Source organism: Xiphophorus couchianus, chromosome 16, assembly GCF_001444195.1.
Source record: "Xiphophorus couchianus chromosome 16, X_couchianus-1.0, whole genome shotgun sequence".
NCBI classification, from domain to species: Eukaryota; Metazoa; Chordata; class Actinopteri; order Cyprinodontiformes; family Poeciliidae; genus Xiphophorus; species Xiphophorus couchianus.
In genome coordinates this window covers 14246321-14367399 of record NC_040243.1, presented here as the reverse complement: position 1 = coordinate 14367399, position 121079 = coordinate 14246321, and the positions used below count along the sequence as shown (strand labels likewise).

At 38.2% G+C, this 121079-nt stretch overlaps 4 protein-coding genes and 5 long non-coding RNA genes across 14 annotated transcripts; 5 read left to right on the top strand and 4 right to left on the bottom strand.

Moving 5' to 3' along the window:
• Positions 1 to 7127: 7127 nt before the first annotated feature.
• LOC114159742 (septin-9-like) lies at positions 7128 to 100696 on the bottom strand. Of its 5 annotated transcripts, XM_028041847.1 has the most exons (12): positions 100451 to 100696; positions 89913 to 89966; positions 64396 to 65151; positions 16368 to 16577; positions 14369 to 14497; positions 14127 to 14208; positions 13893 to 14030; positions 12128 to 12245; positions 11758 to 11853; positions 10571 to 10667; positions 9849 to 9900; positions 7128 to 8474 (listed from the first exon to the last, which is right to left on the bottom strand). In XM_028041847.1, exons 1-12 carry the CDS (start codon positions 100470 to 100472, stop codon positions 8333 to 8335), a joined length of 1896 nt encoding a protein of 631 aa, XP_027897648.1. In that variant the 5' UTR covers positions 100473 to 100696; the 3' UTR covers positions 7128 to 8332. The 5 variants fall into 5 exon arrangements, with proteins under 5 accessions (XP_027897648.1, XP_027897652.1, XP_027897649.1 ...); XM_028041851.1 differs by lacking the exons at positions 89913 to 89966; positions 100451 to 100696 and adding an exon at positions 83929 to 84053; XM_028041848.1 differs by lacking the exons at positions 89913 to 89966; positions 100451 to 100696 and adding an exon at positions 74244 to 74555.
• Positions 8481 to 8968, top strand: LOC114159748 (uncharacterized). The gene is made up of 2 exons (XR_003598659.1): positions 8481 to 8847; positions 8884 to 8968. It is a non-coding gene; the product is annotated as an uncharacterized LOC114159748 (long non-coding RNA).
• On the top strand, positions 34325 to 38048 carry LOC114159743 (uncharacterized). The gene is made up of 2 exons (XM_028041853.1): positions 34325 to 34433; positions 36324 to 38048. The coding sequence occupies exon 2, from the start codon at positions 36325 to 36327 to the stop codon at positions 37828 to 37830; it is 1506 nt and encodes a 501-aa protein (XP_027897654.1). The 5' UTR covers positions 34325 to 34433; position 36324; the 3' UTR covers positions 37831 to 38048.
• On the bottom strand, positions 40299 to 51791 carry LOC114159747 (uncharacterized). Its single transcript, XR_003598658.1, has 3 exons — positions 51461 to 51791; positions 45261 to 45264; positions 40299 to 40309 (listed from the first exon to the last, which is right to left on the bottom strand). It is a non-coding gene; the product is annotated as an uncharacterized LOC114159747 (long non-coding RNA).
• LOC114159745 (uncharacterized) lies at positions 42635 to 44848 on the top strand. The gene is made up of 2 exons (XR_003598655.1): positions 42635 to 42786; positions 43735 to 44848. It is a non-coding gene; the product is annotated as an uncharacterized LOC114159745 (long non-coding RNA).
• On the top strand, positions 51809 to 55324 carry LOC114159746 (uncharacterized). 2 transcript variants are annotated; one of them, XR_003598657.1, is made up of 3 exons: positions 51809 to 51856; positions 54292 to 54402; positions 55248 to 55324. It is a non-coding gene; the product is annotated as an uncharacterized LOC114159746 (long non-coding RNA). The 2 variants fall into 2 exon arrangements; XR_003598656.1 differs by lacking the exon at positions 51809 to 51856 and having other exon boundaries at positions 52394 to 54402.
• Positions 56021 to 59187, top strand: LOC114159744 (uncharacterized). Its single transcript, XR_003598654.1, has 2 exons — positions 56021 to 57480; positions 58121 to 59187. It is a non-coding gene; the product is annotated as an uncharacterized LOC114159744 (long non-coding RNA).
• An 8962-nt stretch (positions 100697 to 109658) lies between the features above and the next one.
• Positions 109659 to 113162, bottom strand: LOC114160405 (uncharacterized). The gene is made up of 4 exons (XM_028042991.1): positions 112979 to 113162; positions 112549 to 112881; positions 112110 to 112249; positions 109659 to 110368 (listed from the first exon to the last, which is right to left on the bottom strand). The coding sequence occupies exons 1-4, from the start codon at positions 113046 to 113048 to the stop codon at positions 110279 to 110281; spliced, it is 633 nt and encodes a 210-aa protein (XP_027898792.1). The 5' UTR covers positions 113049 to 113162; the 3' UTR covers positions 109659 to 110278.
• A 1541-nt stretch (positions 113163 to 114703) lies between these two features.
• LOC114160404 (uncharacterized) lies at positions 114704 to 117119 on the bottom strand. The gene is made up of 4 exons (XM_028042990.1): positions 117011 to 117119; positions 116519 to 116890; positions 116043 to 116227; positions 114704 to 115356 (listed from the first exon to the last, which is right to left on the bottom strand). The coding sequence occupies exons 1-4, from the start codon at positions 117063 to 117065 to the stop codon at positions 115177 to 115179; spliced, it is 792 nt and encodes a 263-aa protein (XP_027898791.1). The 5' UTR covers positions 117066 to 117119; the 3' UTR covers positions 114704 to 115176.
• Positions 117120 to 121079: the final 3960 nt, after the last annotated feature.

The following is a 121079-nucleotide window of genomic DNA, read 5'->3' as shown; positions in this document are numbered from 1 at the left end:
AAAAAAAGTTCCTACTATAACGATTAGGTAGAGCATGAGCCCAGACGTTAGCACATCCATTAAACGAAGGAAGATATTTCAAGCAGCTGGCAACACTGAAACGAGGGGAGAAAACAAAGAAAACAAATCTACTAATAATGAATTTCTCAGATTAATACACATCCACACACTCCCATACACTCCCTCTCACACGCAGCCTCCAGCCTTAACAGATAAATCTAATCTAATGCGAGAGTATGCTCCATAACATCATTAGTGTGTGAATCTAGACTGTCTGGTGTTGCTGTGCAGACAGTGTGTTGGTTCTGCATGTGTTTGTGTTGAAGCGTAACAGCTGTCAAATATTGCAGCCAGCTGAGCTTCACTGGTTCCATCAGTGTGGAGATTAGCACTAAAGTACACGGATGCACTTCTTTTTGATAAAGAAAATGGTTTCAAAACCTTTTTTTTTTTTAAAAAAAAAAAAGCTCTTTCTTTAAAAATGTTTATCTAGCAAGAAGAAGTAAAACCTATTCATAGTTTTGATTACACTTAAAGGTTTAAACATCCTGAGCATGTAATACATTCAAATCAATTTAAAAATACTTTATTTATGCCAAAAGTAAATTAAATGTCGTAGCTCCTATCTTCCATTTGTTTTGTCCATTGCGTGTTTCCTTTTATGAATTTACACAATCACCTCTAGAGCCAAGTTTTATCACCTTTTCAGCTTTTTAAGTCCCTGGTTTTGATTTTGCTACTTAAACAAGAGACAGCAGAGGAGATTAAACTCTACAAAACAGTCTAAGTGATCTGCAGATATTTTACAGCAAACATTGAAGGATCTGATCTTCTACATGCCTGATCAATATTATTGTATATAACCTCACTGATGTGTCTCCAGTCCAGTCTGTTGCCCAGGTGAACAATGAAATGTTTATCACTGCAAGTCAAAGTAGGAGAAGATTATTCTATAAGTGACTGAGGCAAAATTGTGAAACAATTTTGAAACCCCTATGTTTCCCCTTCCGATCGCAGGATTTCTGCAAGATGTTTGCAATATTTTCATTTGAATTTTTTTTCTGCCTCATTATCTGAATGGATGCACATTATTACCTTCACTGCCTGCAGAGCGATTTAAATATGACTCTTCTGGTGTCTGGGTTCTATTTTAAAAAGGAAATTCTTCACTTCAGACAGAACAAAGACGCACAAAAAAAAATCAACAGAAAAAAAACCCAACTTGAAAATCAAATCCATGTCATCCTGTAGATAGGTCCTGAACATGTCAGTGCTGAGACAGATGATGAAGATTAGTTTAGCTGCACTGGGTGAATACACACGCGGAGACATTTCTCCTCTAATAATGAGCTGATTCTTCCTCTGCTTCACACAACGGGCTTGAAGGAGACAGCTTTATTGGCTCATTTCTGACTGACTGACAGCTTCAGGAGAGTTTGTGCACAAAGAGAAGACAGTTTTCACACTATATTAAACCGCGCACAATATCAAACCCTTCAGGAGAGACAAGTTAATAAAGACATGGAAAAAAAACCCCCAGAGGACAGACGTGCACTTGACAACAGAGACACGTACTTTCGCAGTTCATATCAAGTCACCTCTGATGTGATTCAGGTCAGAGAGGTGAAAGTGGCTTAGTTCAAGGACAACGCCAGCTTACAGATTCAGTCAGGTATGCTGGTATCTGAGGGGTTGTAGTATACGCCTATTGACTTGGTGGTTATGAGCGACAGTCAACTGGGGAGAAAAAAACGCCAATCCAAGTTACAGATCTCTGAGGGCAGATCTGTAACTTGAGTGACATATTGCCGAGCTGAAACTCGATATTAGATTTCCATGGCAGCTCAGACTGTAGGTTACCATGAGGATAAAGGTCAGGTATAGTGATACCAGGTGGAAGTTACCTTTTACAGTTTTACACTGATTTTTTTCCCCTCTATCCATTTTCCTCCTGTAGACACTGTTTTCAGACTATTTTTCTGGCAAGGGTTTTATCACTTGAAGTGTTCTTGTGTTATTTTTAGAATGTGATCTACTTTTTCCTCACCATTAGCAACTTGAGGGATGGTTTCAGGGTAATTAATGAATTTTCATCATTGTACTTTGCATCTGCACATCCATCGTTTCCATCGCCACTGAAACCAATGTGCATTCACCACAAAAAATAAGTGATGATTTCCTTAAGGCATTTATCTTTTTTTTTTTTTTTTTTTTGCTTACTGCTCTGAATGGCATCATGTTTAGCCTCATTCTTAATCACGTTGCTACCTTCAGATTGCCTTTTTCACTTCTGTTCGTCGTATCTTCAATTTGGATATTGAGAGCCTGAAATCAAACCCCAATCTGCAATTTAAGGATATTTTCTCCATCTTAATTTGATCTCTGTGTGTGGATATAGCTGTGCATTCAGATGATGTGCTTTTCTCAAACATTCATGAGCAGATCAGCTTATTAAACACAAGGTAGGTTTGCATTTTCAGCAGTGATTTTGTGTGTCCTGCATTTTGGGGAATATTAACCTTAATCACTGACTGATCAATTAGAAAACATATGAGCCACCAGGTTGTGATGGCAACATTCTTTAGTTTGGATGGTTTTACTGAGGTGAAAAGCCTCGGATGTTTAGTGACAGGGAGGTGTTTAAAAATGAAAGATCCCCAAGATGGATGCCACTTGCTGCTGTTTTTGTGTTTCTAGCTAAGCTAACTGCTAATATAAGAAGCTGAAACCAGTTCAAATGGTCAACCTTGTGACCACTTGCATGTAAAAACCCAGATATTTAGAAATATAAGACACACAACTATTTTTTCTCACTGACATTAAAACAGACTGTTTTTTTTTTTTTGCTAAGAGTAAGTTAGTATTACCACAATTATTGCTAGATGGTAAAAGTCGGAGTAATGAGAAAACATTGCTGATGCTTCCATATTATAGTATTTACAGAGATTTTGACCCATTCCTCCTGACAGAATTGGTGTAACTGTTTTAGATTTGTGAGCTGCCTTGCTTTCACACACCTTTTTAGCTCTACCCACAATCCATCTCTCTGTGATGATAACCTGTCCCATATCTTGAGCTGTTGCTTCAATATTTCATCACAACGTTCTTTGCTTATGATGCCATCTCCTTAGTGAAGAGCACCAGGCCCTCCTGTTGAGTCATGACAGAAAGATACGAGCATTTCCAATTTGGTTCCATCTCTGCTTAATAAATAACACTTAAGATCTGATTTAAATCATTTTAGAAACAGATAAGGACATGGAAATAATTTTATTTTCACTCGTACTGTATGTGAGGATTCATGATTGCATCTGTACTGGCTTGTATGACAGTTCTGAAGATAAATTAAAGTGTTACGATGAGATTTTCAATATAAAATTGGTGGATAACAAAAGCTGTATCCTTGATTGTAATAATGAAAGCGCTTCTACTGCCTTTAATCTAACACTTCAAATAAAATATATATTCTCCCGCTTAAGATACTCATCTGTACTGTCTTATATTCAACATGACATTCTTCATTTGCAGCTAGCTAGTCTGCATAAGGAAGCTTTTGCAAATATCATCCTGCTTTGTCATTCAGTCATAGCAGCAGCCTGGATGCTGTAATTTAATTGGTCATTTTATACGGCTCTTTTGCTACCAGGGATATGCTTGTGTATACACTCCAGATAGCAACAGAGCCAATCTAATTGAATGTAGATAAGAAAAAATATTGAAGTTTGGTTAAAGAACAAACTTAATAATTGAGCAGAATCTTTATGCGAAACAAGGTTTAAGTGTGAATTTAATCATTTCTGAAAGTTTCACACGTCTCTGTACGCAAAAAGAAATCCCACCAGTCCCCACTTCCCACAGCCGTTCTTCCTTCAGATCTCTTCCCCCGCCCGGCTCCTTTCATGCTCCTCACGTCTCAAACTCACCGCCGTTCATCACCTCTGCTCGCCGTCTTCTGACAGGAAGAGATGATTTTTCACCACTGATCCTCCATCAGCATCCCTCTATTAGGAGATGCTTCCGGCTCAACACGTCTCTCAGAGAGTGATTTGCAGTGCTGTTGTTCAATATCTGTGCATTACTGAATATTTGTCATTATGACAGAGTCAGCTTTGCAATTCTGAAACCAAAAAGTTAAAAGAGATTTGATGGAAACCAAGAATGTGTATTTGTTTCATTTCATGGTACACCGACAGCCGTGTTCGCTTTAAATGATCACCTAATGGCAATATTTTCCCCACAATGGATGGCATTTTCTGCTTTCCAGCAGTGAGCAACAGAATCCCTGTCATGAATCTGACTGAGCGTACTGCATGACACACCCGACAATTAGTGATTTCCCAGATTACAGATGTTTGAAAGTGTCCAGTCCCTTGAACCCTTCATCCAACAGGGAGAGCTTTGTCTTTCCCAACCGTGTTGGCGCTCTTTTATGGGAATTTTTCAATCCAATCTACTCGACATCTATCCAAAGAATCCCATTTCAACCCTCCCTTTTCAGACAGCTAATTGAATCTGCAACTGACTTTTAATTAACAGCAGGGCTGAACTCCATAAAGTCGAATGATTTGCATACGGGTCTTCAGCCTCTTCCCCAATGCATGTCTGAGAGGCTGGCGAAGAGCCAAGAGCAAGACAGGAAGCCGACTTCGGAGAGAGAGAGAGAGAGGAAGAGAAAGAGAGAGGAGGGGTGGCAGGGTGGGACGAGGGGCTTCGGCTGGAGAAGGAGAGAGTGTGCCAACAAAGGAGAGGAGAAGCAGCAGACTAGGGAGGGATGAGACAAATGAGGGCAACACCACCTTATGCCCGTGCAGCAGAGGAGAGCAGCAGATATGCAAATACATGCAAAACATCGACAGAGCTTCTCAGAGAAACAGATAACTCCAGTGATTTTCCAATCAGGCTGGCTAATTATAAAAAAAAAAAAAAAAGGAAAAACATGACGCGATGCTATATCGTTCTCATCATACAAACAGATGTTAATTGGTAGCACATCGTCTCTATGCAGATAAGATGGGCAGACGCATTAAGAAGATATGGCAATGGGGTGCAATGCATTATGATGCACTCAAGCTAATACTGATGAAAAGAAAGGCAATTAAACCTTTAATTTTCTTTTTAACATGAACAAAAATCATTCTGCTTCCTGCGTAAATACTTTGTTTAGAACCTCCCTTCACTGTGAAAACGGCTGCTGGTCTTTTGGGTTTTGCTTCTTGCATATCTAGGAGATGAAGGTTTTGCTTATTGCTGCTGGTCACTCAGACTGGATGAGGAGCATCAGATGTTGCACTTTATCACACATTCTCAACTGGTTTAAGGTTGAGACTTTGACTGGGCCATCTCAACACACAAATTGTTCTACCTCAGGCTGTATGCTAAAGGTTTGCTGTCCTCGTCTCATGTTTCCTGCAGGTTTTTCTACAGGATCGCCTTGGACCTTTAGTCCTTACAGGTGTAAAGTAGAGCTGAAGTCAACTTCAGTTTCTGTGCGCAAACTTGGCGAATAAAGCCGATTCTGAGGAACACCCTCCCCACAGGATGATGCTGCCATGTGTCACTGCAAGGATGTTTTATTCTGGGTAAGGTGCTGTGTGCCATAGAGGCAAAAAGTTCTGATCTGAGCTGAGCAGCTTCTTCCACATGTTTACTCTGACCCCTACAGGGCTAATGATGAACTACAAGCGGAACGTCTTCCACAAGGGCATGGCTAACAGTTGTGTTCAGAGATTCATCCAAATGAAACCTTAGTTCTGAGCTTTTGGCTGCTTGTCAGATTACTGTTCTCCGTCAGTTTAGGCCGCGTCTTAATAGACTGGCACCATGTGTTAGCTTACATCCCTGGCCAGCTTTCTCCCCGGCCTGTCTGCAGTGTTCCTTGGTCTTTGTGAAGATGTCTTCTAGTAGAAAACAGCACAGCAGCTGTCTTCTAATGTTCTCTAACAAACCTCTAAGGTTTTCACAAAACTGGTTGATTCCATTCAATAATTAAGGTGACTTCTATGTTTCATTTAACGGTAGCAGAATGAAGGCGATACATGCCAACATTTCCAGATTTTATTCAGAAAAAAACCCCAACATGTATCCTTTTTTTTTCTCTCTGTTTTATTTTGATATAAAATCAAAATAAAACACACAGTAGTTTGTGGTTATGTGGCAACATTTCAAGGCGTTGTATATCCAGCCTTAAACAACTCCACACGTGCACAGCCTGTATTAAACAAACTGTTTGTGTCTGTCTTGGAGATGCCAAATTCATTAGTACCCATAAAGCATGCACCTCATTAATGAATGTCATTAAAGCAGGCGGCGAAGCGCTGGGTGGCTGCCAACGAGACGACTGCTAGGTGGCACGCAGGAGAGGCGGCGAGCCCCAGTTGGTGCAGAGCTGAGCTGCAGCTGCTTCTCTTGCAGTTTTTTTTCCCCCCCAGGAGGACAGAAGCAGGCAGGAAAAGAAACATGAGGAATGAGATTTCAAATTATGAGATGGCGGAGGGTTAAAGCTTGCGAAAGAGTGGCGGTTAAGGGCGTCATGGCTGTGTGTGGCGCTGGATGGAAACCATGGAGGATGGGCGAGAGCGGGTGCCATTTCGAGGAGCAATGATCCAAGTCGCCATTTTGAAAATCGCACAAACATTTAAAGCAATTACTTTAGGTTGAATGGTGAAATGTCATAAGGTTTGTTTTGAAGCTAAAAAAGTATTTTTTTTTCCCCAAGGGAGAACTAGTAAAAACTTACTTTGCTGACTATTTAGATTCTTTGGACTGAACATCCTTAAGTGTGGCCGTCTACTTTGGAGCTTACAACTCCTTTACTACACACCTCACCAACAGAGGAACTCATGCCCCAAGTAATTAGTGCTAATCAGCTATGCACTGACCATGTAGAGAGACATATTGATCCCACAAGGTAATCGAGGAATGGCTTAATGACAACTTAAGAGCTCGAGTGAGTAAATTACACCTGCGAATAAATGCTGTGGGGATCCAGTGTAGCAGAAAATGATCTAAAGCCTGGTCTTTTAATCTGAATAAAGTCCCCTGCATCCCCTTGCTATGAGGTGAATTAAAGAGAAAAAACAACAGCTTAAACAGGACTCTTATTGTGAAATAGTGGAAGTGATAGGATAAATATTTAAAACTTCAATCTTTATTTCTTTAAAATAAGATAAAAGAAACTTTGTTATCAATAATACAAGTACAAAAATGTATCGGAACACAGAGGAATATACAAGACAGAGCAAAACAGCGACAGAAGGACATTAGATATGCATGGAAGAGAAATATTGTTGGTACATTGTGGTCAACAGAGCAAAAAGTGGTCTGGTCGATGGAAGATAAATGACACGCGAGGACTAAAAGATGTCTAAATGTAATTTCAGGTGGAACCAAAAACCTGCTTCTCTTTCCAGTTTCAGCCGACGAGCTCACAAATCATCCTCCAATAAATAAGGCACTGAGGAGGATCCCCCCAAAAAAGCAGGAAAAGCTCGAACGTCTGAGCCCGTTTGTGTTGATATTTTTGAATAACTGGAAGACGAGTCTTGAAAAATGTTCACATTTTATAACGTGCATAAATACTTTTTCCATCTTAAATCATACTTTACGATATTTCTACTAAATAACGATGTTTAAAAAAATGTTGACATTTATATTTAACAGGATATGAACAAAGAATTGAAGCAAAACACAGGTTGTGATGCGCAAAAAGAAAAACCTTCAGGCACATCGTGTTATTTGGTGACTTTTAGCTGAGTTTACCGTTTTGGCATGTCAAACATTTTGGGAAAGAACTAGCTCATCTTCTTCCAACATGCTCTGATCATGTATTGATATTAAAACATGATCTTCATCAGTTTTTTATGCATATTATTGTAGTGTGTTCATTGAGACAAAACACTGTGCTTCTATTGTGGCACAAATTCCTACCATGGAAACAAAAACGCCAAACTTGTTTAACTGATTAAAGCAAATCAGACAAATCTGATCAGTTTGGTAGACAAAAAAAAAAACAAAAAAACTTTTTGGCACCCAAAATATAGACTGTAAAATTTGTAAGACATGAGGGATATAAAACCAAAGCTGCAGCACAACTTGAAGGCAGAACCCTTTCTTCTCTGTTTTGTCATCGGTAAAGATAAGTTTGAAAAAATAAAAATAAGGCAATAAACTGATAAAGAGTCCTTTAAGCAGAAGATGATAAAGTCCCTCTGACAGGATTTAGAGTTTTTACTCCACCTGTGAGATCAAGGCTGGGTGGAGGGAGGCTTGGAGTGGAGGGAAGATCAGAGTCTTGCATCTCGTGTGTTAGTCTGCAGTGGAGGGCAGGTGGCGTCTACATCTCGTGGGCAGTCAGGTGATGTTCAGGGACGCCGTTGGCATGAGCCACTGCAGTGTTGTTCTCATTGAGGCGCCTCACGCGGTACATTTCATAGTGGATGCTGCTGGTGATGTCCTTAATATTCTGCATGTGGGTCCTGAACAAAAAGACACATGAGAGCACGATAAGAGAAGATACCAGCCATTTAATCAGATTTTATTTTTGCTGTTTCTACAGATACATGGTTGTCAGAACCTATGCTTTTATAAAATGACTAAATATATTTTCAAACATGAAAATTTTGTTATTTTGTTATGCAGGCATTGAACTAAATTAGCAACAACAACAACAAAAAAAGACTTGGCAAAAACTTCAACCTGGTTGCTGGAAAACATTTAGACAAAGTCATGTTTTATGTAATGGCTACATATTTTTAAATTGTATTTTCATCTTATTATAGTGTCCATTTTTGGGAGTCTAGCTAAGAATTATGGTAGGACTTGTTGCCTTAGAAAGTTGGTGGCAGATTTGTGGAGAAAAGTTGCACTTTGTGGAGCAAACTCAAGGCAACAAAAAGTTGATGAGAACTCTAAACCTCCGTCTGATGAAAGCCACACAAGATCTGAATAACATGAAAACAACATGCAAAAATAAAAACAAAATCAAACGATAAAACACCATAAACTCGATTAATGTACTTGGGGAAGTGGCATATGACAGTATTATATTTTAACAAATTAGGATATGTTGACAATCTGCTGGTCATGTGCTACAACATGTGTTGGCTTTTTTTGCCAGTATTTGCTACATTTTCTCCTTTGAGGAAATTATTATCGTAAACCTACTGTAAAAACAAGTTAATCATGAAATATTTGTTTCATTTTGGATTTGTTTCATCCTAGCCTGAGTAGATGGCTAGGATGGAAGAAGTGCTTTAGAGCTACCCAGTCTGTCACTGAAAACACTTCAATTTTTAAAATGTTCTCGACTTTAAAAGATTGAGAAGTTTTCTAAGGCTGGTTTCTAAAAGATGGCCACAAGTACACAACAGATTTAAGAGCTGATCCAACTGCACCACATTAGTGCCAGCTGCGACTAGCCTCAAACATCCCAGTCTGGTTAATGTGGTTATTGTCAAATTAACTCCCTTACCAAAATTCACTTAAAAGATATCATAATTTCTAACTTTTCATATTTATTATCAACTTAAAATGTTTCACTCATACCATAGTGACAAACCTCTCTCAAATGATAAAAAGTGGATTAACTTTAAAAATAGAAAATCTATCATTTATTTAAAGCAGCAGGAATGAACAGAAATAAAAACAGATCCACCATATTTACTAAAAACCCTGCTAATCAGAATGAGAGCCATCTTTGATTAGAAGAAAATGAACAACTGTTAGAGTTTTTGTCAAAGTATCACAGAACTCCCCTAAAATCCCACCTCAAAGCCAAGTTCTCCCTAGTTTTATGTGCATGTTAAAATTAATGTGACATAAAAAGGTTGAGGATGCCAAAATCCACTCACCTGATGAGAAGGTCTCGTAAGTAGGCAAACTCACAGTGGGCGATGTTCTCAACTGCATGGGAGAGAGGAAATATGTCTTCAGTATTTCAAATAAATGAAGAAATCTCACAAAAACAATGTTTCAATGCAGAAGGTGTTTAAGTTGGGTTATAAGAATAGCCCACTAGGGGGAGGTGCAGATCTTGGTGCATTTTTTTTTTCAAGACACAAGTAGTTAATGCATGAACATAGCTACAGTCTGCTCTGATCTGCTGCACAGATCTCTGCAGCTATGCAAATAAGAGGAGATAAGTATCGCTGCAGAGAAACTACAGCAGACAAGTGTCTGCGTGTCTGCAGAGTATGCTGCAGGAAATGAAGCTTCTTTAATGAGAAATTTGATAAAGAATCACAGCGTTCGATCTGTAGTGGCTAACATAATTTAAAACAGAGGGAATGATTCGAGACGAAACATTGTTAACACTATCTGCATGACTAAAGTTGTTTTTGAGATTTTAGTAAAAAAAAAAGTAACATCCTTTAAAGAAATGTGGCTTTTTAAAGTCAAAGTCTAATAAAAAGCTTGAAGTAGCACAACAGTAAACTGGAAATTCTTTTACAGCATCAATTGTAATAACTGCATCTCCATTTTTTCCTATTAATTAATCAAAATATTTCCATCTAAGCTATAAAAGTACTGCTTTGATGATGGATCATAGATTATATGAGTAGGAGAAATTTACCTTCAATAGTGCCCCACTTGGTCTTCCTCCCCAGCAACCTTCTGCCGTTCACTTGGTACTCCTGATCGCTGCCCACGACCGCAAATGGGATCATCTCCTGCCCCAACAATCAGAGAGCCAAAGTGAATTACAAAGACTCTCCTAAAGCCTTGAAAAAATATTCACACCTCTTGAACTTTATCAGATTGTGCTACACTGCAACCACAAATAAATTTTAAATAATAGTAATAGGTCAACACAAATCAGTGGAAGACTAAAATGCAGCTTTTTTAATTAGTACTATTTTAAGATGCTTTCTAATGTTTCTGCTGTTTCAGGATAATTCTTAATAATTATATAGTTATTCCTAATAATTATGTGATTGATAAAATTTTATTGTTTTCTGAGCAGAGTGACTGTCCAAACGCCATGGTAGAAAATGTTTTGAATTTTGCAAAAATCCACCTATCAATACTTACAATAAAGTGTGACCTAAAACCACTTTTACTAATGACAAATGCCTGCATCACGTGCTGGAAGGCTTTACTCAAGAGAGACACTAAAATAAGTAGTACAGTAGCCATACAATTTCTTACAGTCGGTCTCAAAATCCTGTTAATCAAAGCTCTTACAATCTTCATCATCATAATCATTACTGTGAAGCCCTCTTCAGAAACTGTAATCAGAACAGCAGCAGCTGTAATTAATTGTAGCAATAAAATTCTTATCTACCATGATTAAAGAACAGTGTAAAATATGCAACTGTCAGAGGTCACTACAGTACTCACTTTTAAATAGATACAACTCTGCAGCGTGCGAGTGTGTTGTCTGACATGCTTCAAAAACGTCCTGTCTCAGACACTCCCACAGCTCCCAGTTTGGCAGGCGTAGTTTAAAAGTCTTAGTGAAAACTGAATGCTGAGTTTGCAGCTAAATTAAAAGTGAACTTGTTAAAGCTTTCTTTCCATAATGGTTTTCTTCTTGCCACTCTTCCACAAACACCAGATTTTATCCCTGTTGTTTACTTTGGTCTGCATTTGTTCGCTAATTTTCTCTAACAAACTTCTGGACTGATACTGAGATTAAATTACATACACGGCAACTAATTATGTGACTTCTGAAGGCGTCTTGTTGTCCTGAAGAGGGTTCAAGGGTTGTACATGCTTTATTATATTATTAGCTTTAGGTGAAAAGCCATATGCTCTTACCCTGATCTTTTCATTAATCATTCTGTCCTCTGCGTCCTCGTCAAATTCCTTCTGAGGGTACACATCAATCCCATTGGCTCGCAGCTCTTCCCTGATCTGATGAGAGCAAAACATACACACAAAATAAACTTCAACCTGCTAGTTTTAATTTATTCCTATATAGATATGCAACACATGCACTTAAATCGGATCAGATTAGTAGTAAATTATATCATACTTATCAATTATCATCTGTAATTGACAAAAAATAACATTAGATGTTTATACGTAGAACATAATCATGCCTGATCATTCTAAAAAAATAAAATGGAATAAAAAAAAACTCAGACTAAACTTTAAATTTTCTCCTGAAGCTGAAAAAAAAGATTACCTTCTTTTTGAAGAAGTCTCTCTCTTCCAGCGTGAGAGTATCTGCCTTGGCAATGACCGGGACGATGTTGACCACCTTGCTGAGACGCCTCATGAACTCCACGTCGAGAGGTCGCAGACTGAGGGGGAGAAAATAACAGAGCAAAATTACAAGAGAGAACAATGAATCATCTGAAAATTGCAATACTAGATTTGAGCAGCAGAGGGCAGATTTTCCCAACTATCCTCCCAGATCAAGTCATTACACGTCCATCAGATCTACTGGAGGCTTCAGGTCATTAAATAGCCAGAATCTCACAGTTTGTGGAAGCTTCTACATATTTTTAGATTCTGTCCAGCTAGTGTGCACTGAAGCAAAAGCACACAAAAAAATGACAGAAATGTAAAAACTGATTTCTTGCACCCAGAAACACTCTGCTCTGCCTGTGTTAGTCTTTTTGAGACGAGCTTTGAGCAGCTGCTGCTCACACTAAGTGACGTCTGAATTGGATCAACATGAAACACTGGCGGCTCGACACGGGGGAACCATTTCACACCCGTCCCCTGACCCATTAAAGACAGGCCAAGACACAAAAATAACAGAGCTGAGGTGCGGCGCTTGAACAGAGTCTCCATGGAGGACTCAGCAGTTACAAAATGTTTCCCCAAGATACTCGGCTTCAGTTTCAGAGAATGAAAGGAAATGTGTGCTGAATGGCTAGATGGGCACATGAGAATATGCGAAACCTCCTGCTAATTCCTTCTGTGAGTAAAACCCAGTCCCCTGAGCTCCAGGAACTGCAGACTGAGCCAAGTGAGTAGATTAGCCTGTTCAATAAGAGCCAGATGTTTGCATTTGTAAGAAATCCAGGGAGAAACTTGGTAAATTGGCAAGAGCAGCCTGTGTTTGCAGTGCAGTGGAATGGTGTTCTGGGATATGTTGGTTCTGAAGTAAAATGACAGGACTGTGTGAGTGTTGAAGTTGCAGAGTAACAAAGCACAGCCTCACATTTTCCACCTGAGAATAAACAAAAGGTCTGGATGAACACATGCAGAACCAGCAACAGTTTGTCGCAAAGGCAGTCCAGATTAAAAACGGTTTATACTTTCTGTGGGGATGCATGCAGGAAAACATGCTTTTTCAAAAATATTTTTTTTATTCATGTCAATTTGCTTTCAGACATTTTTTTATGATTATTCTACTTTGATAATTAATGTATTTGTACAGAAGCAATGCTTTGTCATCCAAAAAACAATTTTACTTGCATTTATTCTTTAACATAATAGCATTTTTTGTATACCTCAAAAACATGTGTACATGTGTGTAATATGCTGCCTTTAGGGAAACAAAAACAACATGAACATACTGTACCTCTGTGTTTATATATTTACAGTTTTAAAAAACCCTGAGAATCAAATATGATGAAGTTAAGATGGAAGTAAACAAAAGCCGACCATACAGCTCAGCTGCGAGTTTATATAAACCTGGTTTGTGTTTTGTATAAATTGAGACTTTTTCAGTGCTTTTTACAGTCTAAATCTGATTCATTTAGATTACGACATAATTCATTGTTATTGCGTGATAAATGATAAAATTCATATGCCCCAAGCCAAACATTGACAAAATGGTTGTAATAATGTTACTAATAATACCACACCACAAAATATTACGTTTTAGGTCTGTAAAAGTCACTTCAAGTATGGGTTAAAAATATCAGTTAATGTTATTGATTTATTTGACAAATAGCAGCAGTATTAAATACATGTACTAATTTTATTTGAATTACCAGTGACCAGTCGGGGGGATGAAGTATATGCAGCAGTGGATTCTGGAGTCTGGAATCCTTTTCTTCCTATTGATGTTGATTTCCTCCTGCAGGTACGCTTCATACTGGTCGTTAATAAACTTCATGATGGGCTGCCAGCTACGTTGATGGCAAAAAGGGTGAATCCATTAAGGGAAAAAATTTTAAATAGAGTATAACAGTATTTTGTAAGACAAAATTGAAATTAAGCTGTACCAGTTCTCATTGTTAATCTGGTCTCCAAATCCTGGTGTGTCAATGACGGTGAGCTTCATTCTCACTCCTTTCTCCTCGATGTCTGCACAAAGAGAAGCAATGTCAATAAGTGCCAACAGCACAAGATGATTCTGATCATAGAGGCTTGCTTCCTTTTCAGGATTTAGCAGCTGTGGGGGATTATGTGTCATAAATCAGCAGGAAAAGATGTAGTAAACTGAAAACAAAGAAAGGCCATATACCATGACTGATGGACTTAATTTCAATAGTTTTTGGGATCTTCTCCTGGCCGGTGCCCAGTACAGACTTCCTGCTGACTTTAGATTTGAACAAGGTGTTCATCAGAGTCGACTTCCCAAGGCCACTCTGTCCTGTAAAATGAGAACAATGCTGTTATAAATCTGCACATAATTAAAATATAACTAATTTAAAACTCTTATTACATGTAAGTTTCAGATCTAATGGGTCTAAGTGTAAACAGTGTCTACCTGCATCTATGTTATCAAAACTAACACTGCAATTTACTTTCCCCATGTTGCTACATGAATCAAAAAGGTACTACATTTGAGCAGAATAATCAGGAAGAGGGGGAAGTGACCATTTGAGAAGTAATCCTTCACAGTTTGAATTTAGGTTAAGTCAACAAGAACCACCCTGATTTATGGAGATTACTTCTAAAACACACTCACCTAGGCAGGCAGACAGCAGGGCATAATTCAAGCAATAGTTTAAAAATCTCAACAGCTGGAACCTATAGAGGAAGGCGCATTCATGCCAAAAATGTTCACACTAAAACTATGAAGTGGAACTACATCGAACACAGGGAAAGACTGTTTCCACCTGCTGATGTTTCATCTGTTTTGAGAACTGAAGGCTTACAAAAATATTCATACCTCTTGCACTTCTTCATAACCACTAACATCAAATTGTTTTTGTAAGTTTGAGTGCATAACTGAAGTGGAAAAAAAATAATGCAATACCTTGAATTCAAAAGGTCTGAGTCAGTGTTTTCAAAAAGAACCACATTTAATTTCCATATTCTTTTGGGGAATGTCGCTACACTCCAGTTCATACATCTAGATACAGATTTGATCTCATTCTTTTTTGCAGAGCAGCTCAAACTCAGTCAGACAGAAAGCATCTTTGACCTGAAGTTTTCAAATCTCCACACACATTCTTAATTGGATTTAGGTCTTGACTTTGACTGGGCCATTCTGGCATATAAATCTCCATTGCATCTCTTAATGCATGTTTAGTGTCGCTGCCGGACTTCATAACAGGATTTCTTTCAGGAGTTACCTGTATTTAGAATTTAACCATCAACCCTGACCAGCTTCTCCATCTGTACTGAAGTATCCCCACAGCATCATCCTGCCACCACTGTGTTTTCAGAGTGATGTATTAGTTTTCCACCTTACTGTTCTCTATGAAGACAACCATGTTCAATGTGGCTCTTCTCTGACTAGACCACATTCTTCAAGAGGACTAAGCTTTTAAAAGCCCCAGAGGTACATTCAAAGGGTCAAAAATATACAAGTACTTAGTTGTATTTATTTTGATTATGTTATTTTCTTTAATGGATAAAGAAATGAGTAAGTAGACATAGTAAATAAAAAAGGAAATGCATCTGTTCTGATTGGGTTACTTTAAAAATTTCTTGGTTTTGTAATTCTGTAAGCACAACCTGAAATCCTCTGATGAGTAAAAGAAGGTATTTTATCTCCAATTTATAGTAGCAAAATAAAGCATGGAAACAAGGGTTCTTTCATTTTACTCGAGACTGCTTCTCTTTCTTTCTCTTTCACATGCCAGACAGAAAAGGTGTCACGGCATCATCCTCAGGAGACGCCCTTTGGAAGTGGAGAGAGTTTTATGATGGTCTGGTTACAGCTGAGGTGTGTGTAATTAAAGATGTGTGATCACAGGACTCAAAGGCAGTGTGTTGGGCCTCCAACAGAGAGGGATGCTTGTTAAAATCAGTTTGACGCCTCTGCTTTCAGTCAAGGCTGATTAAAGAGACAAAAGTCAAGTCAGCGCAGGAGGAAACAAAAACGCGAGGATTTTTATGAGAAATGTGTATTTGGATGTGAAGACAAGAGGCTGAAACAGAAGTATAAACAGAAAAAAAGACATTTAAATTTAATATTACACATGTTTTGGGTTTAACATTATGTAGGAGGTTGCAAGATGTAAGGTGAGTACAGACTAGATGTTTTTTAGTGTGGAAAAATCACAACCTACCTACAACCATGATGTTGAGCTCGAAGCCCTGCTTCATGGCTTTTCTCCTCATCTGCTCCAGAATGGCATCAATCCCCACATAGCTGAAGTCCACCATGGCTCCACCAGCCTTCTCCCCATATAGATTACCCACTGCTGGGGGTACCATAGCCTCAGGCACCACCGCCTCAGACATGGCACTGCTGCTGTTGCTGGGGAACACCTCTGATCCTGCGTCGACACAGAAAGAGGGAGAGGCAAGGTTATACAGTTACTGTTGATGTAAAATAACAGAGGAACTAAGCATTTGATGGGAAGGAAAGGGGGTCAAATAAATGTCATCAGCAATGCAGGGAATGTGCAAAAGCGGTACTGGAAGCAAGATAAGGAAGTGGAGAGGAGATCTGCACAGCTGAGTTTCTTTAACAAAACGTCCTCACAGCAAGAATGGAAAGAGCTTAAAGCATTTAAGGTGATAATGAACAACTTTACAATAAAATAAAGTCAAAGCCAAACAATTACGCTTGACTTTGAAAGTTTAAAGCTTTACTAACATCTGGATATGAAACACATATAATGTTTAGAGCACATTAGTCATTTAAGTTGTATCTTCAATCTAGAAAAGCACCAGCTGCTTGGCAAATGATCGGAAGTGGCTAATTAAGTTCAGAATTGCATCATAGAGAAACAGCCGGTCCATTCACATAAACAGCAGAATACAAAAATACAACCAGACACAGAAACTGCTATCAGTGCAGGTAGTGAAGGGGTATGGTTTTAACAAAAGAGAAGGCACACAAACTTGTTTGAGTGCTGAAACAACACTAGATATTTTATTAAATATTTTCCTGTTTTTGTAAAAAAAATAAATAAATAAATAACAGGATTCTATAACATGCGTTGGTGATGCTTCTGTGCTCCACCAGCATATGGTGACAATGTTATCACTGCCTACATCAAAATGTAGCTAACTGGTAAAGATTCTCCCCAAAACAACTTGACCTCTTATTTTCTGCGACTCGGTTATCAACAGTTTCAGCTCACATATGAAGTTTATTGGAAATGAAGCCAGAGCAAAGCAAAACATAAGTGGAAAACCAATAAAAATACTTCAGTGTTGTTGTGGTTGCTAGCACAAAAAGTTAGAAAGGGCATGTGCAAAGTGGGTCAATAAGTAACCATTTTTAACAATCTCCAGACATTGACTCCACATTTACACACCACAAACAGTTTTTAAAAGTCGACTGTGCTTGCTTCCCCTGTCTAAAACATGCATGTTAGCTTAACTGGTGTGTGAGCTCTTCAAATTGCCTCTAGAGGTGAGGATGAGGGCAATGTTGTTTGTCTAATGTGTTTCAGTCTTGCTCTGATGGATTGGTGACCTGTTCAGGGTGTGCCTTGTCTTGCTCATAGGCGCTGGAGACGGGCACCAATCTTTCCTTTCTAAGCCTTTAAGGGTGTGGATAGGTACTAGAGCAGGGTTAATAGTTGACTACTCTATGAAAATCATAAAAAAAACATTGAGTATCCCCAAGATGGTTTCCTGAACATGAGAAAAGACACTAATTCTTTGGGAAATTTATTTATTTTAGGGGTTCAATCTAAATTACATCAATAGGTGTGAAATAACTTACTGAAGTGAAGAACACTAACACTTTAGGTATCTTAAATGTCTGCAAAGTGATTCCACCTAAGACTCTTCATATTTAATGAGACTTTCAATAGAAGCAAAAGTGATGATCTGAGAGATTTTGCCATTCCCACACCAACCCTGTTAAAACATAGTGAATTTTAAACAGATGTAGCCTTTATCCCAGCAGGCTGACTTTACTCAAGGAGAACCTATTAGAAAATATTTAGTTTTAGAGTACTTCAGATTTGGCAGGAAGTCACTGCAACAGCCCGTTTTAATCATTAGATTTCCTCGTGTGGATTAATAAGTTATATATTCAACGTTAAGCCCGTTTTCCAAAGCCTGAGCATGCAGAACATGAATGCGCCTTTAACAATGTAACCTGTCAGTATGGATTTAAACTGCCGGGTTTATATCTATGCTTTTTAGGTGCTGCAACCCTTTATAAGGCCTCCAGTATCCTCAGTATCTGTCCTGTTAATGTGAGACTGAAAAAGAAGCTGAAATACGATCTACTCCCAGCTGGCCTCCCTCGCACAGACACATCTACAGAGTGCATGCTTGGCTTTGTGCATCGAAACCCCGTCCTTGCCTCAAACATTTCTTGTTTGATCATATGGGTGATGGGTAGGCATGTACGTGGACATTCACGAAACAGAGTCCAGCAAACAATTCTGCTGCTTTGACATGAAAAAATCCAGACATTTCACTCAAATCACTTAAACCGCCATGGACCACTCCTGGTGGAAACACGTCAAATTGGCCTTAAAGTGATTAATGAAAGAAAAAAAAAGAAAACGGCAAAGAATAACACAGAAGTGGAAACTCTAAACTTCAGTCTCACTTTTATTGTAACTCATTGTGTGTATCCATGTGTCATAAAGACCCACCTATGGAAGCAGCTCTCCTGACCTCCTTTACCACTTCCCCTTCCTGTTCCAGGCAGCCAGTCAGCAACTTGCTGCATCTCAATGCCCTCTATCTTCCCTGTGCACCACCCATCTACACAGACCTCCGTTTTTCTTCTGTCCTTTTCCTCCCTTCAGTCAATTTCTTTACTTCTTTAGCCATGCATACACCAGTATGGGATGTGCGTGAAAAAATTTTGAATAAAAAATTGTATATTTACTATCTGCCTGTTCAGCCGGAAATATTTTATTTATCAGTTGTTCAGCCAGCTGTTTGGAAGTGCACAGCAACATATAAGGGAGGGGTTGCTATATTCTATGTAGTGGGTCCTTACAGTCTGACATTTTCCTAGGGATGTCATTAAATGTTTAAAATGTACTTTTCAAAAACGTTGTTCTACCTTCTCACTGAAAAAAATCCATTATTAACACCCATACTTTGTTAGTTTTCTGTTTGACTTTTGTTTATTGGAACTCAAAACGTATGGATAAAACACACAAAACCTATTCAAATCGGAAATGTTCACAGAAGTCTTAGCTAAATTGTTGATTTAGTCTCAAAGTGAATGTTTTATAGGTGTTTGAAAAGCACAGAATGGATGTCTAATTTTAGCTAAAATAATTCAGAATTGATGAGCATCTTGCCAAAGAGGAGAGCAAACCTGGGACCTTTAGAGATATTTTTCCATCATATTGAGCTGATTAGGTAAAAAAATGGAATCTTTGCTAAACAATTTCATATCTTCATGATGCTTTCATGACAATTTCTGTTCCCTCAGTTCATATGTAGGCTGTCTTACTGACAGGCTTAGAAAAACTAAGCCTTTGTCCATTATTTTATTTGATAGCACAAACATACATCTGTAATTTAACTTGTTGCAGCCAGTGTTTTAATGCAGTATAAGCTTGTGTCATTCTTGTGACTGGTATGAACTAAATTTGGTTTGAAGTTAGACACGTTTAGGTCTAAATGAACAAAGAAGTCTTGAGAAATCTTCCTGTATTTAGCTAAACACACTTTTGTTGGGTGATGAAACATTAGACGTAATGAATTACTGATCTACAGCCCTATGAATAATACTGCTACAGTGACAAAATAAGCAAACAAATCTTTTTGGGTGAGTAGAAAACCCTCTTATGTCAAGAAAAGGGACAACGAATAAAGGCGGCAGAAGGAGTAGAGGGAGTCGACTAAACGGGTTTTGCAGATTGAAGCAGTAAAGCTTCCCAAAGCTTTGTTCCTTGTCCTCAATGACTCTGAACTCCTTAGTTTTCCAAGCACTGTAAACAACTCTGCAAGCATGCAACACTGAAGAGGACCACCAAATCCAGGATCGTGGGAAACTTAACAGAAATAAATCACTTTCCTTACAGGTAGTAAACTCCTGTCTGTTTTAGTAAACATTCAATCCCAGAAGGGAGAGATGTTGATACAAGAATGTCTAGCTGTCGGTTAAATACACTTTTTCAGAGCTGTTCGTTTAAAAGTTGTTCAAACTATGACAGGGAAGAACCTGTAACTGAAGTTACAACTGGATATAGTGTCTACACTATTTATCAAACGGATGTATTCAGGATCTATAGATGTACTGCAGATCATAGATGGTTCTTAGCCAATATAAAGAGTTGTCTGGAGACAAGAAGTCAGACCGGGGATCTATAAATGAGAAACATTTGACCTGCAGTTTTAAAATGTCTCAGACTGGTGGGTCAGCAGCTGTTGGGCATAAACAAAACCCAAACCTTAAAACACTGACGGAGTCAAACAATTTCAACATTAAAAAAAAAGAAAAGAAAAAGAGCAGGATTATGTTTTAACACAAAATGGGTTTGGAGTTGGCTAACAGTAGAGCAGCAGGAAAATATCTGGGGATATATTTTCAACAAATGTGTGTTGGAAACTCAAAAATCTATGAACACACCACATCAAACTCTTTAAGGAGCTAACAAGTTGTTTCTGAGGCTAGAAGACTCAAAACCTTCCAGTTTCAGTGACAGATGTTTTTAAAAAAAAAAAAGTCAGTGAAAGCATATAAATCTAACTACTTAAATAGAAACCTTTTTTAATTGGCTAGACATGTCTACTATTTATTCAAGCTGCAAAAGAGTAAGACATTTGGCAGATAACAGGAAGGCTGGAAGGAGTATAGCAAAGCTATTATGTTTCCCCATTTCAGCTGAATTGAACATTGTGCATTTGCAAATGTTAGCATTTCAGAAATAGAGTTGAGGTAAGAATCTAAAGTTTCTATATATACATATATAAAAAACGCTTTACAAAATAATTTGTTCAGTAATATATTTTTCTCATACGCAAAAACACTGACAATTAAAACAAGCAACATCTGGCAGAGTTTTACCAGCTGTACAGTTTTCTGAACAAGACAGGAAAAGTTGGATGTCCTTTATATCTGGTATCAATTACAGAAAACTGAAGAAGTGATCAAACTTGTGGATCAGGTTTGTGTATTTCAAGACTAAGAAAAATTTTGATCTGAACACAACCTGCACACCGATTTTTATTATTAGCAGGGTCTAATAACAAAAATCTTGATTCTTACCAAATTATTTGGAGATTTTCAATGTTTTAGATTATATACATCATACCAGTAGGTCTTAATCATCTTTGACTTCAAGATGATAATCAGATCCACTTCAACAAGTTTTCTCTTATTTCAGGTTCAATAATGTCATCTCAGATAAACTGTTTATTTGAAATGTGCATGAGAGGAAAATTAATCTCAGCAACTGGAAAGCCCAAAAGAACTCATTGGACTTTCTGCATTGCTGTTTTCTATTAGTCACAAAAGATCATTTTTTTCCTTCTTTCAGCAGTATCGGATTTCTTTGCTTTTTGCAAATACAGCCAGCGGTCTACAAAACCACAAAGCATTTTTTCTAAGAGAAGAGGGAAACAAAAGCAGGGAGGGGAAAACATGAAGAAAGTATGGGGAAAAGGGTGAGATAAAGTTAAGAAGCAAAAAGGAAGCAGACGTTAAGGTCTTGGGAAGGGGGGCGAGTTAGAAAAAAGATAAAGGTCAGAGAAAGGAGGACGACACAGGAAAGCATTTAGAATAGAGGAGGGGGAAGGAAAAAGGAAAGACTGTGTGGATGGTTATGTTGTTGATTTATTCCACTTTTGGGCCTGAGGCATTCCTCACTAACTAACTACAGACCTCCAAACCGGGATGCAACTACATTTTAAACAGGCCGAACAAACATTTCTGTTCGCTGCACAATCCTCTTAAAAGTTACAGAATCCCTGACTCTTCATTATAAGTATAGAGGCGCTGCGGCCAAGACCACTGAGCCGTGCTACAGCTGTTCAGTGTTGATCTTAACGGCATAGCAAACAGGTCAGAGGTCATGTCCCAGTTTAAGTTGGAAAAGAGCTCCTCTGAGGTTATCCCTCTACATGACTACCAGTGGTTCTGACCCGCGGTACAAACTGGCTTGAGTCACAAGAGAGGAATCCAGCGTAACAAACGGACTGGAAACTTGGAACGCAGAGCGTTTTTGTAAATCACTGGGTCATTGGATCCCTAAAACTCTCATCCCATAAAGTGTCCGCTTTGTTTGGAAACTTTAACAACAGCAGGATACAATTTGTGGGCCTCTCAGATTTTATTTAGTAAGACATAATGGATTTGAACGTTTTATTTAAAGAACAAAGCGGACATTTCTTAGAGAGGATGGGTCAGAAAAATGCCTGCCTTGAAAGTGTCTGCTATTCTTTGAATGTTTCCACATTTGACCCAGTAAAACCACAAACTCCAATGTGTTTTATTGGGATTTCATGAGAGACTAACACAAAGTGTATAATTTTGAAGTGAAAATGAGATGATAGTTTTAAAAGGTTTTACAACAAAATATGCAGGACTTGTGGGATATCGCTGACAACAAATAGTTGTCCTGTCACAGATTCTCTGAGCTTTGGAGATCTTCAACTCCTGCAGGGTCACTGTTGTCTGGTTAGGCACTTCCTTTTTATTTGATGAACTGACCGAAGTTCACCAAGACGTTCCAAACGGCGGATTTGCCTTTTAGTCTTGGCCTGCTTCTCAGCAACTTCATCCTTGATGAAGCCTCTGAGGCTTTCACAGATTATCATTGTTTATACTGAGATGAAATTATAAATAGGTGGACTTTTAATTAGGTCTGAATCAAATTTCTCATTTCAGATAAAAAAAAATATATATATATATATATAGGCAATTGGAATAAGTGCAAATGGATAAAAAACATTTCAGATTTCTTTTTAAGAAAACCATGAATTATTTTCATTGCATTTCACAATTTTGTGTGAAAACAGATATGCAAAGATATGTGACAAAATATGAGGAATCTTTTCCAAAGCACTATTAAGTTTTCAGCTATAAACTATTGCCAATAACGTGCATACCAAAGCAAACACGGCATCTTTAAACAAATGACATACAGAAGTATCATGTTCTACTTATTTTGTGCAAGCACCACCGTTATTTCAAATCTAGGTGAATAAATAATCTTTAAGTGCTTATATGGAGCTCAAACTCAACGCATAAGAAAAACACTAAAAGCTTTTTTATGTGACTCATTTAAAACCATCTGCTTATTTTGAGCTATATCTTACATTCTCTGACAGGACAAAGGAGGTCTGTGTCTGAATCTCATCTCAACATTGCTGGATTTGGTTTCATAAAGATCCAAATGCTAAGTTCTTGAGACGGTTGTGGGCTGCTGTAAATTATCCTCGGAGAGATACAATCTAAAATGTTCTCCAGTTCCAGACTTTTCCAGCACTTCTCATAAGAAGAGAAGATGCCCCAATCCCAGCGGATAAACTCCAGCACTGATTAGTTTTATACTCCAAACCACATGGGGTTATGGCTGACAAACATGCATGCTTAAACAAACACTTTCCGCCCCGGACAGTTTATACTCTAATAAAAGGAGGAAATTGGTGGAGTGGCAGTGCAAGCAGGGTCTGTTGTGTTATTAAAGTCAGAGCAAAGCTGAGTTCCCAGAGTCATCATTCAGCTCAATGAAGAAATGTACACTTTGCCCTCAAGGGTCTAAACTGGACATCATGTCATCAAATAATACAATATGATGGTATAGCAGATGAAAGGATCCAATATTTCATCGGAGCAGATGAATATAACCCATCTGCTCGGTTCTTGTGTGATAAATTTCATTTGTACGCTGTAAAAACATACAAACAATTATTCCTAGGCTTTTAAAGAAATGCAAATTGCTGCAGTGACAACCGGATCCCACAGGTTTGTCTGGACTGCCAGTGGAATGTGTTCACTCTCCCAACTGTGGTGGCACACAAGAGAGTCGTTGTGTTTCTAGTCTCCTCAGCTGCTTCTGACACCGAGATGCTCACAAGGAAAGGATTTCTCAGCCTTCTTTGAGGTTTCATGTGCATATTATTAAACTCTAGCATGCATCAATGTAAAAAGTGCATGAGTGCATGAAGGAATGTTATGTTCTGACAAGCCAATCCAAAACTCGTTTGTTTAATTTCTATCTCGACATCTATAATTATGGAAAGCAATTCCACTGCTGAACGACATTCCTCACATAAATGCAGTTGAGTGAATTTCTATGGTTTACAAAACTATACAGGCCCGAATAAACTAAGAAACAGTACCGTAAACATAAAAATGTCAGTTTTCAGAAGATGTTGTAGCAGATATGAGCCGCAATAAATATTTTTGTAAAACACAATTGGAATCAAATATCAAATCAATTTAATATCTTTTCAATGATATTAATTGCATCTAACCCGCTAATTTTATCTTTATATTTTTACAACTGTGCTACAAAAAAATAGGCTGTTTCTAATTTATTTATGAATAACACTAATATTTAATGACAGTAAAGCAGATTAACAAAGGGTTTTTAGAAGGGAAAATTTTCAAATCTAAAGGGTGGTTCTTTAAACACTTTCTGCAAAATAAGTTAAATTAAAGCTTAGCAAGCCATTGTTTGCTAGTTGCTCACAGCCAGGGGATTGTAATGTCATTAGTCTGCCTGGGGAAATGTTTATCTTAGTAATTGGGTCAAATTGTATTTGTGAAATGGTTGACTGTCAAAGAATAGATCCATGCGGCCAGGGAGATCAGAAATCTGACCTCTGTCCTCACACATGGCTGACCTCAACAAATGTCCAGACAAATGCCTCATCTCATGGTCACAGAGATTTTAACCTTCAAATGTAAATGAATGGTTATAAATATGTAAAAACTACATGGTGGGATGCAATAGGGTTGATAAACGTGCTTACAATTGTGACTGCTTTTTTAAAACATAATGTGAACAATAGATAATAATCAGGAAAGTATTTATCAGCCCAGAATAGATAGCTCAATAACAACACAAGCCTACTTCTTAATGAACTATGTAATCAGAAGAGTCTCCAGGCTCTGCAGCACACAGCAGTCTGTCTGTATGACGTGATGGTGTTATTCAGGTTCTGTGCGGCCATCAGGACGAGTATTTATGGACTGTGACTGATCCACATACTAAACTCAAGAGTGCACTCAGGAACGATATATCCAGGTCTAAAGTACTGAGCATTTATTTTCTTCAACCCATCCTTGATTTTATTTGACTTAGACACTGCGTATAAGTGATACTACTGTTTCATTAAACAAATTAAATACAATCTCTACTGCATCATTTGTTCTTTACATTATATGATCCTTTTTAAGAACAGACATCTGCATTTTGGTCACAATCTGCGCTGCTTATCTCATAACATGAGCAGCAGCAAGATAATTTCAATTTGTTTTAAAATAAGCTATTTTGATTAGTATGTGATTCTCAGACTGTATATCAATTTTTTTTCATACAATAAAGAAAAAAGGCACTAGGTGTTAATCATTCCTATTTATTATAAATTCTATCATATTATGTCATTACTATCTTAAGACAAGTTGTTTACAAGAACTTAATGTACAGAATACTAAACTTTTTGACATTCTGCTCTTTATTTAGAAGCATATAACCTGCTGATAATAGTTGAGTGGCATACCTGCAGTAGGCAGAAAAGCCACTCTGTGCTTGCGACTGGAGCTTCAAAATGAAAGTTTCATCAATAAGAGCAATGTGTGGTGATCCCTTTAGTTTCCATCTACACCATGACTGTTTTTTAAATGACTGGATATATTTTCAAGCAATCAAAATGGTATTTCTTTAAGCAAACTAAGTGTTGAAGCTTTCTTACAACAAGCTAAACAGCAGTGTACAGTAACTGGTGGGGAAGGGGCTCTCCTATTCTATACTTGAAGTGGGGAATGAAAACACGACTCAGTCACTTTGGCATCTTCTTAAAAAATGTTTTTGATTTATTAAAAACAGTTTTGAAACCACAATATTTGTATTCCTCACTACTTGACACTGTTTTCATTGTTACTTTAATATTAAAAGAGTTGGATTATTGATGTACTGTCTGTATCGGTATCATAGTCACCATTTGATCTTTTTTTTCTCCAAACACTCATAAGAGATACTTAAAACCACAATATCTGATACTATTATTCATACCTCTCTTTCTTATGTTCCACAAAACCAACATTTATGTTTTACATCTTATTCCCTCCAGCCAGATCATGTAAACTAACAGGCTATAGAATCGAAACCTTATCAGTTTACCCTCAAGGAGTGCAGGTTGCATTCATGAGATGTTTTGCATTACAAATTTATGACGCTGGATTCCAGTAAGACTGCATTATCCAACGTCACTCACCAACCGTCTTGTTCAAAAACACAGAAGGTAAAAATGACCTGTTCTGCATCACATTAAACACTGGTGAAAGGCAACGGTCTGTTCTTGGCTTTCAATGCTCAGAGGACACAACAGAGCTCCTTTCAACAGCCGTGTGTGTGTAAAAGTGTGTGTTCTGCATGCCTTTGAGGGAAAACAGAGGCTGACGTCTATCTGGAAAGGTGAGGGGCGGTTGGACTTTTCCAACGGTTTGATTTTATGACAGAGCAATGCTTGAGCAGTGAACAACAAAGACTGGGATGACAGAGAGATGAGGCCCAGAAACCACGACCACAACAATGGCAGAAAGATGAGACAGCAGAGCAGAAAAGAAACAATGAAGGTGAAGAGAAACATAATCTAAAGGGGGTAAACAAAAAAAATCCCAGAACAATAAAGAAAGAAACCCTTTGATTTTCCTTAATAGCAAGTTTTTCTTAATAGAAACTCAAAAAATGATGGCTAACCTTTCACTATTGGCTATAAGTAATCATTTACTATTCTTATTAAAACTAAACTGACCACATGTACTTTCATAGCACATGTAAGTACACTTACCGTGTACAAAAACTGTACGTTTTTACAGTACAAAAACTGCTTTCTAGAATTTAAAAATGGTCAAAATGACAAGAAAAAAACATTTAAAAAGGCTAAATCTGTAGAACCTAGTATTTCCATAAAGTAGATTTTATGGACTGCACCCATGAATTATGTCTTAAACTTAACATTCATGTCGCCACACATGCAAATATATGAACAGACACTGCACAAACAGAGGCTGAGACCGAAATGTTTGAAGCAACATTTTACAATCACTTATCACCTGGACTCCAAAACAGACATCCACTTTAAGGTAGGAAGGAAAACATACCAAAGAGAAAAAAAGCTCAGTTCCAACAGATTTCTTAGAAACCCCCCCACACACAATCACATGCATGTACACAAACACTCCCCTGCTGGTATGCAACGCACTTACCGTGTGTAAAATGTGTGTGCGCAAGTGTGAGAATGACTTGTCCCCTGCTGAAGTGAAGAGCACCAGTGAGAGGCCAGATTCTGCTGTGGCAGATCCCTGCTCAGCCCTCCCACTCAAGTCTGACATGTGACTCAGCATGCAAAGCATCAAGATCCGCCCATTTCCTCCAAACATCCCCTCCTCTCCAGAGAAAGAAAAAAAATAGATCACAGTGAACAGAGACAAAGAGTTATTATCTGTTTGTCGGGAGCAGATTCTAGTCAGGAGCACAGACTAGGTGTGTCTACACATCCCCTTTAAATAACTATTATGCTTCTTTACTCCCAGGATAACTTAATACCCTGCTTAGTCTGAGTATTTTATAAGGTCTGCTTCAGTACATCCCATTCATTCAGCAGACCTAACACTCAATGTAGAAACAAGTTCCTTTGCATGAGATACCTTCCTAAATTTCTGGAAGCAATGAGTAAAAATGATCATACTAAGCTTGAAAAGTTGGTTGAAGACTCAAATTAAATCTATTTCTGATCAGTGAAAGCCGCCTAACAAAATATTTGTAGGTCAGACTATGAACAACACTCTTCTGTGGAGATGTTACTGCGTGGAAATAAGAAGTCAACTATTATGGAATTAGTGACAAAATAAAGTCAGAGGAAACACAAAAGATGTAAAAAGATATTTCAAAAGAATTCTTTCTATTTCAAGTCAAGACATGTTTGCATTTTATTCAGGTTGCAAGACAGTGAGACTTTAGACTATAGTAAGAAGCCCTAATGTAAGAAAAGTTGATCTGTTAAGTCATTTTTAAAATATCTGCCTGGTATGGAAGATGCTACATTTCAAATGCAGCCGCTAGGAGATCTGAAAGTTAAGGTAAGGGCCTACATCAGAGGTGCCAAAGTGTGGTGCAGAGGTAATTGGACATCCTTGGAATAAATTTCTCCAGGCACACGACTAAAAGATCTGTAAAAGTTTGGTCCAACTAGAGATGGATGTATTCTTAAAATGGAAAAAGATTGGGTACACAGTGCTCAGCTTTAATAATCCCCTTTTTATTTTATTTTCACATTAAATAGTTCTACAAACGCCCATCCACGCTTAATCTAAAGCAGACTTGGTTGAACTAATTTATTAAACTTGGCTAAGTGCAAGTATGTTTTTTTTTTTTTTTACAAAAACTGGACTAAATCCTGTTCTTGCTGCTGGAAATAGCAATTTTTTTGGTTGTTGCAGATATTAGAGAGGCACGGCAGATTACATGCCTTTTATTTTAATCATTAAACGTAAAAGATTTTGTTTTATATTCTGAATTTAATATAAAAACTAGAAAAATATTACTTCACTGCACATGTTGAATAGAAAAAACATTTTGTCTTGCATTTATGGAAGGTACCTGCAGTATAAACTTTTTTAAAACAGCATGCTCAAGTTAGAGAAATTTGCAAATAGTTATTGACCATTCACAGCAGGAAGACTAGAAATAAATGTTTTGAATGTTGTAAATTATACTTAGATAAAATTAGGAAAATGGTTAAAAATCAGATTCAACCAATTAAAGTTTTACAAAAACTTAATAGCAGAACATTTCTCATTTGTAATAAGAAATCTTTGCAGAGAAGAAATACAGCAACTGTTTAACTTACAGTGATAAAAAATGAAGAAAACACAATTAGAGCAACTTCAACCACATTTAATATATGACATATGGTAATGACTTGGCTTTAAGCATACCAGGCTCTTCATTACTTTTCTTCAGGTGCATGTTTGTGTAATTATAAGGTAAGGGAGACAGCTGTTTCCCTTCAAAGTATATTTATGCTTCCACGTATGCATTAGTATGAATTTAACCCCAGTGTTACAGATGTATAAACACCATGCGTCTGAAAAACTAGGGAACACCAAATGAAAGGAATTACTTTGTGTAATCTTATTATATCTTCTCATCCATAGTAATAGCTTGATGTACCCAGTGTTGGCTGGGTTCTCCAACAAAAACACAGGTGATCATACGTGTCTGGTAAAAACACAGTCGGACCAAATATGGAGAGAAAACCAGCTTTTGCTATTTCACAAATTAGGAAAAAAAGAAGAAAAAACTCTCCATTTTTCCAAAAGTGAAGTCTCCTGGTCTCTTTCATTTAGGCTGTCTCTGTTTAGATACGAAAGTTCGTCCTATGACTTCACTAACCTCAATCATGTTATGTCTACTTCTTAAAGCTTATGGACAATTATGAACAAACTTATTGGAGTCGTCACACTGAAGCTCATCTCCCAGAGATGTTGCCTTGCACCTGCAAGGAAAGTCAGACCATCTCCATCTGTAAATCTTCTGTCCTTGAATAGGAAACCATATTTTTTGTCTGTGTCTTGCAAAGCGTTTCACTCTGACATGTACAAAAGTGTTTGAGACTTTATGCAAGATATTAAAACCAGAATTGGTCCTTTTCACCTTGACGTGCATGGATGTTATTTTTTAATAATTTTGTGCTGGACATCAGAGGATGCCAGCAAACAGCGTTTTGGTACAGACCAGGACATAAGGCTTCAATCTCCTACCTCATGTTAAGAGACATTAAGAGAAGGGAGGGCTGATCATTGGCTCAGCAGTCAACAGTGGATTTATGAACTTAAAGTGAATCCACTGTTATCTGGTGAGACACTGAGCGTAATAAATTATTCCGTCATAATCTAGAAAAGACTGGATATGTTTGAATTAAGGTAGGATACAGGAAAATCCCAAAAGTAGAGTCCTTATGAGTTTTATACAGCAGAGTTCTAGAGAACAATGGAAGACCTTTAAAGGCCCTTCTTTAAGGTATTTTTAAAGGTAGAGTCACTGCAAAGCTGATTTATCTGAGTCTGTGAAGGCGTTTGGAGAATAAAAGAGCATATCCCTTCAATTTCAGAGTAAAAAATGTAATCAAGTGGTACCAAAGTCCCATTTCCTCCCGAGAGAGAAACGGCTGACCTTATGAAAAGAAAATATGGGCCTAGATATGCTTTATGTCTGTTTGGATTAAGCAAAAGATTTGCAATTTTTGAAAGGTTAGAAGAAGAAGTTGAGTGAAATTTAAAAAACCCACTTAATCTATATTCTTTCTCAGCCTCATTGCAGGGCGTCTGAACTTTGACCTCAACTCCTGTTCTTCCATGTCTACAATGATATCCCACCACCAGCTGATAACAGCGATCCAGGAGATCATGATCAGTTCCAGACACTGAAGCCTCACAATGCAGGGGACATTTGGACGGATACTACATGCTTGTGTATGGGTGCTACTGAGCCCTACTGAGGGCTCAGTAGCATTCTGCGAGAATGCTCCAAACTCAGGGTGGAGGAGGAACAAATAATCAAGGAGATGTGACAGCAGAGAAGACTGAACATACCTGTCAGACATTTATTTCATCTGGGAAACCTGGACATCAACAGAGGGACTGTCTGAACAACCCAGAGAACCAACACCATGAAATTGAACCAGTTGGGCTGACAGGGAGTGGGAGGACAGCGGGAGGGAGGTCTATGCTGCAGTGACGCCAGTAACAAGAGACTGAGCAATGAGACATTGCAGATAAGTTATCCACACACTGGACAATGCAACGAAGAAATTCTTTCTTGCTCACTTTGTTCACATAAAGACATTTCTGGGCTAATATCAGAGCACTGTTCTCAGTTTTTTCCTAGTTAACTCTGCATCTTAAAAGAAAAGGAAATTTTATTTATGTTTTAAAGTGAAGTGCAAATAAAGAGGTACACCAAAAAGACACACACAAACACAAAATACGACATTTAACTGGATATAAAATTGTAGATAAAACTTCTTTTACAAGCTGCTCTCCACTTTCATGTTTGGACGACAAAAAAAATGGAAATCTTGTTTGGGGTTGAAGCTTTGTTCTTACAAATGTTTTTTCTGCAGATCATGCAGACATAATTAAATGATCATACTGCTTTTGTTAAAGTAGAAAATAAAGGAAGACACAACTTGCATTATTTAAGAAAGTATTTAGGGGAAAACATAATCCCATTTAAATCTTTCATTTGATTATTTAAGAAGTTTTCCTGCTAATGAGAAATTATTATTGTAGATGGGCTTCAGACAAACTTTTCCAAAATCTGAGCATGAACATCACTGTCTCTCTGGATCCAAACACTTTAGATTACCAATGCAACTTGTTTTATTTAAGAGTCTGCTATTGACTATAAAACCTATTTTATCCTGGACACCACAACTCAGTCCAGTCACTGCATTATTTACCCAAAAACTACCAGCATTGGCACATGCTACCATGTTTCAAGCAAGTTAAATTAATCCTCTTGTAAGATAGCCCTCCCCCCTCTCTTTTAAGCTTCACCTTAGAAATGCAGACTTCTGTGTGACCCTGCATGCATGCAGAGTGAGTCATTCATCACTTAGTCAATGGTGCACTCCTTTATTAAAGACCCTGCTGAGCAGGATATCATGTTTAAAGATTAAAAATCCCCATTTCGAGGAGAAGAGGACATTCTAACAGAAAGCCAGTGACATGGGGTTGATGTTTGTGGACATTTCTGAGCCAAGATGTTGTCATGTGTTGGCAAGTGAGAGGGTAGGACTGCCTGGCAAACCGCTAGCAGAGTTTATTGCAGCTGTTCAGGGCCTTTCACACATGTAGTTGTGTTTTTCCTGTGCAGAAAAATCCAGGCACGTCCTGGGTCTGAATGTTTTTGTTTATATTTTCTACAGTCCCTAGCAAAAGATCTCACTTTTCCTCATTTTATCCAATTATAACCACAACATAGTTTACATTTTATTCAGAGTTTATGTGATAGACCAACATAAAAAAGTGCATAAAATGGAATTGGAAATAAAATGTTATGTTTCCTTTTTGCTAAATTCTAAGAAAAAAAAAAAGTTATTTAGCCCAACTGAGTTAATCTTTCTTTGCAATTACAACAGTAATTATTTTAATGTTTATCTGTGCCATCTATTGCAACAAGAGACTGCAACTTCAGCTCATTCTCCATTGCAAAACTTCATACATTCACACCAACTAATTACGTTTTTAAACATAAATTTTATAGTCTAGACACATACTCTCATTTGGATTAAGATCCAAGGTTTACCTGGAATATTTGGTAAAATGAATAACCTTTGACCTAAGCCATCCATTGCAGCTCTGACTGTATGTGATCCTGGTGAAATGTGAACCTCTAACCCAACCACATAACCCTTTGCATTGCCCAGTATTTACTGCCATTAATTTTTCCATTAACTTACCATCTGCCATATCTTTGTAGAAGAAAGTTAGGGCATGATGCTGCCAACACCATAAAGACTGTGTTTTCAGGGTGATATGCAATGTTAGTTTTTCTACACCTAATTTGTCTGGCCAGATCACCTTCTCCTGTGTTTTCTGTGTCCTCACCAAGCTTCACTTCTCATGTCTTAACAGCCGTTTTCTTCTTCCATGACGGGCAGATGTGTGGTTTTGCTGGGGATCTTTGTATTTCTTCCACAGTGAATAATGATGTGCTTTAGTCAAAAAAACATGTATTATTTCTCTTGTACTTCACAATTTAACAGTGTTTTGTCTTGTCATAAAATAATTATGTAATGTGACAAAACGTGGAAAAAAGTTTGAGGTGTAAGAACACTTTTGAAGCAGATGTAAATATTGTAATTTAAGAAGTGTTGTGGTCTGCATTGTACTGTAAGATGTGAGACAAGTTTCTCCAAAAGGTTTAGTCACACCATGGTTATCACATGGATGTTTTTCAGGGACTCCCTATGTGAAACCTGTGGGTGGTGATGAAAGAGGAACTAAATATTTCCTTTGTGTGTGTTATTTTACACTCTTTTGCCCTGCCCAGAGGGAATAGCCAAACCTCCATTCAGGAAATTAGCTGAAATGTAAGTGTGTCTGTATTTTAGTGCAGTTGTGTGTTTATGGACACAACCCAAATCAACTGTGAAGTCAAATGTTTTTTTGTTGGGGGACAAAAACATTTTCCAGAATCAACCAAATAACTGTTTTGGAGGAGAGCTTGGTGTAAAGATATCCAAATCTAAACTGGGTATGTCTTGAGAAAATAAACTAGAATAATTTTCCCAAAAAGTAGTGAAAACATTGAGTGACTGTGTGTTGTTATGAGGGTGTCGCATGCATAGAGCTCTCTGGGAAAAGCGGAAGTTATTCCTCGGATGTGAGGATTTTTAGCAACAGTCAAAATGAGCCTCCATCAGTGTTTTGAAAACAGATTGGAGCCTCAAAAAAAAAAAGTGCTTTCTGGATAAATTAAGAGTCAGAAAGTAGATCCTCCGTATGTTTCTAAGTGTTAATGATTGCTACAGAGATTTTACGGGCTCAACGCCCTGCAAATTTTAGAAAGATGGACTGTGTAAGAGCATCTCCTGCTGGCAGCTAGAGGTATTGCAGCAGTTAAGTAAACTGAACAGAGAGCTGTGCAAAACAAAAGAAGAAATAAATAAATAAATAAAATGAAACCAAACACAATCAGTTAACGTGGCGGAATGGGTGAACTTCAACATGCTATTAATTTGTTGCTACAACAAGAGCAATATTTGAATTAGTGTTGAAAGATAGGCAACTCATATTCAGTTCATTATTTACAAGATACGACTGAAGACCTTTGGAAACCATTGGGCGTGGCATACCCAGCCAATCAAAACAAGTACTATGGCCACATTTCCCATTACAGCTTTCAACTAAAAGATCTGGTTTCATTAACCAGGAAACAGAAACTCTAAGGAAGTAAAATCAGCTGAACACAAAACACAGAGCTCAGACAAACATCGGTCTACAGCACTGTCAGGTGGGTAAGCTTTCTTATTCAAATAAGAAAATGTTGTTTTAGAAAAGGCAATAATTTAGTAAGTTTAAGCATATCTTTAATATTCAAAGGAGAAATGCATTGTATAATTCTAGATCTATATTTGAAAGATGTAATCTTTTGACCAGGAAATGTATTATTTTTGTGTAAACAGTGACATGTCAGTAGTTATTGCTGATTATAAGGAATACTGCAATAGTATAAAGAGCATTTTAAATCCCTAATATAAATTCAAATTTTACTGTAGTAGCATTATCTCACAATGAAAAGACTTAATTGTTTAATGAAGTCAGCAATATCGTAATTATTAGCACTCCCAAGGACCATTTTCTATGAGTGTATTTTGAGATTTTCTCTTTATGAGTAATTTACTAATTACTCATAAAGAGTAATTATGAGTAATTATAAGCTTCTAATGTGTTGACACACATTAGAAGCTGTGTCAACTAAACCAATCTCGTTAGTGATGACAAACCATCACTCCTACTGCCAATCTGCAAGCACAACAAGTGACAAAAGACATGAAGCATCACCTTTAATAAAATTAAATTACATTCAATGCGCTTTTCAGTGAGAAATCTTTTGTCCAGGTTGCACAAACAACTGATTTCTGCACTAATTACTCATAAAGAGTAATTAGTGCAGTTGGTAGCACTGTTGCCTTGCAGCAAGAAGGTCCCACAGTCCAAAAACATGACTGTCAGGTTAACTGGTCTCTCTAAATTCTCCTTAGGTGTGAGTGTGTGCGTGCATGGTTGTTTGTCCTGTCTGTCTCTGTGTTGCCCTGCAATGTACTGGTCTCCTGTCCAGGGTGTACCCCACCTCTCGCCCGAAAAGTCTTGCTGGAGATGGGCACCAGCACCCCTCCTGGCCCCAATAGGGATAAAGGTGTAAGAAAATGGATGGATGGATAGTAATTTACTTATTTAGGTTATTCCGAGTTTCCAGGAACTTCTAATTAGAAATCTATAACTATGTTTCTATGGCATGAATATGACAAAGATTAATTTCTTTTAACCTCTCCTGCTATCCTGGATAATGATCCATATTTATCTCGCCATCAGTCATAGTGAGAAGGCTTGTGAGGCATGAAATAATCGCACTGTTGGAGAACTGAATAGGTTAACAAGTTTTTATACTATAAACTATTTATACTATCTACATGCCACCTAGTTGTTTGGAAAGCCAGAAAAGTCTTTTTGAATCTGACCAAAAATGTTAACACATGGAGCTTGCTAAAGTCTACTGGGAGTTTAACTGGAACCATGTGCTTTAGTCAGATCAGCTTCAGCTTTTCAGCAACAAAAGCTCCAGGTGGGCTTGGTAATAAAACACAGCAGAATTATGTGAGAAAAGCTCTATGTATATTGTTGAATATGGTGAAGGACGTTTGATACTGTGAGCATGTAGTCTACTTTGGGAATGGCTAAAGAGCCGTTTATGTGTCCTCAAACCTCCTGAAACATACAAAAGGACTAAGTGGTCGCTAAAGCCAGTGTCAGGGGTGATTTTGTAAAAAAATAAAATTAAAGGTTTTATTTTTTGAAAGGTTTTCCTTCCATAGTTGTGCTGGCCAAAATAAAAAAAAATAAAAGCTTACCATTATTTTTTAAAAATGTAATATCTTAATGCATCAATTCAGAACCTTGAACATTAATTTTCTAATGCCATTCTCAGTGAAATTGATTCTTATTGCTCAATATGAGTTAAATAAAGTTATGTTAAAAACAAATATCTCTAAATCATTAGCGTGTAACTCAAGACAGGAAAAAAAGGTGTCTTTTCAGTTAAAATAATGAGACTAAATTTTCAAAAAGTGTATGCAATGATATTTTATGATATAGGTTTAGTAATTTCTAAATATTTCTACAGGATGGCGAAGTTCTCAGGATCAAGTCCAGGTCTTTGTGTGGCTCTGCTACTTCTCCTGACCTCAGCATCAGCAGTGCAAGTCCTCAACAACATCAATGACTTGAAGAAACTCAACTTTGGCTTGTCTGTGCCAAAACATAGTCTTTTGCTCCTGCACTGGTTTGCCAATGAAGTTGACATTGACAATAACAATATTATAAGGCTAACATTTGACCCTGATGAAGGCGATTACGGCTCACATCACTATGGAAACTATGAAAGGCTTTTGGAACCACTGCCTCATGGAAACGTCAGATATCGATACTTTACTGTTGGTAATCTCAATCAAGATTCGTCGTCTGATCTCCCATCTTACGTTGTCCATCCACGAATTGAATATGAGGGAAGAAACAGAGATCGGATCATATTCAGAGTAAGGGAGCAGAATGTCGGACGTCAGGCTGGCCATGTAATAGACAGAGTCTATATCACGCAGCATTTTGAGACATCAGATAATCAAGGGACAAGGTATGATCCAGACCATACATACCAGATCACTACCAGCCTACTGAGACAGATCAGTCAATTTTCTGTGAAAATGAATGACTTGAACACACTGACAAACCTCAGAGATAACGTCAGAAGCAACGCTGATTATTCCCAACTGAGGGAGATTAGAAACTTATGGGGTGACCTTGCTTGTCTGGGCTTATTCTTGTTTATTATAATCCAGGAAAAGTACTGCTCTAACCAGCAACCCAACAACAGACGTCAGCCTTCTGCGAGAAGAAACACACAACCTGATTATGTTGTCAGCATCCCAGAGAGCAGACCAAGCAGACCAAATAGAAGCTCTGAGGTGTCCATAAGAATCCCTCATCATTACAGTAGTGATATGATGCTTCAGGTGGTGACAGATTCAAAAGGAAAAGCCAGAATAATTTGGAGAAATGTTCCAGTGAATAACTACAAAAGCGGTTTAATGGTTGCACTTTATAGGAGCGATGAGGACGAGGAACCACTTACTTATAAGTCTGTTAGAAACGCAAAATCAGGCACCTATGACACATCGGTACCACTGAATGAAGGCCTACAGGTCCGGCTTCATGAAGTGATAACAGTATGCTTCTTTTGGTCCCGTGCTGGAGTGGAGATACACAGAGGTCCAGAGTTTAAGAATCCTACAGCAGCCGTTACTATAAAAGGCTACAATGCAAGCCTGCAACTTTTCGCAAAGGATGGCAAAGCTTGTGCACGCTTATATGTGAAAACCTCGTTCACTGATTGGACGTCTCAATTCAAAGACTCATGGATAGGCTTTTACACATCTGCAGATAAATCTACAAACAATTATGAATGGTGGCAGTGGCAATGGGCAAAGAAATTTGAACAGAAAACTGATTTGCATAGCTGTCTGGACACTGTTGTTTATGAGTATTGCTCTAATATGACGATTGCTCCAGGAGTCCAAGCAAGATTCATACTGAAAGATAATGAAGAGAAAGCACGCACCCCCGGCTGGAAATGAGAAAGACTGCATCAAATGCACTGAAGACAGTCTTGTTGCACTGAATGTATTGTATAAAGCTGAATGTTATTTTCCCTGCTTTTCAAATCATATTGGTCCTGGACAATCAAATACAGTGAACCCTCGTTTTTCGCGGGGGCTGCGTTCCAAAAGGAACCCATGATAGGCGAAATCCGTGAAGTAGTTACCTTTATTTTTTACAATTATTATACAGCATAATTAAACACTCTACATTGAAACCAAAGAACAAAACCTGCTTTCAGGCCTAAGCATTTTTTTAACAAATAGAACGCTTTCTTACAAATAACTACAGTAAAATAATCATTTTAATCATCAATACAAAGTACATAAGGACAAATTGTGACTCACGTATTTTACTGTTCCTCTGACTGTGACGCTGCAGCCTGCATTATAGCGCGGGTTCAGTGTAATCTCAAAGATGATCCATAAAATCATTGCAATGGTACAGAATATCAGGTGTTAATTAACATACAGAATGTCAGACTGTATTCCAGATAAATTGTACTGTGTTTTTAATAAAAGTGATGTAAACAACAAAAAATGCACCAAATAAGGATGAATTCATTTCTGACAATGTCCTAGAAACATTGTGACTGAGCTTTCAGGCCTCTCTGACTAGATGCAAAACCAACTTATTTCCATCATTGTATTTGCTTGTGTGCCAACAAGTGCAGAAGTGACGTGTGCAGAAGAGCCAGCCACCAGATGAGTTTCATTCGTGCAATTTTATGTACAAACATGGCTTAAACAGCTGTATCTGTGGAACTAGTGGCTTTCGTCCTCTTTGAACATGATGTGCTCTGAGTAAGCTCGTCAATAAGTTCTTAGCTTGGCCTACTGCTTAAAACAAAAATGCTCAGGATTAATTGTCAGTATCTGAAAGGGCAGTGGGATGTTTGAACATAATGCAATAGAAATACAGGTAAAAGCAGTTGAAACAAGAATTTTTTCTCACTGTCATAAGTTAAATCAAACCAAATTTTGCAATTTTTATGTCAGAATAACTGACGCTGGTAAGTGTCATTATCCACATATGCTGCAGCCCCACACTTTCCTGGGTGTGCTGCCATCACTTCTGTCTAAGCACTGCAGTCAGTCTCAGTCTGTCATGCAGTTTACATATACATTGCAAATAAATCATATATTTTCAAAGCTGAGAAATGCTATTAATCAATATCTGCTATGCTCACTATTCCAACTCATGCCACCAGGGTATGTGTGACATAGACATAAACCAACCTGTGCCACTGTTAACAATAGTTTAGTAGCCATTGTTTAACCTAAAGCCAGTATTGACTGTTTTATGCTAAATATTGCGGAACTAAACACATTTACAGAAAAATGTCAAAATTTGCATATTTAAGAACCAATTGACCGTTTATCAGCAAAAAAAGTAAGTTTGGAGATGAGTAGCACTAACTTAGAAAGTGAGAATAAAAAGTCTATGTCAACATCTGGTACCAAATGTCTTGTCTAATAGTATCAATTGTGATAACCTCACATTTTTTCTTGCCTTCAGGATGTTACACATACACAGGTCTGAAATTTGAATCTGAAAAGAGGTGGGACTCCAGTCAAAAGGTTGAATATCTTACAAATTTCACAATAACTGGAATATATTAACCAAAATACTAATATTGAAAACAGTGATTTTGTTGTGACAATAAGCTTTGCACTCATGTAAATATACATGCAAAGAAAATACACAGCATGGATGAAAACTGATGTTCTTAAATGTTTTTACAGGCACCAAGATGTTGAGAAAAATCACAAGCTTCTGTGTAGCTGTGTTGCTTACTCTAAGCTCAGTGGATGCAGCACAGAGTCCACTGAACACCTTTGATGAGCTGAAAAACTGCCACCTGTATAAACAGACAAGCATCTTAGAACTGCTTCGCTGGTTTGCTGATACAGTTAATTTTGAAAACAACATCATCCAGCTGACCTTTAATCCACGCTCTGATTATGGATCACATCATTATAGAAATGATGAGAGAATATTGGCTCAACTCCCTCCAGGGTACCAATACTATACAGTTGGTAACATTAATCGAGACACATCAAGACCCCTACCACCTTCTGTAGTTAACGCCCAGAGAAGAAATAACAAAGCTCGGATCATATTTCGAGTCAGAGAAAACGGTCAGACAATTGACCAGGTCTACATCACTCAGCACTTACCTAGAGGCCATGGATCAACTTACGATCAAGCTCACACATATAGGGTCACTACCAACCTTTTAAGAGCTCAAAGACGTCACACTGCCTATGACATGGAACTGTCGGATGACAGTGTTGTAACACTTAATTTTGGAAATGAATCGAATGCTAATACTCAGAGACATTCTTCCAACAGAGATGGTTACATGCTTCTTAATTCCTCAAATTACAGTAACCAAGATGATTGTCGCTGGGGTTTATGTTGTGGAGTTTTTGGTTGTCTTGCTTTCATTATCATCTGTATTGCTTCAGGGATTTACTTTGGCTTTGGAAGAAAATAGACAGGAGCAAAAAAACAAATTGAAAACATAGTGCTTCAAATGGTAAGGAAAACTAATTCAACATGATTGTGATAATTTCACAACATTTTGCTTTTTTTATTTTACTTTTCTATACATACATTTGTCAGCAAAAACATTATTAACAATAAGAAGTAATACAAAGAGTTTGATCATTTTGTATGTTTACCATTGTCCATCTTTAAATCTTATTTTTGTCACAGGCCTTTACAGGTATGAAATGTAGCTATCTAGCAGAGCACATTTAATAGAGACTATGTGTCATTTCATAGCTGCCACAGTGATATTTTGTGAAACATCTCATGTTTAATGTACTTAAAGCCAATTTTCTTTTTTTCAACTGTCTAAACTTTTTTGTTGTGTACAACTTGAAGTCTTGACTCAGTGCTAGTATTAAATCAAAATAACTGCTGTTGCTGTGTTGCAGGGGTATTGTAATTTGGTGATTGTTGTGTATGGCAAAAAAACAAAAGAATTTTATTGATGTATATTTGATTGATGTATATTTAAATACAAGAATATGCAAATAAGATGTTAAGCCGAGTCAATTTAAATTGAATCTGCATATCTAGATGATATATTTATGTTACTGTAACACCTGAATTCAATCTTTTGGATGGGAGAGTCAATATCTTTGGCTATATAGTGTACATCACGTTTAGTGAGCAGTCTGTGTGGAAACTGTTCATTAAGCCATGGTGAAACAGTTCAGTGGCCATGCCATCTTAAATTATGGAACATAAATTTAGTTAAGTAGACCAAGTACATAATGTGTGTTTCTATGTATGAATAAAAATGAGTTATGTTTCTGCAGTTCGCTTAAGAACTTGAATACTGTAACAGAAGCTAAATCTTTGACAGGGAGTTTGTATGCTCTGCTTTGGAATATGTTACTGTTTACATGTTTAACAACTAAACACATAATGTGTGTTAAGTTGTTTTTAGGACATGTTTCTATGTATGAATAAAAATATGAGTTATTGTGCTTTCTTCAGTTTGATAAGAACTTGCATATATATTAGTTTCTAATAAAAAAAGCTAAATCTCTATGCATTCCCACTGCAGGCTGAAGTAACCCAATTCCGTTTTGTTTGATGTAATGCGACCTGTATCTGATCTTTTTTTGACAGTCTGAACACCACAGGTCAGATTCTTTTCGAATGCGACTCAGGTCACTTGCATATCCGATACGCATCCGATTCAAATGCAACCTAACGTTCAGGTCACATTCATCCAAACTAAACGTCACTGATACTGGACAAATCTCACTGTTCTGCGCCCTGATACACGTAAGTGGGACGTATAACAACAACCACGACGGACTATAATGAGGATTAAGTTGTTAATATGCTGCTCCGGTCAGACAGCAACTTCAAATATGTAAGCTATGCTCCACTGTTAGCCTCCATGTTTACTTCCGCAAACACTGAGCACTTCTTTTTATGGAGGTTGGCAGAACGTTGAGAATGCTGATGCTATTGTGCCCTCGACTGCGCATGCAGGACACTTTCAGGTCCTTTGCCTGTTCAGACTGCAGAACATATACAGGTCGCATATGTGTGGCAGTGTGAACGGCTCCGGAAAAAAATCTGATTTGACAAAATATCGGAATTGGGTCATTTCAGTCTGCAGTGTGAACGCAGCCTATGACAGGGAGTTTGTACGCTCTGCTTTAGAATGTCAATGTGTTACTGTCTACAGGTTTTAAATAAACCACCATTTGATTGGTGTTAAAAATTCTAAAAAAAAAAAAAAACAATCAGTTGATCATAAGCAAAGCACTATATTCACTGAAATTATAAAAAAAATCTTTTGAAGAATCATTGTCTTCCCATTTCTTAAAAATCCCTTAAATACAGATATACAAGTGCCCTATTTGGAACAATAATGTCCTGAAAATAGAACGTGGTAACATTTTGTAAAGAAAACTTTAAATTAATTCTTATTCATAGCCACTCCACTGGATGGACGTTTGGTTTGTCAACACCTACAATAGGAATATAAGAGAAAAAAAAAGTCACCAACACCTTCATGTCTTTTTAGTTTCCTGAAAAGAAAAGTAAAATGTAAAAGTAAACGCCTACCAGAGGTCCTCCTATAAAAAGTTTTTTTATTGCATTTTCATGCTGCACTTTACTCCAAGATCACTGCACAACTCAGGAGAAAACAAGTAAAACTGGTTTGCTGGCACATCAACAGATCCCATTTAACAAAGGACTATTAAGGGTTTCTGAATACAGGAAGCATTTTTTGTAAGTAAAGCTACTACTAAGTAGTTGCTATGGTAACTCAATGTAGCTTGTTACCCAAGTTTCATGTTTCATGAAACGGAAATCTGAAAAAAGGAAAAGAAATCAACCACGTCTCTCATAGATTCAAATCAACGAGGGACCTAAAGAAGCAGACTACTGCAAAGGTAAGCTCGCCTAATTTCTGATTTTAGAAAGACAGCGAGTTACTCTCAACTGCAATAGAAATCTAGAAATACAAACATTCTAGAGATAAGAAAAAAGATTTGGACATAAGCTGTTGTCTTAGGTTTTATATCGCAACTAATGATGCACATTCTTTCTTTTTGAAACTTCCTCTTTTTATGTAGCCACATTTGTGTACAAAGATACTTTCAAGTAACAAAATCGATCAATTTGGTAATTCTTAACTTATGTTTAGAAATGTCGCTTACTTCTGCGGTTCAATTTAAAATTTTAATTTTGCTGGTGTTAAAAGAGCAAGTTTGTAAATTATTCCAATCAGATGTGCATTTCAATAATGAATAAATTGGGGATATTTGGAGAGACTTTTCTTTGCCATATTTAGTGTTTTTTTATGTTATCACCTTTTTATATATTTTTCTCTTGTGAACAAAGTTGTGGCATATTGTCCACCCAAAAATAATCATTAGACTAAATCTCTCTGCCATCGTCAGTACGGTGACCCAGAAATGCTTTATCACTGTGGCTTTTATTACTTACTAATCATTAAACTGAAAGTTAAACCTGTTTAGCCGTTTATGCAATCATAGTCAAAAGGCGGTACCACCCTCTTTCAGTTCTTGGAGTTTAATGATTAAATCTTCACATAAGTGTTCAAAACCAAATATCCTAACTAAACATTGTTCAGGTCAGAATAAAAAAAGTCTGTGAAATTTAAGCAAAACTCCATAACAAAAAGTCATAAAATGTGTAAGAGACATTTTACACATATGTGGTTTGACATAAACATGCATAAAGGTGTTAAGTTTTTTTTAAGTGAACTTGCAGGCAGGAAGTCTTGATATAAATATAAGATCAAATGTCATGCATGAGTCTATCAAGTATCAAGCATTCACAGACTGAACACTGAAAGCTCTAAAATGTCTTCACAGGAATTGAACATGTCAAGAAAATTCAGCTTCTGTGTAGCTGCGTGCCTTATTCTGACCTCGGTGTATGCTGCACGAAGAAGTCTGAACTCCATCACTGATCTGATTGACTGCCACCTTTCTGAGCACACAAACATTTTAGAGCTGCTACACTGGTTTGCCCATGAAGTCGACATTGATCACCACATCCGCCTTACCTTTGACCCTGCCTCTGATTATGGCTCACATCATTATGGAAATTTTGAAGACATGCTAGATCAACTGCCTTGGGGGTATCAATACTATACAATTGGTAATCTTTATGAAGACGATTCCGACTCGCTTCCATCTTACGTAAGAAATCCCCACAGGAGGAATATTGATGACAACAACAAAGCTCGGATCATAATCAGAGTAGAAGAAGGACACTCGGGACCTCGCCCTGGACAGATAATAGACCAGGTGTACATCACTCAGCACTTTGATACATCTGACGAAGGAACAAATTATGATCCAGATCATACATACAGAATCACACCCAGCCTTTTACACGCAATAAGACGGAGAAACATTACTGAAATTCAACAACTTGCCAGAAGGTCCTATAGAGAGAATGCTTCTGCCCGTCCACAAGGACATCCCACTTCATATAGCCAACAAGCTCGATATAATCCAAGTACAAAAAACAATGATGACTTCCTGATGAAATTCTGCTTTGCCATTCTTGTGATCATTATTTTTGCTTTGTTCGCATGTCTTCAGAACAACTTCAAATAAGACAATATTTCCAGACACTGAGCAGAACTGTAAATGGGATGGTTTGCAAAGGGAAAAAAGGCAGAAAATCCTAAATTGAAATAAAGAAAAGTGTGTGTAAATGTGTCATTTTTAGAATTTGGCTGCAGAACTATATTTGTGATAAAGGAATCAGTGCAAATTTTATATAAATGTGCTGTAAATGTAATTACTAGCTTTTAAAGAATTTGTGTGAAATGTTGCAATATGTTGCCATATTTTGTGCAATTTAAAATTTCCGCTTTCATATTTTGCACAATAGTTTCAGAGGCTCTTCTCTTAAGAATTTGTATGAGGATTTGCAAACCTGTATTAAAATTATTTTTTAAATCTGAAGAAATCACTACAACTTTCTGGATTTTACTACATTTTTCAAGGCAGTTAAGGTAATAAGATACAACCAGTAAGGCAAGACTAATCAAGCCACTGAATATGTTTACCTTCTGCAGTAAATTCCCAGAAGAGTAATACTGGTTGGAACACCACCTGGATCATAACGAGAGACTATTCAAAATATAACAACTTTGTTTGTTTCCAAAAAAATAACAAATCAGAATGGAGAAAATATTCCAGGAAAACAACTTTTACAACAAGAAGCTTGATATAAGTTGAATATTTTGTATAAGAGGTATTTTATGACAAGCTTAGCGTATCCATGATCCTGTTCTACATAACATGAAAAAATAGAGTTGGCGGTGATGTTAAGAATGCAACATACAAACTAATTACATCCAGTTTTACAAGATTTAAGAAACTCTCCTGCACAACTTTGCAAAGTAAATACTATTACTTAAGTACTTGCCTAAGTTTTATATGAAAGTTTTTACAATTTTCTATTCCTGACAAATTCAACAGTTGACTAAAGGTATCCAAGAAAAGTAAATGTTAATCTTTATAGGGCACCAGAGCTTACATGAGGACAGATTACATTAATAATATAGACAGCAATATGATTAAACACTTACTCAAATTCTGACACTTCTGTGCAATTTGTTATTTGGAAAGATTTGGTTAAATTGTTTTCCAAAGCAGAATCACATCTTATGCATTTAAACATATTTTTTACCTCGTTTTTTATTCAAAAACACAAATGAAGATCAGCTGTTTGTGCTGCAAGCAAATATGAAATGGTGTTTATATGGTGTTTGCAGCTGAGTAAGCTGTTCACAAGTAAGGTGTGCTCACTAACAATGCATGTGTGTAAAATCAGCATTTATAAATGAAGGCAGTGATATTACGACATTGTTTAGAAGGGATAATAATAAACTTATTTTTAGAAGTTAAAAATTCCTCTGCATGGCAATCGTCTACCGCAACTCAAAACAGAACAGAGGGAGGATCAGAGATTTACAATAAAAGCAATTTGTACTAGTGGTATAATAACATACGTAGGTAGTCCTCTGGCTATTTTTTAAAAGAACTGTATAAGAACTGCCTCAGGTATCAACCACTGGTTCACAATTGGATATAATTATATAAAAATATATTCTGTCTATTATGGACAATAAACAGCACCCTCTCCACCACATAGTGGACAGACAACGGAGCGCCTTCTCACATAGGCTGCTCCAGCTCTGCTGTCGTAGGGACAGATACAGGAAATCCTTCCTGCCACATGCCATCTCACTGTACAATAAAAGCTAAGTCATTGTTCTGCACTAATCAGTCCAATTTTGCACAACTGCACTGTGGCACACTTGCTGTACATATATTTACATATACATACTGTATCTGCATTTTTTGAATCTTTGCAAGGTCTGCTCTAAGCTGCTTTTATATTGACAGCATGTTATATTTCATTTTTATTTTGTCTACAATTGATACTCTGGTGGTTGTTGTGTGTCTTGTCTCTATGCTGCTGTAACTGCGAAATAATTTCCCTGCTGGGATGAATAAAGTAATTCTATTCTATTCTATTATTCTATAATGCAGTAGAAAACACTCACTGTCAGTTTTCTTTTGAATGACACAGTAACTTGGGGAGAGTAGCAAACGACTGCTCTCTGAAGTTTGGATCAGAAACAGACAATTTATACAGGTAAGATCTTCAATCACTCATTGAAATGCACAGATTAAATCTGAACACTGAGTGTGATGCAATTTACATATCAATTGATAGTTCTGCTAACAATTGATAGCAGAACTATCAATTGATTGATTATTCATGTTTTCAAAAATCAAATCTATTAATCTTTATTTCAGTAAAGAAAGAAAAAGAAACGCATACGAAAAGGTAGTTTTCTTTATTTTATGATCAGTCCGACATCATCCGGCTGTACTTTGATCCATACTTTGATTATGGATTACATCGTTATAAAAATGACAAGAGAATATTAGATCAACTGCCTACAGGGTACCAATACTACACAGGTGGTAACATTAATTGAGACACATCAAGACCCCTACCAACTTATGGAGTTGACGCCCAGAGAGGGAGTACTGAATGGAACAAAGCTCGGATCATATTTCAAGTCAGAGAAGACAAACAATTGACCAAGTCTAAATCCTTCAGCATTATGACTTATCTGAACGTCATGGGTCAACTTATGACCCAAGACACACATACAGAGTCGCTACCAACCTTTTACAAAAACTCAGGAAACACCCCTATAATGAAATCCAGAAACTTGCAAGAAGATTTCAAACAAGACAATCTGGAAACAAAGCAAATTCCGTTTGCCAGGGATTTTCCTCCTCCAAACAGAACTTCACATGGCACACGAAACACTCACACATGCAGTACATGTCGTTGGATAGCCTGTGCTACAGTCTTCAGCAACATACTGCAAAATAAAAACTTATTTTTCAAAATAGAATGTCTACAAGTTATTTTATCTTTTTAGCAGTGCTTATTTTTTTAAAACACTGCTAGATAAACATGAAGATACAGTTTAATCTGCAAAAAAGGAAAACAAAAAAGCAGATATTCTATTTTAAGAATAATTTTGTGGACTTTTAAGCTCATCTAGTTTTATTTGGTTTCGGTACAGTAGATGCTGACTTAGTGAATCAGCAGCTATTCTGTATTTATGCATTTATGACACTGAACATGGTGTCATAAATGCATTTCCATAGTGAACTCCAAGGTCACTTTACACATATGGTTACGTTCCACACATTCAATAAGAGTGAAACCTCAAGAAATTGTGTATTTATTTAAAAAAAAAAAAAAAAAGATTTTTTACAGTAAGTAAAATCTTTCTGTACTGTACAGTGGCAAGCTGACAGGGCATAAAACATAAAAATAAATGTGAAGTCCCTTGCTTCAAAATTGCTTCCCTTGGTCTCAAAATTCAGGGACAATTGATCAGGGATATTATGTGAAAAAAACTAACAAAAAAAACACCTTGCAAGGTGTTTCAGCCTTATCCACATTAGGCTGACACATAATTTAATATTATTTAATAATACTAAATCTGTCACAAACTTGAGTTCTTTAAGTTTCATTTACCAGTAAAATGAAACAGCCCTAAAGAAAGAGAAGTGAACACTCCCTCCCTCGCGCTGCAACCTTTTCAACGGAGATAAGGAAGATTTCTTTTGCTTTTTTGAGTAGTGGTCCCACCCATTAAAACAAACTGTGATTCATCCCTTCAGGATTGCCTTTGAAAGCATTGACCCAACCACAGCTCCCTCTCAAACACAGATCAGCGACCTGGCAGCACTTGACTTATGCAGGTAAGCTACTTTAATTAACATCTCAATGACGCATATTTGCATCATTGAGATGACTCATAAACATTTGTATTTATGAGTTTGTTTTCTTACTGCAACAAACTCATAAATACAATTATTCTAAACAAGAAAAGAGCAATGCTATTGTTTTCCCAGTGATTTATTACTAAACCATCAAATTTCATTACACTTCTTCCAAATTCTATAAAACCTCTATTAGCATGATGATAATGGAAAAAATTCGATGTAACTATGTGCTACTCTAGTATGGTGAGGATCACTGAGGATATAAAAAGACATACAGAACAGTCAGGCAGCAATGCTCTACAATTACCAACATTTGCCCAGAAGAGCCTGACTACTCTAAGCAAATAACCCAAAAAATGATTTAGTTCATCAAACTAGATGAACAGGTTTGCTCTCGCTGTTTGACCACCCCTATGTGCTACTGGAGTGTAATATTTCACAGATGTAGCGCCGTTCGCGCTCCACCAGACAGTGGACTTTAACATTGAAAGTCTCCTTAAAGCTGCAGCATGTAACTTTTATTTTAAAAAAAGAAATTACAGATTTATTAAAACTTTAACTATGCCCTAAAATGAGTACAATAATTTGCGAAAAAGTCATTTAGCTCCTCCCTGTTTTTGCCATGCAGATTTACACCTCTCGGTCAGAAACCAACGGGGGGGGGACATAGCGCTGTCTATCATGCTTTAACAATATGCAAAACAGCTTGCTCATGCACAAAAGCCATCCTCACAAGGAGTTTTTATTTAGTAACTTATGAAAGGTTATTTGAAAGCAACCTTCATTTTAGTTTGAATATTTTCTCTTTTACTAGATATTGTTTGATATAGGCAATGTTATGAGATTTATTTTACTTTCTGTATAATTTGTGCTACTGAGAACTTTACTGTTTTCAATCTGTTAAATATTATATGGCAGGTTTTTCAGTTGTTCTTTGGACTGAATATCTGCTGCATTGTGTCTGCAATTTTTTTGTATGTTTCTGTATAAATTGAGGAGATTTTAATGTTTCCTTTTCGCCAGATCACACAGCCAATGGCTTATATACCTAAATCAAAAAATTATCAGTGATTATGTGAACAATATTTGCGATCAGCACTCATGGGTGATCTGTATCACTATTGTCAGCATAAAACCTGATCAAAGCATCCCTAAACAAATATTACACTGCTTTGAGTTATTTACTTGGTGTGTCCTAAAAACAATGACTGCAGGAATAATTCACATCATGGATGAATAATAACAAATCTGAAATCTCTTCACAGAAACCGAAGATGTCGAAAAAAATACCAAGTCTTTGTGTAGCTCTGCTCCTGACCCTCACCTCGGAGCAAGCAGCACGACAAACTCTCAACACCATCAGTGACATAAGAAGTTGTGTTCCTCACCCCACCAACATTCTGGAGCTCCTTCACTGGTCTGCCAATATAGTCAGAATTGACCGTTATGGTACCATGAGCGTGATGTTCAATCCAAACTCTGACTATGGTTCACATCATTACGGCAATTACGAAGGCATGTTGGATCCACCTTCTTGGGGGTACAAATACTTTACAGTTGGTAACATTCATCAAGAATCATCAATACAGCTCCCTTCTTATGTACAAAATGCCGAAACAGGAACCAGTGGATGGAACAGAGCTCGCATCGTATTTAGCGCCACACAATCCAGTGGGGTTTGGAATATACAAGATATCTACATCACACAGCATAGTGGCACCAGTTATGATAGAAACCACACATACCAGATCACTACCAACCTTTTACAACAATTCAGAGGTCGGTCCAATTTGGAAATCCAACAGGGTGGCATTTATTCCCAGAGAAGCAATTTTGTTAACACATCTATTCATCAGCAACATTCCTACTCTAACCGGCACTACTACGTTCCTCAGTCTAATCCAACAACTGATGAAGATTACCTGCTGAAAGTGTGTATGGCTTTAGTACTATGCATTTTTTTCTGTATTATCATTGTTTTCACAAGTATTGCAGGTAAATAATACTTATTTACCCAGACACTGTTCAAACCAAACAGTAAATGTGATGCTTTTAAATATCAATGATAAAAATTGTCAAAATGTCTGGAAAACCAAATATCAGAAGTGACATGTCTGAGTATTGCTGAAATCCAACAACTTGCCAGAAGGTCCAGAGAGGGAATGCTTCTGCCCGTCCACAAGGATCTCCCATTCGATACGTCCAAGAAACTTGATATAACTCAAATACAAAACACAATGATGACGTCCTGATGAGATTCTGCTTTGCCATTCTTTTGATCTGTGTTATTTTTGTTTTGTCGTTCTTATAACTGTAAATAAGACAATATTTCTAGTCACTGAACAGAACTGTAAATGTTTTCCCAATGGGAAAAAAAAATAGAAATTCCTAAATCGAAATAAAGAAAAGTGTGTGTAATGTGAATTTGCCTGATAAAGAAATCAGTGGGAATTTTATATAAATGTGCTATAAATGTAATTACAAGCTTTTAAAGAATTTGTGTGACATGTTGCAATATGTTTCTAAAATGTTTAAATGTCCACTATCCATCTGATAGTGGACATTTTAAAAGTCCACTATCACATTTTGCACTGTACAGTTTTCAGAGGCTCTTCTCTTAAGAATTTGTGTGAGGATTTACAAAATTGTATTACATTTATATTTTAAATCTGAATAAATCACTACAACTTTCTGGATTTAACTACTTTTTTCCAAAACAATTAAGGTACTAAGATACAACCTGTAAGGCAAGACTAAACAAGCTACTGAACATGTTTACCTTCTGCAGTAAATTCCCAGGAGTAATGTTTTATGGTTGTGGAATAAAATACTTTCTAGGGACTTTTGTTTCAACACATTAATCAGTTGCTATAATCTTGTGAGACAACGTGTTTATGCTTACATTTTGTCACTTTTACTACATAGATGGCTTGTTTTAGCTAACAAAGGTATGTGGATTGATTTGTGTCTGTGAAAAGGACCTGCAGCAACATACTGCAATATGAAAATTTATCTTTCAAAATAAAATGTCTACAAGTTATTTTATTTTTTAGCAGTGTTTATTTTTAAAACGCTGCTAGATAAACATGAAGATACAGTTTAAACTGCAAAAAAGGAAAACAAAAAAGCAGCAGCTCTATTTTAGCAATACATTTCTTGAACTTTTAAGCTCATCGGGTTTTGTTTGGTTTCGGTACAGTAGATGTTGGCTTAGTGAATCAACAACTATTCTCTATATAAGCATTTATGACACTAGACCAGTGGTTCTTAACCTGGGTTTGATCGAACCCCAGGGGTTCGATGAGTCGGTCTCAGGGGTTCGGCGGAGCCTCTGCCACGGAGTTAAAGACACACTTGTGTAAAGTCGTGATGACGCGCCCCGCTTGGCCATCACTTGCTGCAGAGGATCATGTTACATTGCTCAGCCAATCAGTGCTGCGGGGGAATTTAGTGCGCGCAGTATCAGCAGCTGTCGTAGTTGTACGTCGCGTTGTTTCTTTCTTAATATTTTAATCCATACTAAATATGTCGAGCAAAAAAAGAAGAAAATGAACAGACTTTGCTCTGAAGATGCACTTGCCAAGGTGAAGCCTCAGCCTCTCTGAACTGGTCTCCCAAAAACAACAGCAGAAGTCACACTGATTTGCAGGTATGTCATTTGTGCAATACTTTTTTCTTGCCCCAAAAAAGTATTTTGTGGATTCAAAACAACAAAAAACAAATTAAATTTAAAATAAAAACAATCAAGTTATTAAAAAAAATGTTAATTTTTTGAAAAAAATCCAAATTTATTTTTAATTAGTAAAATAGTAAAAAAAATATTTTTGGGGGCTGAAATTCTTTTATGGGGCCGAAATATTTTTGGGGGGCCAGAATAAAGTAATACTGTAACTTGCTGTGAGTTCATGGTTTTGTTCTTTGAGCAAAGGTGACGTTCATGCACGACTCATTTTGTGCACCAGCAAAAAAACATATACCTATGTCTTGAATTTGGAAAAAAAAAAGTATTTTATTTATCACTGAAGAAGGGTTCAGTGACTGCGCATATGAAACTGATGGGTTTGGTACCTCAAAAAAGGTTAAGAACCACTGCACTAGACATACTGTATGTGTAAAGCGAGCTGGGAGCAAGCTGGGAGGTCATAGTGAACTCCCAGGTCGCTTTACCTGGGAGTTCAGTTTAATAGTGACCTGGAAGTTCAGGTCACTATTTAACTGAACTTAATTAAGGTACTGAGATACAACCTGTAAGGCAAGACTAATTAAGCCACTGAACAAGTTTACCTTCTGCGGTAATTTCCCAGAAGAGTAATACTGGTTGGAACACCACCTGGATTAGAGAGACTATTAAAAATATAACAACTTTGTTTCCAAATGGAAACAAACCACCTTAAAAACAGGAAACACTGATAAATTAATTAAAAAATTTAGATAATCGCATGATCAGCTTTTTGTTTAATGTCTTACTTGAATAAAATAAACGTGAAACAAAAACACAAAGGACAAAATGTTCCTAGAAAATAACTGACAGCAAGAAGGTCCATATAAACTGTACATCTGATATAAGAGGTATTTTATGACAAGCGTAGTGTATCCATGACCATGTTCTATTTAACACAACTGAAACCTGCATGGTGTGAGCCAAAAATGTGTTAAGAATGTAGAATACAAACTAATATATCCAGCTTTACAGCACATTCAAGTACTGTCTCGCACAACTTTGCAAAGTAAATGCAGAAGTAAAAGTACTTCTGCAGTTGCCTAAGTTTCACATGAAAGTTTCTACAATTTTCTTTTCCTGAAATTTAGCAGTTGGCAAAAGTTTCCCCGGAAATTTTTTCTGTGTTTTTATAGGGTACCAGAGATAAGTAAAACGAACCATAATAATAACAGACACAATATGATTAAACATTTTTGTACCATTCTAAAGTCATTTGGAAAATTTTGATTCTCCTACTTTTTTTACAAGATTCACATTTTATGCGATATATTTCTAATTCAAAAATACAAAATAATGGTACTCATCGGAAATTTTGGCATCAACTATTTAGCTGTAATATAGTTAATATATTAACTATAATAAACCCCAAAGATAAAACAAAAAAGTCAAAAGCTAAATCCAGCTATATTTCTTCGCTTTTTTTGATTGTTTCATGCCCAACTCCAGGTACAAAATAGGGTCTCTGTGTATTGACCACTGTCAACTCACACCGTCAGGGGAACATTTTGATGCATTTCCTCCTTCATATTTATATGCCACTTCTTTTCAAAACAAGAATTCACAAATCAGATTGTTTCAGCTGCGACAGACTGGCGGCCTGTCCAGGGTGAACCCCGCCTCTCGCCCGAAACGTAGCTGGAGATAGACACCAGCAGCCCTCCAGACCCCATTAGGGACAAGGGTGAACAAAAAATGGATGGATGGAGATTGTTTCAGACTTCGACCGGGGCAGAGAACATTACAAAAATAAGAAAGATATTTACATGTTTTTTGCAAGTACTCAAACTATGCCACGATTGATCTGATTAGTTACCGTAGTCTCATAACACAAGCAATAAATTTGCATTTAAACCCAACTACAGTGCATGTTTTTTTATAACATACATCACACTAATAAGAAAAGGTGCACATATAAAGGTTGTAGAGCTGTATTTTAAACTCAACTCTCACTGTATTTTAGAAAACATAGCAACAATATTTGATTTTCAAGACAGAGACGGAGGGAAGCGTTTTTTAGCCATCACCATCTTACTTTCATTTAGTTCTTGTGAAGGGTGAACTTGCACAATATCTGTAAAATTCTCATGTGCTGTCATCAAATGATTATAAATGTTTAAGATTCTTTAGCCACAAACTAAACACAGCATACCTGAACACCAAACAAACAAACACGTTAGATAGTTATTAAATATTCTTTGCATTCTGACACGCCAACTGAGAAACGTATGAAGAATACATTTGCTCAGCTTTTGAATTTCAACAGCCTTGAGCAACAGGTTCACAAATAAAAGCTGTAGGGCTGCATTTTCCAGGAAGTGGTAGCTTCCTCTGTAGATAACATTTTTCATTTTTTTTGGTTTGAGAATTGGTCCCACCCACCGTAACAGACTCTGTGGTTCATCCCTTCAGTCATATTTCGTAGAACACTGTTGCCTTTGAGAGCATCAAGCCAACCACAGCAGCACAGTCTGCAGGTAAGCTACTTTAATTACTCAGTAAAACAAATTTAGTCCTTACTGCAACAAACCCATAAATACAAATATTCTAAACATGAAAACTTATAAGATGCAATTATTTTCCTGGTAATGTATTATTAAATCTAGTAAATTTCATAATAACTGCACACATTAGACTTTATCTCAATTCTTAAAAATCTCTGTTATGATGATAATGGAATATTTTTAAACTTAGTGAGAAAAATTTTACATTGACCATAATAAGAGATAACTGTCACTCTTATTGTTTCTTAGAAGTATACAATAAGTATACGTTTGTGCACAAAAATGTCTTTTTTGCATAAAATAGAATTTAGCAGATATTTATAATTTGTTTTGTTATTTAAGGTAATACATTTCAGATTTACTTCAGAGGTTTCATTCAGTGGGCTTAGCACAAGTCTACATATTATTCAAAATATTGTATCAGTACCTAGCATGTAAATGCAAAAAGCACAAGGGAAAACATACTTAAATTAAATCCATTATATTCTGGGGTTGAGTGGATTCTACTCACTTTTTTCCCTGAAATAAATTTAGGTAAATTCTAAGGGAACTACGGTACTTACTGTAGAAATGTAAAAAAAAATTAACATATTTTCTAACAAAGGCAATTCAGTGACTCAAATACTCATTCTAGACTCTCCATTTAGAAAATAAGGACAACAGACCAAACCAGTTTTAGACAGTTTTTTTCTGTCTGGTGCCTATAGATGCAAAGGTGTGGTGCTTTAAGTTATTTACCGGGTGTATCCTAAGACACAGGAATGAAGAAATAATTCACTCCATGGCTAAACAATAACAAATCTGAAATCTCTTCACAGAAACCGAAGATGTCTAGAAAAATGCCAAGTCTCTGTCTAGCTCTGCTCCTAACCCTCACCTCGGCGCAAGCAGCACAGAAAACTCTCGACTCCATCAGTGAAATAAAACGTTGTGTTCCTCAGCCTACTAACATTTTAGAACTGCTTTGCTGGTTTGCCAACACAGTCAGTATTGACAATCGTGGTAACGTGAGGTTGACCTTTGAACCAGAATCTGATTATGGTTCACATCATTACGGGAATTTCGAAGGGATGTTGAATCCACCTCCTTTTGGGTACAAATACTACACAGTTGGAAATATACGTAAAGACTTGTTAACACAGCTCCCTCCTCATGTACAAAACGCCAGAACTGGAACCATTGGATGGAACAGAGGTCGGATCGTATTTAGCGCCACAGAAGTCAACAGGGGATGGAATATACAACAAGTCTACATCACACAGCATTGTGGCACTTCTGTATATAATGGCACCAGTTATGACCCAAACCACACATACCAGATCACTACCAACCTTTTACGAGAATTGAGAGGACGGTCCATTTCGGAAATCCTAATTGGTCACACTGGTTCCCAGAGAAGCAACTTTGAAAGCACATCTACTCGGCCACAAGAATTCTTCTTCTCTAATCAGAACCATGTCCCTCAAGCTAACCCAACAACAACTGATGAAGATGATGTCCTTAGAAAAGTTTGTACAGCCCTGGCAGTATTTTTTATTTTGCTATTGATTTTCCTAGGCAATGTAGGTAAATAAAGTAAGGTTGATACAATGTATCTGATTTTGATTATTCAAATAGTCAACTAATTTAGTAATTGAATAATCGCTAACTGGAATATGCAAACCCTTAAACATGGCGTCTGCTTAAAAAAACAACAGCCACACTGCAGTAATTAAGCCAAAATTTTTCAAAAATAGGTACATTTTAGCATTTAAAGTGAAAAATCTGTTTTTGCTTGACGATCTGGAGTATCCAGAACTGAAGTGGCAATTTTATTTTCACCAGCTTCAAATTCTGTAAAAAAAAAAAAGAAAAATCTTTTCAGCACATTTTGCTATCCAATTATTAATTGGTTAATCAAATAAATAAACAGGTTAGACCTACACTGTGTTCATGTTATGTCAAGCAGAAAGGGCCGAGCTTTCTGCATGTTGATGTTTGAATTTTTTTATATTTACCTTTTTTTTTTAGCTGATGTAAGTGAATAAGCACACACTAAAGAAATGCTTATTACATTTTTGTCTATTACATGTTTATTTTGTTACTTAAAAATGAATTGAATTTTTTGTTTATTTGCACATCCAATGTGCCAATTATTTTTAATGTGTGATAGTTGTTACAGTTGTTGAGATTGAAAAGTGTGGCAAAACGTAGAGCATGTGACCCATGTACGGAGGCCTCAGTCCTCGATGCGGCTGTCGCAGGTTCGAGTCCCAGTCTGTTACTCTTTTCTGTACGTCCTCCGCCTCTCTCATAATCCACTTTCCTGTCAACTGACTGTCAAATAAAGGCCATTAGGACAAAAAAAATCCTTAAAAAAAGATTAAAGATTGAAAATGGATGTGAAAAGCCTCTATTGTTGTGTGTTATTGTGTATTATTGGAACTGTGTTTGTTTAGTTAAGAGATATGTGCTTTCCCCTTCCCAATGTAAACTGGATACAAAGAAATAAAGCTAACCATGTATGTGATTTATTAAAATATGTACCGTATGTTTTGTTTTGACCAGGGAAACTGGTCAGATTTAAGGAAAAACAAATGGAGCGCATTTCTTTGGATACCAGTCAAAGTCCTCACCTAAACAGAGAAAATCTGTTTTGCAAATGTTTTCTTTGCAAAAATGTTGAAATAAATGTGTTTTTTTTTTTGGGACAACTAAAAGCAGAGCAGCTGATTCAATGGGCTGCGTAGGAAGACAAGTGCTGGAGTAGATTCATGAGGTAAGAGGAAGCAAGATCAGTTTGGCTTTTATAAGCAGTGTTTGTGCGTGCCAGTTAAAACGACAAGATGTGACATTCAGCTAGAACAAATACTTTTACAAATACCTGTAGGTCAACAACTGTCATAAATTTTATTTTAATTAATAGATCTGACACAAAAATGGTGAGTTTGCTTTTCAGTTTCATTTACCAGGAAACGAAAATGGAGAGAACACTCCCTCCTCTCCTGTCTCCCTCCCACACAAACACACACAGACGCAGCTTTAAAGACCAAAAAGCAATCTGTGCTGCCGGTAAGCTCTGTTTTATTTTGTTTAAAAGATTTAAATTTACTCTTAAACGTAATTTGGTTTATTTAGAGAAACATTTAACATGTACATAAGAGTATGTAATGCAATTATTTTAAAGGGCAAAACATTTTGGGTTACAATTCTGATTTATTTCCTGATTTTAAATGGACGAGGATGTGCTACTTTTTTTTCTTTAAGCATTATTTCAAATACCAAATAGAAAATGGATGGCTGAAATTCTCAGTTTTCTCATGAAATTCAAGTGAATTTAGTTATTCTTTAGTCCAGTGTTCCCCAACTCGGGTCCTCATGGCCCGCTGCCCTGCATGTTTTAGTTGTTCTCCACTCCAACAGAGATGAGTCAAATGACAGCATTACCTTTTATGAATGTTTGCAATTGCTACAGAAGCAGATTATCATCCATTTATCCAGGTGTGTTTGGATACTTTTCATCCAAGCAGCAGGGAAACATCTAGAACATGAGCCCCGAGGACCAGTGTTAGGGGCCTCTGCTTTAGTATGCTCTAAAATTATGAACACAAACAAATCTAAGAAAAAAAATCTAATTTATTTCTGTATTAAACGCTTAAAACAACAGTGTATGGCAAAGATGAACAATGAAAGCTCCAAAATTTCTTTACAGGAATTGAAGATGTCAAGAAAAATTGTGAGTTACTGTGCTGCTCTGCTCCTCACTGTGACGTCGGTGTACGCTGCACGGAGAAGTCTGAACTCAATCAACGATCTGAAAACCTGCCACCAGTTTGATGACACAAACATCTTAGAACTTCTTCACTGGTTTGCTTGCAAAGTTGACATCGACTACAACAATATCATCCAGCTGACCTTTGATCCAAACTCAGGTGCTTTTTGCTGCCATTATTACAGAAATCAGGAGGGACTCCTGGAATCTCCACCTTGGGGCTACCATTACTACACAATTGGCAATTTTCTTCAAGCCACTTCAGCATCACTTCCATCTTATGTAGTAAATTCCCAGAGGAATACTGTCGGCAACAGCGCTCGAATCCTAATTCGCGTAAATAACGGCAGACAGATAGACCAAGTCTTCATCACTCAGCATTATGATGAATATGAAAATCAGGGATCAAGCTATGATCCAGAACAGACATTCAGAATCACCACCAACTTTTTGAGGCAACTCAGGAAGCATTCTGTTAATGAAATCCAACAACTTGCTGATGGTTCCCAAACTGGACCGATTAGAAACACCTCAAATGCTTACTCCCATGAAATTCACCAACCTAAGCAAGACATGCAAATAGATATGCCGTATACCCCAGTTAGGCAAGATGACAACTGTATAGCAAATGTTTACTGTTTAATTTGTGCTCTTTTTATTATTTTGTTCATTTTTGGGTCTTACTTTGGTAATTGGCGCAAATAACAATGTGAAATAAGTGGGAAGGGAACATGTCATATTATCTTAAGAAACATGCAACTGTGGTGCTTATTGATAGTAATAATGACAACGCCTTTTTTCTAAAGAATTTTTGTGACACGTTTTGATCAAATATTTTGTGCATTTTGTAAAAATATGATTCAAGTGTGTAAAGACTGTTTTTACTGTATATATGAAAGCACACATCTGCCTTGTATCAAGCAATAATTTGCATTCAGACAGCATGCATTAAACCAGTAAATGTCTATTTAAAACAGCAGCTAAATAAAATTGCGTCTCCACTTTAATGACTTCTATATTTTATATTAACTTCACAATTATTTATAACATACATCATTCTTTAGTGCTATGACTGCATAAATATTCTACTTACTTAATTGAGTAGTCTATTTTTCCAAATATTGAGCAAGTAAGCCACTCCACGGCAAGAGACTTAACATCTATCATATTAACCAATTCAAGGTTCATTGAAGCGCGACAAGAATCTTAAAGTTATTGTTGTGATATTATATGCAGACACTGTGCAGATGATTCATGTCATCTAATAAACCACAGATGTTTACCTTGTCTTTTAAGTAATTGTAAGCAAATTAATGGTATCAGTGTCAAGGTTTTTAAAAAGTTATGCTTTAAAAACCTCAAAACATTTTTGTCCCAAAAGTGTGGGAAAAGCTACCACACTTTCCATGCATCCAAGTTCTTGTTTGTAGCCAGCGCTCAAAAACGCCTGACAAAAAGGTCTTTATGTTTAAGTGAAAAACAAAAATACAGTTTTTCCAACCCAGAGAAACAAGAGTGGCACTCAGCAGACTAGCATAAGACGGATCATAAGATATTGAGTCATAAAAAGCGGTCAGCCTGCAGAAAACAGAGATGAAAAGGCTTATTTTATTGGGGAGGAACACCACTCTAAGTGCTGATGCCAAGTTAATATTGATGTTTGTTTGGAAAAAATGTGAAAAAAGAAAAACTCAATTAAAACTGAGATCACTTACAAAGGAAACATACAGTATATTGAGTTATGTTTATAGAAACTATAACGATCATCCGAAGATAATTGCCTGCATTTATTATTATTGAAGTTAGTTTTAACACAATAAAATGCAGATAACCACTGCTGCATGTGAGAAAATCCCCCAAATGAGAGTTCAATCCACAATCCCCGTGTGGACTGACCTTTTTTTCACTAATTTAATTTGTAATATCTGAGGAAAATAGACAATATCAAAGTTGCAACATTAACAAGGTTCTAAGTTCTGGCCTGGTTAAAAAGTGGGTAGAGATTTCATCAAAAAATTGCGTGCGTCTACAGTGCATCCATTAAATTATTCTTAATATTGGCAACATCATTCTTATTTGTTTATCACTCCAGAAAAAAACACAAAGGGCTTAGTCACAAGTAGTGAAGTAACAGCATGCACTGGAGAGAAGAAAAAAAACAAAGACTCGGTACAAACAAACCAGTCTAGTCTTGCAGGTTCCAGGGGAAGCACACAGTTATGAAAAATTTGTGTCAATCTAAGAGTGAGGCAGCAGATGAAAAGGTAAAAACAAAAAACCTTCTTTCATGCATCCAAGTAAACATGCAAATGTATTAGTATAATTTCATAACCTAGTAATCCACAAAAAAGTTGTAGACTAGAACGTCAATTGCATCTCTTTCCATTGTGTTTAGCTGAGTGTAATGTAATAGTAATGATATATGGCAGTAATTAGCTTATCTAGTTCACCTTTGCAAACATTTCAAACCAATTAATAGACTTCCAAAGTATGCTTTCTGAATTGATTGCTTTGAATGCAACGCTCTGTGGTGTTGTGCCATCATGAGCTTTTCCCAAGAGAAATTATTTTGTGAAAGCCAATAAATAAGCACAAATACAGCCAACAAAAGATAAGAGTGCAGCCCTTATGCTGCAGTATGTCTGTGCTAGTTAGATATTAACACTAGTCTCTGAATACAGAGGAAAGGAGGAATAGTATGTCTAAGAATGGATGTCCATGTTTTATCAGACATAATACTTTTTACCTGGAAAGGTTTTCATGGCTATTCAGCCTTTAAATATTGTTATTTAGCCAGTAAAGATTTATTTTAATTTTGTTTGCTCTTATTTATGTTTCACATTAATTTCTACTTGTCCAGGACAATGAATTAGTAAGTAGTTGCTAAATATCAGTTATCAGCACTGGATCAATTCACTCCTTTGTAAATTCAGACCCTCACTTTGTACCTTCTTCTTCCATTTTGCAACGTAACACTACTTTATGCTCAAGTACATAAGCACTGTTGTAGTTAAATGCCCTGAATGTAAGATGGCAGTAGGACCACAGGGAGGAGGCAGAGGAGCAACTTATTTCCCACAGATTATCCGTCTCATATTATAGTGTCAGGATATAGTGACAGTTTTAACAAAAAAAAAAAACATAGTTATAAAACTTACCACTGCAGCTTTAAGTGAAGCCATATTTAAATAAATGTGTACTTATCAGTTACTCAACACATCAAAATACCCAAGTTGGTCAAAAAATTGGAGTTGTAATGTGCCAAATCTAATATAAATCATCATCTAAGTATAAATGAATGTAAAAGCCCCTTTATTTTTCCAGAAATCCAGATCTACACATGTACCAAATACATATGGACAGAAAAGGATCAAAACTACATAATTATAAACTTGGCTAAAGTACAAAATGACTAACATCCCCACCAATCATACTTTTGTCTTAACAGTATTTGCACATAAAATCACTTGTATAAGGTTACAAAGGTCGTTTCCATCAGGGCTGCTACTCTGCTGCGGTCTGCTTTGTGAGCCTTTTATTATGACATAACTATATTTTTAAATACAAAGATGAAACTACAAAGTTTACCACAGTGAGAAGATGCTCTAAGGAAATCAGCTATACAGCTTATTTTTGGTAAAGCAAATTGATGGGGACGGACTGTGTGACATGAAAGTAAATATAGACATACAAAAACAAGATCTCTCAGCAAACAGTATGCTTGGTCGAAAATATATAACAGCAGCCACAATTGAATAAATCAGAGTTCAAGTGAAAAGACAGGAAACTAAGAAGAGCTATATCCACAATGAATGTGTGTGTTTTTCTGTGTGTAAACATGAGATCATATCCTGCAGATGCACTCCGAGGCTCAATCCAGCTGCTTATGGTTACAGTCAACCAATCAACCGAAGCAAAGCGTGTCATTACAGCACCTTGTGCCTCTTCCACATTCACCACACAAAGAAAAGAGAGGCACATCACTTAGCCTTTTCATTAGTCACTATTCCCTTGGGCAAGGCATTCTTAGACCTCGACCCAGAGCTCATGTGTATGCACATGAGCAAAGACGCACAAGAGGTTTAAAAGCTGTTATAACCTGGCTGTAGATCACACACGCCCTTACACAAATATTCCCTGGACCACACAGAAACAAGCCACCAACATCCAGCCGGATGTTGAGGTGAAGAAGAAATAAATAAAAACATTTCCAATTTAAAGCCCTAAATGTCCCAAATAATAAAAGCAAAACAAATACTTGGGAGATTATTGGGCGTGCTGATGTAACAGTATGTTCTGTTCAGATTTATTCCCAAATGAGTTAAAGTTAATTAGTTTGTTTTGCTATCTCACAAAAAACAAGCGACAAGAAATCTCACTTTCTAGTTTCTTCTCAGAGGCTTTCAAGTACTCTAAATCTCTTTTCCTCTCATCCCTTCTGCCTAATAAACCTTGTGTTTTAATGTCTCTTCCTTCTTCCCTGGCCTCTTCCTCACAGGGCCTCTCTCCACAGGTTCAGCTGAGCAGGAAGGTGGTAATCCGAGCCAAAAGTGGCAGTAATGGGAGCTGTAATCCTCTCCCTTTTCCCTGCTGACTTCCGTTTTACTTACCCAAGGCCATGCTACATACATTCAGAATGCCCACGTGCTTGCTAATTCATCTGAAAAACTTACAAAACTCAAGAAAAGTAGGGGAACCGATAGAAATAATGAACATTTTATGTCTGTGTAGCACAGAAAGAAAAAGAACCAGCCAACACAGACATGTAGAAAGTGCAAGTTGGAGTCTATTTTAGAGTACAATTTTTTTATGACCTCCAGATTTGGAAAGTTACACCTCCCTGCCGCCCACAAGTGGATACTACTTAACGAGAGGAGGCAACATATGAGCACAGCTGTCTCCAGAGAGAACAGCAAAACAAACAGCAGAGAAAACATTAGCCGTTTTAAATCACAAAAAACGCCACAATGATAAAGAAATAAAAATGTGTTGCTCATATATTACTTGTAATTGCACAAGTAAACACATAAAATACATGTATACTTCAGTTAAAGCAATTGCAGATTAACAAAACATTTAAAATGGAAAACAAAAACAAAGTCTGCAGCATGAAGATAACTGACTTGAGGATGAGATATCTTAACTTTCTGTATACTCCTAAACACTCCTCCTAAATACTCCTTAATCTTTTCCAGAATTTGTAACATCATCAACAACATTTTTGTATCTTTCTGGGACTTTATTGGTTAGACTTAGAAATTAGTTTCAATTAATCTATGTGGGATATGAATATTGATAGAAAGTGTTGAGTTAAAACAGACCAAATATTGATAAACCAGCAAAAGATACTAGTAGGTGCTAAGACCTACTAGGTGTCTTACTAGTAATTCAGCCTTTTGATTCAAGTGTGTTGGAGCAGAGATCCGTCTACGAGTCTAAAAGTGGGAGGATAGTGGCGGTCGAAGACGAGAGTTGCTGACCACTGAATAACACTTGGGAGAAAAAAAACATCACTCAAAATAACTCATTTTGAAAATGTTCTACTTAAAGTATGTGTTTCTAGTTGTTTTTCAGAAGAAAAAAAACATTTCACATTTTATTTTATTATTTTTTAAAAAGTAGTGCAAGTAGTGAGCAAATAAATTTCCTAAAGCAACAGTACTTTCACAAATAAAACTAATCTTAGCAAAAAATATATAAATAACTTCTGAAATGAAGAGCGAGGACAATAAGCTAATAAAAAGTGGTTTTAAATTAAATGCGACTATTAACTGAAAATTTGCTTTGTACATTTTTTGTCTCTTAGAGTTGCAGTTCTTTTCTTTCCAGCCCTGTTTTTCTCATCACCAACCCCACTGACCTACATTTGCAGACGGCATAAGTGGACAAGCACATGGGTTCAGAGTTATGTCTGATTTTTTTTGACCCTGTCATTACTTCACAGATTCATCTTCCTTTTTCATATGCTAAGATGACACTACACAAAAAAACAGCAGTAATCTTAAGGCATTGTTACTTATTTCAAACATGCGATTGTGTAATAAAATCCCATAAACAGGAAAAGTCAGTGTCAAAGTTGAGATGATTCACTACTGTTGCAAGTTTTTGTTCCAGAATGGAGCAACTTGTTGAAAAGTGAATACAAACATGTTCAACAACAACAAAGAAAGCTTCTTTTTTTTTTTAAGCAAATGGAGTGGATTGAGTTTACTCACTGTCTGTTGGTCGTGTTGTGGGTTGCTCCGCGACAGGTGACTGCACCTTCTCCACCCGTGGCTCTGACAGGGTTGGCAGTAGGGTGACGGGTGCAGGTGGTGGGTGGTTGTTGTTCTCTACAGGGCTGCCTGTCGCAGAGTTCTCCAGTTGTCTGAAGACAGGAATCTCTGGTCTTCTGGAGATGCCGTCAACTAAGCTCAGGTTGGGAGAAGGGGGCTCTGCTCTTCTCTGGGTTAGCTCAGGGATCCTAGAGACTGGTGTGGACGACAGCTGGCTATCCGCCCTCCTGGGAGGTGCAGGGGGCTCCTGAGGCCGAGTCATGCTGAGCTCCGCTCGTCGGTTTGTAATGCTGGAGATGGAGTTTGAGGTGCTGTCTAGGGCATTGCTCCGACTGCTCAGGCTCACCTCTGGCCGCTTGAGGCCGAAGCGAGCGATGCCGGCACTGGGCGAGCTGTCGATCTGTTTGGAGGAGACCTCGATGGAAATCTCTGCCCGGCGGGAAGCAGCTGCATCAGGGTTTCGCCCTGATAGCTCAATGCGCCTCATCCCGGTCTTTGGGGATCGTAGGTTTGAGGACTCGGATGCAGTGGATCTGGAGGAGGAGGAATAGTCAGAGTTGCGTGAACTCAAGTCGTAGCTCCTTTGGCTGGATGTGGAGGATGTTGAAGAACGGAGGGGGTTGGTGGTTCGGCGAGACAGAGGTGAAGGGTGCGTGGTTGTATCTGTGTCCTCCACCTCAAACGACCGTTTCAGAGCTGCAAGACACAAATACTAGGGGTTAGACATTAATAAAAGAAGAGAACTGTGGTTTCCTGCATATTTTTCATATAAAAATCCCTCACTTCTCCAGACTTAAACTTAGGTTAATTAATGATTTCCCCTGAATAAGTTTAAAGAAAAATCTTATTCAGATAAGAATAAGTTTCACCACATTATCATAATGTGGTACCTGTCCTGTTACCACATTTGGTAACAGGTCAGGTAATAAAGTCTGTAAATACATTTATTTTTCCACACACTCTCTTTCCATACTTCCTTGGATATGGGACCTTGAAGCAGCCCATTTCTAGCCAAATTCTACAATTTCTACAACTATTAATCATTAGGCATTTAAATAGTAATATTTTACGCGAAAAAAACATTCACAAAGAAGTGATTTTTATTTTATGACACTGAGCAACCTGGTAATGATATAAAGCGGCGGCAGATTTTCAGAAACAATATCAATGGAATACATACGGCAAAAAATGTTTAAAAAATCTTAGAAAATAAAATAAATTCGCTTGGGGATTATGAACAAAATACGCAAGCTACCTGCCATAGGTAGTACAATAATTTACAAACAGGTTGCTTGAGGACAGCAATTGTTAAGCGTATGCTATGCTATCTGGCAATAAGTCATTATTTAAAGTCTCACCTGACTTGACACGCTTCACGAAACTCTTCAGCATGTCGCTAATACCCTAAATCCACACTCACTCGAGTAAAAAGATGTATTTACTACCGTCAAAGAGCTGCACCTGAATATATTATGTGCTAAAAGCTAACTTAAAAACGCCGACAAACATCAGTTCCTTCCCGTTACCAAGCTCCGGACTCTCACACACCTGTGGACATCTGGACTAACCGCTTCTCGCGAGACTCTCGGTGAATCACGTCAAAGTCAAAAACTTGGTTTCATGTTTTTCTCGCCTCAGACTGAAAATACAAGTTTACTTTTGAAACTGATTATAATATAAAAACTTGAAATTATGGGGTAACTTACGTTATTTAGAATTGTACTTAAAACTGTCCCACTTTTTAAACCACAATATAAACACATTTCACAAATTTAGATCCACTTAACTTTTAAAAGTTTTTTAGTTGTTTCCACTACATCCCTTACAGTGTAGTCGCCTGCATGACAGTGACAGAGAGAAATCTACTTTGATAGGTCTCTGAATTATTTTCTTGAGCATCTACTATTTATACATTTTGCTTGATTATTTATTTACTTATTTGTTTAGTGATATATCAATTGTAATTGCCAGTTGTACTGCAGTTTATGGAAACACATTCTTCCATAAACTTCCATAAACATTGTTTAATTTTTAGTGAATGTTATCCACTTCTAATAAACTAAAGAAAAAATAAAACTCTTTCTACTTCATTCACCACTTCTTTATAGTTGAAATATATTTTATGGTGTTTAAAAAAAGTTTTCAAAGTACGACTGTTTAAGATTAGATCAAATGCCCTCTAGCTTTTTTTCTCCTCAGTTTCTACCCTACAAAAAGCAGAGTGTTGTCAGGGTCATGTTACGAGTGTCTGTAAGTTGTCAACAACTCCACCAAAGACTCACTTTTCTTTCCAAAATCCTCACATGGTTTCATTTTCAATAAGTGTGCAAATAATCCAATGATCTCAGAAAAAAATGGAGGATTAAAGACTAAATGAAAGAAGTGAAAACAGATTTGTGTGTCAGACCTTTTTGTCGTTCCTCTCCCTTTCTTTTAACATAACCACACCAGAAGCTTTTATGACATATATTTGACTAAAACTGAGCAAAGATGTAGTGCCTGCATTTGCACCAATTTCACTCAATCATAACGGGAACACACACTGCAGTGCCTACTCACATTTACATATCAGGTGATTCTAGAGGTATTTTTATGGCGATACATTATTTTTAAGAGCAAATGCTTTTCTCACACCTTCAAATATTTATCTCACAGACCTGTATTAGTTCTGATTTTTAAAAAAATATAAATACAGAGAATAGTTTCTGTCTTGGGCAAAACTTGATGTTATTATTTGCTCTCTAGCAACAGTTCAGCTTCATGTCAGATGTGAGGGTGACTCCTGGCTCACCTTCGCTATAAGCTCAGGGACCAAAGCGGCAACAAAATCTAGAGCAGCAACATGGCTAGATTCCCAGAGTTCCGCACAAAGATCTGGCGTGCTTTAAAGATGACGAGCCAAGCACCAGCATGCAAGAAAACCTGCTTTTTCCAAACCAGTATATTGCATTATGTTATATGCTTCCTATGCTCCAGCAACTCTTTGTGTTCGACCTTACAGAATGGTGTATTGCAGAAATCAGAACACAGTTTTGCTTAAGTGCATCTTTCAAACCATTTCCACCTTTTCCCCAAACATTTCTAGAATGACCAATCTTTTTAATGAATAACAAGAATTTGTCAAACCTAGCTTCAATACTCTATGTGAAAACATTTAAGGCTATGGGAGTAGTATTGAGAATATTTATCTGGAGCAGGGCCAGCATTCACAATCTGTCTTCAGATTGCACAAATCACATAGAAAAAGTAGGTCACAAAGGTCATCTAAGACTCATTGAACACACTGATAAGAGAAGAAAGTACTTCTTTTTAGATAGGAGGGTAAATGAAGCATTAATGCAAACAGTTAATGTGCTGTAGCAAGCTTTGAATCTCTTTCATATGGAGGACTCACTCTAATAAAAGTTGCTTTTAAACAAATAGACACTCCTAAATGGCACACAGTCCCTTGTAAAAGTATTCATGCACCCTGAAGCCATACCACAAGCTTCTGTATTTTAGTCAGATTTTATGTGATTGAGCAAGTCAAAGTAGTGCTTGTTAGGTTGAGGAATAATGATACATAATTTTTCAAAGTTCACTGAAATGATCATCCGAAAAAGTGCAACTCGGGTATATATTCAGCCTCTCTTACTCTACTACACCTAAACACAATCAGTCACCAGTGGAACCAGCTGCTTCCAGAAGGTTGTAAAACAATATCTTGAGCTTTGAACACATTACTACAGAAAGATTAGTGCTTAATCCATCATCTTGTAATGGAAACTGTAAATCTACCAAGGCATGACCATTGGACTGTGATGTTCCGAGCCTGGAATATTTCTTTGTGACCTAAACATTTTTTTTTAAACTTCTCAACAACTCTACCCTTGACCTTTCTACTGTGTTACTTGGTCTTCATAAAGCTGTTTATTCACTAATTTGCTCTAGTAAACCTCTGAGGCCTTTGCTGAAAATGACCAATTAGGTGATTTCTAAAAATGTAATTTTATTTAGGGGTATTAGTTTAGATTGACTGAATACCAAGCCCTGCAACACCTTTCTGGTTTTCATTGATAAAACAAACAATACTAGTCTAATTTCCAATAAAATAAAAATAAAAATAAATATTTTATAACAGAAATCTCTCAACAGCCTTTTCTCCACTGAACAAATGTTTGATCATCTCGGCCGATACTTGATGGACATTACTTGTCATGTCCTCAGATGTGTGGGCTGTGAGGCTGAACCATGACAGACATGGGAGCCCATGTGCTGCACAATATTTAAAACTGTGTTTGACTTTTGGGTAATATATAATGACCTGTTTGCAATAAAACTGCGCTCTGTGACTGGTGACAGAAGGCCTCTGTTGTGACTTCTTCACAGACACAGTGGAGACAGAGGTCTTGTCAGAAGTGTTACTGTCTCTCTCCCTCTCTCGCTCTCTGTATGTGTGTGGGTGTGTGTGCGTGTGTGTGTGTGTGCGTGTGTGGGTGGGTGTGTGTGCTTAAACACAGCTGGAGAGAAGAGCAAACACAGAATGTTTTCCTTTCCCTGCTGGGGCCAAACCCTTTGCCTCTGTTAACGTCACTGCATCATGGGACATGCTTGTATAAGGAATTAATATTGATGACAAATTAATTTGGTAAATAATGAATCAATCAATTTACCATTGCAAGTCCTTGGCCATTTATTTCATGCAACTTTGTTTTTTGGTGCACAACATTAAATAGAATTTTGTGGAAGTTCTCGTGTTACTAAATGGTGGTGGTAGGACGCAACACATCCAAGCACAGATATTACTAATAAAGAAAACCAAATTCCATTTCACCTGGAACTGAAGTCAGTTTTTCAACCCAATTAATCTCGGACTCTAAACAGAGTGCTACGAACGGACTGGACACCAAATAAGGCAGGCGTAGAGCGAAGCGTAATGTTTCTGGACTAACACTTGCAGCGGCATCAGTTGAATCTGTGTTTTCAATTGAAACAGATTAAAACTGCCAAAGAGAATCACATGATGTAGCCTCTGCAAGTGTAGCATGCGCTGGCCGAGCAGCACATTCTCTCTGCCTCTCTGAGCATGACAGTAGATGAGGCCTAGCTCGTCTTCTGTGGTTTTTCTGAACAAGAGTGTGTAAAGCCACTAATCTCGATCAGTTTCAAAGATCCACACTTTCAGATCTACACTTTATCTGAATCCTTTCAATAGTAATCTTTATGTAGTTTGCCTTCACATTTGAGTCAAATTCCCTTTACATGCATGAGGAACTTCAAGCAACTGCTGATTTTATTTCATAATGTCAGGCCACACGGTTAGTGCTGCGTTAGGTTTCTGCTAAGAAAAAATTTTATATTTTGCACAGCAGCTGCTTCGCATTAAAATCATTTAGCTGATTAAATACAGGGCAGCCTTTATTGTGACGTTATCTGAAATCAATCATGGAGTGTGTGTCACTTTAATCTCTGACTGTTTCTTTGCTCTCAAGTCAGTTTCAAGATGTTTTGGGAATATTGCTTAAAGGACCGTGTTTGATTCAGATAAAGCAAATTGTTTCCAAATAATGCAAAAATGTGTACATGTGGAGTAAGCTCCTAAATAAACGGCTGAAGTTTCTAACCATAACCGCAGTGTAACAAACAGAAGAATTAACTTTCCATGCACCAGAGAAAAGCATAAAAGTCTGTTATTTTATAAACTGGGCACACTGTTGTTGAGTGTTTTTTTCATGTCAGCTTGTACTGGTTTCTTCTTCAAAGTAGTCTGTTGTCTCATTATCTGTAACATTTGTTTTCCAGAATAAAACAAATGAGAAACAAAAGCAAAAATATCATCTAATTAACAACTATAGTTGCTTTAAAGTGTTTCTGAATTCTTTCTCTGGAAAACATCAATGTTTAACAACCAAAACTGAGTAAAACTTGCCATAAAACTTTAAATAACTTAGCTCACCAAGTATGTGTAAAAGGTCATTTTTAATGGTTATAAAATTGTATCTGTTCTCTTAAAACTACAGAAGATCCATGCATTAGAGACAAATTTAACAAGCATTTAGTTTTAATGCATTTGGCATGTGGACATATTGCAGCAACAACCTATATACCGTACTAAGGCCACATGTAGAAAAACATCCAGCAATCTATTGACTGGAAAAAAGAAAAAGAAATACACTCAACGTAGATGCAAACAGCACAACAATAGGTACTGAAGTCCAGGACCATCTAGCAACCACACTAATGCCTATTACTCAATGAGGTATATATAATGTCTTCAATGTTTAGTTTGTATCATCACTTATACATGCTAGTAAATTACATATCATAGCCTGGATATTTTAAGGAATATCTCAAATACATTAATCTTTATATATGTGTCCACCTGCAATAACAAATAATGAAATAGATGCAGACAGTGTGCAGTGCATACAACTTTATTTCTAAAGAGATCATCGATAAAGGGTAAGATAGATAAATATTGCTGTAACTGGCCACTTCTCACTCAATATTGGTTTGTATTCATGAGCAGCTAATTTCTTTACTAATTTGTTTAGCTAATTACTGAAAAAAAAAGAATAAAAATGGATAAAAACTGCAAAACACTTAAAAAAATGTAGATGTCCTGTCCTGTCACTTAACTTGTGTCTGAATGAATAAGATTAGTTTTACAAGCTGAACACTCAAAGTTTAAACCAACCAAATCTCTGCTACTCTTGTCAAACAAATTTCCATTCCTTGTAGAATAAACGGCAAAAAGCAGCTCTCCACTCAGGGTACAATATAAATCTTTCTTAACATATTAGTTGTTTTTAACCATGACTAAACCCTGCTGATGACTTTCTTCAGACTACCTTCTGCGTATATTCTTACTCAGTAAAAGCTCAACAAAGCCTTGCTGTGTTCACTGTGAACAGTGACCTCCGGTACTTCCCTGCAGCACCGCCATAGTTGCGTCATTAGCAGGAAGCCTGTCCTTGCTGGTGGGTCTACAGAGGCCTGATTGGGCCGATAAGGAAAGAGACTCCTGAGAAAAATCTTCTGTGAGGAGGCACTTCCTCCCTCATGCATGCTGGGCCAGCGCTGAGTCTGAACACTGCTGCCTAGATCTGAAGCATGTCAACCATATATAGGCCTGTTGCTTCTTAATGACACTCTTTCACCTCGTTACTTTAAAAAAAATGTATTTGTGAAATAAGCCTTGCTACAGTTAAGTGGCAGTCAGCTTAAAGTAGCAATTTTCTTTTCTTTTCTTTTTAAGGCATTTGACTTTCTGAGGTCTCTCAACAATCCCTTCAAGTAAGTTTCATTCCACAGAATATTTTATTGAATTTATCAGTGTCTCATATGTTCCTAATATAGATTTAATTGAAATAAATTTATGTTAGTTTAATTCAAATGTCCGAGGGGTTTCTGAACAATCAGAAGTTCACTCCTGAGGAATAGAGAGCGATGGCCATTCACAGAACTGCTAGATGTTTTAAACAATCTTGTTTGTATATATTTAAAAACTCTTGACGACTTTCCATAAAACTACAACAGAAATGTGAGAGCATCCTTGTGTTTCTGCTGAGCAGGAAATTCTGTCATTCGGTCAATAATCTGTAGTTTTGAAACTGAGGCCACATCTGAGGTCAATAACCTTCTGGGCAAGAAGGTTTTGTTTTCTGATCATTTCAGCTTTAACACAGCAGAAGAAGTGATGACACTCTGCATGCTTTACAACGATGACATATTAAACAGGAATGCTGTTCTGTAGTCTTTCTGTAGTGGCTTTGTTTTCCAAATATTTCTCTTCCTGCAGTGTGTCTGCAACACCTGCATTGACCTGTAAAGAAGTAACGAACCACCAGGAACATATTTAATATGTAATAATATATAGGTATCCATTTCAAATCTCGTGATCAGGCTTTGATCCCCATTGACAGCTTCTTTGGTTTACACAACCACACCCACTTGCTGGTCTAATATGAAATCATTGCTGCAGCGTGACATGTGATTACTCTGACCTCCTTTGATAAAGCTCACTCGATGTTTTGTTCTGCCTTGCATAATTGGCAAAGATTCAAGAGGAAATGTGATACTCTGCGTCATGCTGGATGCCTAAAAGGAACAAGAAATTTCAAAAGTGAAATTAATACTCCCTAATTACTTAATAACCTATTTAAGGAACCAATGGCAATTTCATTGGTATTTCATTGTTCTTTTCAGTTTTAATTATAATTGCAACTAATTATATTGCCCTTAATTATAAGGGCTGTTTCTTTGGAAACACCACCCATTTGTTTCTGTAGGTATGCTAATTGTAGAAGGAAGCATCTAAACAAAAACAAAAACAAAAGAAAAACACGTTACCTTGTGGTTGCATGACAAATGGGTTTTCTGTTTCTGTTTCTTTTGTTTCTTTTTTTTAACCTGTTTACCTGTATAAGCTCAGAACTGTAACAAAATATGACCAGGCTAACACTGTAGTTTCTGTCTGAGTTTCTCTCAGCACTTAATTAAAGAGCTTCTTCTATTTGGGGGGGGGTTGGCCGGTGCCTATCTCCAGTGGTTACTGGATGGGCGCGGTTACATGCTGGACGGGTCAGCAGACCATCACAGGACAACAAAGAAAGACACAGGACAAACACACACACACACACTTATACCTTAACAAATAACACAAAAGTAATGCTTTCAAATTTTGTACCTGGAGAGAGAGAATATGCAAACTCAGTGCAGAAAGACCCGTGACCAAGACTCCAACCCAGGACCTCCTTGCTGCAAAGCAACAGTGTCACCAACCCAAACATATTACCTATAAAAACCTATATTTCTCCTCATAGCGTTGTCAGCTCTGCTCTTCATTCTTGATTGTTCATGTTGGTGACTTATTTCCTAACAATCCAGCCCAACCTGCTTCAACACACATTGTTTAAAACCCCAACAGTGACCCATTATGCTGGTGTTCCACATGAGTGAGGAGCATCTGAAAACACGACTCAGAGCCATAAGCAAACTTTTTCACCCTCCGGAAACCTGTGTTTTCTGAACGCCACTTATCTTTCTGCACGGCTGCACTATGTAATCCACAGGTTTCAAGACGCAAAAGACAGGAAGAGAGGCAGATAGGTTCTCCGTACATACCGTTGGCACACTGGTGTTGACAGACCAGCAGCCCTGGACGTGTGCAGATGTGTTCCTAATGGCTATATGTTTTGGGAGACAGATGGAAAGACAGGTTGGGGGGAAAGGTGTCAGCCTGTCAACCTCCCTCCCCCACCCTCCTGCGCCCTCTCTTCTCCTCACATCCACCAATGACATGCCAAAGGGGGGGTGTGGATGGACGAGCTGCTGAGGGAGGAAAAGTGGAAGCGCAGCAAGAGGACGAGGAGGCAGAGGAGGAGGAAAAGGGTGGGAGGGGAGAGATGACAGGGGGAATACGAGAGATGAAAAGAAAGACGTGATCCAGGTGTTCACCTCACAGCTCTAAGTTTCACGCTGGACAAAAACTACAGCATCATTTTGTCTTTCAGATGCACATTTATCTCTGGTTGCACGGTCTCTGACCCACGAGAGACCTGAAAAGCAAACCCACTTTCACAGATTCTCAAAAAAGGAGAATGAACACGCTACACTTTAAGCACCATTTCCCTTTCAAAACACCACACCTCAATGCAGACGTCAACAAGCCCTCTTCAGTTTTCCAGATCTGCCTGGTTCCAGTACAACATATGGAAGCTATCTATAGTGTCCTCATGGCAGGGTTAAAGAGAACGCTTCTCTGCAGGAGAAACACAGGGAAAAAAGACAACAAGAAAGACACTGACCTTCGAAGTCTGATATGATCCCTTCCAAGTGAGCGTTGACAGTGGAATCAGACATTTTGGGGGAGAAAGTGTGTGTGTGTGTGTGTGTGTGTGTGGGAGAGAGAGAAAAAGAGAGGGAGCAGGGTTCCCTTTCTTCCCCAGCAAGGAAAAGTCTTCCTGAGCCGCAGTCCCGCTTTTAAACAAATCCCAAATTAGGAGCCTGTGCAGCTGAGAGGAGAGGAGGTTAAACGGAAAAAGAAAAAAAAAACCAACAAGAGTTGAGCTGCTTGATCTCCCTCTATCTCCCCTCTCTCTTAAAGCAGCAACTTATTTTTCCTCTTCTCCTCCTTCTTCTCAACTTCCAGAGCTTGGAATGACACCCACCAGCCGCCCTCCTCCCTCTCCCTCTTTCCCTCTTCTAGCTCACAGCGTTACCCCCCCTTTTTTTCTCCTTCCCTCCATATCTCCCTCCCTTTCTTTCTGCAAAACTACTCTTTTTATTTTTCAAACAGACAGCTCAAATCATCCGCGTCCTATCAAGATCACATGGCTAAACACCATGTCCCACAAGTTTTTTGCAGCCTACAGACACACATTAGAATAAATATCTGCTTATCTTACTGTGGCAGGAGTGGAAATAAAATAGCTGTAGAGGATCCAGAAGTCCACTTTGAACTAATACAACCAGGGCACGCTCACACAGGCGGTGAGTGGACACTCTGGAGGCAGACATCAATAAATGAGTTCCCTAATGACTTAATAGCTGCACGAATGAGTGTCTGTGTGTGGGGGAGGAGGTGGAAAGAAGCGGACAGAAGGTGAGTGCTGGGGGATGTTTGCATGCGTGTATGTCAATGAATGTATGTCAAGAATGCAGCAAGATTATCTGCAGCTCTCAAGCGAATTTAACCAAAACTGATGATGCACAAGCACCTCTGGGTCTGATTCCTCATGCATTGGTTTAGGTTGACCCCACGCCTCGTGCAGCTACACCAGACTCAGACATATGCTGCAAAAACAACCACCAAAAGGACCCTTTATTACTTACAATTGAGCTTTTTTTTTCACAAAACAATCCAGGATTAATATATGGAAAACACGGTGGAGGATCTGTGATGCTGTGGGACTGTTTCTATCCTGAATGCATTATGAAACCTTTTGGTGTGTATGGACTTGCTTTATGCCACGGTGTTTTAAATAAAAAATAATTCTGTTCTGTTCTATTTTATTAAGGATGGCTTCTGTAACACAATTTTTTTATTCTAAAGATTGTTATGGAAGCCAATAAATGTGCTGGAGTTTTTAAGCAAAAGCATTCCTGACTCATGTAAGAATTAAAAAAAAGCACTTTGAGTATTAAAAGAAATTGAGACAAATATTTTTTTATATATAATTTGGGTTTAAGTTGCAGTTGATTTATTGCATTTTAATGGAGCTGTATGGGTTAACAGTCCTTGCAATAGCTGCACTCATGCCTAAGATTTATCTGTGTTTACTTAAGATTTTCAGTGTCTTGAACTCACAGCGACCGTGCTGCTTACATTGGTATCAGAGTTTGCACGTTTTGTTGACTTCGGACCACAAGCACACAAACCAGAACGCTGATTCTGAGTAAGTATTTACTGTACTACAACATTTAGTCTGAGATTCAAGTTACACTACATTGATTTAACTGGAACTGAACAGAGCAAAGAATGAAATCTACAAAAAAAAGAAAAAGAAAAAAAAATTAGCAGTGGTCACATCTGGCTAACACAGATAGCACAGGAAAGTTGAGTCTTTCATCCTTTAAGATTACAAGCATTCCCATAATGCTGCCATATCTCCCTATTCAGATGGAAAACTATCTGTAGCATCTGTTCCCCTTCACTCACAAAACCTAACTTCCTCCACCAGAGGTCAGTGTTGTACTAATATGTCAACCCCCAGTTGTGAACACACAGTGTGAATGGGAGCAGTGTCACTACTGTACTGTTATTCAATCTGCAAATAGCTGAAGATGGAAACATGAGGAGAATGTTGGTCCAGACACACCCTCGACCCAAACAGCACATCCTGTCAAACACGTGTGTGAGATTCCATCACCGTGCCACAAACACACACAAACACACACACACATCCAAGGGTTACCAAACTTTTTCAACTTTGTTCTATCTACAAACTTTGATTCATACTAGTAGAACTTTTATGTAATAGCCAAACGTGACGTTCTGCATATTTTTAGAGTAGAAGCAAAAAGCCGCCCCAAGTCTCTATAACATTTTTACACAACTAAAGGATCCCGCAACACTTGAAGCTCTGAGAACCTAACGTTCTTAACATACCAACACATTTCAGAATATTGTCTGTTAGTGAAGTTCTTTCCTCAGTATTTCAGTTGTTACTGGAGATTTCACCACACTGGATCTTTATCCCTCTCCATACACATTGGAAGTAGCTGAAGATGTGCAAGGTATGTTTGGATCACACCTAGACCTAAACTGAAACATTGGTTATTTTTTAAACTGTTTTCTCAGAATCAGTGAAAATTTCTGTGAACATATACAGTAAAGTCAAGCTACAGTTTCTCAGTAAATTTTAATTGACTGTGGTTTATGTTCTTCTGGATGGTGAATCTCAGTCACAGTCTAAAATATTTGGCAGTCTCAAACAGGTTTTCTTCAAGAATTGTCCTGTCGTCAATTTTCAATCAATTTTCCCATCAGTTTTGCCCAGTTTCCCCATTTCCCAATCCATTTCATTCATTCATTCATTCATTCATTCATTCATTCATTCATTCATTCACTCACTCCTTGCTTCAACAAAGAAATCACATATGCAGGCTGATTAGGACTGCTAGTTTACTGCAGAGCATTTTGCATGTAGGACAGACTAAGTTCTTGTCTCACTTCATGAAAACTGCAAATTTCACTCGCTTTCAACTATAACTTTTTTTCTTGCTTCCTACAGGTCAGATTTGTAGAGTACGTGAATAATAGTTATCATATCAGCAGTTTATTCTACCTGGGTTTTGGATCTCTGCTGCTCCTCCAGAGTTACCCTCAGCCTGTTGACTGCTTCTTTGGTCCCCCTGTGTGATCCATCGTAAAACCAAATCGAAACACTTCCTGACATTCAACCACCCGGTTTGACACCACAAATAAATCAGGAGATGTGCACGCTCACTCAGAGCAATTTGGATCTATCTCTGCTACACATCCTCACAAGCCCAAACAAGCCCACAGAGCGCTAATCCAATCTTCTGTAACAACTGTCGCAGCGGGAGAGAACCGGGATGTTTTTCACCCAGAAAGGAGCTTCATTCATATCGATGTGCATCCATTGCATTCATGACATGATGTGATCCACGGCATCCGCATTGTAATTCAGTTTCGAATCAAAATCTTGAATTTATTCTTCTATTAATTTAAAAATGGGGAGGTATATTGTTTTATAATGTTCTCAAATAGACAGCTGCTGGTGTCAGGTTGCACAGCAGCATACAGATGATGAGAGACAGAGACAGCCGCCTGCTGCTTAATGTAACCCAGAGAGCCACCACCACCCCAAAGAGGCCCTTGGCTTTCCAGGAGGTGAAAAACGAGAGGAGTCAGAGGGTGCAGAGAAGAGAATAACTTCTATAAACGGATGCCAGGCTAGTGTGGCAGTTGTTAGGGCAATGCCAGGGCAACAAATTACAAATGTCAACAGTTGATCTCAAGAGACATAAACATAAGCAGTGGCACACAAATGAAAAGCAGGAGCATGTCCAAATGCCTGGAGGCAAGGTGGTTACCTCCCTAGTAGTCTTGCCTATGCCATTAAAAAGACATCTTGCAAACTATGGCTGCAAAAATCTGTTTCTTTTCAAAATACAGATGCAAATGTGGCAAAAAGCATAAACTGTTGGTCACAGGAGTCATTTTCATTTTGCCACGTAGCACTTGCAATTTAAATTGTGTTGCATTGGGATGCAGTATCTTACAATAGACTGGAAAAATTGCATGCAACTGTGAAGAGCACGAAGAAAGATGCATGTTATACATGTGTATTTGCAAATAAAACACTGAATAATGTTACGTTCGTGTCCAGTGCATAATTGTGACACTGTTGAAAGAAATCCACATGTTACTAAGCATTTTACCAGACAGAGAACAGAAACATGTAGAAAAAGGAAAAGCAGTGGAGGCCCAGGAGATTTTGACAGACTCCAGTCAACTTCTACGTACTTCTAACAAGAAATATATATATATACACAAATATATAAATATAGTGGTATCTCTGCCTAACTGATGAAAATACCACAACCACCAAACAGGTCAGAGGTTCTCACATTTGCTAATGAACGTTCCTGGAGGGCTTCTTTGTTTTTATCTCACAACTTTTCAGCGCCACGTTTATGTTTTGTAGTTTATTTTTACTGCTCTACATTCACTGCTAACGTTTATTTATTTAATGCTGCTAATTTAGCATCAGATAATGTTTTAAATGGCAAGTGTACTTTCTAAAAGTACAAAAGTTAATCTTCACAGTTTGATTGTTGTGTTAACATAGCTACAATGTGACACGATGAGTTTAATCTTTGTATTGTAGCTCGGTTTGTTCTACAGTAAATTACAACCAATTATCAGTTTGCTGATCTACTCACTAAGATGCATGCAAATTTTACAACAAGGCCTTTCTGTTTCATGACGGTTGAGTGTTTATTAAGCTCCAGAAAGGATATTTGTTTTGGGAGGCTGGGCTTTATGTGACAATGTACTCTATAAAAATGTCCTTTTGTTGATGTAAAAATTGCACCACTGACGTGTTAAGCTATAGCTACACCTCAGCACGAAGAGGAATGCCAATGCTTAAAGTTTAAAACTGTAAACCCACATGTTTACTATCTTAATTGGATTTTTGTCTTGTTATAGTAATTAATAACTACATTATGAGTTTTTTTTTTTTTTTCTAAAGCCATTATTTTCAGTTTTATGATCATGTGAGTTTGATTTCATTTTTGGGCAGTGGTTGTTATTTTTATCGTAAGCAGCGCCAGCAACAGAGGAAACTCCGGCTTCCTGCTGTGTTCATCCAAAACCAACAAAAGCTTTGTTGGCCTCAAAGCGGAAAACTCACCCATGAGTCATTCTTTACGTAGTGGCCCCATCTGGAGTCGGTAAAAACCATGAATGGTGGTGAGCACATTACCTATGTCTACTTATATGCAGATGCATGCATAAATTGGATTTGGCCCCACTGTTATATCAGTTCACATGGTAACCACCATAATAAAGAGACCCCACAGGGGGGGGAGGTGGGGATGAGTAAGGCAGGAAGGATCTCTGGAAAAAGGTGTGCAGATGTCTCCCCAGGTGCAAAAAGGGAAGTAGGGGGTATTAAAACAGAGCAGAAGATGTGTGGTGACACTGAACCCCTGCAGAGAGAGTATGTGCATGCTGTGAGAATCACACACAGAGAGCGAGCATGACTAATGAGAGAAGCAGCACGGCCAGTTTAAACCCCAGAAGAGAAATATCTGACTTTTAATTCAGCGCAGCAGTGTGCAGCTGAATGTGGGAAATAAACTCCAGAGAAAACCGGTGAGAATCTGCAACTTCTGATACGGGAAACAGTTATGTTACACATGCAATGTACAGGGATTTATTTACTGAAAATGTAATGGCAGAAGAAGCTTAAATGGGCTGTAATGCAGCACAGCAGAAACCTCCACATGCACACTGACTCCCTCCCTGACCCCCCTCCGGAGGCCTTACCCACATGGTCAAGCAGCTTTATCTAAAGTACAGCCACAGCTGTGAGGACAGCAGCTGCCCAAAACCAAATGTTAAGCATCAGCACCCGGCAAGGTTTTATCAAACGGGAACACCTGTCGGAAAACTGTGATGGATGCACACACACACACGCACACATACAGACACAATGGCATATCATTCAACAGCGTTTTGCTCCGTTGTTTTATTTGCATATTTGTGACGCAGGCACACACATGCCGCAGCCCTGCACGTGTGCATCTCAAGCGTAGGCTGGGATAGAAAACTGAGCGCAGCTGTCCATGACCAGAGATAAATCCCAGTTGGCCTTACTTTCTCCCACCATCATCTTCCCCCTTTTCTCTCACGGGTAACAGCAGTGTCAATAACAACTTAGCCAACATTTTGTATTGGCAAGACCGTCCTTGGTCTTGCCAATGCAGATGCACACTGGTCTATTCATCATGAATTGAAAATCAACCAAAAAAAAAAAAAAAAAGCCTAGAACAATTTATGCCCAGGACAGAAAAGTAAATCTTAATGTTTTGTCTCAAAAGATTTCAGGTAGTAAAAGGAGCTGCTTTGCAAAGAGCAACGCAGACACAGTTGACTTGATCAACTCTGCACCTCCACCTGCTGGGTGAAAAATATATTGCAAACAATTTTTTATTTATTTACTCTGAGTGAATTTGTGAAGCTTTGCAGCTGCCCGAACCGTCATAACTCTGACATTTGGAGGAGACTCTGACTGTGTCTGTGTCATATGAGTTGATCATCAGCTGACCACATGAGACTGGAAATTAACGAGACACGTCAGCCCCTTCATCTTCGCTTCGCACTCACTGGGGTTTCTGCTGAGCGTTTTCCACTGAGAAACACAATCACTGTTGAATCATGTTGGAAAAAAAGCATGCACAGGAAACCAATGAAGTCTTGAAAGCAGATTTGGACACAACGAGGAAGGAGCATAACCGATTAGTATGAGGAGAATTGATTTGGCTGAGGCAGATGGTAGGGAGAGCCACCAATAACACATCCAAATAGTGTGGAAAAGAAAAAATTAAACATGTAAAAACCAACACAGAGCTACAAACATTTTTCTTGAAACAGCTGACATAAAGTGTCAAATGTAGTCTGTTGTTCTTAGATTTATTGAAAATTTTAATTTAGTATTTTCCAAAGATTAGAGGGGGAAAGCTATTGTTCATTTGTAACTAAAAACAGCCCCTTGAATATTACAAATTCAAAATTTGTAGTATCTGCTTTGATACCTTGTTTCTTGATCAACAAAAAACAGTTTCTAAAATGTTCATAAAACTGTTCCTTTAATTTTCACAGATTTACTGTAATTTGTGGGGAATCTCTGCAATGGCAGTGCAGAACTGTGATGTATGAGGAAAATAACACCTAGCTGCATAGGTCCTCTTTTCTGCTACCCCTGAATAAAATCCAATGCATTGAAATTGCCCTGATAAATCGAGTAAGTCATAAACGTAATCCTCCGGTGTGTAATTAGTATAAATCCAGCAACTTAAAGGCCTCAGAGGTTTTTTGAACACACTGTCCTCAAGACAAAACTTGGAGAAGGCAGCATCATGCCATGAAATTATTATCTTTTATTTAATAAAAATTTAAACTGGTCAGAGAATGTCATGGGGAGACAGAGGAAGTTGAATACAGAATCATCCAGGAAGAGCGCTATTAGAGGCCAGGGAGGAGATTCACTTACATCCAGAGCTACAGCTGTGTAGCTCGAGATGCAGAGCTATTCAGATTATGTTTTGATCTGAGTGGTTTAGAACAAAGCATATATGTGGGCTAAAGTGGTGCCCCCCAAATCTAGACTCAAATCCTTTTGAAAATCTGTGACAAGACTTAAAATTCCTTTTCTCAGACACCCTAACTATATGATCACACTTAATGACATTTGGGAAAGACATAAGTGCAAAAACCCCAGGCGGGAAAAAGTTGGTGTCTGAGTATCGGTGCATTCTACATTTCTTGAGAGTTTTATTTGAAACAAAAAAAAAAATTGTTTTTTACATGTCTCTTAATAGTTGTGTCCTACTTTGTTTTGGGCTATTTAAGAAATCCAAATGAAACACAAAGTAGTTGGTGGTTGTAACTTTGCAATATGTAAAAATGTTTTGCAAGACACTAAATCTAACCAGAAGAAATCTGTGTACAGCAGAGTGAACATATTAACATTGAATGGCAACTGCATACAACTGGCTGAATAAGAGAAAAAATAATAATAATTTAGTGAAAGTTACTAGGAAAAGAAAATTTAGCAAATGAACTGATTATAGAAAATTGATACGTTTGGCTACCTGGGACGGCGGATCTTGTGGTATAGAATGAAAGCAATCACTGTTTCACCTTTCTTGAAGCAGAACATATAGAATGGTTTCTCCGAAACAGAAAGAGGTTACCATGAAGGTAGTCTGTTAGCTTCCTGTAAAGCCACAGATTTGTTGCATAACAGACACATCCTTTGAACTCCTCACATGGATAACAGACAAAATTTTCAGTGGTGAGCATTACATAGCAGAGATGCAAAAGTACTTCCCCACAGCAGCACGTCCAGGATTACAACACCTGTTGTTAACGCGCTCTGCATTCCCTCCTCCTTTACTCTCACCGCTCTGTCTGCCATCCCTTCTCTTCTCTCGTAGCCTAAAGTCATGACAAATGTTCCCACAGACGTGTTTCACTGATATCCATCACTCGCACAGAAAATTTCTCATGTTCTCACTGCATCCTTGACGTCTCGACCATTTTGGTTGCAATATTGTACCTCAGTAATAAACAGCAAAGGGACTCAAGGAACAGCAAGCAGGATGTCCTGACCTCTAGCCCTCAAAATTACAGTGAAAACTCCTGCCTTGCCTTACTTTTCTAAGAAAACAAAAGAAATTATAGGGTACGGGAGAAATATGGTGGTAGGACATGGCAGACTTGTGTCAAAAGGACTTGTGCTGCCTGCAGATCAAAGAGGCTCAACATAAATGAACCAGAGCACTGTCTTATTTCTAAATTATTGAAAATCCAGCACATAAATTGACCTAAGCCGAAATGTACATACACATATACACAAAGACACCACCTTGCCAGAAAACCTTGTACGTTATATGTTGGAAAATATAAACACAGTAATGCAGTAGTTAACAGTTAAAGCCTGTGGGAAACATACATAAAACTGTAATGACTTGCTGCAAAGCCTTGGAGAAAGTACATGGAAACAAGAGGCCACATTTCACACAACCTGAAGGTGTGGCAAGCTGTTAGGTCACACATATGACCTCCCTGATGGCAGAGGGATCACACATAATAACACACACACACACACACCCACATATAAACAGTGAGAAATATTTCTAAAAGGTTTCAGTTCAAAGTCAGAGCTTTTATTTGCTGCTTTGGGACTTTCTGTCCCGTTAACTAAAGGAAAGTCTGACCAAAGGGGCCAAAGTGCCAAAGTAGGTTAAAAAGCCACATGGGACAAGAGTAGTACTGTTCAAACAGAGCTCTTTCCTGTTTTCACACCCAGGAAGAATGAGGGAGAAGCAGACATGTCTGGATAGAAAGTGACATTTTGTGTCACTTCGGTAGAGTTACATTTTCTAAACTTTGATGGAAAAGTGTCAGGATGTGGTGATAAAGAGGAAAATATAATAGTAGGTTATCCGCAAAGGATATTACAAAGGAGACAGAAAAGACAGAAAAGGTTGCAAATCTGGCAGCTGTAGCCAAAGCTGCTACAAAAGCTCTGCAGAGCTTCCAGCTCCAAATCCCCCAAAAAGCATGCAGTCAGCAAACAGGCCAGAATGAGCAAGTGGAAAATACCACAGAGGGGGGGAAAGCAGACGGCAGCAAAAAAGTGTCTCGGTCGCAGAAAAGGAGCAGATCTAACTGCACTGAGGGGAGAAGTTGAGCTCCTCTCAGCTGAGAGCTTCTGGAGTTTGTCTTACCTGAGAATTTGTCCCCCTCCATAACGGGATCGCTCCCTCCACAGCCACATGTAGTGTCTGCTCTTTCACTCCTCTCTCTCTCCCCTCTTCCCTCCCAACTTTTTTTTAGACTTCCCTCCTCTCCTCTCCCGTCAATCGCTCCCTCTCTCCTTCCCTCGCTGGGTTCCTCTTCCTCCTCCTCTCACTCTCTCTTTCCTTTCAGGCTCTTGGTTCTCCCTCCCTCTCCTGGCTTTGTTTCCTTCCCTGCTAATGAATTCAGAATTACGACATCCCCATGTGCTGATCATATGTTGCATTTGCAGACTCTTCTTTCTCTTTCCTCTCCTTATGTAAAAAAAAATCTCTACACAAGACTGAAGCTTCATTGTATGTTGAAAATATAAACCATCAGCCCAGCCATGTGACATGGATGGGGTCTAATTGGGTGAAAATAAGCGGCAGGAAAAGAAAACTCTTCAGCTCCTCGTGTTGGAGAGCTGTGATTCATTTGATAACAACTGTAATCCTGTCAAGTCCAAAAACATGTCTGAGTTTCCTCATAGTGGCATAGATACAGCTCTGTCGTGGAAGATGATAGCCTGCTGAAATAATATTGGAGTCAGATGGAAAAGGGCAAAAAGTAATGACTAAAAAAAAAAAAAAACTTCCCTGAAATGTTTGAAGAGTCAACACAGAAGAGAAAGCCTTTCCATATTCCCAGCAACAATGAAAGGCACAACGAGAGAAAGAGCGTGAGAGATTTAAAGTGTGATGAAGCATCAACCCTCGCTCCGAAATGTGTGTTCAGGAAACTGAGATGACCTCTGACTGTTGGCACGTCCCTCAAGCTGTGCATGGGGTCAGAGGTCACATGGTAAGCGTCTGAGCTCTGATAGAGAGCTCAAACACACTTAGACATGTCAGTCTGCTGGCTTGCGCAACCCTCACCAACCCACTGACCTGCTGCATGTTTGTAGGAGAACTTTCATTCTGGGGGATTTTTCTGGATAGCATTTCTTCAGATTAAGACAATTAGCTGAGAGTTAACGAGTGTGTTAAAAAGAAAATCTGTACGTTGGTGCTCCCAAATAGCCAAAGAGCTGTAGTTATAATGTTAATAAATTAAACACAGATGCATTCTCCTTATCAATTTGACGACTTCTGACAGAAATTCAGAGGGATTTTAGGAGAAACGAAGGAAAAGCATATTGCATGTTGAAAGACTAACAGAGAAAATAAAATTAAAAACCAAGTATCCATTTCACTTTATTTTTATGCATTTTTTGAAATGGTCTGACACAACAAAATCTATTAAAACACTTCCAAGGTAATAACAGGACAAAATGTTATTGTGCCCAGTGGTACAAATAGTTTTGCAAGACACTGATTATAAAACCTTTCTGTAGATGTCATTTCCCTCAAAATTAATCCATCAGTCCGTTTTATACAGCGCTTTTCAGACAAGCAAATAGAAGAGAGAAATTGCATTTATATAGGTTAAAATACATATAACAGGTCAACAACCACCATATGATGTTGGGTGGTTTCTATCACGGGGCACTGAGATTCATCACAAGATGTAAACCATTTACTCACCATCACACTTTACACTTTTTGGTTTACTGACTTTTGCTGTTCACATGTGGACTATTGCACTGGATGTTGGGTGGTTTCTATCACGGGGCACTGAGATTCATCACAAGATGTAAACCATTTACTCACCATCACACTTTACACTTTTTGGTTTACTGACTTTTGCTGTTCACATGTGGACTATTGCACTGGATGTTGGGTGGTTTCTATCACGGGGCACTGAGATTCATCACAAGATGTAAACCATTTACTCACCATCACACTTTACACTTTTTGGTTTACTGACTTTTGCTGTTCACATGTGGACTATTGCACTGGATGTTGGGTGGTTTCTATCACGGGGCACTGAGATTCATCACAAGATGTAAACCATTTACTCACCATCACACTTTACACTTTTTGGTTTACTGACTTTTGCTGTTCACATGTGGACTATTGCACTGGATACTTTTCATTTATAAATCTCTTACTGGCTTACTACCAGTGCATCTAACTTCCTATTTGTCACATAAAAAAGCAAATACAATAGTATTTGCTTTTTTATGTGACAAATAGGAAGTGTCCCTTCAGTACATGCAAAACTTGGGGGGAAAATGGCTTCTTTTTTATGTTCCTTCTTTTACTTCAAGCAAATGACTGCAGGACCTGATCTCTGAATGACTGTTCCTGCCCTTAATGTTTTATTGCTAATATTTGTGTTTTTATTTTACAGTGTCTCAGTATGACTCCCATGCACAAGTAGCTACAGTAAAATAAACAAAAACATTTGGTGGCTTTGGTCTGTTTCTATGGTCATTTTTGTTGTCCATTTGCCTTTCATATGTTCAGAATCAGAAAGCCAACTTCAGTGGCCTGCTTGATGAAAAATGGAAAAAAGGTACGTTAGCACCCTCAAATGGTCAAAGTATGGAATTGTGATGATGCAAAAGGACATAGTCTTAATATTTCTTCTGCAGCACCAGACTTGTAATCATTACAGTAACCTTGATTAATAATTCTCCAAGCTTTATGAAGGACTTTCAGTTTTCATTTGGACTTGGACTGACTCACTTTCTGATTTACTTTTTCATCTGCGCATAGCAGATACAAAAAGCAAAACTGTCTGCTCAGATCAACAAAGCAAAAAAACATGAATCAAGATTTAAGACAGCAAAAAAAAACCTATAAAAAGAGGAACCGAGAGATTCATGCTCTCTCAGCTGATCATCTACCATGTGTCATGTTTTTCTGTGAAATGTTTTTTGTTGTTGCTGTTGGAAATACTCCGGTTGGTGCTAAATTCAAATTTGAGGTTGTATGCTCTTTGCAATTTTCTTTTTATAGAAGCAACAGTAATAGACGCTGTCTTTGTGACAGGTTGCTACTTACACTGTCTCCTTATGCATATATGTTGAAATGTACTGTCACCATAATAAAATAAAGCAAATTCTTTAAAACATAAAGTGTTCATATGTGTTGCTTATGACTTGGTATAGCATGTGTGTGCACTGAGATGAAGGATTTAAAACTGAGGTCGGTGTCGGTGCCAGGAGTGGGTAAATTACTTTTAGCATTCTTTCACAGTCCTATATCTTTTCCTTGTTCAATAATCAACTGACCATCTGGGCTGAACATTTAGTCCTCAATAGTCAGTCTACAGGAGCTCCCACTTGACAACAGGTCATACCGTCCGATGTTGGAGCCATCTTTATCAACTTTATCAGTGCAGACAGAGCTTCTGAATAGCCTGAGTTTAGGAAATATGGTTAAATGTGATATTTGAGTATCACTTGTATAAATGTCCGCAGCATTATGTGCTGTATTTTTATGTTGCAATGTTCATGCCACGATTATTTTTAATTTAACAACTGAAACTGCCTGAGGTGGCTGAAAATCCCATCATGTACACTGAGACATGCACAGAAAGGTGATGTTAATGCGTTGTTTACTTTAAGCGGTGTACATTTGTATGCCAATGAAACCCAAGTCAGAGACCCAGCAGTGCGTTAAGTTGTCTGCTTTGTGTAGACATGTAGTTCAGGAGCCTTTCTTTGTTTGAATGATTTATTGGTCAGGGTTAAGTGCCCTAACAACCAACTAAACATTCCTCTGAAATCGGTCAAGTACTGGAATGAAAAGTAGAAAAAAAAGTGAAGAAAGAAAAAAACATGGAGGAAACATTGCTCAAGAACACTAAGAGAGCATGCGGAGGTCTCGATCTTTGGAAGCAAATTATGAGGAAATGAGGGATGACTCAAGACAGAGTACTGTAAATTATGGACTATATGGCAGCACAGTGTTGGTATGTCATCTAAATGTGGAGATCACAACACTAGGCCTATTGTTACAACTGAAAAATCTCCTTCCTTCCTGTTTTTCAATTAAAATTTGATCACTATTTGAAAGTAACCTCCATGCTTGTGGGCTCGTAACTCTGCTGCGCTAGCACATGCTTTGCATAAGGGCATCTCCCTAAGCCATGCCAGCCATCCCACAGAAACACACACACACATGGATAGTGGTAAATGCCCCTACATCAGGGAAGTCTGCTGACAGTGAGGACTTTATCCACACCTCTAAGCACTTCCTAGCAACTTGTGTGTAAGGTTGTACATACATGTGAGCTAAAGCAAATTTACTTCACCTCCAAAGTCTTGGAGTGGTTTTCAGTCATATCAAGGTAAAGCATGCCCATTTATGTACTTTCAAACACATAAAAACTTGAAATAACCTCAGCCAGTAATGGTTCTTAAGCAATTGGGAAAACCCCATTTGTTTGCTCCCAACCCCTTATCACTCTCTGACCCATAGACAGCCGAAAAACAAAGACAGATGAAGTAGCCCTCTTTGCAAAATAACTGAACTTTTTCTAGGAAACATGTCAGAACAATTAGGAACTCAAGAGATATTTATGCACCTGGTGTTTGCTCAGAGGTTTTAAATCAGATACAAGCTTCACAGTCATTAGCCGCCCTTTACACATTGTGCTCCATGGTAAAAAGAAAAAAAAAAAGGCACACCATAGAGCAAAAGCAAACTTATTCTTGTTGTAAATGACATATATTTTTTTTCTGAGTGCTTGTGCCACAGTCAAATTGTGCAAATAATTGATATCGCTCAATATTTTTCAATGATAACACGCTAAAAACGAATAAATGCCAGGCATAAGCAGACAACATACGCAACCATCAGAATGAGTTAAACAGCCTCTGTTTTTACCCTTATCCTTTGTCTTTTTCCCTCTGTGTTACATCCTGAGGGTCATTTTACAATTCAGCTTTAGTGAGGGCTGCTGTCACACACGCTGTAAACAATTTACAGAGCCCTCAGCTGCAAGATTCAGCTTGCATGCTTCTAATATTGTGAAAGTCCTCTAACAAAAGCACACCTGAAAATCACATGGTGAGATTTTTTTTTTTTTTTTTGTTGCTCACTACATCTTAGATTACCTGCAGCACAGTTAAACCAACATCTGAATGCTCTGTGTAAATATGCTAGTTGTGTTTTCTTGTTTGTGCATTTAGCACTAAAGTGTCTTTTAAATTTGCACACAACACAGTACAAGCAAAAACCATTTAAAAATAAACCAATGTTAACTCCAAGGTAACAAGAATGTTGTCTGATCTCTGACTTTTGCCTTTATCAGTGCATCAGTTCCCTGCTGCTCCCCTACTATCAGCTGTTATCTGTACAGGAAGGAGTCCGCCCTCAGCATTGGAGGTTATCAAAACTAATTTCTGTACACTTAAAACTAAAGGTGCAATATAAATAAGTGGCTAACCACAGCACTAACTTCAAGTTGTGTAACAACATGTAATTTCTGGCACCATTTGTTCCTGTGTAGGAAGTGACAACTAGATCTGTCATTCATTTATGTTGACTAAGAAACAGAAAGATTGATGCAGAGTGCAAGAGCAGCAACTACTCTGACATTTAATACAGTTATAGCCAAGACTGTTCAGACAAAAGACATGAAAACAACCTAAAACCCAAGAGGAACTGAAAGCTGTCTTGGTTTATTGGTTTAATATTAATGTTTAAAATTTCAACTCTAAGTTTGTTTAATTGTTTATTGACTTTATTAGCATATTTATATATATTTATTTACAGGTTTTCTGGTTAATTTAAGTAATACCTGTTTTTATCAACTATTTATTCAGGTTAGCTTATGTATTTAGTTTTATTAGTGTTTTATTTATTTATTTATTTATTTATTTATTTATTGTGCATCTGATTTCATGTCACACTTGATTGATCAAAACAAAATAAATAAAATCCCCATTTTATTTCTAGCATGTAAAACTTCCACAGAGTCTAAACACCTATATGATCGATGAGCATGTACTTCAAAGAAATGTAAAAATGGAGTTATGTATGATGAACGTAGAAAAACAAAGCAAAACAAAAGAAAAACAGAGGCGCAGTCTACTTACTGGGGCTAGTAATTTCTCTTTCTGTTCTTCTTGTTCGAGCACTGGCTGATCGCACTGAAACAAAAAAAAAACAAGCAGGACAAGTTAATAAAATCTACCTTGTGAATCCAAGGAAACATTCACTAAATTAGCATTTGTTTGAACTTTACAGCACTTTCTCAGATCCAATTACTCCAAAGTGTTTTACACTACAGTCATTCACACATTCACAGTGGTAAGCTACAGTACATTGCAGTTTCCTGAGGCAGACTGACAGAAGCAAAGCAGGTGAAGCTTCCTGCCCAAAGACATAATGGCAATGAGGACTGAGATGGATGGAGAGGGGGCTCGAACTGTCAGGCCACTGGCTACAAGATAACCTCCAACTGAGGAGGCTACTGAGGCCCTGTAATAACAAGCCAGATAACTGGAGTAATATGAGATGGAAAATTTGAAGTGTACAGATTAGGCTACCGTGTCAGATTCCTTTTTTGTTCAAAGAAACGCTGAGCTTGATAATCTGTTATCTCTACAAAAAGGTTCAATGTGTTTCTTTTAATTTAATGGAAAGAATGTTCGAGTTTAATCTGTCAGCTCACAATAGCTGCTTCCTCTAAGCCCCTCCTTCAAGCTGTTTCTGTAGGCTTTCTGTAAGCTGTTTCCTTCACGCTGTTTCTGTAGGCTGTTTCTATGATAGGTTTTGATGTCTACCTTGACACTGTTAATTAATGACACCCACCTGACTATTTCTTTAATGACTTGAACATGGCACATTTTAAAAAGTGTGAGTTTCAGAGGAACACTTTAGTTTCAGCGGATGTTTGTGAATCAGATTTAAACAAAATGTTGATATTTATCCTCTGCATAGTTCACAGCACTGTCTGGCTGAAACTAGGAATTGGCAAACATCCTTGATGCACATCATTCCTGTAGAAAATGTGTCTCAAAAGTGAACTCTGATTGAGTTTTTATTTCAGTGATCATGAAAGTTTGATTGCATGATGATACTAAAGTGGGCTTTGACACCATTGTAAGTGTTTCAGTCTTTAATGCAAACATAAGACATAAATCTGTGACGTGCTTCACTCTGTTGTTCCAAGAACAGGAGATAGAAAGATGTTTCAGGTTGCCTGTCACTCTTCTCTGCTTCCTGTCCCTTCAGTACCGACTGCTGCTTAGATAAACTAAGTTCATCTTCTAGCTGATGAGTCAGCCATCCCATCCTGTTTTGAGTTTCGCAGAAATCTTTCTTGTACCACAACTCAGCAGATGGTGACAATCAGTCTCTGCTCATTAGACCAGCAAGCTCTATTTTCCACCAGGTTTCATGACAAGTGAAAATGGCTTCACTGACGTGGAGGAGTTGAGTGTGTCACTGCTTACGGTGACTGGAAGATGTGAATAAAGCAACTTGTTAGGGACTTAAGGATGATAATTTTGTTAAATTATTGACACTAACAAAGTGTGTGCACCCTAATGTCAATGGCTATGAAGTGCAAAAAACTGGCACCATTTTCAATTTCTACTCAGAAGTTGAATTTTAAAGGTACACGTGAGAAAAAAAAAGGTCTGCAGATATCAAAATGTACTTTCATGCATCACTACTCCTGCTTGAGTAAAATTTCTGGCTACTCTACCCCCTGCAAGAAACTTCAATGAACAATAACTTTGAGCAATAAACACATTTTGACCAAAAATACACCAGACCCAGACATACACCTACAGTTTATGCTAAAGTGAGACTTTCTATTCATACAGAAACTTTGTTATTCTAATGTTATTTTTTTTTTATCTGCTTGAACCTTTTGGGCCAGTGGCAATACTTTGCTCAGGTTCAACATGCGTCACCTTCTATAAGTAATAGTTTTCAATTCAAAGATTTATTTGAAAAATTGTTGCATCTGCCTGAATCTAATCATGTTATTTATTTTTTAGATGTTATGATCAGTTGCTCAGTAGTTAAGTAACATTTTTACCAAATTCCTTTTTCTTGTTTGGTTTCTTTTTAGTTTTAATGGAGTACGGTGCTGTATAATATATGAAGTAGTGCTACTATAACTTGTGCTAACTGTTTTGTTATAATCATATTAGTCAAAGTCATATTATCAAATTAACAATCAGATGCAGAGAAAGTGTGTCTATTCATTTCATTTAGGCCAATATTACTAACTGTAAAGGTTGTCTTATATGGATGAACAAATTTGTGAAAGAAAATATGTTGTAGATTGGAAAAGACTTGAGAATGAAAGTCAAGATCTAAATCTAGTGTAGAATTTGTTGCTGGAGTTAAAAACCAACCCTCCTCATTCAATCTGACTGACTTTCAGCTCTTTTGGACAGGAGAAGAGGCAACATTTTCTATGTGTGCAACGCTGGTCGACATCCCCAAATCAAACTGGCAGCTGCAGTTGTCACCGAAGGCGTTTCTACAAAAAATGGACTCAAGTGCACGCTCCACTTTTTAGATAAGCAGCAATCCCATGAGTTATAATTGTGCAAGTTGTATTTGTATACATCTCATAGTGTGAAAGGCATATAGAGGTGGTCCATCCAATCTGTCAAGCCTTGCAGCTAAAAACATGTCTGTGCCTATAAAGTCTTCTACGGGAGAAGAAAGCCTGGAAAAAAAAAAAAAAGATAAATAAACAGGCTCGCAAGTATACGCCCTTCTTGAACATACACTGACTCTTACTGCTCAAGTAAAACACTGCAACAAATAAACATGCAGAAGAATGAGTAGTAGCAACACCTTCATAAGTGGAAGTGCTGTAACTGTACAACATTACCTGTGGTTTTCACATGACAGTAAAGCAAACACGCACTACATAATTCAGTGAGTCTAAACTAAAGCCAAAGGAGTAACATCTGCAATGTGTTGGTAGAAAAGTGTGGCTGTCTATAGTATTAACTTATTTCTCCTGCTCAGTCTTCTCCGAGGCCTCAGACACACACACAGAAACAACAACCTTACTTCCTCTGGAAGGCTTTGTAGTCTTCTTTTGTCATACTTTTCTCATGAGAGAGTTACGTGCAATAGAGGTCAACACACTTACTTGTGTTAACACTGAGAGATAATTTGCACTTCTCAGGGATGATACAAGTCATAAAATATCTCCGTGTTTGCACCAAGACTCGGCTGATTAATGTAATTTGTAATGCTTAAGGAGACCTATAATACTACGTTTGTGGCTACGCACTTATTTAGCTTCTATTTAGGACAATTTCTGGCATATTTTCTAATCTTCTAAAATACAATGGTCCTAATGCGGTGGACCCTCCTGTGTAGGTTAGGGTCAAGAATAGACTAGTATTGGTTAAGGTTACTGTTCTTCTACATGTGTGAAAAAGGACGGAATAGGTTTTAAAGTATGCAGTGCCTTTTCACATCCTGCTGAGATTTTTGTGTTTGCTCAAGGAGGCCACGCGGCTTGTGTTTGAGCAGGAAGACAGGAGGTGAAGTATCTTCCCTCTTTTATTCCCTCCCCCTTTTCTCCCTTGACCTCGTTAAGGGAACACCCTTCACTTTAGAGTGAGGCAGCGTTTCGATTAACACATAAATCTGTGGAGCTTGTTGTAGACATTGCTGAAGTAAAGCTACAATGATTCTTTTAAAACCTAGAGAGTGATATTTCATGTATAATGGCAGGCATTCATTTCAGTCAATTATCTCATTCTGCCTACAGCCTTCAACAGACTCTTTACTGTCTAACACTGAGAAGTTTACATACACGTATCATGGAGATCATTGTCATACTAATTTTGGGCGTTTACAGGCAGTTGAACTTCAATGATAACGTAAGAGACAAAAATTTGGTCCATAGGATTAAATTTATCTAAAATGTTCCTCAATCCACACAGGCATGGTTGGATTAAAAGTAACTGAGGCCAGATAATCCACCGATCTTAGGTCATGGCTTTGAGAAGGTCATTACAGAAACAAAAGACAGAAAACCAGTTCTGGAGTGTGTTTAAGATCATCGTCCTGCCAGAAGAACAAATGGTATCCAAGTCTCAACTTGACTGTGGCACTTGAATGAAAGAAGATTAATTATGATGTCCATAAATCCAGGGACCACCAAGACTCAAGCAGATCACAAATTGGAACCTGCTGAAGAACCAGTTTTACGGTTCAGAGTGACTTTAACTTGCTAAAGAATATTTCAATGATTGCAGGTGAGGGGTTGTTTGCATTGCTTTCAACTCTATGCATTTTTCATTTTCCTTTGTGATTTTGTGTGGATTATAAATAAAAATTAAACTTGGATTAGTGCATTTGTATGTCAACGTCCAACCCTAACAATGTATCTGCTGGATAATTTAAACAAGGTTTTGCAACTTTGTTGGTCTTTTTTAAAATTATAGAGACAACAGGTGGCAAATTTTATCCTAATTCATCATTGTGTAGGATCTGTTTTGTTTAGTGCATTTGCTATTTATTTAAGGTACATTTCAGCAAACTTTCTGACTGACTTTTTAATTTTAGTTTTTTTTTTATTTGTTTTCATTGATTTTCAGTTTAGGAATAGGGACAAATCATGTTTGTACTGGGAACAAGTGGCCAAAATTCCTCTTATGTCAAATTACTTGACAACACTGGCTAATCCATTGGTTTTAGCTGGGATTTTTATGCTTACAAAGAAATGCAAAAGGATTTCAGAGCTCCAAAATAAATCAATACATTCAAAACTCTCAGTAAATGAAAGCAAAATTCTAAGAAATTAGGAATTATTCAAGGTTGTCAAGAGTAGATTAAAAGAAAAAAAAAATCTCTCAATCAAACCCATTAGGGTGGTTTGCTTGCAGAGCAGCTCGGGATTTCTGGCACGATCTATACAAGGGTAGGTGTGGACAATTTTCTTGCAATCATAATTTGTCAAGTTAAACCTGTGCATGCAAAAAGGTTAAATGTCACTAAGCTTGTTTCCTGCTTTTCAGTCGTTCTCCATTGTGTTTTTATGGCCCTCATTGCACACGTTCAGGCTACGCTGCAAACAACGTTTCACAACTCTGTGGAGTGAACGAGGGGGAGCATTTGTGAAAAAACAAGGTGAGTGAAAGAATGAAAAAAAAGACAGGAGATGAAAAGGCACAGAGGTAATTTTTCAAGATAGTTTTTTTTACGGCCCAGATAAGACCTCGAGTTCTTTCACAGCAGGGCCAACGTCAAGGTAAAGCAAGAAGAACACACCCTCACACCCACACAGTGCCCGACTCATGCAGAGACATGGATGTATGAGCAGTTTAGGCAAGACATCGACTTTGACCCTTGAACCGCACTCCTCCCGAGTTCTGGCGCCAAAGCGACAGATGGACAACACCTCGTCCTACTTCCACCTCGCTGAAAACCAGCACCACTCCACCAAACACACAAAATCTGTCTGTTCTCTGCACAAGGCACATTCTAGTCTACCAAAAGAAGTGTCTGTAAGAGTAATTAACCAGGATGCTGCTGCAGTCTATAAAACAATGTGACTGTTTTAGATAAGGATCAGCTAAAGCTGTTAAAACCCAGGAGAGGCAGTTAAATAGCTCATAGAGCTTTATGAGATTTGACCTCCCCTGAGAAGTATGCACTTACAGTAAGTCGTAGGTGAGCAACTGAACAAGGGAGTGCATTTAAACTCTTCAGGCCAACCCCAGATTTCGAGAAAGGAAGTCCTTAGAATTTGTACATTTGCACAGATTTCCATGTTTGGATGGAGAATTTAAGAAGCAGCAGCTAAACAAACATTGTCATTCCATCTTAACACTGAAGCGTGCAACATCATGAGCCTGACCCACCGTCTGATGCAGAGTCTGTTTGCACACTGTAAGGGTGTGCACCAAGAAGCGTATTATTAATCTGAGTTTTCTCTAAACCTAAAGTGTCATGAAAGTATTCTTAAAGATAACTTACAGATTTTTTCTCTCTCTGTTTTTGTGATTCATATCATGACACAAAAAGCAATAACTTGAGCACATAAAGCCATTTTCAATGGATAATTTACAAAACCAGCCAGGATCCACACGGACATGTAATTACCTGAATTAACTGTGACAAACCGCATTTCTGGTTCTGATTACAACCAGATCTGTGAAATCCAGAATTCACCTAAACAGAACTTGCCTGACAACATGAAGTAGACTTAAAGATCTCAAAAAGCAATGCAATAGGCTCAGAAAAAAATACAAAATAAATTAGAAATAAAGACATCGACTTTGACCCTTGAACCGCACTGGACATTTATCAGTCTGTAAGGTGTGCCTTTTCCATCTGATATAAAACTAAAACAATTTTTCAGACAGAGAACATGATACCTAGAGTCAAACACAGTGGTGGTAGAATGATAGTCTTGGGCTGCTTTTCTGCTTCAGGACCTGGATGACATTGAAAATCGATGAAACCTTAACTTCTGCTTTCTATCAGAAAATCCTGAAGATGAATGTTCAACTGTCTGTGACCTTAAGTCCATGCACGCTTGGGTGATGAAGCAGATCATCTCTGAATGACATAGAAAAAGTTAAATGAAAGGTTTGCAGCGGCCTAGTCAAATCTAGAGTGACTTTAAAAAGGCAATTCATGCTTGAAAACCCTCCAATGGTGCAGGAGTAAAATAATTCTGCCGAGAAGAGTGGGCCAATAAGATTCATTTACAGTTTTGGCAAACATTTGATGGCAATTCTTGCACAAAGGCTTTACAAGCAGTTGTTAGCTTTAGGGTACAATGATTTTTCATCCATAAATGAAGTCCTCATTTAAAACATGCAGTCTGTATTTACTCAGGCTACCTTTAATACTAAAACACTTTTGTAATCAGACATAAAATATCTGAGTGTGAAAAAAAACAGAACCAACAATGACCAAAGGTTAGCATTTCAGTTATCGTGCTCACTTGTTCGTGTGAATTTTGAAGCTTGTTCAGGAAATGTTTGTCACTCCAACGTGCTCGGAAAGCAAAAGTGTCTAACACTTCAACTGATTTCCATGAACATAAAAATATTTACTCCTGTCATGACAGGAGAAGGCTGTTCGTGCCAAACAGTTGAGTTACTATTTGCTGCCTGAGCCGTGGCTCTTGGCCCTGCTTAACACGACATGATTGTCATTCGTCCATGAAGAAATGTTTCAACAAGTGCTAATGAGACAACAGCGCTCGGCTGCAACATCTGAAATACTTAAACGCACTCATATCTACTCTAAAAGAATTTGAATGCTGGTCCACGTGTATCAGAGCCTCTCTGGGTCTGCCATTATCTTTTTACAGGCTTTCTCCAGGCCTCGGGCGAGCAGTACAACACTAGCCGCCTGTTGTGTCAGCTGACACCCCCAGAAGCAGCGGCCAGCGTCACAGAGCTCCGTTCTTGACAGCAGATAACAAACACAAAGCAGAGTGGACACTTGAGAGCAGACTCCGCACGAGGGAAACAGCATAGATGTAGATAGTTGGTCTCCTGCAGCCGGAGGAACTTCATGCTGCAGGTGACACTTGGTTGTATGAACATGTCAAACAAACATTGAAGATTTTTGCTTTTGTTGTCACTGCTACTTATGCTAACATGATTGGTTCATATTCTGATATTTATCAATTTTATCACTTAAAAGAAAAATGTAAAGTAGAAAGTCTAACATTATTTAATATTACCGTTTAATACTACCATCCTTCTGTGTGCCTGTGTTACCTGAATGTCTTCTCTACCACCTTCTCAGTATTTGTGGTCGAGATCTTGGGTTTTGTAAATAGTTGAGGTTAAGATAAGGCACGGTGCAGGATAAGGTGAAAACAAACTACGGTAATAAGATAATGCCTTTTGGTTATTTCGCTACGTAAACGTTGTCTTTTGAACCACATGAAATAAAATCCATACTCTAACCACTGCAGGTATGCAGTGGTTAGAGTATGCATTATTATCTTTGTGTGGGTTTCCTTTTAAGGCCAAACCACTAACCTTTTTAAATGCGATGCAAGTGGCTGCCCACATGGAGCTTTCCGGTTGTCCGATAAGCCCAAGTTAATGTTCGGGTTAGGGCTCTGCACTCTTTGGACCTTCCACAATGTCTCTTAATAACGTTAGGTTAAAAATGATAAAGCGCTGAGGTGTGACTTTAAATACAAATATCCTAACAATTGTAGGTTTTATAAGTTGCTGGGGTTTTTTTAATAGTAGCATTCAATTTTAAAAACAAAATTACACTAAAAGCACCTATGGTATTTGGTTTTTTTAGATTTATTTTCCATGTGATTAATTTGGAAACTTTGTGCTTCTTTATTTACCTATTTGTTAATCTTCAGATCTATAACTGTAAATGCTTGGGTTAATCTATCACCCAGAAACCCCAACATTTTCCTGTTTCACCACCACCACTCATGCCATTCGGTGGTACTCCCACAGGTTTGCTGCTATTTTCACAAGCTTTTTCCAAGCACAACTCTGTGCAGTGTAAAAACACCCACATTTCACATGAAACCACAGCACTGTACATGCATGTCCACATGTTCCAGTAGCTTATTAGTCTATTATTCACAGCCTTGTAGCTTTCAAATTGATGGTTAGACTGTCCTCGGCATGCGCTGCTAGATGACAGGGCAAATATGTCTCAACACAGTTTATAGCTCGACTTTCAAGTTACCATTTAACAATTGCTTCAGGCTTTGAATCAAAGCCTTGCTCGCCCTCCAGCATAAACAGGTTAAAAGCCAAAATGCAACATGGAGTAAGTGTCACACAGGTAGGAGTAGATAAGGAGCATGTGTGTGCTTCTTTTTCTGTGCAGGACATGAAAGAACATACCAGGAGGTGTGCACTAGGAAAAATAATGACTCTGTGTGTTGCTGCGTTCATACAGGTTACTGATTGATCCAGGCAAATTAAGGGAGTGGCGTACAATGCACGGATCAGCTCCACGAGTACAAGAGGTTGCATGATTGAACATTGATATGCATACAACGAACAACAACCCCTAAGCATCATGTTTCAACGCTGTTTTAGTAAGTGAATATTTTCTTTAAAATTAGATGAAGTGTGAGAGCTTTTCTTATTTAATTACAAAACAGACACACACACACACACATGGCCACACACAAGTCAGACTCCCTCTGCGAACGCCACACCTCTGCATCCCAGATGCCTGTCACACTGAAGAGAAAGGGCCCTTCACAACACATCCACACAACAGATTAAATGCATACTTTGTTATTAGACTATTCTATAAGCAGGAAGGTCTAACAAAGACTGAGACAACTTTAGTCAGAGAGATTTCACTCTCTTTCTCACACAAACACACACACACACATGCAGCAGCAGGAGGAGGAGGAGGCGAAGCAGCATGACCCAACATGTGCTCGACTCCAATGGAAAACTGTCAGGCGCTCCATCGCACCTAAAGACTTCGGGAAGAGGAGCCGGGAAAGCTGGCATTCTGCAGGGTATGGCCCACGTTGCGGCTGTGATATAGCTAGCAGGCTGCAACAGCGGAAAGTGAAAGGAGGATTAGTAATGGTAGAAAAAGACAAAAGCAGGAGGTGATGAAGATTTTAAAAAGTCTTCGATGCATGTGAAGATATGCTTGAAAGTTCCTGAGATTTATTCTAAAACATGCAGAAACGTAGTAGGAAAAATAACAGAAGAGAAGAAAAGAGCTCTTCTGTGTTAAGCTCATCTTTTAAAAAATATTTCAAAGTATTGTTAATGGTATCTCAACTTCATAGATGAAACATATTTGTCTAGCTCTGCTTTAATTGTTCCTTTCTGGTGTTTTGCTTTACAGACAAACAGCCAGCCATTCTGGGTTAAATGCAACAAAACTGGCCCAATATGACACGATCACCGCAACAATTTATAGATGGTTTTGCTCTTGAAGAGAAAACAATGTTTTAACAACTGACATCTCCCTTTCAGTCGGTCAGTCTAACACAATAACCTTACTCTCCTCTTGTTGTTTGTTGCTTAAAACCCAGCTGCAAACGCAGCAAAACATGTCCAAACTATGAAACTACCGCCACCAGACTTCGTTGACAATATTAGGTTGAAATGCATGTTTGTTTGTTTTTTAAATAGAGCTTTTTTGCCTTCATCTATGAAACATTTTTATACTTCTTAGTTTGATAAACGCAAGTTTTTACACAAATGCATAAATGATTGATTCTTTAAATATTCATAACTGTCTATTTGAACCCTTTACAAAAGCTGTCACAGGAGCCAAACTTAAATGCCGCCAGTCATAAAACAAACAGATTGGATTTGACCCAGAAGCATAAAGTATGTCATTCTTCAGGACGGAAAAAAGGAGCCAGGCTTTCTCTGTGCGCCACCTTTCTGTCATTATGTCACAACCTGTTTATGCGACTTTGTGAGAGGAATCAAGAAATGGATTTAAAAAAAAAAAACCACACCCACAGATCCCACGCAGCGTGGGGCCTTTCGCAAATCGGGGATTTTAGAAATGCGTAGATATGAAGAAAAGCAGAGATAAAAAGAAAAAAAAACCCAACTTACTTTGCAGGATCTTAAATAACCCCCGGCTTTAGATATTTTCTTTCTATAAATAGAATAAAGGTGGGATGTTGCTTCAAATCGCTCACCTGGATACGAAGTTTTCTTCATGGCTGCAGATGTCTCTTCTGTTCGCAGTGTTTCAATAAAAAGAGGAAAATCTCAAAAGTGTCGTTTGCATCCGTAACTTTTCCAGACTTCGTCTTCCCGTGCCGCCTTCTGTGTCACCTCTGGATCAACCCGTCTCAAAGCTCGCTTCTATGCTTTTTAGAACTCCCTCAACTTTGCCCCAGTGCTTTATTCCCACCTCTATCTGCTTCGGGAGACGGTGTGTGAGCTGGATATTCTAATAATCTCACCTGCGCTTCTGACGCACGCCCTATCCCGGGAGCGGGAGTGGTTTACAGTAACTCCGCGGGGGCTTTCACCTATCAGAGAAAGAATAAAGACTGCCGTCTTACCTGTGCGCTCAGGGAATCATCTGGCGTGGATTATTGGATTTAAAATCCTGAAATTGAGCAATTTGCCGGTCTGATCTGTTGCGCAAAGATCAAACCGACTTACACCTACAATGCGTCTGTGTGGAACATTTGACACCATGTGTGTACAGTATTCCCAGGCCGCTGTGTGGGAGAGTGCGGGCAGGTAAAACTGTTTGGACTTTAAACATTGAGTCTTGAGCCATGTGTCCCTGGATGAAGCTTTCAGTGTTGCCGTCAACCTTCAACCTTTCCAAATGTCAAATGTCAAACCCTGTAACTCCGCTTCACCTTCACCGCACACAGACACTCATCGTGCCAGCAGCTCTGAGCTGCAGGGACCTCTTGTGGTCGCTGCGTGGGCTCGTCGGCTTCCGTTTCCACCGAGCATTCCAGCGCATTCACGAGGAACGTCTTGAGTGATTGAGGAGAAAATTCAAAGTCTGTGTTGATGCAATGTTTCAGTTTGATCTTTAAGGGCAACTAGCACAGATCTGAGCTGCTCACTGAAGGCAAATCAACAGTTTTCTTGCAGCCAGCGTGGAGTTCTGCAGAAATATTTCCTTGTCTTCTGAGGTGTCTTGTAAAAGTATTAATTACGCTTTTCCAAATTTGGTCACGTTACATCTACAATCCTTCATGTACTTTGTTAAAATAGTGCTAAACTGTGAAGTGGGAGACAAAAAAAAAAAAACTGTGACATGCATTTGTATCCAGCTTCATTTACTTTGCTGCCCCCACATAAAATCCACATCAAAAAATTCCCTTCAGAGCTCACCTAATTAAGTAAAAGTCAACCTGTGTGGGATTTAATAATGCAAATACATTGTCTGTGTGGTTCATAGATGACATTAGAGAACAATCAGCATCACGTGAGGAAAAATACAAAGCTGTGGAGTCGTCTGAAGCAGAGCTAGGTTTTGAAACGCTATCTGAAGCTTTGGTATCACACCAAACTTTGTTCAACCCCTCGTCTAAAAATGAAAAGATACCACAGCGGCAATTCCACATCCACCTAAACTGACTGGTTGAGCCAGGAAAAAGACCAAGAAAACCCCTGGTAACTCTAGAGGAGCTGCAGCAAATCCTGTGTATGTGGAGAGAAGAAAACTGTTGTCATAAAGAGCCAACAACAACAACAACTCCTTTTTACTGTTACAGATGTCAAAATACAAATCTGTTCTTGTCAGATGAGACCAAAATTAAATACTCTGACCTACATTTGTTTTTGTCAGAAAACTAACTTCACATCACTCCGAATACTTGATAACCATTTTGGTGACGCAAATCTGTTCCATTTTTAAAAAGAATTCAATTAAAGACATAAAACCACGCCTTGTTTTTCCCTCATTGCAAGTTAAACTGTGATAAAATACATTAGAACGTGTTGATGCAACAAAATGAAATATAACCCGATTAAGTGTACCATTTGTGGCCGGGCATGCCAGGTGCATGGCCCAGAAAAACACGCAGTGGCTTGAATCAGCTGCAGTTTCAGTAAGTTTCAACAGTGTGTACTGTAAACAGATGGCCAGTGAGAAATTACTCTTCACCGATCCTCTTGTAGTTTAACATAATGCCCCCTAACTTCTTTGAAACCTGGGTAATTATTGACGGAAAGTTTATGCATCCAGAGACACGAGACGTTGAAAGCTAAACTGTAGCGTCTGAGCATGAAAGGCAAGTGCGGGAACTCCCACTTGCAAATTCCCTAAGAGTGGGCAAAAACAGATATTACTGTTTGTGCCGTGTGTGAAAATGTCAATAAGGCTGGAGGTGCAAATCCCTGGAGTGAATGTGAAGGAGGAAGGTGCTTTGTGACATCTTCTGAAAACCTACGACGACTTGTTTGATGTTAGGGTTGTAGTGACCGTCTACACGAGTCACAGACATTGATATTCAACGTACAAAACAGCTGAAATTTAAATTCAATTCAGCTTGACATGCAAACATTGTCAGGGCAAGATTGAAAGCGCACCTCACACGCGCTAAATGGGATTATTTGTCTGTTAATCTGAGAATAAGAATGTGACGACCAAGAAATAATCCCTGATTCAAAGTCAAAATCTTTGTCAAAGTCAAACTCCCACATAACCTTTTATACACCATCCTTCTCCAGTTAAGCTGTTTGGCTACAAAGTCAAGACTTTTTTTTTCATTCTGATGAGGCAACCATGCCAAAGAATGCAAAGCCGCAAAGGGTAGCAGCATAGTGGTCAGGTTTTTTTGACCACAACTACTTGCTAATTTAACTGTACAACTAAATTATATATCATATGCCTTTATTTATTAATAAATATATGTGAACATCCTGTTTCTGTTGTAAAAGCCAGGTGCATTGTAACCACAAAGTCGGGGAAGCTTTATATTAAAGTATTTTGAAACTGTGTAAGATAAGACAATCTGAAACCAGACACGTTACATCCAAACCAAACTACCTACTCCTCTGAAAGCACCTAGTTTCCACTGTTTTCTTGCAAATCGTGCAGATTATGATTCTTGATACTGAGTTGTTTTTCTTCAAAGTTGCCTGTACTTAGAGTTTTATCTGGTTTCCGTCAACATTTGTCAGTTCATTCTCTGTTTATCTGTTTCTCTTATACAATATTTTGTATGTGCGCCTTCTGACACAATTCTTCTTTTATTGTTTCCTGTGATAATGTTGTGACACATTTACATCGTCTGCTGCAGGTGCGTGTTGAGAGGTTTCCTGCTCTTGCTTAAACTTTTAAAATTGGGTAAGAACAATGTTTAAAAAAAATGTAAAAGTACATAACGCTCATTTGAGAAAAGGAAAAAAGCAAAAAGCTGTGGCTCTAGCTGGATGCTCTCGCTATAGATGTGCTTAGGTTGCGTTTCTCGGAAGAGTGGTCTATGTTTCCGCCACTGGCTTTAACTTGTGGCACCGTTTGGTTTACATCTCGCTCACGACCATTCTTAAGTGGTCCCTCTGAATCGTACGCTGATACAAAACACTAGCCGTGTTCTTGCACTTCTCATCGCTGACATTTCGCCTATAAACACACAGGATGACACGTTTCACACCTCATTGTCCCGTTAAGCATCTTCGTGAAAAAAATATAACCTTTGACCACAAACCTCCCGCTTGAGTAAACATCCAGCTTACCTACACTTTGCAAGCAATGCTGTTTTTCTTTCACCCAAGCAATGTGTTTAACATTTCAGCTTCAACTGGACATGTCTTGTTTGGACAGCTTTAAGATTTATAATAATTGAACAACCACTTAAGAGAGCACATGAACTAGCTTGAGTAGCCAGTGTTAATAAATTACCAACATGCTTTTTCTTCTTGTGTGGCTTATTAGTAATCTTAAACTTCATCTACAGGAGCATCTCAGCTGACGTTCTGTTAGTCATTTTGGTTCAAAATGGCTTGTGAAAACAATGTAACTTCCAGCTTTTGAAATGGTAACAATTTTGAGACAGTAAATTACAACACTCTTGAATGAGAGTCTGGAAAGTTAACAGACATTTGTACAACTGATTAGGTTTTGTTCCTCTAAAGGTGACACATGGTGACTGCGCACCTACTATTTCTCCTAACTCTGCCCACATTTTCTGTAACTAGACTTTCACCTTCACAATTACTGACTCTTTTGTTGTGTGTTAGACTGGTTTTACTGTAAAAGAAGACCACTATGTGGCAAGAGGTGGCAGGAGAGGAAAGTCAGAACCATAAAACTATTGGTCAAAATACAAAATGTATTCCTATTGACCCTTGATCTATCTGTCTGTCTGTCTGTCTACGTGAAAAATAATGGTCAAGGTTGCTTTTTATCTGATCTGTCTGAACATTTTTTTTCCAAGAAGAAATGGGCAAAACTCTCTAGTCTAGTTCAAAGCTGGTAGAGACATATTCCAAAAGGTTAAACAAAAAGTTAAAGCAATTATAGTTTTGGTGAAATGGCTCACCTCCCAGGCGACAGTGAGTAAGACAAGGAAAAAAGTTTTTGTACTATCATTTTCAATTTATAGAATGCAGATGCCTCCCTGTGTTTCACAGTTTTATTTTCCATCCATCCATCCATCCATCTTATTCCGCTTATCCGAGGTCGGGTCGCGGGGGTAGCAGCTTCAGAAGGGAGGCCCAGACTTCCCTCTCCCCGGCCACTTCTTCCAGCTCTTCCGGGGGAATCCCGAGGCGTTCCCAGGCCAGCCGAGAGACATAGTCTCTCCAGCGTGTCCTGGGTCTTCCCCGGGGCCTCCTCCCGGTGGGACGTGCCCGGAACACCTCACCAGGGAGGCGTCCAGGAGGCATCCTGACCAGATGCCCAAGCCACCTCAACTGGCTCCTCTCGATGTGAAGGAGCAGCGGCTCTACTCTGAGTCCCTCCCGGATGACTGAGTTTCCCACCCTATCTCTAAGGGAGAGCCCAGCCACCCTACGGAGAAAACCCATTTCGGCCGCTTGTATCCGCGATCTCGTTCTTTCGGTCATGACCCAAAGCTCATGACCATAGATGAGGGTGGGAACGTAGATCGACCGGTAAATCGAGAGCTTTGCTTTTTGGCTCAGCTCTCTCTTCGCCACGACGGACCGGTACAGCGCCCGCTTGACAGCAGACGCTGCGCCAATCCGCCTGTCGATCTCCCGCTCCCTTCTTCCCCCATTCGTGAACAAGATCCCGAGATACTTAAACTCCTCCACTTGGGGCAGGACACCCCCCCTGACCCGGAGAAGGCACTCTACCCTTTTCCGGCTCAAGACCATGGCCTCGGATTTGGAGGCACTGATCCCCATCCCGGCCGCTTCACACTCGGCTGCGAACCGCTCCAGCGAGAGCTGCAGATCATGATCTGATGAAGCCAAAAGGACCACATCGTCTGCGAAAAGCAGAGATGAGATCCTAAGGCCACCAAATCGGATCCCCTCAACACCTTGGCTGCGCCTAGAAATTCTGTCCATAAAAGTGATGAACAGAATTGGTGACAAAGGGCAGCCCTGGCGGAGTCCAACTCTCACCGGAAACGAGCCCGACTTACTGCCGGCAATGCGGACCAGACTCTGACACCGGTCATACAGGGACCTGACAGCCCGTATCAAAGGGCCCGGTACCCCATACTCCCGGAGAACCCCCCACAGGGCTCCCCGAGGGACACGGTCGAACGCCTTCTCCAAGTCCACAAAACACATGTAGACTGGTTGGGCGAACTCCCATGCACCCTCCAGGACCCTGCCGAGGGTGTAGAGCTGGTCCAGTGTTCCACGACCAGGACGAAAACCACACTGCTCTTCCTGAATCCGAGGTTCGACTATCCGACGGACCCTCCTCTCCAGGACCCCTGAATAGACCTTGCCAGGGAGGCTTAAGAGTGTGACCCCTCTATAATTGGAGCACACCCTCCGGTCCCCCTTTTTGAACAGGGGGACCACCACCCCAGTCTGCCAATCCAGGAGAACTGCCCCCGATGCCCATGCGATATTGCAGAGTCGCGTCAACCAACACAACCCTACAACATCCAGAGCCTTAAGGAACTCCGGGCGGATCTCATCCACCCCCGGGGCCTTGCCACCGAGGAGCTTTTTAACCACCTCGGCGACCTCGCCCCCAGAGATTGGAGAGCCCAACCCAGAGTCCCCAGGCTCCGCTTCCTCAGTGGAAGGCATGTTGGTGGGATTGAGGAGGTCTTCGAAGTACTCTGCCCACCGACCCACAACGTCCCGAGTAGAGGTCAGCAGCACACCATCCCCACTATAAACAGTGTTTGTGCTGCACCGCTTCCCCCCCCTGAGACGCCGGATGGTGGACCAGAATCGCATCGAAGCCGTGCGGAAGTCTTTCTCCATGGCCTCTACAAACTCCTCCCACGCCCGAGTTTTTGCCTCAGCAACCGCCCGAGCCGCATGCCGCTTCGCCCGCCGGTACCCATCAGCTGCTTCCGGAGTCCCACAGGCCAAAAAGGCCCGATAGGACTCCTTCTTCAGCCTGACGGCATCCCTCACCGAAGGTGTCCACCAACGGGTTCGAGGGTTGCCGCTGCGACAGGCACCGACAACCTTGCGGCCACAGCTCCGATCGGCCGCCTCGACAATGGAGGCACGGAACATGGTCCACTCAGACTCCATGTCCCCCACCTCCCCCGGGACGTGTTCGAAGTTTTGCCGGAGATGGGAGTTAAAGCTCCGTCTCACAGGGGATTCCGCCAGACGTTCCCAGCAGACCCTCACAACACGTTTGGGCCTGCCAGGTCTGACCGGCTTTCGCCCCCACCACCGGAGCCAACTCACCACCAGGTAGTGGTCAGTGGACAGCTCCGCACCTCTCTTCACCCGAGTGTCCAAGACATACGGCCGCAGATCCGATGAAACGATGACAAAGTCGATCATCGAACTGCGGCCTAGGGTGTCCTGGTGCCAAGTGCACATATGGACACCCTTATGCTTGAACATGGTGTTCGTTATGGACAATCCATGGCGAGCACAGATGTCCAGCAACAGAACACCGCTCGAGTTCAGGTCGGGCGGGCCGTTCCTCCCAACCACGCCCCTCCAGGTCTCACTGTCGTTGCCCACGTGAGCGTTGAAGTCCCCCAGCAGAACAAGGGAGTCCCCAGGAGGAGCACTCTCCAGTACCCCCTCTAAGGACTCCAAAAAGGGTGGGTAATCTGAACTGTCGTTCGGCCCGTAAGCACAAACGACAGTCAGAACCCGTCCCCCCACCCGTAGGCGGAGGGATGCTACCCTCTCGTTCAGGCGCCAAGATGGGGAGCAACAAGTATGCCCACTCCTGCCCGACGTCTCTCTCCCTGGGCAACTCCAGAGTGGAAGTATGTCCAGCCCCTCTCAAGGAGACTGGTTCCAGAACCAGAGCCATGCGTCGAGGTGAGACCGACTATTTCTAGCCGGAACCTCTCGACCTCACGCACTAGCTCCGGCTCCTTCCCCACCAGAGAGGTGACATTCCACGTCCCAAGAGCCAGTTTCTGCAACCGAGGATCGGACCGCCAGGGTCCCCTCCCTTGGCCGCCACCCATCACACAGTGCACCCGACCCCTTTGGCCCCTCCCACGGGTGGTGGGCCCATGGGAGGGGGGGCCCATGTTTCCTCTTCGGGCTGAGCCCGGCCGGGCTCCATGGGTAAAAGCCCGGCCACCAGACGCTCGCCATCGTGCCCCCCCTCCAGGCCTGGCTCCAGAGTGGGGCCCCGGTGACCCGCGTCCGGGCGAGGGAACACCAAGTCCAATGTTTTTACTCATCATTGGGGTCTTCGTTTTATTTTATTTTATTTTTTACAAAAGATAGAACTGAACACATAAATCATATTTATCCACATTTCTTTATCAAATCATAAAGGAAGAACATTCTAATGCTTGTCTGGGATCAAGGCACCCTAAAACTGAGACAAGCACAAATTTAGGTGAACTGAATGATTTGGGACTGAGTAAGGATTCTTCAATTCCTAGTTTAGATTTTCTTGCCTTCTAGCCACAACATGTTATTTTGTCATTCATGCACAAAAAAGGAGGAGTTTGCCCAGTGCAAAATTCATGAATTACAGCACAGCACACTTTACAGAGGTGCATTTGTAAAGCAAGAAAATGAAAATCATGAATTGTTTTCCTTTCACTTCCCAATCGTGTGCTACTTTGTACTGCTTTAAAATTCTGACATAATGCACTGAAGTTTGTTCTTGCGTTGTGGCAAAATGTGGAAAACCTCCAGAGGTCTTAACACTTTTCCAAGTCAATGTAAAAGCTGGAGAAGGTTTGAAAGTAAGCAAAGGTATTGCTTTATTGATGTAGATTAATAAATACAGACAATTGTATTACACACATAGTATGGAATTCCACTACACAGAAAAATAAACCTTGATTTAATTAGTACCAAGATTCTATACTTAATTTTAGTCTTTATTTTAATTACCAAAATATTGGATAACAATCTAACATGGAAAGCATATCCCTGTACATTTATTACAATTATACAGTTAGTATTAAAATGTGTACCAACACCTTCTTGAAATGCATTTAGAGTGAAAAATTTTATTGGAAGAAATTGGTTTGGAAACGTTGATTGCACTTGACATGATTTTCCTAAATATCAACTGTTTACTACAAATACTTCTTGTTCATGAAGATTTTTTATAGCCGAGAGCTTCAAAATGACACCTGAGAATTGGCATTTAATGGAATCAAAATATGCCTATATAATAAAAAAAAAAAAAAATAATAATATATATATATATATATATATATATATATATATATATATATATATATATATATATATATATATATATATACATTATATACAGTATATATATAGATATAGATATATAGATATATATCTATATCTATCTATCTATCTATCTCTCTCTCTCTCTCTCTCTCTCTCTCTCTCTCTCTATATATATATATATATATATATATATATATATATATATATATATATATATATACAGTACAGACCAAAGGTTTGGACACACCTTTCCATTTCAGTTGGGTTTTCTTTATTTTCATGACTATTTATAAGGCAAGAAATCCCACTTATTAACCTGACAGGGCACACCTATGAAGTGAAAACCATTTCAGGTGACTACCTCTTGAAGCTCATCAAGAAAATGCAGAGTGTGTGCGAAGCAGTAATCACAGCAAAAGGTTGCTACTTTGAAGGAACTAGAATATAAGGGGTATTTTCAGTTGTTTTACACTTTTTTGTTTGGTGCATATTTCCACATGTGTTATTCATAGTTTTGATGCCTTCAGTGTGAATCTACAATGTCAATAGTCATGAAAATAAAGGAAACTCATTGAATTAAAAGGTGTGTCCAAACTTTTGGTCTGTACTGTATATATATTTTTTTTTCACAAGTGAAAGGTAGAGGTGAAAGTTAGCTCTTCTCATATAAATCACATCTTTGCTGAAATGTATGACATTAGTTTCCTGATACTTCTGGTGGTAAAATCATTGAGAAACAGTGAACTGAAAAGCCTCATGTGTTTCATTCATGTTAGATGCTTCATGATTGTTACTAAAAGCACCTCAGAAAATCTGGGAATGGAAAAAAGGATTTTATAGATGGAATTGTTTAAAACTTCTCAAACTTTCAATTTGCCAGATTAATTTTATTGGCTCTCTAAGTATCAGATTGGTTTTTTTATTTCGTTCCAGCTCCACATTTTTTTTTAAACAAAACATTAGTCAAACTTGGTACTAAATTACAAAAAAGACATATACATGTTTTAAAAATATATATACTACACTTGTTTTCCAGTTTAAACAATAAAGCTATTGAAAGAACATTTACATTGTATGATTCAGTCTGTCCACTCTCTTCTTTGGCATTCTCTTGTAAACACATATGCTTGCCTTTTGAAAGTGTGCATCTGTTGGGGAAGTGCATCACATGCATCAGATGTTTCTGTGGTCCATGGTTTCATGAGTTTCATGCATGTCAGCGTCCTGCAAGCATATCCTCAACGCCTCAGTGTTCCTCGCATGTCCTCATAAACATCATTGCCGGTAGCAACACGCCTCGGTTTCACTGCATTGTCTGAGCTCTTGGTCTGGTCGCAAAAGATTGTCAACAAGTTAGACTGGTTTGAAATGGGGAAATGAATTTGAAACCAAATACAACAACTTAAAGAAAAAAATTAAGAAAATGGATGTTTTGCAATAGTTTGAGTGACAACTTTTTTTAAGCAAGTTGTTCTGTTTATTCTGGATAAGAAGCACCATCTTTGTGCATTGCAACACATTAGCCACACAAATAACACAAGTCAAAATGATCAGGGCAAATTTATAAGCATTTCTGAATAAAATGTTTAAAATATGACATCTGGAATAACAATCTGTGACATGCAAAAAGCTGCAAAACAACTCACTAGATCAGGTTTGATATAGTTTCAAAAAAATGCATATTTAGCAGAATTTTCATTAGACTGTTTTCTACTGCTGCCTCAAGCTACAGGTTCAACACTGTTCCAAAACGGCATACATCAAACGTATGTGTTGGGGGCCCCATTGTTTCCGTGTCACATGCTACTTCTTTGTTAATTCTGAAAGCTTTGTCAAACATTTCTTATCAGTGCAATGCGGTGGCTGTGCAATTATACATTTCCTCCAAGTTTCACAAGGCTTCAAGTTTGCATGTGCTGCATCAGTGTTTAGACATGATAAACAGTTTGATGGCTAAAACCTTCTTCCAGTAAATTAATAAGATGCTAAAATGATTTTCTTTACTTTTGAGAAAATATGCCCTTGGTTGTTAAAACTCCTGACTTGCAGCCACCTATGTTGTAGGCAGCTGTGCTCTACAATGACGAACATTAGGATATATTTTGAACGAGGTTTTTTGTTACAACTCATGACAAATCCCTGCTTTTGTTTATGCTTTATGAAACATTGCACACTTGAGTTCCATTGTGTAAGCTGGGATTTCTTTCGCATACTTTTATCTCTTCTAGGCTTTATTATTGTAATTTCCTACTTGCTTACATAAACCCAAAAAAGCATGAAGCATCTGCAAATGGTTACAAACTCATTCATTAGTTTACTGACTAGGTCAGATTATTGTACAACTTCTTGTTTGGCTTCAGTGGTTTCCCGTCTACAGCAATATTTAGAATAAGACCATTGAATTTGTAGAGCTCTCCACGGACCAGTATCTCCTCAAACCTTAATATTCATTTGTCCTTAGTTGGTGTCTGAGGTTCTAGTGGCTGTGCCACATTCAGGGCTTAAAACAAAACGTGATGGAGCATTTTTAACTGTTGTTGCAAGACTCTGGAACTGCTTTCCAATATGTTTGAATACTATGAGTTGAATTTTTAGCTATCTTCTAGGAAGCACAGTAATATTTTAAAATTTATTTTGTTAAATGAATTGTGCTTTATATTTTTTTGGGGGGGGTTGTAATCCTACATTTTCCAGCACCTTTTTTTTTGTTTTGTTCATGTCTTTAAAAGTGCTACATAAATCTTATTTTTTTTTACTTTTGCTTTTGATGTTGAAATAAAAAAGTGTTGCAATCTTGCTAATTGTCTTTGAAAGACCTCTGAAAATGTTCAGTATTATAAGTACAAGGCTTCCTGCTCACAGAGTTAGAAACTTCATTGTGCTGTTAGGTTTGAGGTTCAGATTTCTTGTTGACTTTTTACCAGTTTTGCAAAAGAATATAAGTGTCACTTTCAGACAGGAAGGCTTACTGATCCTGAAACACCGGCGGAGACACAAACAGTAGCTGAGTCAAAGGGAAACAGTGAACTTACGAAACTCAACAAAGACAAAAACAACACGAATTTATACCTTGTGCGTGACAAACAGGATGAAGCCCAGCATCATGATGAGCAGAACACCAAAAGCGACGGTAATCCCCACCAGCACCATGTTCATATCTGCTCCTTCACAATTTCTCTGCGGATCAGTTGATGGTGGGTTTTTTTTTTCTTAAAATCAAAACCATATATCATTATTTATGCTCCACGGGAGAGTTTCTAGGAAAGCATTTTTGTGTTAAATAATATTGTCTCACTGTTTTTGTCTTATCAGAGGGCTCAACACTTTAATAGGAAACACCCAAACTAAGCAGTAATGCGATTCATGTCACAATCTTTACTTGCTAATTTTGTTTTAATCTGATTTATCTAAGTATGAAAGCCTTTCTAACTAAAAAGCCTTTAACTACAATTAGTTTTTATTGGTTTTATTAGCAAGTAGCAACATCTAGGACAAAATAAATACTCACCAGTCACCACCAGCAGCACAGATCCTTCACCTTTTGTGGTACTGATACTGTACTGATGTATAAGGTCTCCTGTTTTTGTATAAGTACACCAATATGGTCCTGTGTCATTTTCACGCAAGTTTTTAATGAGAATGTCAAAGTTGGGGAATTTTCCATCTGTCTGAACTCGTTCTTTCATTCCTTCAAGAATTATTTCTTTTTTTGACTTGTTTATTCCAACAATCTCAGTCTCATTGAGACCCATTTTTAAGCTCAGATGATCTTGATCAGACCCAACTCTGCACTGGATTGTAATGGATTGCCCAACTTCTCTCCACTCCACTCCTTTCATCTCTACACAAAAAAAAAAAACAAACACAAAAAGTCAGCTTTATCACATTGTCTTAAACACGCATGTAAATGTTTATAATTTTATTTGACTGAGTCTTACCTGCTGTATAGCAGAGGCAAAGGATGGTGGACATTTTCACCCAGACAGCAGACATGCTGATAGTTGACATTCACAAAGTTCAGTCCGGTTCTGACGCCGCAGACAGAAACGTTTTCAATCACATAGTCTAACTTGACAGCTCACTAGAACACATGACCTATATAGAATACCTTTCATGTGGGCGGGAAGCTGTCAGCATATTCAGGTTGCAACCCAATCTTATTTGTCTTTGACAACACATCTAAATAGAAACTACATTTGGCAAGCAGCTGGTACAGGAAGTGAGACTATCTTATGAGTTTTTTCAATTTCTTTCGAAAGTGGGTTTAAAACACTTAGTTTTGGAGAAATAACAGAGAAAAGCTGGTATATGTTTGGTTTCTTGATGCTTCTGGTCCTAAAATGACCAGAAGGGGGTACTATTTCACATTTTGATCCTTTTTATTTTCATTGCACTGAGGAAACATATTTCCAATCTAAGGTGGGGTTTTTTTACATAGATTTTTCAGAATTAGAGAAGTCGACACTATGGTAAAGACACAGGAAATATTATTGAAAGACTTGAGACATTTGGCACCATACTTTACTTGCTAGCAGTGTCAGCAACAAAATCTTGTAAGCTGTTGCTCTCACGGTTTTGCAAGACGTCTTGCAGGTTTGTTTCAATAATAAGCTTCCTCAATCCACTCTAACAAAAAGCCCAAATTTGTGGAGTGTGCAACAAGTGGTTTTTCTGTTCTGTCTGGATTTTTGCAGCTTATCAGCCAGCCTTTTATCTCTTTGTCTGGCCAGTTAGTTTAGGTAAAAAGCTACATCTTAGTAGGTTTGCAGCTAGGCCACATGCTAACCATTGTGAGATAACTTGAAAAAGGTTCCGTAAGATGCTAACATTTTGTGAACATGCCAGTTTTGTTCCAAACTGCAAACAGAAGTTCTTTGATCTTTCTTTTTTATAATGTCTTTTTTTCTTGCCAGTTTTCCAGAAAGGCCTCATGGGCTTTTTCTTCTATTTAGGTGAATTCTGAAGCAGCAGGACATTTTCAGTTTATTTTTCATTTTTATAATTATACAATTCCTAGTGGTTTTCTATCACATAAAAGCTGAAAACAGTGGCACTAAAGTTTGAGCATGAAGAGATGACAAAATGAAAAAAAGTTTAAGTGCATACATTTGTCTTTCAATCTTTTACATCTAAGGAAGGCATGTTTATATGACATATAAATGTAATTCTTACTGAAAAGAAGGTGGATTGCCAGTTTTACTTTGTTTACACTGCCCTCTTGTAATGGATGTGATAAAAGCAGACATGAAGGTTGTTGAGGGTAGAAAATGCAGAGGACGGGACGAAATGGATACAGGATGTTTCGTTGGGGAGACCCCTACAGGAAAAACCCGGAACAGATTAAAAAGAAGAGAACACTGCCCTCTTGTGGCAACAAAGCAAACGTGACTGTTTCTTCTGCTTGGAGGAAACGGTCTTCAGCCAAAAACTAAATAAAAGTTATTTGTCCGAGGACAAAATGGATATATTTATGGTTAGTAAGTAGGTTAGGGTAACAAACCTATGTATTTGCAGTCAGACAAAATTATTGCTTTTGTAAATAAAAGTAGCTTCAACAGTAGCAGGCACTTATGTTATGGAGAGCAAAAGTGAATTGCGGTATTTCTCTGTTAATCAGATAAAATACAACAGAAAACAAATTCTGCAATGCATGGCTCATGAGATTATTTATGCTTTACATGCATTCTTTATTCATGAGTAACAGTGTGTGACTTTGACCAAGGGACACAACATGAAAGAAAAATACAAAAACATTTGCTTTATTTTTCTCAAAAGTTCTTACTTATTGTTTCCACCTTCATTTTTTCCTTCCTGATTGATATAAACATTCTTGATATTGATTTCTTCAAATCTTTTTCTTCTGCATTAATAGTTTGTAATATCTTATCTAAAATTATAATTGTACACATCTACTCAAGTAAAATCTTATTAAAACTGAGAATAAAATGGTAAAAAAAGAAGGAACATACAAAGACAAAACAATGCAGGTGTAAATGCTAGTCATGATAATGATTTTTTTCCCCCCCTCATCTTTAACTGTACACAACAATTTGTTCAAGTGCGGCATCAGCTTACACTTTTGCACACATGCAAAAACCTGGTTTAGAAAACTGAGCGGTCTGACAAGCGATGTAGTTTAACACGCATCACTTTTGACGCTGTGGTCAAGGGTGTTGAGTGATTCAGTCGAGTTTGCAATCTGCACCCTCTCAGTCTCATCCTCAGCTTCAGCCTCAACTTGCTCTTCATCCACACAAGAACGGGCGGTCTCCTCGTAGACACATGTCTGCTCAACTGTGATGTCTGAGGACTTGGTCTGTTTAAAAGATTACCGTGTCAGATGGATCAGCAGGGAGTTCATCAATAAATGTGCAACACAGAATGAAAATGTCCTTACATCCTTCAGAAATAAAAATGAGTAGGTTAAATTGGTGGAAAGGTAAAGTTTGCATCAGAGGATGTTATTTCTGGTTAACCACACAGAGTTGCGGTTTTGCTCATATGAACAACAGAAACATTACTTTTGTGCATTGAAACACAATTTAACGCCACAAAAGCAAAACAGCAGGAGAAAGTTGTAAACAGTATTAAACTCAAAGTGCAAAATCAAAATAATTAAGAGTAACTGGAGCATCCAAATTTATAAAACAAACAAAGAAAAATGTGTTAAAGGTTATGACATAAAAATCCATAGTGGATGTTATTTTTGGCATTTTGTACTGAAATTGGTGTAACTCCTAATATTTTTCAAACCCTCTAAATGCTCATTGAACTGGTCATTTCTGTCACTCTGTCATAGTTATGGTGGTGGATTCTTACTTGTATGTGAATATCTTTTAAAGAAATGGACATGTAGAATTCTGATAAATCTTTAAACACAATTTAGTATTGCACCTGCACAATATGAGAATTGCCCTGTAATAAGAACACAGATATTGAAGGCTACGTTCACACGCACAGACAGACACATAAAGTTACAATTCAAACAAAAGTTAAAAGTACCCTGCGCTTGATCCAAATGATGAAGATCAATATGATGCCAAGGAAGACGACTGCAACAGGGACAGAATACACCAAGGGCATGTTCATGGTTGGTTCATCCATGAACATGCCCTGCACCGCTTCGACAGAGCCCTGCACCGCTTCAGCAGAGCCCTGCACCGCTTTTGCTCTGGCACAACTGTTTTCTTAAAGTTTAGACAGAGAGGTTACAAATCTGCTTTTAGTGTGAAGTTAAAAATAAATGCATATATATTTGTTTGGATTCAGGAAAAAACAGAAAACTCTGAAGTATTACTTTCTGCTTTCAGTTCAAATGTGTATACATCTTGTAAAAGCATATTTACATCACTGCCATATCAGATTCACAGTTGGAGTTCCTCCTTGCTATGGTGTATGTGTATTCATTTAATTTCATGTTTTGTGCAAAACATTCTTGTGCTAAATGCAGCAGTAGTTTATAAGAAAAATATTCTCACCTTTTACCACAACGATAACGGATCCCTCACCTTTTATCATTTCTCTGTTGCTTGATGCGTCTTTCAAATACAAACAAAAGTATGCTCCTGTGTCATTGACACTCAGGTTTTTAAGAAGAAAATCTATGTCTGGGTATGTTCCATTATGCTGAACTCTGTCAGTCATAGTTTTAACAACATCTAATTTTGTTTCAGAAATTTTCAGTCTGTCTTTCTGTGTTTTGGTCAATTTTTTTTTGTTAGTTATTTGAGCAATTTCCATATCCTCCCAGAGGCCCCTTTTAAAATGCAGAGATCGATCCTTCATTGTCCTGGATCTACACCGGATTGTGACGGATTCTCCAACTTCTCTCCAAACCACTTCTTTTGTCTCTGAATATGAAAGCAAAACATTTCATAAGATAGTCACAAAGCTTCAGCAACATCAGTTAAATTGTTTTTAAGCCAAATAAACATAATGGTGGTTTGCCATTACATCCTTCTCAGGCTTACCTGCTGAATAGCACAGACAAAGAATGGCACAGATCTTCACCCAGACTGCAGACATGTCGACATCTGCCTTTGAAAAGGGTCCCTCCTGTTATGACGCTGTAGTTGGACATGTGCTCTTGTTTTCACCACATTGTGTAGATTCACGTTGCAGGAAGACGTGACAAACACTGCTGGCGTTTGTCGCTTCAAGCGACCAGCAGAAGTCACACATTTCCAAGAATTCATGCTGTGCAAACTAAAATGCAACCAAAATAAATGCATGACAATGGTGCACTCAGAACATAGAAGAGAAATAAAAACCAATAAATGTAGGCAATAGAAATAGCTAAATAGCATATGCAAGATTGGTAAAAATAAAGTTTATGTCAGCATGTTTTAAAAGCCAGTCCATGAAATGTGTCTTCATCAGAGATTTAAAATGTCGTTTTAAATCTGCAACATTTTAGAGGCAGATTATTCCAGAGTATGGGACCTGTGCCAGAGAAGACTCAGTCATCTTGAGATTTAAGTTTAGACTTTAATGAATAATATCAACTTTAGCATTTAATGATTTAATAGGAAAAACTGACATTTTAAACTGGATCCTGCAGGTCAGTGTAGATAGTCCAACACTGGGGTTACATGGTCCTTCTGTTTTGTACCAGACAAGCAGCTGCATTTTAGAGCAACATAGAACTGGTCCAAACGAAAATACAGAAAGGTGCAGTTGTCCATTGTCTGCAAGTAATGAACAAATGAAAAACACGTTGAAAGACATGCTTTGCCTCATCTAGTTGTCTCACAACAAGCTGGGCTAGACTACTGCACTCACCTGCTTTTGGAGGAAAAAACAAGGCTGTTCTTGCCCATTTGTCTTGCACTAAACCTTTTGTTGTTAAATCCCCCCATAAGAAAAACAACAACAAAAAACCAGATTCGATATCGTTTCACAAAACTGCCACTGACATTGGAAATTTGACTATTAATTTTAGTGACTATGTCAAAAACCTGATAAGCCTCCACAATTTCTTGGTGGTCTTCAAACCCAGGCTTTAAGGCCTCGTGTCCTGTAACTTTTGGAAGTGTCGCGTTTGCTAGAATCCTCCTAATGATCTCATTATTGGACTCAGGTGTGTCAAAGCAGAGACGTCTCTCAAAGTTCCAGCTCACCAGCCCTCAACAAATAACAATAGTGAAAAGTTATACCAGGAGGAAAATTAGCCAAAGCTCAGTGTGGTATTGTCTCAAAATTATGCCTAGAGGTACATTGTAACTAAGAGAAGCTATTTTTGAGATGACAGGACACTCATTCTCATAAAAAGTCCGTCCAGATAAGGAGGACCGACACCAGAGAAGAACAGACTCTGAAGGCCGACACATGATTCCAGTTGTGGTATCATGGTTGATTACATCAAAGTCTGTCTTCAGGTTCAACAGCAAGACAGCAGCAGAGCTCCCAGAATTCAGAGTAAAAGAATATTGTGACAAATCTTTAAAACTGAAGTCTAAAACATGATGAGCCCCAGCCTGTAATGATGGAAATATTAATTAATATCTTGATAAAAAGCTCAGAAGTCTCAAAACAACAACAACAACAACAACAAAAAAACAATCTTGGAAGACAATCTCATGCAGTGAGATAATTTAAATGATGAACAATGTTACAAACAAGCTCAAACTTCTCCAATTCTTCTAAAAAACCTCCAACAAAATACAGTATTGGTTTAAAGTTTGAGAGTTTTTCAAGTTCTTATTGAAAACTGTGCAGTGTAATGTCTCACTGCTCTCTGAAATGAAAGCACAGTACAAATAAGTAATTGGAGCTAAAAGGGAAATCATGGAATCCATTTGTAGACCAAAATGTATTTACTTAAATGTTTGACTAATCAAAGTAACCACCTTTGGCAGATGTGACAGCTGAACACACTTGTGGCATTCGTTCTACAATAGATATCAAATACTGTTCAGAAAGTTCTTCCCATATCTTTTGTAAAGGTTCCCATAAATGTGTTGCATTTGTAGGTTGCTTTGTTTTCACTCTTCTGACCAGTTCATCCCCAATGGGATTTTAGTCCATGCCTTAAAACGTAACATCTAGTTGTTTTCATCTAGTTGATAGATGAATCACTGACCAAATAGACCCATGTTGGAAGGTATTGTATGGTGCTGCAGAATGCTGTGGTGGCAGTTTTGGTTCAAGATGCCTCTAACTACGTACAATTCACCAACCCTGGATCTAGCAAAAAAATAAATAAATCCCATGCCATCAGGCTTCCTTCTCCATTCTACACACTGTGGAACCAAACTACTCGACGGAGATCCTGCGGGATAAACCAAAGATTTAAAATTTGGATTCCTCAGTCTATAATGCCTACTTCTCTTCAATTGTCCAATGACTGTGTTTCGTGGCACAGACAAACCTTTATGTCTTATTTTGACATCTTAGAAATCTTAGACTTTCTCTCAGCAACTCGTGCTGTCAAACCTGCAGCTTGAAATCTGTTGTACTGTGAGCTGCTTGTCACGATAGCTGCTAATGATTTATGAGTGATTTTTAGTCTGCCAGACCTCTTCCTGTCAGACTGTCACAGTTTCTGAGTGCCTTTTGATGGAGAAATAAACTGTATTCACTGACACCTTTGCTTTAAGTGCAATTTCCCAATTAAAGGCTTATAGTTTTGAGTTTTGTGATGGTCCATCTCTCTTCCATTACTAAGAACTTTTTTTTTACCATCTTTGTAGCAGTACACTACTTTGTGCAATGCAGTTATCTGATGTTCTTGTGGGTATAGTACAACAATGCGTTCCAACACTGATTTTATGAAGACAGATGTGATTGTAAGTATCCCAGAAAAATTGGAAGACCTGTAGGAATGAGTTGCACCAGCTTTCAATCCTTGATCAACCTCTATTGCTGCAGAACAGAAGTTGTTTACCTCTGAGAGCTCAACACTTGTCTTTGTACCATTACAAACCAACGAGTGAACTCAAACATCTTGAATTGGAATAAAAAAACTTAAAACTCTTAACCGTAAGTGCATGTTGAAGTTCCTACTTGTAAAGTTGCATAATTTTCTGCCTTATTTTTCTTCTAAAGAGGGTTTAAGAAACAATGAAACTTTAAGTCTGCACACAATAATCCTATCATGAACAGTTAGGATCTGCTATGTGTGGGTACATAATTTTTGAATGGATATCAAATCAAAGATACATTTGTAAGCAGTTTCTACACCTTTGATAAGTTTATGCTTTTAAATAAACTTTAACAGAAATGCAGATGATCAAATAAATAAGGTCCAAAATCTGCTTTTCCTTAAACTTTTTTTAAATGATGTTAGACTAATTAATTTGATCAGATTATTATATTTTTTAAATTCTTACTATGGGATCATGATTCGTTTTTCTCCTTTAATTTTTTTCTTTTTATTCTTGCGGAAGAACGTCAAATGTGTGGAGTTACCAGAAATTGGAAGCCCTGTGCTTTGCTGCATTAATACTGCCCTCTTGTGGCAGCTCAGCAAATCTGCATCGATAGCAGATATTTAAGGCTTTGACATCCTTCTCAGAAAAAGAAACCCCAAAAAAGCCATTTCTCACCAAAATACCAAGTTTTAATAGGTCTACATCATCAAACGCCATGTTGGAACTGTGAATTAAGTCATTACAGAACAACAATTGTGCTTTATACAGACCTCAAACAGGCTAAATTTCATGAAAAACAATTAAAAAAAAAAAACATGTGCAAAACATTTATGAATGAAAAGTAAAACCATGGCATAGTTACAACTGGATCACAGAATAAGTACTGAAAGAAATTATCTACAAATACAGTATATACAATAGCTGAACTGTTGACAGTAAGTGGTGTGATGAGAGAGTCTATATGCAGCTATGCAGTAGGCGAGATGAGCTCTGAGTAAAAAGGTTTAATGCAAAACATGAAACTGGAAACAGCAAAATCCAAAATGCAGGAGGCATAAGCAAACTAGAGACAGGAATTACAAATAACAGTGAAATGACAAGTACAACAGCAGGATCATGCTGCTCCTGTTGTCATATCTAACAATTTTATTATTGCTTAGATCATTAG

What these genes read in the sequence shown, in the direction of transcription:
- LOC114159742 (XM_028041847.1), bottom strand. Translation starts at nt 100,472, where the DNA reads ATGAAGAAAACTTCGTATCCAG. An exon ending in CAGATTAACAATGAGAACTG is followed by an intron (nt 14,031 to 14,126) that starts GTACAGCTTAAT and finishes CCATCAACGTAG; the next exon opens with CTGGCAGCCCATCATGAAGT. An exon ending in GAGACTTCTTCAAAAAGAAG is followed by an intron (nt 11,854 to 12,127) that starts GTAATCTTTTTT and finishes TGCTCTCATCAG; the next exon opens with ATCAGGGAAGAGCTGCGAGC.
- LOC114160405 (XM_028042991.1), bottom strand. Translation starts at nt 113,048, where the DNA reads ATGTCAACTATCAGCATGTCTGCTGTCTGGGTGAAAATGTCCACCATC. An exon ending in TTGCCTCTGCTATACAGCAG is followed by an intron (nt 112,882 to 112,978) that starts GTAAGACTCAGT and finishes TTTTTTGTGTAG; the next exon opens with AGATGAAAGGAGTGGAGTGG. An exon ending in TGTGCTGCTGGTGGTGACTG is followed by an intron (nt 112,250 to 112,548) that starts GTGAGTATTTAT and finishes TTTGATTTTAAG; the next exon opens with AAAAAAAAAACCCACCATCA.
- LOC114159743 (XM_028041853.1), top strand. Translation starts at nt 36,325, where the DNA reads ATGGCGAAGTTCTCAGGATCAAGTCCAGGTCTTTGTGTGGCTCTGCTA.
- LOC114160404 (XM_028042990.1), bottom strand. Translation starts at nt 117,065, where the DNA reads ATGTCTGCAGTCTGGGTGAAGATCTGTGCCATTCTTTGTCTGTGCTAT. An exon ending in TTGTCTGTGCTATTCAGCAG is followed by an intron (nt 116,891 to 117,010) that starts GTAAGCCTGAGA and finishes TTTCATATTCAG; the next exon opens with AGACAAAAGAAGTGGTTTGG. An exon ending in CGTTATCGTTGTGGTAAAAG is followed by an intron (nt 116,228 to 116,518) that starts GTGAGAATATTT and finishes CTAAACTTTAAG; the next exon opens with AAAACAGTTGTGCCAGAGCA.